Raw genomic sequence first — 133593 nt, 5'->3', positions numbered from 1 at the left:
ATTATTTTTTTTCAACATACTATACTATGGCCCTTTTATCCCTTTTTTCAACATACTATACTATGTTGTTTCATCACTTTTTTCAACATACTATATGGCCTTTTCAACACTTTTTTCGACATACTATACTATGACTTATTTCGACATACTATACTATGGCCTTTTTATCCCTTTTTTAAACATACTATACTATGACTTGTTTCGACATACTATACTATGGCCTTTTTATTACTTTTTTTGACATACTATACTATGGCTTTTTTATCACTTTTTCGACATACTATACTATGACTTTGTTTTACTATTTTTTTTTACATACTATAATATGACTTATTTCGACATACTATACTATGGCTTTTTTATCCCTTTTTTCGACAAACTATAATATGGCTTTTTCATCCCTTTTCTCAACATACTATACTATGGCCTTTTTATCCCTCTTTTCTACATACTATACTATGGCCTTGTTATCCCTTTTTTCAACATACTATACTATGGCCATTTTATCACTTCTTTAAACATACTATACTATGACTTGTTTCGACATACTATACTATAGCTTTTTTATCCCTTTTTTCGACAAACTATAATATGGCTTTTTCATCCCTTTTCTCAACATATTATACTATGGCCTTTTATCCCTCTTTTCTACATACTATACTATGGCTTTTTCATCCCTTTTTTGGACATACTATACTATGGCCTTTTAATTACTTTTTTCGACATACTTTACTATGGCTTTTTTATCCCTTTTTTCAACATACTATACTATGACTTGTTTCGACATACTATACTATGGCCTTTTTATCCCTTTCGTCGACATACTATACTATGGCCTTTTTGTCACTTTTTTAAACATACTATACTATGGCTTTTTCATCCCTTTTTTCGACAAACTATACTATGGCCTTGTTATCCCTTTTTTCGATATACTATACTATGGCCTTTTTATTATTTTTTTTCAACATACTATACTATGGCCCTTTTATCCCTTTTTTCAACATACTATACTATGTTGTTTCATCACTTTTTTCAACATACTATATGGCCTTTTCAACACTTTTTTCGACATACTATACTATGACTTATTTCGACATACTATACTATGGCCTTTTTATCCCTTTTTTCGACAAACTATAATATGGCTTTTTCATCCCTTTCTCAACATATTATACTATGGCCTTTTTATCCCTCTTTTCTACATACTATACTATGGCTTTTTACATCACTTTTTTGGACATACTATACTATGGCCTTTTAATTACTTTTTTTGACATACTATACTATGTTGTTTCATCACTTTTTTCAACATACTATATGGCCTTTTCAACCCTTTTTTCAACTTACTATACTATGACTTATTTCGACATACTATACTATAGCTTTTTTATCCCTTTTTTCGACAAACTATAATATGGCTTTTTCATCCCTTTTTTCAACATACTATACTATGGCCTTTTTATCCCTTTTTTCGACAAACTATAATATGGCTTTTTCATCCCTTTTTTCAACAAACTATACTATGGCCTTTTTATCCCGTTTTTCGACAAACTATAATATGGCTTTTTCATCCCTTTTTTCAACATACTATACTATGGCCTTTTTATCCCTCTTTTCGACATACTATACTATGGCTTTTTCATCCCTTTTTTCAACATACTATACTATGGCCTTTTTATCCCTCTTTTCGACATACTATACTATGGCTTTTTCATCCCTTTTTTCGACATACTATACTATGGCCTTTTAATTACTTTTTTCGACATTCTATACTATGGCCTTTTTATCCCTTTTTTCAACATACTATACTATGACTTGTTTCGACATACTATGCTATGGCCTTTTTATCCCTTTCTTCGACATACTATACTATGGCCTTTTTATCACTTTTTTAAACATACTATACTATGGCTTTTTTATCACTTTTTTGACATACTATACTATGGCCTTTTTATCCCTTTCGTCGACATGCTATACTATGGCCTTTTTATCACTTTTTTAAACATACTATACTATGGCTTTTTCATCCCTTTTTTCGACAAACTATACTATGGCCTTGTTATCCCTTTTTTCGATATACTATACTATGGCCTTTTTATTACTTTTTTCGACATACTATACTATGGCCCTTTTATCCCTTTTTTCAACATACTATACTATGTTGTTTCATCACTTTTTTCAACATACTATATGGCCTTTTCAATACTTTTTTACGACATACTATACTATGACTTATTTCGACATACTATACTATGGCCTTTTTATCCCTTTTTGACAAACTATAATATGGCTTTTTCATCCCTTTTCTCAACATATTATACTATGGGCTTTTTATCCCTCTTTTCTACATACTATACTACGGCTTTTTCATCCCTTTTTTGGACATACTATACTATGGCCTTTTAATTACTTTTTTCGACATACTATACTATGGCCTTTTTATCCCTTTTTCAACATACTATACTATGACTTGTTTTTTTTTTGACATACTATACTATGGCCTTTTTATCCCTTTCTTCGACATACTATACTATGGCCTTTTTATCACTTTTTTAAACATACTATACTATGGCTTTTTTATCACTTTTTTGACATACTATACTATGGCCTTTTTATCCCTTTCGTCGACATACTATACTATGGCCTTTTTATCACTTTTTTAAACATACTATACTATGGCTTTTTCATCCCTTTTTTCGATATACTATACTATGGCCTTTTTATCCCTTTTTTCAACATACTATACTATCGCTTTTTCATCCTTTTTTCGATATACTATACTATGGCCTTTTTATCCCTTTTTTCAACATACTATACTATGTTGTTTCATCACTTTTTTCAACATACTATATGGCCTTTTCAACACTTTTTTCAACATACTATACTATGACTTATTTCGACATACTATACTATGGCCTTTTTATCCCGTTTTTCGACAAACTATAATATGGCTTTTTCATCCCTATTTTCAACATACTATACTATGGCCTTTTTATCCCTCTTTTTTGACATACTATACTATGGCTTTTTATCCCTTTTTCGACATACTATACTATGGCCTTTTATCCCTTTTTTCAACATACTATACTATGACTTGTTTTTTCAACATACTATACTATGGCCTTTTTATCCTTTTTTCAACATACTATACTATGACTTTTTTCACATTTTAAACATATATACTATGGCCTTTTATCCCTTTTTTTCTACATACTATACTATGGCTTTTCATCCCTTTTTTGACATACTATACTATGGCTTTTTAATTACTTTTTTCGACATACTATACTATGGCTTTTTTATCCCTTTTTCAACATACTATACTATGACTTGTTTCATCACATACTATACTATGGCCTTTTTATCCCTTTTTTCGACATACTAAACTATGGCCTTTTTATCCTTTTTTAAACATACTATACTATGGCTTTTTATCCCTTTTTCGACAAACTATACTATGGCTTTTCATCCCTTTTTTCAACATACTATACTATGGCCTTTTTATTACTTTTTTCTACATACTATACTATGGCTTTTTTCATCCTTTTTTCAACATACTATACTATGGCTTTTCATCCCTTTTTTTGACATACTATACTATTGCTTTTTATCCCTTTTTACATACTATACTATGGCTTTATTCAACATACTATACTATGACTTTTTATCCCTTTTTTCGACATTCTATACTATGGCTTTTTATCCTTTTTTTTCGACAGACTATACTATGGCTTTTTCATTAATTTTTTCAACATACTATTCTATTGCTTTTTTAACTCTTTTTCGACATACTATACTATGGCTTTTTATCCCTTTTTTCGACATACTCTACTATGGCTTTTCTCGACTTACTATACTATGACTTTTTTATCCCTTTTTTCGACATTCTATACTATGGCTTTTTCATCCCTTTTTCAACATTCTATACTATGGCTTTTTATCCCTTTTTTCGACATATTATACTATGGCTTTTTCATTAATTTTTTCAACATACTATAGTATGGCTTTTTTCAACATTCTATACTATGGCTTTTTATCCCTTTTTTCAACATACTATACTATGACTTTTTTTATCCCTTTTTTCGACATTCTATACTATGGCTTTTTTATCCCTTTTTTCGACATACTATACTGTGGCTTTTTTATCCCTTTTTTCAACATACTATACTATTGCTTTTTTCCACATACTATACTATGTCCTTTGTCGACATACTATGCTATGGCGTTTTCATTACTTTTTTTGACATACTACACTATGGCATTTTCATTACTTTTTTCGACATACTACACTATGGCTTTTTTATCCGTTTTTCAACATACTATACTATGGCCCCTTTTTCAACATACTATACTATGGCTTTTTCATGCCTTTTTTTTTCTAAATATTATACCATGGCTTTTTTCGACATACTATACTATGGCTTTTTTATACCTTTTTTTGACACACTATACTATGGCTTTCTTATCCCTTTTTTCGACATACTATACTATGGCTTTTTGATCTCTTTTTCACATAATATACTATGGCCTTTTAATCACTTTTTTCGACATACTATACTATGGCTTTTTAATCCCTTTTTTCGACATGGTAAACTATGGCTTTTTATCCCATTTTTCGGCATACTATACTATGGCTTTTTCATCACTTTTTTCAACATACTATACTATGGCTTTTTCATCACTTTATTCGACATACTATACTATGGCTTTTTCATCACTTACTTTATTCAACATACTATACTATGGCTTTTCTTCACTTTTTTTTTAGACATACTATACTATGGCTTTTTCATTAATTTTTTCAACATACTATAGTATGGCTTTCTTATCCGTTTTTTCAACATACTATACTATGGCCTTTTTCAACATACTATACTATGGCTTTTTCATGCCTTTTTTTCTAAATATTATACCATGGCTTTTTTCGACATACTATACTATGGCTTTTTCATTAACTTTTTCGACATACTATACTATGGCTTTTTTCAACATACTATACTATGGCTTTTTAATCCCTTTTTTCGACATACTATACTATGGCTTTTTCATTAACTTTTTCGACATACTATACTATGGCTTTTTTCAACATACTATTCTATGGCTTTTTTATCCCTTTTTTCGACATACTATTCTATGGCTTTTCTCAACATACTATACTATGGCTTTTTAATCAATTATTTTTTTGACATACTATACTATGGCTTTTTTCAACATACTATACTATGGCTTTTTAATCCCTTTTTTAGACATTCTATTCTATGACTTTTTTCGACATTCTATTCTATGACTTTTTTTCGACAAACTGGTTTTACGTCAGGTCTGATAGTGCAGAGAGATAAGAGTATTCTTGGAAAACACAAGTGTTTCAAATCTTATGGGTGTAATACATTTGGAGACATAATTTCCCGGAATAGATTCAAATAGATAAAGGGGAAATGTAGTCTCAATGTATACACTTGAAATATATTTTATTATTTATTTTTTCATCCCTTTTTTAGACATACTATACTATGGCTTATTTTTTCCTTTTTTTCGACTTACTATACTATGGCGTTTTATCACTTTTTTTGACCTACTATACCATGGCTTTTCTCAACATACTATTCTATGACTTTTTTCAACATACTATACAATGACTTTTTATTACTTTTTTCAACATACTATACTATGACTGAAAATGTATAACTAGTATGTCAAAAAAAGTCTTAAAAAAGTCATATTTTAGTACGTCGAAAAAGTCATAAAAGGTCATAGTATAGTATGTCGAAAAAAGTCATAGTATAGTATGTCAAAAAAGTCATAAAAGATCATAGCATATTATGTTGAAAGAAGTCATAGTACGGTATGTCGACAAGTCAGAAAACGTCATAATAAAGTACATCCAAAAAAGTCATAGAAGGCCTATAGTATGTGGAAAAAGGGCATAAAAAATCATAGTATAGTTTTTCAAAATAAAAATCATAGTATATGTTGCGTAACAACCCGATCACGATTTTTTTGTGATTCCAGTCCTATCATCTCCTGGTTTGACCCCTGTGTGTTGATTCTGAAAGCAGTGTTGACATCTCAGAGAAAAAAGCGACACAAAGCAGGTTAATGAGACACACAAGGATATACATATTTCCTAATAATCGGTACATTTATTTAGATGACGTGCAAGATGGGCAGAAAGATTGTCCCAAGGTTTGTACACACAGATAGGAAAACAGTGTTGCAATTTGGGATACCAATAAAACCGATGAGAACGACTTTCTCGAGTTCTCACAGAATGGAATGGGTAATGTTACAATAGTAATAATAATAATAATAATAGTATGTATCAAAGAGTACTATAATATGGCAAAAAAGAAATCATAGTAGGCCTATAGTGTGTCAATAAAAAGGCTTAGTATATTATGTAAAAAAAAAGTCATAAAAAGTCATAGTATAGTATTTCAAACAATTCATAAAAAAGTAATAATATAGTATGTCGTAAAGTCATAAAAGTTCCAATAGTATGTTGTAAAGATATAAAAAGTAATAATATAGTATGTTTTAAAGTCATAAAAAGTAATAATATAGTATGTCGTAAAGTCATAAAAAGTCCTAGTATAGTATGTCGAAAAAAGTCATAAAAAAGGTCTAGAATAGTATGTCGTAAAGTCATAAAAAGTAATAATATAGTATGTTGTAAAGTCATAAAAAGTAATAATATAGTATGTCGTAAAGTCATAAAAAGTCCTAGTATAGTATGTCGTAAAGTCATAAAAAGTAATAATATAGTATGTTGTAAAGTCATAAAAAGTAATCATATAGTATGTTGTAAAGTCATAAAAAGTAATAAAATAGTATGTCGTAAAGTCATAAAAAGTCCTAGTATAGTATGTCGTAAAGTCGTTAAAAAGTCCTACTATAGTATGTCGAAAAGTCATGAAAAGTAATAATATAGTATGTGGAAAAAAGTCATAAAAAAGTCATAGTATAGTATGTCAAAAAGTCATAAAACATCATAGTATAGTATGTTGAAAAAAGTCATAAAAAAGTCAAAGTATATTAAGTCGAAAAAAGTATAATAGTGTAATAGTATAGTGTAGACTAGAGCAATTTTTTAAAGGGATGCATAAGGGTTCAAAATTTGGGAGAAAATCTAAATAAATTGTATTTCACACTAGATGAAAAGAAAAGTATTTCATGGCAGTCTACAGGACGTGTTCAGGTGTGTGCAGCCTATTAGCAGATAGAGAATAAACCCTTCACCATGCGCAAACAGAAGTAAAATCAGACTTCAATTTCAGAGCTCAGTCAAAAAAAAGCATAATAGTGTAATAGTATAGTTGTAGACTAGAGCATTCTTTTTTAAAGGGAATGCATAAAACATATGTATTATTCAGGAGAACCCTTCACCATGCACTTCACATAAACAGAAGTAAAATCAGACTTCAATTTCAGAGCTCAGTTTTCTTTCTGAATTTCCTCTGTGAGCTTTGTCCCTCCTTGTGGAAGACTTTCCCATCAGGCTGTTCTCTCCACTTCAGGGTGACTCCACTCAATCCATTCTCCTTCATTCTGCCCTGGAGCTGGGAAACACAAACGGTAGCCATTTTTGAAACATCAACCTAAATTATTTGTGAGAAGGTATAGCTTTTGTTTGGCCTGCTATCCACTCACCTTTTTCAGGATGTCTGCTTTTACTGCAGGGTCATTCAGATCCAGAGAGGGGTCCCCTGGCTTCATCCTCAGCTTAATTGTCTTCCTCATGACTGCTGCTTTGACACGAGAGAAAAAATAAGAAGAAAAAAAAACCTTTGTGGTACCAAACTCATTAATTCAAATGAGCATGATGTAATGCATCAAACTGCCTCTTCCACTAACCAGCACTCACCAGGCGGAGGGACGCTGTAGCAGACAAATGGTAAACTAGTCTCACAGGTATTTGTCTTCCATTTTCCATTTTCCTGCAAAGCTGCAAGACCACAGGCCCTGGTCGAGCCAATAGCGAATGAACCTGTGGACCAATAGCTGAATGAGTAGCCACTCCCATCGGACCAGTACAAGTTAGGGTCTCTGAACAAACCAATCCACATCCAGCCTCCACTCGGCACCAAGCTCTGGATCTTCTGGTTCTCAGTGTCGTTCCTCACAGTGGCCAGGTCTATGTAGTTCTTCCTGCAGTAGCTCTGAGCACCGGACCAACTCCTTTTTTCACTCACGACAACGTATTCAGGATTCAGGTGTGTTCCTGCAGTGAAAGTTTTAAATTTTTTAAATTTTAAATTGAATTTCAAAACAATCTTTTCCGAGACTAAAATTGAAATATGCCTCAATGTATCCTTACCACTGTTACAGATAAATGGGTAGGCTAACGTGCAACCATCATCCCACCACCCAGTGTTGTCAATGCACACACAGAACTGAGCCGCTGAGTAAAAGTCTGGTTCATTGTCAGTACGATCTTGCCAGTCCCTAATCTCAGTTCCACGCCCTCTGTAGCCGTCGGACCACCTCCAGTCGATCGTACTGTACAGGCCAATCCACACCTCAGATTTGTAGCCAAAAGATGCAACGGTGCCGAGCAGTTGGTTCATTTCTTCCGAGTTTCTAATGGTGGCCAGGTCCGTGTATGTCTCTCTGCAGTAGGCCTGAGCTTCAGCCCAAGTCTTTTTATCAGCAACAAAGTGGTACTGATGCAAAAGGCACGTGGAGATCTCCCAGCCTGTGAGGGGAAAACACGTGTTTGTCAAAGGTTGTATCCGTCTTTAAACCTGTGAGTGGCTCAAACTATCTTTTGGTTTGATGAATAATTGTGACATAGAGCCAGCGGTGGAAGAAGTATTCAGATCCTTTATTAAAAACCCGCCGACTTATTGGGAATTTAGCTTATTCACCATAACCCCCAGAGTTAGACTAGTCCATACATACCCTTCTCATCTCCGTGAGGGCTGTAATGCTGTCTGACGGCTCCAGCGGCATCAGGCCAGCACAGAACATGCAGGTGAATGGTTCCAGCAATCCTACTGCTCCGAATAAGTGACAAAATCACGCCAACATGTTCCTTTTTACATGTTGTGATTTATAGAGTCACAGCGTGTACAAAAAACAACGTAACATGAGACACAGCCGTCTTCTAACTGTAAACAAACTGGGAACTATATTCTTAGGCGGAAGAATATAGTACTTTGGCGGAGTGATATGCTCGCAGCAAGCCTGTCTGATGTCTCATGTTACGTTGTTTTGTGTACACGCTGTGACTCTACAAATCACAACATGTAAATAGGAACATGTTGGCGTTATTTTGTCACTTTTGTCACAATTCGGAGCAGTAGGCTAGTTGGAACCAGTTACCTGCAGGATCTGTGCTAGGCTAAGCTAATGCTGGAGCCATCAGACAGCATTACAGCACGCACGGAGATGAGAAGGGTATGTATGGACTTGTCTAACTCTGGGGGTTACGGTGAATAAGCTAAAGTCCCAATAAGTCGGCGTGTTCCTTTAAGTAAAAGTATTAATACCAGACTGTAAAAAAATAACTGTTACAAGTAAAAGTCCTGCATTGGAAATGTTAAGTACGTAAGTATCATCAGGAAAAATGTACTTAAAGGTCCCATGGCATGAAAATTTCACTTTGAGGTTTTTTAACATTAATATGCATTCCCCGAGCCTGCCTATGGTCCCCCAGTGGCTAGAAATGGCGATAAGTATAAACGGAACCTCTGCCTTTTGAGAAAATGAAAGCTCAGATGGGCCAAACCTTATGAGGTCATAAGGAGCAAGGTTACCTCCAACCTGGAAACAACTTATAGGCCTGTATATTGTTGGGTAGTTTAATTTATAATAAAAAAAAATCGTATTTTATAAACTACATGTGTTTTGTGTATAACATTCCTAATTTGTAAACTTGTAACTAAAGCTGTCAGATTAATGTAGTGGAGTAAAAGGTACATTAATTTGTCTAAATGTGCTTATTGTCATTCTCTGATAGGAGGAGGCCTATTACCTGTAGCAGCTGACTGACTGAGTGTGAACACGTTTCAGTGACTTAAACCGGGCAGACGCTGTACGGATTAAGCCCGATTTCAGCCCTGAATGGATTGCCCCTGACTAATTGTAGAAACGGGACAAATTTGTACCAGATCAGCTGTTGTTTGGGATACTTTACTTAGGTATGATTCCTACTTTACTACAGTTCAGAAGAGAATATTGTACTTCACTACATTCATCTGAAAGCTACAACTACTTACTTTTTTTTTTAGGTTGATATTGTACATAAAAACACATTATTAAAAGAAAAACACATTATTTAGGCCTGAGCTTCAGCCAAGTGGTTCTCTATGGCCTGTGGCCCTACCAGAAAAAGCTTGGGGCCCATTGTCACGCTCCAGAAGTCTATAGGTTGTTATCGATGTATTATAACAATCAATTAATGTCATAGATAATAATACCATATTCCTGATGATTTATGTCTATGTAATGCAGGAACTTAACTTGCAATGGCACATTTTTACATTGCTTTTAGCTGAATATTTTTACACAAAAAGTCTCCATCAGGGCCCAAAATAAAATAAAATCCATATATTTCAAATACTTTTTCAAACTAACCACTGAATTTGTGAGGACAACACCTATGGATTTTATTCATTTCAGTTCTAGTGTATTATACAATAAAAAGCAGTCAGACAGCAACTATATTAAAGAATTCACTGACCTGAGAGATACAAGACAACCAGCCAGACCCGTTCCATCATGATGCTGCTCTGTGGACTGTACAGTATGGCTCAGTGTACAATATGGGTCTCAAATGAAAGGATATTTGACAGGCAAATCTATTGAAAGTCAACACTAGCTCCTGTTCTTCGTTAATTTGTTACAAAATGTAAATGTCAATTGCACTCTTTACACAATAAGCAGTGTTGGTTGAATGGATGGAAATGTTGACATGGGTAGTGACGTTATTTTATGTAAAATAATAAGATAGGATAAGCCACCAAGGGAAATAGTTGAAATAGGGCTGATTGCCCTTTCAGTGTAACTGCCTCAAAAATATGTTTATGGAGCTATTACATTAGACAAATCAAGTGGATTTCTCCTAAATTACAGTCTTCAAAATTCACCTTTTTTGTTAATATCCTTCCACTGTAACCCAGAAACACTGCCCTCGGGAAACAAAGAGATTTTGTACTAAGATTGTAACTTTTGAAGATATCCACTTAGTAATTCAGACTGCTAACGCCTCAAGTTATTTTCAGATCCACATATTCACAGCAAGGACAAAGGACTTTGTCCACCATCACTTCTATTGGAAATGCTTTAGGAGTGGATCACTGTATGGTCTATATGTTAATAATAGGAGGAATGATTAAATCAAGCAAAACCTCTGTGTTGAAATATGGACATCTGGCTGAAAAATTGCAAGCCTACCTGCTAAGTTTTTTCAAATATGTAAACATTGTTTCACCATTTGTTCCCCTCTACCTCTCTCTATATATAATCTCTCTCACCTTGTGTATCCAATAAAATAGTGCGACAGATTCTACACCTTTTTTTTCTACCAGTTGTTAACAACTGTCTGTTTACATTTCCAGTCCTCGGGAACGGGAACACACTAGAATACATTATGATGGCTCAGTCAGATGGTTTCCCTTACCATTTCAATCATTTACAAGTTCAACAGTGACACATTGTTTCTTATCATTGTATAAGCGTTGCTGTTAGCTTTGTCGTAACGTGGCCTTCCTCCGACAGAAGGGAGAGAGAGCCCAGGGCATCGACTCACCTATTGACTATAGCATCAAGACTCTTGTGGGAGCTCAAAAATGAATGTGTCAGTGGGGGAAAAAATAATTAGAGGCATCACTACTCAAAAATAGAGCACATGGCTCGAGCACAAAAACATTAATAAAAGAGATAGGTCTACAGCTGAGAAGAGAGATGTGAATCCTACATCGTGGCATGCTGGATGAGACAGGTCTGCTGCCAATAGATGGCAGTGGATAACAAGTAATAACCATACCTAGAGATTGGCATGGGCTACTTTCCATAAGATCATCTCTCAATGCAAATCAAACCAGCTATTATGCTAACTGAAATAAAACCATGCCAATCTCTAAGCCTGGTATGTGATGATGTGGGGCTATTTGAATTCCAAAGACCAAGGGAACTTTATCAGGATGCATAGTATCCTGGATATATGAAATAACCTTTAAAAATAAAAATCTGCCTGCCTCTATGGGAATTTAACATAGGGGTGTGTATACTTATACCCCCTGTATTTTATTTATTTACAATACATTATTCATTCACAAAGAAAACGGGTGTCCTTAAAGGTTAGATTTTTCCTCATTTTTTTAAATGAAGGCATTAAGATCAATTTCCAAAAGACGATTTTTTTATTCATCTTTTTAGTCAACTTAGTTCACTTATGCTGAACACCGCATGTCTTAAATGTATAATTGTATTATACAACAGGTACACTGTAGTCACACATCGGCACAGCAATGGAGTATGGTCTGGCTATCTGTTCAGGGATAGGTGGAAAAAAAAAAAATCTGGCTTGTTTGCATTTCTTTAAACCAATCACAACCACCCTGGGCGGCACAAAGCCCCAACAGCGGAGATAGTGAGGGGAAGGGGACGCGCCGGATGTCAAGTTTTATCCCAGCGATGTACATCCGTTGAGCCAGACTTGACACACGTCATTTGTCTTGTCTTGTACATCGATCACAGAAAAAGACAACAATGAGGCAGATTGAGTGAGAGTAAAACACATGCATTTTTTTTTTTACTATCATGTTAAAAAATTTAACTTTTAATAAGACTTTTTCTTATTTAACATTATGACTGTCCAGATTAGGGATCGACCAATACTGTTTTTTTTCGATAGAGATTATTAGTAGTTAATAAAACTGATAACCGATATTTGCAACCAATGTGCATATACGGCGAAAATAAAAAGTCAAAATTAAGATTCTGGAATGTTTCAAAATCCAACACATGCTTTAGGCAATTATTTAATAAATGACAAACTGTCAACATAATACACAGTCGGATAGTGGTGTGGGCGGGACATTAGGTCAGGCTCAGTGGTGAGTGAAACCAGAGCAGAGGGAGCGCTCGGTTTACTTAATTAACTTCATCTGTTCTCCGGCAAATAAAACGCTGATACAGGCAATCTGTAAACTGCCAAAAAAAACGGGCCGATAATCGGTCTGTCCCTAGCTGCTATACAATAGGGCGAGGAGTCACTTGGTAGCAGTAGTAAGACATTCCCCTTAGCTCCCCGACCTCCTGCACCCCAACATCTGCTGCCATCACCCCCGGCTCCTGGGCCTCCGTCTCCAGCCACAGCAGCCTGGCATCAGGGTCCTCATCGGAGAACTGGAGCACAGATCCTGAGCTCCGCAGCACCTTCAAACACTGCTTCAGCACCAGACTGGCCTTCCCTCTCCCTTCCTTAGACCTCAACAAGGCGTCTGTGGTGCCCTTATCAACTATAAGGTCCACGCTGCTACAGCCATAGTGCCTGTGAAGCTGTGTGCAGTCCAGCTCTACGAACTCCAGCTGAGAACAGAGATTGTGAGGCTGAATGGCTTTGGCTCGGACGTGTTCCTGCATTAGTCGCACAGCTACGGGAGAGATGTCTGCACAAGTGACCCGGACCGGGTGGGCTGAGTGTCTGAAAATACAGGGCCCTAGAGCAGAAGTGCCACAGCCCATATCCAGGACTTGGAGCAGAGCATCTGGGTGGGACTCGGTGTGCAAGAGAGGCATAATGAAGTCCCGGACAGCATCGAAGCCAAAGAACCACTCAAAGTTTTTGAAGGTGGATGTCTCGCTGCTGCTCTCGGCGTAGAAGCGGTCCCAGGTTGCTTTCTTATCCATGTTTTCAATCAGTTCAGCTAGGCAGAAACACAGATGGGATTATGTTGCGGAAGTTAATAAGTGAACATTAGCTGTAAAACACATCAAACTAACCTTAGTGCCTGCATGGTTCTGCATGACGAAAATCTACCCAGCTGAGAAACTTTAATTTTGATTCCATGCTCATTAAAATAATTTAAAGCCAGTTTATTAGGTAAACAGCATGCGCGAGTTTGCGGGGGGCAAGGGGAGCACTGCCCCCCCCCTGGTAGCTGAAACGGGTAATTGCATTGTTTCAAAAATGAGTGGAATAATTACTTCTGACATAACCAGATATTTTATAAATACTTTAAAAACACAAAACAACTAAATGGGGATAGGTAATACATCTGATTTCATATACTGCTTTGGTAAAAATAATATTTTTTCAGGGCTCTGCCTCTCACCTGAGACCATTGTCGACGCATATGCAGGACGCAAAAAACAATAATTTGTTGCACTAGTCGGGACATCTTACCGTGCCAACGTTACAATACAGGTTGCTTAAATGCCATGTATATAAATTTGCTGTCAGCTTACTAATTGAATGTGCGTTTTGTGTAGATTTGGACTTTGATGCGTTTTATTCCACTTTGTTTAAACGGCGAAGTTCACCTCGTTCACCTGTTTGGAGCTGACTGGTGAATGGGACGCGCGTATAGGCCTTGCTGGATACACCGTGACTCTGTTTGTGAATCTACTGATCGCTGTGGATGACTTGTTTTCATGTCACTGGATTACGGCAAAATACTGATCTGTTTTCTTAACGTGTCTTAACGTTTTATGATGCGATTGCGCTTGGTTTCCGCGTTTAGAGAGGCATCTCAACAGACTGGAGGTCCAACACTGATTGTTCACTGTTAACCTACATGTTAGTTGAATTTAAGTGTCGGGGCATTCTGCCACCGTCTGTCTATTTTGCTCCAACACAGCCGTGCCCACGGGCGTCAGTTTGGTTTGAAATGTGCTGGGGACAGAGACGCATTCGGAGGTACATTTCCAGAAGTGCTGGGTACAATGACGCATACGTTGTTTTCTCTTTCGCGCAGGTCAGGCTTAATGTACGTAAACAATGACCAATGATTACCAAATTTCTCTCTAATATTGCTCCTCATAACTACGGAAAACTGTCAAAAAATAGAACCCAACGTCCAATTATTATGGACGTTATCTGACATTTAGCGTTTCTGCTTCACATTTTCAGCAGGGCAGCGGAGCAGCTGTTGGTTGACTCCCAACGGTTCTCATGGGCTTTATAAATCCTAACATGAAAAAGCTTAACGTGGTTTAATATACCTAAACAACGATCAATCATCACCACATTTCTGGTTAGATTTTTTGACAGTTTTCAGTGCTTATGAGGAGCAATATGAGAGAAATTTGGTAACCATTGTTTAGGTACAAGCCTTTTCCTCGCTTTTTCCTCGCCATAGCCTGTCAAGTTCTTTTGACAGGCATACGTGTTCATTTCAAGATATGGCCATGATAAATTTGGTGAAAGTTGTTGAAGTACATTAAACCACGTTAAGCTTTTTCACGTTAAGCAGAACAGGAAGCTTTGTGAACAGAGAAGCGTGCAGCCTGCGCAGCAGCAGAGCGGCTGTGTCTGTGCCTGGCCTGTGGGGACTGAGATTGTTGTGGATTTTTTGCATCTGTCGCTCAAGAATTATATGCGTTATTTACTTCTTTTTTTAACTAAATTGAGCTCGAGGTTTTAAAATGTTACAATGTAAATTCAAATCTGCTTAAAAAAATAAACCTATGTTTATTTAGCATGTTTGTTTTGTCGATATGTGATCGTGCTGTGTTTCCCAGGTCTCAGTTGCTACAATGAGTTTTTTTATTTTTTTTTTGCCCCCCCTGGCTCGAATGTCAAACTCCGCCTATGGTAAACAGAGCAAAAACTGTCCTGGAATATATGATATCCTACCATTTTTGAAGATGATAATGTCAGTTCGTTGTTGTTGAAACTGCGTTAGAGATGTGTTGATATATGTAGCTATGTATGTATTCGTTTTAGCTTTGTGTAACGTTAGCTAACATACTGGCAACTAGCTAGCTAAGTGCAAAACTATTGATGGTACGTATCCAAATTAGAGCTCTTGAATGAATGTGTAACCTATATAAAGTGTCAATTAACACAAACTTGCTGACGTTAAGTAAAATGAACACTTCCTAAAACAGATACCTAACGTTATTCAACTTGTCAAACATAACGTTGTCGCTAACCCACTGTGACGTTAGTTGGCTAACTAGCTAGCTAGCTTATTGACTGCAGTGGCACTGCCATGTGTTACACCATACAGCAACATTCCAGTTAATTAAAATATGTAAGTTTGATTTGAACGCACTTGTAAGAGAGTGATGCCGTACACAAGCTGCAAATAGCCTCCTGCCTGACAATGTCAGCGACTTTGCTAACAGAGACATTTTCTCTTAGCGACCTTGCGTCTTGTCTTCTTCACTCTTGTCCAACCGAGGAGCTCTCACTCTGCCCCAAATGTCCTGGTACCAACAGCCCACGAAAACGGCAACGAGACAGCATCTCCTGCTGTTGTAGACGACGATCTTTGATTAGGTCGTGCCGCAATGACGCGACTGCGCATGTGTAAATTCGGGTGTCAACAAAGGGCAAGCACATAACAAAAAACAGCTGTTCTCCTGTAGTCCTTTCTGTACACTGGGTTTTACATCCTTGCTGTAATATGTATGCGGATGTCGTTCCTGGTAGTGGCTCCTACAGCTACAAAAATGTATCAATATAACAATGTAACAATTATATATATTTTTTTATACCTAAGAGTGTTATGAAAATGCTTGATAATCAATGGCAGAATACTATCTTCATTGATAAATTGTAATTCAAACAGCATAGAATGTGTAACAATTACTGGTTCAGCTTCTCAAATGTGGAAATGTTCTGTCTCGGTGCAAAATGCGTACATTTGGGATTTCAGCTGTTGGTCGGACAAAAAGCTAACTGATGGTGTCCCCTTGGGCTCACAGAAAAAAAAGTGATTAATTGGTCATCTAATCACGTGTCTAAATTCAACCTGAAGAAATAATGAGACAAGAAATAAGATGTAAATCCCTTTAATAAAACTCAATGAAACGCAGTGTAACAAAGGAAAAGAATCCAACATAAAGCAAGTAGATAACATTTACAACCACAAAAAAAAAAAAAAAAAAAAAACCTGTACAACTCTAAATGCCTGGAGTCACTTCTATTTCTTCCAAAGATTTTTTTAATTAACCATTTTGTGATGACTGAGGATAAACTTGGGAGTTTGGGACGAGAGGGGTAAGGGAGGCATGTAATGTGATTTTATCTTTTATTTTTAACTTTTTTTTTAAATACATAAGTGTGATCTCATACACAGATGTATGCTTCATCAACGTTGCTGCTGAAGTTATTTTTTATTTATTTTTTAACCCCAGTGCTGTAGCGTACAGCGGGAGGAGGAGAAGGAGGCGGGCTGTGGCCAGGAGTGTTATTTGTACAAGATGTCGTAATGGCCAGGTCTATAGAGGAGGAAGATGCGTGGGTCGCCGCCTTCAGGGAAGACGTGGTGATTGACTGTTCCTCCCTCTCCTCTATCCATGTACTCCACCAGGATGGACACGTTCAGGGCCTGGGCCAATGCGATGATGTGGATGTGGTCACTTTCTTTAGACATGGGCTCTACCTCCTTAAAAAAAAGAAAAAAAGAAATAAACAAGCACATTACGTGTGAGTCTTTCTACAGAACTTAAATGGATATTGAACATGGTGATCATGTGTTTTTTATTCTTATTCACCCAAGAATGGCTGACTGTGTACTTTTTTTTTTTTTTAAAGTGCTCATATTATGCTCATTTTCAGGTTCATAATTGTATTTAGAGGTATCAGAATAGGTTTACATGGTTTAATTTTCAAAAACATCCTATTTTTGTTGTACTGCACATTGTTGCAGCTCCCCTTTTCACCCTGTGTGTTGAGCGCTCTGTTTTAGCTACAGAGTGAGACATCTCAATTCTGTACCATCTTTGTTGGGAGTCACACATGCGCAGTACCTAGGTAAGGACTACTAGCCAGTCAGAAGCAGAGTATGAGGGTGTGCCCTGACAGTACCTAGGTAAGGACTACTAGCCAGTCAGAAGCAGAGTATGAGGGTGTGCCCTGACAGTAGCTAGGTAAGGACTACTAGCCAGTCAGAAGCAGAGTATGAGGGCGTGCCATGCTAGCAGCTAGGCGAGCATTATAACGTGTGTTACAAAGTGACCACGTTGGTCTCAGAAGGCTGGACTACAACAGAGCTGTTTGGAGCAGTTTGTGAACAGGGTTTTCTGTTGGAGATGGTAAGTCCCTTTGGGGGGGACTTTGGGCTTTTTCACTTTGTAAACCTATAACTTGCACAAATAAGATATATTATACACAACAAAGGAAAGGGGAAAAGCATAATATGAGCACTTTAAAGCTACACTGTGTAAGAATTTCTCCCATCTAGCAGTGAAATTGTATAGGACAACCAAGTGAATATTACTTTCTAGCCCCTCCCATTCCGAGCGTGTTGTAACTCCTACGGTGGCCGTATGGCTTCCAGTACGAGTATCTGTACTATTGTTAATCCAACATGGCATGACTTTGCGTAAACATACACGGCACTTTCCTAAAGCCAAATGGCGTGTTATCTGTACGCATTTTGAGCTTTCCACGTGTATGTCTACACTGTATACACACGTCGCCACGTGGCGTCTTATTGCAAGAATAACGTCACACGTGTGTAAAAAAAATAAAAAAAGGTTGGGTTAAGTATCCCAAAAACACGATGGTGACCAATGTCACACGCTTAGGAAAACCAACGGTTGGGTTTAGGAAAGAAACGTTGGGGAAGGCGTAAAAAAACAACTAACAAACGCCACACGCGGGACGCAATCCCAGCTCTCCCGGAGAAAAGTCCTGCGTTTTACCCATCCAACCTCCCTCTGCGGACTTACGTCCTGTCATACTACTCGCTACGGCGAAAATTCACACGTAATGTAGGTCGATGGCGGCCGAACGGCGTTGATAAACGCGCTAAAAAGCGATTATGCGTTGTGATAACACGCAAAAAAGGCATACGAATTGGCGTGTCATACATACGCCACTTTCTGAGATCAGTCTGGTTATTCTGTATATCGTACAAGATTAATAGTGTAAGGCCATGCTTACAGCATAGGCTACATATTTTTCTCCGTGAGCAGAGTCTGAGATCAGTTGATGCGACGGAGAAGGTCAGACTCAAAATGAAAAAGAAAGGGATGGTGTTGCTGTGCATTCATTCATTCGACGATTTCCTGCACATCTTCCCCCTCTCTCTTCCCTGTCATACCTAGCTGTTCTTTCCATTAAAAGGCTGAAATCTTTAAAAAAAAAAAATAGTTAAAAAAAGCCCACCTGCTGACAGAACTCCTTGACGGAGCGCCCTCCCTCTATGAAGTGCTGAAAGAAGCCATACTCTCGCTGCAGGTAGCCCGAGGTGAGCAGCCGCAGGTACACCACCACGTAGTCCGACACGTTCTGGTCGTTGAAGGAGTTCAGGAGCTCCTGCAGGCGCGGCTGCTTCTCACACAGCTCGATCAGGTCCATGAACTTGGGAGGGGAGACATTATTTACATCATTAGATTTATACGTGCGTGTCCAGCTTGCCAAATGACCGCCCGACTGGCCAAATCTAGAGCGTCTGTCGGCTCCAGCTGACCAAATGCATCATGCACTTTGGCAGACGACCACTCGAGAGTCGGCACGGCAACTTAACGATGCAAATCACAGGCAACGGCGTCACACACTTAATCCAACAGGAGTGCAAGATATACTTGACTTACTGTGAGACTCTTTACGTCTTTTATTTGCTTCTTTTTATTTCCTACGGAATGCTGTTCACTTCAAGAAACAAAATATTCTCAAACCAACGTTTTCCCTGGGTTCGTCGAAGATTTAGGTGCGCATATTTGGCGGAGGGGTTTAAGGGTCTTTCCTCAAGAAAATGTGATGTTTTTCAATCAAAAGAATATCCAGTTCGACATAATTTGGGACCATTATTATCACCATACCCGTTTCTAAAATAGGGATCGACCAATTATCGACCTGGCCAATTATCGGGGCAGATATTTGTCAGTTTGCAGATTATCTGTATCAGCGTTTTATTTCACCCACAACTGATAGTTAATCATTAGAAAAAGTGTGCTACTTTGGCTCCACTACAGCTCTGTAAGCAGTCCGCCAACACCTGTAGGGCTGAACGATTAATCGCATTTGCAATAATATCGCGATATGTTAAAACGTGATGTCCTAATCGCAAAGGCTGCGATTTGGTCACGTGACTCGTGTGTGTGTGTGTGTGTGTGTGTATATTTATATATATATATATATATATATATATATATATATATATATATATATATATATATATATATAAAAATATTAGCATATATAAAAATATTCGCATATTAAATCGCAATCTCGCAATTAGATTATTTTCCAAAATCGTTCAGCCCTAGACACTTGCAAGCAAACTGTTAGCACGTTAAAACTTCAGGAAGTTATTTTTTTTTTTTTTTGTTCTTTTTTTTTATGGACTGTAAACCCTGCGTACTATATGCTACTTCAGTATCTAAAAAAAAGCATCTGCATTTAGGTTGGTCAGTTTGCAATTTATGTATTTTACTTGAACAAGAAACTCACAGTATTGTGAAAGTCTTCAATGGTAAACTCAGTGAAGCCCTCGTTAACCAGTTCCAGTTTACTTTTAGTGGCCACTGCTTTGAACCTGAAGAGACAAAAAAACACGTCATCAATAACCCTGAGCATATTACGACCGCCACAGTGTTTGTTTTTTGTATTTTAAATGGGGGGGAAAAAATCTGACAAAGAGCACCGTGGACACAAAAGAATGCCTAATTGTTATGTGACTCTAAACATAATTGCATAGCCATGTACTGTTTCTGCACGTGACAAGAGTTGTATAAAACTATACAAAATAAACGTATATAAATCGTTGCAGCCATGAGAAGACAAAATCGAAGATCCGAGGTGAGTCTAAAGGCTGATACAGCACAAACGGCACCCACTGCGACACTCACTTCTGCAGTTCTTTGCTGTCATCTAGCAGTGACTCGAGATGTGCGAAGCCAAAGGCTCTGTAGAAACAGTTCCCATCTGGTCGCGTCTTACGGATGTACGAGTATTTTTTGTGTAGGTCCTGCAACAAAACCAAAAAGAAGTTAGGCAAAATCAAACTGCAAACGCTGTATTTTGACTGTGTAGGCAACAGACAGTTTGGTTTTGTGGCTCTAGATGAAATGCCACCCTGGCTTGCGGAGGAAATGCACCCTGATGTGGGTGCAGTAATCAAACACCAGTTAGTGTGGTTGGACTGACCTTGATCTTGAGCTGATAAACTGTGTCATCCTCAGCGTACTCCCTCTGAAGCACCGCCAGGTCCTGTCTGTCCGACACTAAAGGGTTACTATTGGCTATCTAGATACCCACAAAAAAAAAAAGGGGAAAAAAAGTTTGCACAGGCACTGTAAGAAACTTCACTCATGGAGGACTCTTTCCTGACCAGCTGTGGGCTGTGCTTCTACGCTGAACAAAGGTTACAATATAGACTAAAAACATAGCCATGCATTATGTTTGTATTGCAAATAACTTTTTTTTTAATCAATAGGTCACGGCTGCTCTTAACAGGTCAAGGTAGGGCTGTTCGATTATGGGGAGAAAAAAAAATCATGACAATATGTTTTGGTCAATATTGAAATCACGATTATTTAACACAATTACTCAAGCTTCGATTAATTGCACAGCCCCAAGTCAACGTTACTGACTACTGGGAAACTTTGAAAGGTTGTACTCAAATTATTTTTTTGCATTTTCATAAAACAAGGTCATGAAAAACCAAAAGTAAATAAAATAAAAGGCTGTCATGTGACAGCCGCATAAGAAGGGTTCCGCCATATGCACACGTCAGCTGTCTTTTCTGGATATAAAACTGGATTGGAATCTGGAAACCTTTTGATCCTGTTGTTGCTCAAAAAAAGAAAAGAAAAAAAAGGGATTTCATACCTCCTGCTGAATTCTGTCCTGTTGAGCGATTATGGCCTCATCATATGCGAGGCAGTTCACTCCTGTGAGAGAAGGGAGACAGATTACTTAGGCTTCAGGAGAAACTTCTCCAAAATAAAAAGACATACTTTATTAATCCACAAGGGGAAATAACATTTTTGTCACTCTGATATTATATACATAAAAAAACAGAGGCCTCACACACACACACACACACACACACACACACACACACACACACACACACACACACACACACACAGGTATGTGAACATGGATTAAATAGAGAGAAAAGGCAACCAACCCCTAACTTGGGGAGCCTTTCCATGGGAGAGCGATAGGCCACCATGATGGCAGAAATTGTATTTGGCATTTGGATTTAAAAATCTGCATCAGACCAGGGCCAGTGTTTATGATGAATATCAGAATTAGGGGTGCACGATATATCGACTCAATATCGTTTTTTGCAATATCACGTTGTGCAATATCATTATCGAAAATGTACAGAAAAGTATTTTGTGAGGTGCGCATAGAGACAGCTAAAGAAACGAGAAGCGTGAGGACAGAAATAGAGTGCAAACGGCGAAGCGTGTGAAACCGGTATACGTGCAGTTTATTGTCCAAAATTCCCCATACAATGTCCTTAATTAATTATGAAGCTGCTAAACCACCTGTGCTACCCTAGCCTGTCTCAAATAAGACCCTCATCATTTGGGACACTCAGTTTTTGGAAAATAATTTGTGACACTAAACTGCACGTAAGCCACGAAAACCTGTTTTCATATTCTATTAATGTATTTTGATGCGTTTTCAACTTTTGTGTTTTCTTATGTTTAAGAATCTAGGAATGAATATCGATATCGCAACATGCACGCTCAATATCGCAATATCACATTTTGTCAATATCGGGCAACCCTAATCCGAATGTAAAATTTGAGAAGTTAAAATTTGAGTTACAACGTGGTGCAGGGATACAATGTTGGAAGATCGGCGCTGCAGATTTACAAATGCAAAACTGCAGAAAACTACACTAAGGATATTTATTTTAGCTGAATAAAGCCAGCAGTGCAAGTTTACACAAAAACGAACCTGCTCTACAACTAGCAAAAACAATAACGTATCAGTTACATTCATACACAGGCATTGTAAAGCGTTTGCATGCAGGCTTTATATTATCTTGTGACATCCATGCACCTGCAACACGTTTTGGCGATTTCCACCAAATTTAACAGATTGAAAACCCATCATCGTTAGGTATTAAAAATGCAATAACGTTATAAAGAAGACACAAATAAAAGCATTCACGAAGACGTTTTCATCATATGCCGTCACCAAAATGCAACCACATAAGCATTCAGCCACAGTCGGCACTTAACATAAAAACAAGTTAATCCATAACACCAGCTAACGTCAGTGAACTTGGCTAGCTCCATCTGTGCGAAAACAAAACAAATTGTAGTAACGATACATACACTTGTTTTAGGTACTAAAAGGTGGCATCATATCGTTTATATTAAGCACACACTTTCAACGTTTCCTTAAGTCAAAAACTATAGGAATGTCACATGCTGTCGCCCTGTCAGTAACTAAACAAGCGTTTTCTCTTTGTGTAGCAATGGCAGCTAGCTAACGTTAGCCAACAAGCTCTGGCCTGTCTCCCCCCCTCATCGCTGCAAGTCAACCGCGTTTACCACGGAGAGGGCAGCGGCTGAAACGCCGACGGACACTCGTGTGGATGTGGGCTTGACTTGGAAGAGAAATGAGCGCGCTGTTAGTTGGATATTTTGTATTGCAAAGGTTTCTCTCACCCTCCCCCTCTGCCTGTGATGATTCCTGCTGCTCCTCCGCCATCTTAGCTAGCTATCGAGGTCTGTTTCCTCCTTGTGCATGACCTCATTCATTACACACTTCCGGCAAGTCTTTGAGTAGTCGTTGAGACTAGAAAAGCGCTATATAAGAACAGTCCATTTAAATTTCTTTATTTTTGTTTATTTTATTTTATTAAACAACAGTGGTAGCTAGACATTTGCACGCCAAGGCCCCTATAAACAAAATGGTGGTTAAACCAAACTACCATAACAGTCTTTTTTAGGCTATAGGCTACTGTAGGCTACATTCTCCCACTGTGATACAGCTAAAGTGGACCAACCCCGGCCCGAGGAAAAACCCTCCACCCTGACATCCAAACCCGGCCTCAGTTTCATAGGAGGTCCCTGGACTGAGCCAGGGCTGAACTACCAACCCCACAAAGTGGGCAACTGACCTAAGGCTCCACTCAGACCCTTTAGGGGCCCTGAAGGCCACACTGTGTGGTAACTATCCTAGTTTGTGGTCATTTGATTAATCGATCATTATTTTTGGTAGGGGTTTGTATGGCAAAACCAACAAACAGAATTATAAGAGCCTTTGGTGTCCTCTGCATTACTACCAACTATGTTATGTTGTGTATAATGGTCAAAATCTAGTTTTAATAGGCTCCCTTCAATTCTTCAGCTGAGGTTGTGCTTGCATGCATGGTTGGTGCTTATTCTTGAATGAATTTGTACCACCAATTTACTGACCCACTGCACACCCAGCATAATGCAACAGGATACTTCAGCACCTAGAGTAGAGGGAACAGGTGGTTAAAGGGACAGTTTGGATAATCTGAAGTGGGGTTGTATGAGGTAGGCTACTTATCCATATAGTCAGTGCCTTTTAGAATAATAATTATCATTAGAATGTATAATTATCATACAACCCCACTTAAAAATAACCAACCAATCAACATGGCCCACTTCTCATTTTGTCCTTAGCAGTTTAACCCGGCCCTGCCCAAGACACTTTTTTTTTCACACTGCTAAAAAAATCCCAGGATTCTCAGCAGACAATTCACTAGCAACCCAGAATAAGTGTAAGTGTAAACCCCCATATTTCGACGATCCAGAAATTATGAGTTAGCGTCCACGATTTACAAAAACACATTTATTGCAACCCATCAATACAAGCTGATACCCATACATAGCCCTTAAAATAAATGAAACTCCAGGCAAGTGACCCGGAAGATCATTTTTCCGAAGTCACAGTGGAATCCAGAGTCTTTCATAGTTCTGTAGTTTTGCAGCAGGCACTTTCAGATCCCTGCACTTTCCAGCAGTACACATCAGGGGGCACTGTCTGCAAAAAATACAACCTACATTCACACATGATAGGCCTACCATTCATCTGCTGCTTTTACCTGTTGGCTGACGGTAAATCATACATGGCACATTGCCTTCGCCACAAACTGTCGCATATCTGTATTGTATTTACACAAGGTAACATAAATCAAAACAGTACAGTGTAATACATGTGTGAAGAACAAAATAATACTTCATATTTGCCCACAAAAAAGGAAAAGTGATGTTTTTTTTTATATTTTCTCTTTGGCACATTGCTTCTCATCTCAGAGCTGTAACAGAACCCAATGCATATACAGTATATACAACATGTAGGCTATTATTCATCTAAAGATAAATAAGACGTGCTTGATTTTGCGACAATATTAAGAATATGCAAACGGAAAGTCATTGTCTTGTCTTGGAATAAAAAATAAGAATAAAAAAAAAGTTCAGATAAGTATGTCTGCGATGTGGCAGCTTTTCTCTCTCTATAGTGTAGTCACAAAAGTAGCACATAATGCAGTAGAAAAAAAGTGAAATAAAAGTTTATTTTACAAACATATGGCAGCTTTTCCAGCTTTCATCCACTGTGTATTTGTGGGCACAACATTTAACCCTTGTGTGGTCCTTCGGGGCCTTGTGACCCAAAGGACAAAACAAGGGTTAATACAGCACCTTAGTGCTTGTTTGTACAACATTTTGGCCAGCTTAAACTGTTTTTAAATGTGCTCCAGAAACAAACTTTCTTACTTACTTTAAAAGAGACAGGGTTTAGAGAGCAATTCTCAACAAAATAAACGGAAGTACATAACCCTTGTGTTGTCCTTTGGGTCCCGGTGACCCGAAGGACAACACAAGGGATATACACTTCTATTTATTTAGTGTGTGTGCGTGTTTAATATGTAGTGTTAAAACTTTTCTCGCAAACTTAGGAGCAGGAGCAGGGTATGTTAATTGTTTATTTATCTGCTATATGTGTCAGCTGATTTACTATGTATTGTACTGATGATTGAGAACTAAAGAGATAATTCATTCAAAAAAACATTTTGCATATTTGCACAGATTTACAGATCGCTGTTCGATGTATCAACATTTTTGACTGTATGAAGGCTTTATCTGTTCCAAAATGTCTCAGTGCTTACAAGGGCACAAGGACAGTATGACAGCATGGAGGTATGCATGTTGCAGGTGTGGCAAGAGAGGAACAACCCCATGGTTTGGATCAGATCCCAAACTGTGTTTTGTAAGGGGAACTTAGCACAGACACAGTCACTGCTACACTGAACACCACAACAGCCTAAATCCACCCTCCATACCGAGGTGTTGCAATGTAGGCCTACGGTTCTGATGTACCAACTTTTCCCAAAGCCTCCTCTACTTCTCCTGCTGCTTTTTTCCTGATTTCCTACTGATGTTCTTGCTTTCGACATCCCACACAAAAGGTCTGTCAACTGCATTCCTCTGCTACAGAGCAACAAATACTGCATTGCGAAAGACGAGCAAAGAGTATCGTCTGCTATTAACCGTAGAATAGCTGCACTGGAAATATTGCGACATTGTCTCAGTTTGTGCCAGTACTCCTTGGAAATACACAACACAATGTTGATCACCAAACATCAGGCAGAAATCAGAGATCCAGAAATGTCCAGTAGATGCTTTAGAGTAGATTGTTCCTTTTAAGACTTTATTCTATTGCATCATGTCCCACACACAATAAGGAAAAAGCAGCATTGTAGTCATGGGGCAGATTTTTCATAATTGACCATAAACTGCATGGTTTCCTGGGCCAACTTTGTCCGCGTAGCCACGTTTGAACCACCTCCAAAACCAGAGCTGTCCATTCTTGTAGTTTCACATGTTATTTTCCCAGCTGCCTGCTAAACTATCTGGGCCTTGTGGATCAGGGACGCGTGGGGGCTGACCACAGTGGGGCTTGGCCGGGGTTTGGGTCTGAGTGTGCCGTTAGTGTGCAGATAGCGGGTGCTGTGAGCCTCGGACACCTGGGAGCTGTTGGTCTCGCTGTCTTGGTCGTCGGGATGCTCCTGACTGGCGGGACCCCCCAAACCTTCATCCACTTCATCCTCATCATCTGTTACCGCTGGGTATTCGGAGCTCAAAGGAGGGTGCTGGTGATTCTTGATAACACTTCCTGACCTTGAACCCCCATCTGATGGGATAATGGCGCTGCCGTTTTGCTGTCTTATGACATCAATGGACTGTACCTTCGGGAAGGTCGATGGCGTCAGAGGAGGGTGGAAACGAGTTTCCTGCTGCAACGACACAGAGCAGACACACACTTCTTAATTGCATCGTCAAATATGCAGAGGTTAATAAGCTGGGTGAGATGCATTCCGCAATTTGGTGAAATCAGGCATTGACTTGCCCAGAAATACACACACACAAAGGCACACTTACCAAAGACATAGCGCTGTTTCTCACGTATGTCTCCACTCTACATCGGTTCTCCTCCTCCCTATCCAGAAGCCTGTCCCTTCCCCTCCGCGAGTTGTTGTACAGGACTGGCCTGCCCAGCTGGTCAAACGCTATCCCTCCTCCCCGTCCACCTGAGACAGTAGATCGGCTGTCACGGCAGTGAGCCTCCTGTCAGGACAGGGAAAGACATTGATCAGTTTTTGCTCATGCACTGATTGGGCGCACAGATTCTAATGCCTTTTGCACCCTTAATTTAAACTGAAGAGGCTTTAGTTATAGAGCAGAATAAATTTGAAGCAAGCCAAGTCCTACTGAGATCTATTTACTTCTAATGCAAATTGATGAATTAAAGCAATAGTCCAATATTTTGGGAAATCTGCTTATTTGTTTTCTTGAGTGTTAGATTAGAAAACTGACTCCACTCTTGTATCTGCAGGGGCATCGGACTGGGGGGAGAAGCCAGGGCCCTCATGTGAGAAGGGCCCCAATAAGATGCTATAAATGAATAGCTGTGGATGCGGGGAGGGGCCCATAGAAAATGCTTTTCTACAGAGCCCAGAATTTTGTGCTACGCCCCTGCTTATCTGTATGCTAAATATAAAGCTACAGCTAGACTGGAAACAGGGGGAGACAGCTAGCCTCTCTTGCCAAACATATGGCAGCTTTTCCAGCTGTATAGATCACAAGGCCTCATGTAAAATTAGATTTGCTTTACTATAAAAAAAATAAACAGAATTCAGAGCAAGATTATGTAACCCTTTTATGGGCCTAAAATTTCAGAATGATTTCCAAATCATTTCCAAGACACTTCTTAATAAGAACTATGTAGTTTGGTAATTATCATAGGGAAAACAGATGGGTACACTTCCAGTCATTTGATTCTAATTCATTGGTAGCGTAATCATGACCTGCTCAAGTCTTTTACTCACCGAAACATGCAACAATGTATATAAACATATATGAACAATTAAGTTTCCAATAATAAATGAAAAATGAGTATTTAATTTACTTAGGTTTAAATTGAGCTCATTGTTTCCTAAAAATTAATAACAAATTGCATTCTTCTTTCCAGGAAACTTCAGGAAGAATAATGCTAAATAAAATACAAGATACACTGAATATCATAAGGTTTCAGCTGTGCAGCTAAAGGTCTAAAATGTGGGTGTGAAAGGCTAGTGATTCCCCCTGTTGCCAGTGTTTGTGCTAAGTTAAGCTAAGCTAAGCTAAGCTAACCAGCTGCTGGCTCTACTCTAGCTTCATATTTAACATACAGATAAGAGAGTGGGACCAATCTTCTCACCCAACTCTTGGCTCAATTTTCCAAAATGTAAAACTGTTCCTTTAAGCACCATTTATGATCCATAGAGAGGGATAGGAATTTTTGGTGAGAAATTAAAAAAAACATAAGGTCCCAAAAAAAAAACGGTGGATACAAGTAGCTCAGAGGTCTGTGTTATTATTGATCATATCAATATCCGAGATGCACTAAATTTTAGATTTGAAATGTTGAAGCTCAGAATGTAGCCGTTTGGCATCTGGACAGTAAAGCCTCGGTCCGCGGCCCTGTTTCTGCACGCAGAGTTAGATATATATATATATATAGGACTGACCCCAAGGGAAGACATGCTGGTCCTTATGGTTCCCTCCACCCTCAGAGGGATGTTCTCCTCTGTCTGCAATGAAAAGAAACAGAGGGCTGGATTAGTTATATGTGGGACTGGGAAAAAAAAAAAGTCTGTGCATCTAACATCATGTCCTTTGAAAACTTCCAAACCCCCTCACTTGTAAGTGAAGAAAGATACTATCATTTGACTGCAACAACTAACTGACACAGTCTGGGTATTCGTCACAGAACATATTTGAAATAAAAAAAACTCTTGGATTGTGTGAAACGTATGGGACCAGCAGCCTGAATCAGGTCGCGTAGACACAGGAGAAAACCCGAGGTGATGCTGCAGTAGGACAGTATGCTCGGTGTGAAAAGAATAATTCATAGTCATAGTACCGCTCCTCTGGCGTCTGTGCTGACGGAGTTCATTCTCCTGAAAGAAGCTTGCCTGGTGAGAGTGCTTATTTCCTCCCTGTGAGAAACCAGAGACAAAAAGGAGTGAGACATTTAAATGACTGAAGAAATTGACAGACGTCCCCTGTGAATTATGCGCATTTCTGAGCATTGGAAGTTTTAACGTTTGCTTCATTCTGCATGTTCTCATTTGGTTTTTGTGCATATTTTCTGCTGTTATTTTGCACATCCAGGCCCACGCAGTCATTTATCAACTGAATCTGACACTTCTTGTTCCTCTAATTCTCCTTAACACACTCCACTGTTGTAACTGTCAGTAGTAACATGCTTAACGGCGCTGATTTGTTCCATTCTTAGCTAATCCTACTGGCTCAGTTTTCCCTGCGGACGTCATTAAAGTTCCCCTCTCATCTTATCTCATCTTAATGAAAGAGAAAGTCAACATACTTCTTCACAGTCAGCTCCCTCTCCAGCTTCTTGTTCCTGCGTTTGTGATGACAAGTGACAGCAATGATGACGAGGAGCATCAAGATCAGCAGCCCCCCAGCCACGCCCCCCACGATGATCATCATTTCCGTTTCGTCTGGGACAGGTTCTGTAAAGTAGAGAGTGAGTTGGGGAGTTGATGGATGTGGGTTTAGGCGCCCTTCCTTCAATTAAAGGTCCCATGACATGGTGCTCTTTGGATGCTTTTATATAGACCTTAGTGGTCCCCTAATACTGTATCTGAAGTCTCTTTTATATAGACCTTAGTGGTCCCCTAATACTGTATCTGAAGTCTCTTTTATATAGACCTTAGTGGTCCCCTAATACTGTATCTGAAGTCTCTTTTATATAGACCTTAGTGGTCCCCTAATACTGTATCTGAAGTCTCTTTTATATAGACCTTAGTGGTCCCCTAATACTGTATCTGAAGTCTCTTTTATATAGACCTTAGTGGTCCCCTAATACTGTATCTGAAGTCTCTTTTATATAGACCTTAGTGGTCCCCTAATACTGTATCTGAAGTCTCTTTTATATAGACCTTAGTGGTCCCCTAATACTGTATCTGAAGTCTCTTTTATATAGGCCTTAGTGGTCCCCTAATACTGTATCTGAAGTCTCTTTTATATAGACCTTAGTGGTCCCCTAATACTGTATCTGAAGTCGGAGGAGGGTGGGAGCTTGGCCTTGACCAACTGCCACTTTGCTCGTTTGAAGGCCATGATGTCTCTCTCTCTCTCTCATGGGAGGGCCAAATTCTCTGGGCGGGCAAAGCAGAGAAAAGGGAGGTAACCTTGCTCCTTATGACCTCATAAGGAGAAGATTCCAGATCGGCCCATCTGAGCTTTCATTTTCTCAAAGGCAGAGCAGGATACCCAGGGCTCGGTTTACACCTATCGCCAATTCTAGCCACTGGGGGACCATAGGCAGGCTGGGGGAACTCATATTAATGTTAAAAAAAAACTCATAAAGTGAAATTTTCATGCCATGGGACCTTTAAAACAAATGCAATTTCCCCATACATTTTGTGTCTCTTTGTGGGATTTTGCCACTTTTGTTTTCTTTGGGGTTGTTTTGGGTCCCTGTGGTCTTTGTATTCGGTTTGTGGTAGTTTTGCGTCTCTTTTTCACATCACTTTGGACCATTATTATTACCATATCTTTTTTTTGATTATTTTTGTTGGGGTCTAGTGACAGTGGATGGACAGAAAACTCAAAAAGCTGAAAGGAAAAACTTGCTAAAAATTTCTATCGTTAGATCTGAGAAAAGTCTTTTAGTTACATTCTTTCATCTTAAGTGCTGCCCAAAACAGCTCGGGTGCTGCAACTAAACCTTATAATGACAGGGAGAACCCTGGATGTACTGTATATGTTCTCACAGTAAGTCCTCGTAGGCTATGTGATGTAACATCGCTGTCATCTACCTGCCACAGTAATCTCCACCTCCACCTCCGCTTTCCCTTGTCCCACGTCATTCTTCGCCACACACAGGTAGGTGCCTTTATCTGACAAGTCCAGGGGTCGTCCAAAAACTAGGGTTCCATTAGGGTGGGGGATCACACCTTCCGGCAACTGTCCCCTAATTCTGCAAACAAAATGAGACCAAGTTACTTTCATTTAGATTAACACATGGCCATTTTTACTTTATTATCTGGGTTAAATGGTAATCTGAGTTCCACATTTTAAAACATGTTGCAACATCTTCACATGTGATGTTTTTGTACTATATTTCACTTTAACCTTTAGGGACTGTGCAAAAAAATACCCTCCCCACAATGTCTCATAATAAGTAGCACAACACTATTGATTGATGCGATGCATTTAGCCATTAATGACTATTAAATGTAAACCATAATATGGCAATGAAATAATAATTTTCACATAAAGCCACAATAGAAGTTCAATTCAATTTTATTTGTAGTGTCAAATCATAACAAGAGTTATCTCGAGACACTTTACAGATAGAGTAGGTCTAGACCACACTCTGTAATTTACAAAGACCCAACAATTTCAGTAATTCCCCCAAGAGCAAGCATTCAGTGCAACAGTGGCGAGGAAAACCTTCCTTTTAGGGAGAAACCTCGGGTGGTGAGCAAAACTCCCTTTTGGGAGAAATCTCGGACAGACCCAGGATCTTGGTAGAGGGTCTCTGACGGTACCGGTTGGGGGTGTGATGAACAATGGCAATAACAGTCACAATAAAGATAATGGAACTATGACTAGAACTAGTAGTAGTAGTTGTAGTAGTTCGTGGCCTAGCAGGGCACTGCTGGGCGTTACAGGGGTGTAATTAACATAACAAAATGATGCATGTTGTTTGCCGAATAGTCGATTACACTTTACTTGAAGGTATCGACATCTTATGTGACATGACACTAGGGCTGGGGGAGGAAAAGAAAATTAGATATCACGATATTCTTGAACATATGCCTCGATGTCGATATTGCGACAATATTGTAGGGTTGACGATTGGTGCGTTCACAAAATATTTTCACAATTAGATTTAAAAAAAAAAATAATCATCAGTAATGTGGATATAATGAGTGTTTAAAGACAAATAATAAAACATATAGAACCATGAAAAAAATGTCTAGAACAGTCTGTTAAGTTACCAGGAAACCTCATAAAGTGAAATGTTCATGCCATGGGACCTTTAAGGGCACTTCTGAATAGGCTTCACCTTTCAGGCCCAGAGGTTGCCGCTTGCTTTTAACACATTTTATAATGTAGTTCTGCTTTCTTTTCTTTCCTCCCCCGCTTGCCCCCCAAAGAATGTGAAAACCCTTCATACAGCAAAAACAAACACACAACCCCCTTCTTTTCTGAACTCCTCTACAGGGGTAAAGACCTGCTCCCGATCCCTTATGAAGCGGATGTTTCTGTAGGCGGTGCATTGTCAAATGTTCCGCCAGGTTGTCTATGACTGCTGTCTATGTCTATGTTGACCACACCACAAACTAACTGGAGAACGTACTCTAAAGCACAATAACACCATTTGAAAGCATTTCCTAAACTTTTAGGAGGAGAGCTACTTTTGTGTTTAACAGGATTAATCAGGGATTCATCTCTTATTTCAATTCTATTCTACTATTCTGTTTTGCATTAATATTTCAATAATGCCTCCTAGTTGTTTGGAACCACCTCATAATTCCTGGCAGTATGACTCAGGGACAATCTTTTAGAAACTTTGATGAGCAACACAGTCCAGGGTGTTGCCTCAGTGTTGTTGTTTTGGGCGCATTTGATTGAATCGGTTGGAACAGACTTGACCTTTAATGCCTGCCTCTTGCTGTGAACATTATCAACCAGCACTGCCCCAGAAACACCGGATGTTTTTTTCTCACTATTATGGGAACATATGCACTGAAGCAAGTTTCTTTTCACAGAGGCTACACTAACCTATACCACTAGCAGAAAAGAGGAACTGTCTGTTTTTTTATACATATAGACGCAGCTCCATGATAACATCTTACACGGATGCCCACATTCTGCTTCCTCTTCCTCCTCTCGCCGCCCCCTTGGCTCACCTAAACCTCTCTGCCCACCTACCTGCTCCCACCAGTTTCTCTCTCAAATTGGGACTGCTCATCCCTTTCTCTTTCTCTTCTTTCTCATCCCCCTCTTCCTCCCTCCTTCGTGTGAAACTGTCTCATCTGTCTGCTCTCAGCACAAGCCGCAACACGACACTGTGACACCGGCTGTTACTTCACCCGCCTTTTGCTGACAAATCCAACAGGTTTGCCTGCCTCATGTGTGTGTGTGTGTGTGTGTGTGTGTGTGTGTGTGTGTGTGTGTGTGTGTGTGTGTGTGAAATGCACATATCATTAACAAAAGGTTGTTTGTAACTAGATATTTTTAATGCTGACTTGTATGTGTGTGTGTGCGTGTGTGTGTCTGATGGACAGTTGTTTGTTTGGTTGTGTGTATGTGTGTGTGTGTGTGTGTGTGTGTGTGTGTGTGTGTGTGCGTGTGTGTGTAAATACATGCTCATTCATGAGTGTGTATGCCTGAGTGCATGGCTTGTGTCTTCCTAAGGTGTGTTCCTGTGACTAACAGCAGGCAATATATAAATCACCACATGGCAAAAACAACCCAAATCAGAAGAAACATCACCAAGCATTTCATCTTTTACATTTTAGAATGCCACATCTGTGTCAGGAATTTCTCCCCGAGGGCCTAACTGTCACTTCTCATACTTCCATGGGAGACTTCCAATCACTTTTTTGCGGCTCACGTTTTTCTAGCCAAACTCTCTCCGCCACACCTTGCACTAAAGGAAACCACTTATAGATGCCACCAGGTGACTCAGGCAGCAGAATAAAGTCAAAGCCTGGTCCGGGGTTTAAAGCTGGGCAGCAATGTGTCGCATTTTTGTGTGACACACGCAACATTTGAATATGTCGGTTTCCATTCGGGCAGCAGAATCAGGAGGTGACAATGCCAGGGCTTGTTTGGTTAAGGCATGTGGAAAGGGTGGAGATCCACGTAATTAATACTGAATAGATGCTCTCAGTTGTATAGGACTTACCGATGCGACATAACATGCATTGTGTGTGTCCTCGAGGTCTGACAAAAGTATTTAAGTGTTCTTAAACATTTGCATAGCCGATCTATAGAATATTTGAAATAATGCGTTGTTTACGTCTGTGTTTTCTTGCTACAGTAGCAGTCTTCGTCACTAACATTTGTGGGCGAATTGCTACATTTCTGCCAAACAGTGGATGCTGTTAACAGATTGCTCATGTTTGTTTTCTCAAATTAGTTTTCAAATGCATTAACAGCCGAGCCCCAGAGCCTCTTTCCAGATTTATTCAAAGACAAGGCAGTAACAGAGTGACTAAGAGCATGGCGAATGGCAACTTTAATTGTGGATCTAAATTTGGACAGTCAGCTTTTTCCATAACGAGCTGTCAACTCTAGAACACATTACAAACTGAAATCAAATTAATATAATTACAGATATAAAATCCTTTACAGCAAATACTAAGTGCTGGCTAAAAGCAAACCAGAGCTGTGCGTCACTGTAAATGACCAAGGTGTATTGTGTATGTATGTTTATTGTGTGATGTGTATCATGTGACGCATGTTGTGTAATGTGCGTGTTGTGTGATATGTATGTTATTATTTCCATACAGCCTATTGTGGTTGTGTTATACTGAAAGCTGTATATTTCCATTAACCTACACTTACATGTAAATGCCCAACTAGGGATAGGAGTTGAAAAACAAGCAATAGCTGAAACTTTCTCAATGCATCGGTTTCGTGCTCTGTTAAATTGCATCATCCTTATGAAATGAAATGCAATTTGAAACTGAATTCAGATGGCAGGAAACCGTCAGCAGGACTGTGTATTTAACACCAGTAAACAGAGACCCACTCATGAAAACGTTGCTCCATAGCGCTACAGTGGCAGATTTGCTTGCGTAACATCCCGTTTCAGGGTTAGTTCTTTATTTTCCACACACGTTAATCAGCCAATCGCACACACACATTTGTAAGGCTAATACTTCATGTCATCACTTGATATGAAACTGGCATTTTCTCTATTGAAATTGAGTTATAAAAGATGAGTTTATTTCCCTAAACCAGTGAATGTCAATATTGCTTTGAATGACATGTTTTTCTTGAGATAGCCACTTAAATCTGAAGCACACAGTCACGTTAAAGAAGAGCAGGAGTGGAGCGATAATAAAAACATCCGAGTCACATAGAGGCCTTTTTTACATATGACTTTGGCCTCTGAGGATGTCCTGATTGTAGTCTCGCCAGTGGTGGAATGTAACTAAAGATTTACTCCAGTACTGTACTGTAGAAATGTTGAGGTACTTGCTCTTTACTTGAGTCTTTTCTTTTCATGGCACTTTCAACTTGTACTCCGCTACATTTCAGAGAGAAATCTTGGACTTTTTACTCCACTACATTCATCTGACAGCTTTAGTTACTAGTTACTTTACACATGAAGATTTTTGCACACAAAACACATGTAGTTTATAAAATACAATGTTTTCTTATAAACTAAACTACCCAACAATGTGTAGTCCACCTGAAATAATTAGCCCATTAAACGCTTAGTTGATTGACACAACTGTTTGGATCATTTACAGTTTCTAAAATGTGAGGATTTTTCCGCATGGAGTACTTTTACTTTTTATCCTTTAAGTACTTTATTCTGATGATACTTACATACTTTTACTTAAGTAACATTTTCAATGCAGGACTTTTACTTGTAACACAGTATTTTCATAGTGTGGTTTTAGTGCTTTTACTGAAGTAAAGGACCTGAATACTTCTTCCACCGCTGAACCTTGCCTGAACACAACCGTGGCATTGAAGCAAAAAATAATTGGTTTAATTGCTGTCAGACGTTACGAGAAAAGTAACAGTGACCAGACACAACAGGCAGTTAGTCACACGAGTAGCAGACAGCCAGAGAAGGAGGCGGGTCCAACTGTACCTGGTCCAGGTGAAACTCGGTTTGGGGTTTCCTCCACTCACGCACCTCAGGGCAGCATTCTCCATACCCACAAACCAGTCTCCGTTATAGCCAGACACCTCTGCCTGTGGAGGGACTGGGAGGAAGAGCAATAACGGGTCAGCTTTGTTCAGCTGAGGCACGTGAAGGGTAAAAAGGAGGCATGGTTGATCACTTCAGAATGATCACTGTGTTAGGGTTTTTTAAGTAAAGAAAAAAACTTGGAATCTTTGAGGGAAGGGATTTCAATGTGGTAAAGACATTCAGGCACGACAAATGTTTGCTCAATAAAGAGCAAAATGGGGGAAAAAGTGATACAGTGAGCTTATGAAGCCTCTTCCTGCTTTGAAGGGATGCTGACGGCGATTAAAACAGGAAGTAGGGAGGCATTGGTGATCTCTTCAGAATGATCAGGTGTTAGGGTTTTTAAGAAGTAACTACAATCTGAGTTTTTTTTTTTGAGTCTTTTTTCCCTCCCTTGGAATGTTTGAGGAAAGGGAATTTAACATGGTAAAGGCATTCAGGTACTGCGAACGTTTGATTAATAAAGAGCAAAAGGGACGTTGACGGTGATAGAAGACAGGAAGTACGGAGGCACTGGTGATCACTTCAAAACGATCATGTCTTAGGGTTTTAAGAACATGTCTGAGGAAAGGGGATTTAATATGCTACTGCAAATGAAATTGGTATTAAAGAGAGAGAGGAACGTGAAAAGTGATCCGGTGCTTCTGAAGTCTCTTCCTGCTTTGAAGGGATGCTGACGCGCCATTATGGATCAAAGCAGCCCAATTGGTTGATTGGCATTGACTTTGAGTGGTTTAGGTTATGATAGGACCTGAACAAATCGGGTTACGTTACCTTGCGTAAGAATGGACGCCTGGCCAATGGTAGCGTGTGAATGGTATTAAAGAACTTGCCTAGAAGTTGCGTGGGTTCCATTATAACGCAATGCAAACGGTGATAAAAACAGGAAGTAAAGCTTAAAAGTGCAACCAATGATGAAACTGTAAAAAAAAAAAAAAAAAAAAGTCCATGTTTTGAACGAGAGTGCGTTTTCACTGATTTTCTGCATCAAGGGATCAATTCGTTGATTTCTTTTTGATTCATTTTGTAAAACGTAACGCTGCTTCTGTATGATAGTGATGAATACTCACAGTGCACCACCAGCTCGTTGCTGAAGCGGCGGGGGCCCTCCAAAGTGGGATGCCACACCAGGCAGTCCAGCTTCTTGCCGTTCATGCCCCTCAGGGGGTGCAGGGAGAACTGCGAGGAGACCGCACCGTTGTCGGAGGAGCGATTGGTGGACTGGCCATTCAGTTCGGTGTCCCAGGAGAGCTGGGGAGGCGGGTGGGCTATAGAGCGACAGGTAGCAGCCTGCCGGAAGGACTGTCCCTCCACCAGAATCACAGGGTCCAGGGTGGAGATAGGAACGGCTGGAAGGGGGGTTGTTACAATGTTTGGTCAGAAGGGGAAGACGCTGTTGATAAGTCAACACACTTAGCAGTATGCACACATAGACTTAAAGAGAGCTTTAAAAGCCCCGCAAACACATGTTCTCACTCATTTTCTCACTAAAGGTGCAAATAGTACATGCACACGGTTTTCAGAAAAATGGAGAACTATATTTTGTTGATTTCACATGAGAGATTTCTTTATTTGTGGTTCTGTCTTTGGTTTGAAGTGGGCGGGGCTCAGTTAGAGAAAGGTGACGTCACACATCTGAGTTTTTCTGTATTAAATGAAGTGTTAACTAATGACTTTATCACTTTTTTACAACAATTTTAGTTGCCATTGTTTCCCAAATTTGACTTTTATTGTTGCTTGTTTAGTCATAAGAATTTAATGCTACAGATTTCAGAGTTTTCAGGGACTTTAAACTACTTTCGCTGCTTCAAATAAATTAACAAGTCAGCTACAGGTGACAGTCGTCATGATTCCCTTTTGTGTTACTATCACACGAATCCTCGTGGGACATGTCAGCACTCATCAGGGACTCACTCCACACGATGAGGGACATCTCTCTGTCAAAGTTGCCGTAGGGGTAGGTGATGACTTGGCACAGGTATGTCCCCTCGTCGGAGACCTCTGTGCTCAAGATGACCAGAGACGAGTCCACGGTGGGTTTGGTGCTTTTGAAGCGCACACGTCGAGACCACATCCCAAACGCTGCAGAGAGGCAGAAAAAAAGAGAGCGAGAGAGAACGAGCGGGAGGGAGGAAGAGAGTTAAAAGGCCATGTGAGGAAGGATGTGACAAATAATTACGTCTAAAACAGACCTCAGGCTTTCTTTTGTCACTTCCAGTCCCATACACATGCACTGCACTATTACTAGACATTGCATTTACGTTCTGGCTGTGTATAGCTCACAGTGTTATGTCTGTGGCGTGTTTCACACTCCCAATGGGTTTAAGTTTCAATTCCTAAATCATCAACCAAAAGATAAGAAACCAGAAATAAACGATCAGAATTTTGGCGCCCATGAAATATTTAATACCATAGCAAAGCTGTCGGTCCACAGCTCATTTAACACGTATAGATGGCTGTGAGCACTCGCCTTGAAGCTCTATTAGTTCTATTAGCGGACGAGAAAAAAAAGCCTCCAACCCACAAATGAACTTGTTATACCACAAGTGCTCGGGGGAATGTGCACATGAGGGTGAATGCTACGATAAGGAGAAATTTCTCACTGTGAGAAAAGGGGAAGTTCTTCTTAAAGAAACTTCTTTTTTTCAGTGTCATTCTAGTTTTTTATTATTATTATTTTCAAACATGGTGCAGAAAGTGGTAGAAAATGTGAAAAATACAGTCAGAGGAATGGCAAATGAATGAAGACAAAGTCAAAACGGTTCCTGTTGAAATAAATATGAACATGCAATTATGCACACTAAATTGCGCGATCACAGAAGGCTTGTATCATGTGGACGCGCCAACAGTTTTGTTGTCATTACATAGAATTCCTCACGGAGGAGAGAGAAACCACGCACTATAGCTTTAAAGAAAACATTTTTTTTTAGCATGTCGCAGAGCAAATGCCACTCGGCCACGGTACCGACTGACCTGTCTGTCCATCAGTGAAGTGTGCAGTGATGATCTGCTCCTTGGTGGCATCGGGTTTCTCCTTATACCAGGTGACCTGCACCACAGTGTTTGTCACAGCCGGCTGGTAGAGACAGGGCAGGGTGGTCTCGACCTCTGCCAAGGAGCGGATGGGATCCTCTGATGGCACATCCACAAAGTCTCCCTGTATCACTGTAACTACAAGAGGAGAGGGGTTAATTAATGCATTCATGTTGTGAAGTCCTGTTGCAGTGGTGTCTTAAAGTGCTCATATTGTGCTCATTTTCGGGTTCATAATTGTATTTAGAGGTTGTATCACAATAGGTTTACATGGTTTAATTTTCAAAAAACACCATATTTTTGTTGTGCTGCACATTGCTGCAGCTCCTCTTTTCCCCCTGTGTGTTGAGCTCTCTGTTTTAGCTACAGAGTGAGACATCTCACTTCTGTTACATCTTTGTTGGGAGTCAAACATGCGCAGTACCTAGGTAAGGACTACTAGCCAGTCAGAAGAAGAGTATGAGGGCGTGCCCTGACAGTACCTAGGTAAGGACTACTAGCCAGTCAGAAGCAGAGTATGAGGGCATGCCCTGACAGTACCTAGGTAAGGACTACTAGCCAGTCAGAAGCAGAGTATGAGGGCGTGCCCTGACAGTACCTAGGTAAGGACTACTAGCCAGTCAGAAGCAGAGTATGAGGGCATGCCCTGACAGTACCTAGGTAAGGACTACTAGCCAGTCAGAAGCAAAGTATGAGGGCGTGCCCTGACAGTACCTAGGTAAGGACTACTAGCCAGTCAGAAGCAGAGTATGAGGGCATGCCCTGACAGTACCTAGGTAAGGACTACTAGCCAGTCAGAAGCAGAGTATGAGGGCGTGCCCTGACAGTACCTAGGTAAGGACTACTAGCCAGTCAGAAGCAGAGTATGAGGGCGTGCCCTGACAGTACCTAGGTAAGGACTACTAGCCAGTCAGAAGCAGAGTATGAGGGCTTGTGTTACAAAGTGACCACGTTTGTCTCTGAAGTAAAGGCTGGACTACAATAGAGCTGTTTGGAGCAGTTTGTGAACAGGGTTTTCTGTTGGAGATGGTAAGTCCCTTTGGGGGGGACTTTGGGCTTTTTCACTTTGTAAACCTATAACGTTCACAAAAAAGATATAGAACACAATAAAGAAAAAGGGAAAAAGCCAAAAAGCATAATATGAGCACTTTAATGTTGTGATTTTATTGTTGGTACTGTTGTAGGCGAATTTTAATACTGTGAAATTTGATGTCCTTTATGTTTGTGTTTTCATACTCCAGTGTTAGGTTCCCCTTCTGACAGAGATGCTATTCTCTGTTTCCTGCCCAGGGACTACAGATGAAAATGATGAGCTCATAGCTAACTCTGCTACATTCTATTTCTACTCTGCTCCATTTCAGATTTTCAGATTGAAAAACACATGTAGTTTATAAAATATGATGTTTTATTAAAAATTAAACTACCCAACAATATGAAGGCCTACAAGTCCAACTGACATGATTAGCTGATTAAACACTTAGTTGATTGACAGAACTGATTGAGTGCTTTTAATTTTAATACTTTAAGTACATTTTCCTTATGATACATAGGTACTTTACTTGAAGGTGCTGTATGTAGGATTGTGAAGATCCTGGACTTAGCCAAACAATTTGAACATGGACAACTTCTCAGTCCCTCCCCCCTTTCCGCTAAAGCCCCAAACGGTCTCCTAAGCCCCTCCCCCCACAAGGGAGAATGAATGCATGTGAATGAGCAGTGATTGACATGCAGTTAGACAGTTAGTATTATATTATAATTGGGATTCTACTAGAACATGTTTGCTTTAATGTTGAAAAAGCACATTCTTTTTCTCATAGTGTCTGTCTGAATATACCTGTATCCACCCTCTGTCTGAAAGGCTCCATTTTAGTGCCTGTCTCTTTAAGCCCCCCTTAGCTTAGCATAAAGAGCCAAACAACTAGCCTGGCTCTGTTTGAAGGTAACAAAATACACTCACCAGGACCACTAAAGCTCACTAATTAATACGTTATACTTTTATTCTTTAATCCATATAAAAACCAAAGTGTATGAAATGGCACGTTGTGTTTTTGTTTTTTACGGGCTGTGTGCCAGACAGGTGAAAATATCACGGCGTGTATAAAAATACAATTCAAGGGGCTGGATTTAAAGGGCAAGTTTGAGCACAGACAGGGTTAGAGGAGTCCACACAGAAAACATGTTGTTGATCAGAAGAAGCACAAGTGAAGATATGTCGCCTAACTAGTTGTTCGAGATAAGCTTTCAAAGCAAGCTAACAGTAGGTTACCTCAGTGTCTGGACAGAGCGAGACGTCCAGGGCCTCAGGAAAGATACGAGACATGAAACACACACACACACACACACACACACACACACACACACACACACACACAAACACTGTGTATTGTGAAACACTATGAACCGCGTGCGTCTTTTGTTTGGTGTAGAAAAACTACAGGGGTGTCAGATTATCTTGTGCTGTCCTCCAGAAGGCTCATAAAGTGCACACACAGGAAATGTACTGTCACGGGATGTTGTCCCTGCAACATGCAACCATTGGCTGGTTTAGGAAGTTTATTTGCATCTCTCAGAGGGATATTTCTCTTGGCACGCTGCTGAAAAATGATTCTGTTTCGTGAGAGTGCTGCGCTAATGCCAGAAAGTGTCATTTGCCTGTGCCACCTAAAAGCCTGGACGGGTGATTCATCGTCACAGCGTATTATCATCATTATTATGTTGTTGCTCTTGGCATCAGGCTTGTGTTGCTTGTGAATGGTCTGAAGGTGCGACTAGTCGATGGTCGTGACCAATGTTGAGATTAAAGGGAAAACAGCTTGCATGGGAAATGAATTTCAGCAGCTGGATCACTGCCAAACACTACCAATATCACTATCAATGCACTACATGACACGCCATGTCCACGTAAGCTGAAATCCAATACGGTCTGGCCTTTTCATCCGTCACCTCTAAAGTCGCCTGATCCGTCAAATGTGCCACTTGAAGCATGTATCTCTGATTTAGCCGTTTGCTCTTGCAAACAATAAAGTTACTGTGCTGTGGACAGCAGTTCTAACTTGTTTTTGGTCACTTACAGGATCTGTTTGCACAAGTCTACATTTCCAGTTTCTCTGCTGTGTGACCACGTTTTGAGGTATGGAATGCCATGTTTCCACTGCATGGTACGGCCCTGCTAGACTCCACTCCCCTTTTTTTTTTTTTTTTTGGTACCAGTACTTTTTGTTTCCCGCTGTGGATAGTACCCCTCCAGTGTAAGAGGGATTCTTATCTGATTGCCATAGCAACACCGCGTGAAACTGTCATGACTTCATCTCCAACGTGACACAACAAGGCCCAGAACATTTAAAAAAAAAAAAATAAATAAAACCTCCTGGCACAGTAGTTTCCTATGGTACCACCAACATGGTGTTAATACAGTTTTGACTGCAATGTAAAAGATCTGTTGTGGGAACAGAGCATTATACTGTCCGTCTCACACACAATTCTGTTGATCCACTCTTATTTCCGTGGAAACGTCGCTAACGCAGCTTGTACCACGTTCACAGATTTGGGTATTTTGTGTGAATCAGTCTCTTACAGGTGTTGATTCAATACCTGATGTGGGAATATCTGTTGGGTATGTGATTCACACACTTACCAGCAGACCTGATGAGTGTACTCTGCAGACAGGTGTGTTTTTCCATGAAAATGTGTGTGTGTGTGTGTGTGTGTGTGTGTGTGTGTGTGTGTGTGTGTGTGTGTGTGTGTGTGTGTGTGTGTGTGTGTGTGTGTGTGTGTGTGTGTGTGTGTGTGTGTGTGTGCGTGCGTGCGTGTGTGTGCGTGCGTATCTTTGTCACCCTGAGGTTTAAGCCATACTGTGGAATCTGCCTGTTCCGCATTACTGGAATAACACTCGGCCTATCCTGCCTTTATGTATGAGATAAAAAAAAATACGTATCCACTTTACCTATTCCATAAGTAATAGTCTGATACACAGGTTATTGTGTTATAATTCTTTTTTTTTTTATATATATATATATATATATACGGTAATAGTTCTGTAGAAAGACCTTTTGAGGCACGTACACCACACATTTTGGCTTAAGCAACACAAACAAACCCGCACACACACACACACACACACACACACACACACACACACACTAGGAGGGTCCACAGAGTTCCTCTGAGTCAGACAGAAGGAGGGGGATTGATCACCAGCAACCTGTTTTTCCAGAAATATCAGACTAGTGTTTTCTGTAACAGCACTGCTCCAGCAAAGGATAACCTGCCCAGAGCGTACCCAACTTAGCTTATGAATATGCACGAGATTCTGTCGGCCAGCTTTCATAAGAAAACAAACTAAAGGGACCATCTTAAATACCTATTTTCGCCTAACACCGATATCCAGTCTGTTGGTATTATGAACAGGTCTATAGGAGTATCACAGCCTACAATAAGGTCACTATATATGTAAATACTGCAGGCACACTATGGCCCTGAAGGAATATCATATCTGACCCCAGACGAGGATGAGAACACAGACATACTGTCAAGTCTTAGATAGATTTCTGCATGATATCTCTTTCTAAAGCCTTCTTACCAAAGATCCAGAGGACACAGAGACACCCAGACAGTCTGTTCAGCAGAGGTGTCATTCTCCTCGGCAGTTAACCTTGCGCAAGCTGGGACGATTTCAGCGCCGAAATGAAGCTCATCAGTCCAGGTAATGGTATCCTTAATGACAGGTATATGCATGAAGCACCGAGGGCGGACTCATGCCTCCATCCTTGATCCCTTCCAAAGCCCTGTCCTGTTGTATAAACTCAGTCCTTGTGGAAGAAAAAAAAAAGTGCAAATCCTCTCAGTGTGCTTAGGTGTTGGTTTGTCAAGCACACGCCAGCATGTTTGCCCTTTAGGAAAAAGAAGGAGCAGCTTTACCTGTTTGGGATACACCTGTTTGTGCTGCACCTTTCTCTCTGTCTCTCTCTCTCTCTCTCTCCCCCTCTGACACACACACACCTACCCACGAACTCACATACGCACACACTTGCACCAAAAAGTCACCTTTCCGGTTTGGTTGAGGCAACATGACAGTTATTTTCGCGTCTTTACTTGCTCTGCTCGGAGAAGAGGCAGGTGAAAAGCAGACAGTTTAAACTGGGTCCACGTGACGCAGACTGGACACGCTACTAGGCTGGGGCCTCCTCCCGTAGGAAAACAACATATTAATCCTTTCAATTTGAAAATGGTTAATGACAAATAGCAAATATGAACACCGCAGAGACAGAATTTTGTAATCACAATCACAGGAATAAACAGGAATCGTGCCCACGTTTGGATCATTTAATCTCCAAATGAAATATCATCATCATCTACAACCACCTCATAAATCAATAGCACATGTTTCCTCCCCCCTGTATTGTTTTCCACCACACTACAACCCTTCTCTCCTGTACTGGTTACATGTCAAACATGTTTCTCATCAGTCTGATCAGGGCTAAGATTAAAACTTTTCAGACATAAATCTTTAGGAGCTTCTGTTGGAAGCCAAACCACTGTCAGACAATGATTAGTTTTATTCCTTTCTGTGGTTTCTCACCTTATGATGACTGGAGGTTTACCACTCCCTAAATCACATGTGTCAAACTCAAGGCCCGCGGGCCAAATGCGGACCCTTGCGAATTTTGATCTGGCCTGAATATCCATTTAGGTTCACAATACATTTTGGCCCGTCTAGTTGTGCGCTGAACCAAAAAGACGGGAAATTGTTTTTTGAACTGCAACCACGCGACACTGAAAGCAGAATTTGGCAGATTTGCCAACTTTGAGACTCAGAATATTGCATATTCGGGCCTCTGATTACATTTAAAAAAATATAATCAGAATGATTTTTTTTGCTTGATTTGCTCATTTCGGGAAATGGCCAAGAAACCTTTTTTGCTGACTTTTTTGTGGGCTTTATGTCGACCAAACTGGAAGTGAGAAGGCTATATGAGACATGCAATAATACAAACTATTTTTACTTTTTTGATTAAATACAAGCATGTCAATAAACTGTAAATGCCTGGCCCTTGATGTGATTCTCATTGCCCAGTGTGGCCCTTAGTGAAATTGAGTTTGGTCCCCCTGCCCTATATAAACCTCTAGGCGACAGGATAGCCGTGATACACGACTGCAATTCAAAGAGAGACAATGATATTTAATAAGCAAGTTGAACATTTAATAGGTGCTGTGTATGTATAAGAGCTTTATGCATCATACAGGCATTTTCACACACTTTTCTGTTGGGTATGGAACACCAAAGACACCATCACTGCCATCCGGTGGTGTGCAGGAAACACTACTCAGTATTTCTGAGGTTTGGAACGCAGCTATTTTTACTACAGTATCTACCATCTTGCACTAAACATCTAACTAGACATCTTTCAAATTGCCTTAAAGAGGAAGTTAAACAGTTTATACACACAAAATATAACACCCACTTCATTTTTTGTTTTAGAAGCATTACAATACAAAGTGTGTCTGAAGCGTTAAATATATGCAACAGAACAGTAAAAAATAAAATTAAAAATTAAAAAAAACCTTACAGCAACAAGGGTAAGCATTTGTGAGATTGCCCATCTTGGGCACAACTTCTTTATTTCTGTGTCATCCTTCTTAACTTCCCTGAAAAGCAAAAGGGAAATGAACACTGGTGCACGCAATCTCACATTCTCTCAAAGTCTAATAAGCGAGGTTAGATATGCTATATATAAATAAAACAAAAAGAGGTATTTAACCCTCTGAGGACGAAAGACGCACCGTTGAGTCCAAACAATGTTTGACAAGAACCCATTTAAAGCACCGAAACAATTCGTACAACACATCATAAGTTAAGGTTTGTTTTCAAAAGAGATTTGAGGAATTTCAAAAAGCCAACAGCAATGTTTCAGCTTTAGTGCCAAATTATCTCTTTACACATTGCTCTGGGAAAATATTTGGACATCATTATACAGAAAGCTGAGTTCGTTCTGAACATTTTTTATATGAAACACATGGGGATCAGCAAATACCCTTAAAAAGGGGTATGTAAGATGTGTGAAAATACCCTTAGACCTCAGAGGGTTAAAGGAAAAGGTCTGTCTTGGATTCACTTCTTCATGCCAATAGTTTCATAAGTGTCCGCGGCGTGAGGAGTCAAGCCCTGGAGGGAAAACAAGAAAATGAAAATGAGAAATTCCGTCTACCCTATAATTTCCTAATAATAATAATAATGATAATAATTAAGCAATCAGCTGTTAATCTTTTAAACTTTATATTACATCACAGCAACAAAACTCACCGTATAGATGCCCTCTTCAAGATTCTGTCAGGGGTAGAATAGAACAATATTAGATTCAGTAACGACTTAGAACACACACATTGTGACATTGCCTTTTTTTTTCTTGGTAATTGGCTGTAACAGGGTATGTATGTATGTGAACATAAAGTATGAACCGTGAGAAAGAGGAGCTATGTGAGAAGTGCAAGCCAAAAAGCGCAACACACATTTTTTTGTGCTTGAAATCAGCTTGAGAGGAGAGAGGGGGGGGTGACATGCAGCAAAGGGCCACGGGTCGGATTTGAACCGCGGCCGTTGCCAAGGGCTCAGCCTACAAGGGGCGCACGCTGTACTGGGTGAGCTATAGTCAGCCCTGCGTGCTGAGAAAGTTACATTTAAACCCAGGAACATGCATGCCTTGATCATGAACAAACCACTAAGAAAGCTGTTTTTAATGCTGATCATTTTTATTTTTCATTTAAAAATGTCCATCCACCTCGAATTTAGCGGTTAAACAGGGCAATTTAGTCGCAGGTGGCCACCAATGAAAGCATGATAGTGAAAATAGGCTTTTCATTGGAATGTGATGACACAGCTGGGTCATACTTTAACAGCTGCCCGTGCTGGGCTGCTGAGATAAAATCAACATGTCGCTGTTCGCCCTACTGAGGTTTACCGGTCAGATTATTTTTACCTCCAGAGAAGCTCTGCTTCTGGTTTGTTCACAGAAACTCCAGTTTGCACTGTGGTGAATTGTATTGCTCTGCTATAGAGTTTTTTCTAAGCCTTCTGCATCCATTTTAGACTATGAGCCATTTGTATGTTAGGTACGCGTTTACAGTTTTGTATGTGCTTATTCTTACCTTCTTGCCCTTTGCGTTCTCAGCTGCATATTCCCGAGCATTGAGGATCTGCAGAAGTTCAAAATGAGTGAAAGTTGAAAGATCAACGTGTGTGTCAAACTGTAGTTTTACCACCCATTTGTAAAGTCATTTTTATATTTGTTATATCTGTTTACTGGCCATAAAAATATATTGGTCCATGCTCGTGGTACATGACTTGTCAAAAGTCAAAAGCAAACAAGCTCAGGCTCGTTTAAGTTTTATTAAAACTAAAATTAATTATTCCACAATCAGAAAATCGAAATCGAAGTTGCACTGAGAAAGGTTACGCATCTGTGTATGATATTAATGTATTCTAGCAAAAATGTTTTGTCTTTAACACTTTATCCCCCCTTTCTGAATGTGCTTCATTTCGCTGACGACACCCTATTTTACATTAACATTAATCATGTACCGGATTGCTTTTTAATTGATACTACATCTCGTCTTTCGTCGGACAATGAAAAATGTAATGTTCATTCCCAATCAAAAGGGATTCTGTTTTTGTATAAACATCATTCGTGATATACATTTGATGTTTCTGTAGAGGTGAATATGTAGCATGCAAACCTTGAGTCTACAGTAGAGAGCAGTCAGGATGAGTCCGTACGTAAACAGGATACCATCCAGCACGTAACAGATATGGGAGTCTGAAAGAGCATCTGAGGAAGCACAGGAAGCACTTTAATACCAGCCCTTCTACATACACTATGTTTATCACTAAATAAGTGATTACACTGACATCATCATTACAGATTCATCTCAGAGCCCTTCCTCCCTTAATACACTTTTCCTAATTATTGTATAAATATATCCCGTAATGTATCAGTGGAATCATGTAATTTTCTTTGTCATTTACGAAACAGTATTATGTAACGTCGCTGTCGCCATTTTAGATTGTGACACAAACAGCGACAGCAGCCATTACATAAGAAGGCGTACAGATCAAACAATATGTTCTATGGCTGCACAGGGCTGCATATGAAATATGGCGAATTAGAGGATTGATTATTATTTCATTGAACATACTTGCATTCTGATTGTAGGAGTAGGAGCATGTGGAAGTTGACAAGCTTTTACCCATAATTATTTTCCTGTTGCTGTCGTTTGAATCATTTTTGTCAACTTTGCTGTACATGCAACCCCATTAGTGATTACTTATTTTAACAGTTAAAAATGTTTATCATACAGTTTTGTTGAATACTAAATTGTGATTGTCAATTACGGTCGAAGACAGCTGAATAACAGACCATTGCTATGGATGCAGTTGTGATCATAGACTGTGGGGGACCATTTTTTAAATCAATATTTAGTGTCAAATATTGATTTATTTTTTAGCAAGTGGCCATGTAATAAGAGGGATAATGTAGAGTGAGCAGGACCCCCGACGTATTTTATTAAGGATGTTTTGGTCCTCAGACCATCAGGTAAAAATGATCAAAGTTATAAAATGATCATCCAAATTAGTGATTCGGTTGTTTCAAATGGCTTTCAGATATTATTTTGTTATTACATTTGCCATATTCCATTTTATGATTCACTGCTTAAATAGCAACTGTTTTCATAATCACTTAATTTAAAAGTTACTTATCTTTAACCCTTAAAAAGTAACAACACTGACGGATTAGAGCTCTTTTTTTGCTGTGGGTTAGACTTCCCTTAATTTAAATTAAAAAGATGAGATCATTTAAACTGTGACTGTTTAAACACAGGAAGTCACATTAGTAAATTCAATAATTAAAAGTAAAGTTTAAAAGCCTTTTCAAAAATATAACTTACACACTTAATACATAACAATGGAACTGACTAATTAGCACATTTAATTAATCATAAGTTATCTTTTTAATGTATCATTTTAACTGACTTATTTTACTTAACTGCAAAGGATTCACGTAGCACAGTGCAATCCATATTTTTGGTATTTTGTTTCTTGACTTTCATCTGTATCAGTAAAGACAATTCACCCATTGTTCAGTCAGATTCAAACTGTAATATGAACATTTGACAATATGCAGTATATGTTTAAATCAATTACAATTTCAATAGATTTTAAATATGATCGGGTCAGCTAAACCATTCAACTTGACCCAGAGGTAACTAATTAGTTTTTGACCTCATAGTGTAAATACAACTAACCTAATATACGAAACTCTAAAGTTTATGTTCTTGCAATGAGATACAATAACCATTACCAAGACAACCATTCCTTCCTTTAAATTTATTGGAAATGAACCACTTCTCTGAAATCTGTGATCACGTCATTACTTCCCACACATTGCACATGATATTGACGAATATCGTTGGACATATTTGGCATGTTGGTTATGGATAGATAGTTATAGTATAAGTGAAAATGTTGAATTCAGTTTTGAATGCCGCTGTTCAGCTGTACAAGTTGTCTTCGCTGGGTGCCAGATATATGTTGATGTAGATAACACACCACCATCTCTTTTGGTTTCCGCAATGTTGCAAAGGAAACAGCTTCGTAAGCCCCCTAAAATATAAAATAGTCTGATAACAATTAGCACCACTCATTCTATAGCCAACTTAAGAGCCTTTCCTTCTAGTAAGTGGATTCTCCCGACTCCAGACACCTGCAACTGACTGATGGTGCTGTAAGGATTAACATAGAGGGATTTCTAAAGCGTCTATGTGCAGGTCTATCTTTTTAACTGCTCAGTATACTAAGTGGATAGAGGAAACATGGTTTCAAAAGTAAGGTCTTTCTGACTTTGCCTTATAAACCACAGATACTAGAAGTAGGCCGTAGTCAGTTGTGGTTTGGAATAAATAACTGATATAGCTCAACATCGCTACACATTGATGGCACCTGTTTGAATTTCTTAATTACACAAGAAAAAAAATTAATTGCAACCGTTCATGGCTTAAACTTGCAATTATTTTTTAATTATAAAATAATCACCCAATTATTTTCTTGATTAATCAATTCATAATTTGGTAAATTCACAATTTGAGTTGTCCAAAACCCAAAATGATTTACTTGACTGATAATAGCCACAGAGAAGAAGCTGATCTCCACATTTGAAAAGCTGGAACCATTAACTATTTGGCTTTTTTATTAATATTATTATTTAAAACCTCATGATTATTATTATCAAGAAAACTTTTTAAAATTATTTAAAAAGTTTTCTCTATTACTTTTACTGTTTTAGCTCAACTGTTAATGTCTTATTGGCCTATTAGATGCCCAATATTAACTGACAGTTCAAGGCTAGATATGCATGTCTATACGGGTGTCTAGAAATGCACTGAAAGTTGTAAAATGGTTTATTACATTAAAGTTTCACTGCAGTTGAACAGATAGCTGTTAAAGCGGTGTATTACATACACGTTTTTTACTGTAATAATCCTAAAATGCAGAATATCTGCTGCAAAATATAAACTAATAAATACAGTATAAACTTACACTGGAGGAACCGGACACTAATGAAATAAACTGAACTTATTTGTTCGAGGTGTGTCTGACTACAGCAGCCAAAAAGAAGAGTAGCCATGCACACCAGCGTCAGCGACCCTTGCCACAAGTATCAACACGGTCAACTTCTCTTTTCACAGGAACTGTAACGTGGTGACTACATTTCTGCTACACTGGGTGGAATTAGGCCAAAAGTTAAAAAAATAAAAGACAACTCACTGCTTGAATTAAACATATGCCAAAAGTAGCATTTTCATTTTTTACTAATTCATTATCATGTCAACAGACCCTTATATTCACCCTGGTTAACCCATATAAGTCAACAGCGCAGCTTGCGTTCATGTATTTGAATTAGGTCAGTATATCCCAATATAATGTCTCAAACTCACCAGCTCTCCCAAAACTTATCCACAGAAGAATGGCCATCAGTAACAGGTTCCTGCCCCACACGGCCATGGTAAAACAGGCTCAACACGGACGACTGGGCTCCGCAAAATGGCCAGCACACAGCAAACACGACAACTACTGGGTGGGTTTTTTTTCTTCCTCTGCGTTCTGGTGAACACTTGAATGTTTCATACCTCACTAAGAACAGGGGAAGTTGTGGTCTGAGCTCTAAGTCCAATTGTCTTAGATCTCATCAGACCACTCCCCCTTTAACACCAACCAGAGGAAGGACATGTACACATCGAGGCTTTGGTCTCTGCTGTCATCTTTTATACTTTATTTTCAGACGAGTCAAGGAAATGGGGTGTTTGAAAAAGAATTGCGTTTAAAAATCATATAAATCCCTCTAAAATCACCCTAATGCAATGTAAAGGTGAAATAAATACAACTCACTACTTTGCTGTTTGGTCATAAAATATTTATTAGGTTTATTTGGGCATTGTACATCGCTGATTATAAGCAGTCATCTGTCAAAAGCCTCACTACAGCGAATAGTGAACAGGAAGAGAACCTGACTAACAGATGAGTGGAGGAGAGAATGAATTCTCTTCGGGGAACCAACACGTGAGCAGCATCACGTTAACGGTCAACTTCGCCAAACACTATGTCCTGTGTACCTGTCAGAAGAAGAAGACAAGGCTCAGTACAAAGCTGTATAAAGTTCATATTTTTACTGATTACTGAATTGTTGCCCTTCTGAAGCAGGATTCTTGAACAATAATAACTTCCTTACCAATAATGGCCACTACATCAGCCAGCATGTGTCCTTTGGACATTTTATCCAGACCGGCCTGGAGGGAAGAAAACATCCATTAATTCTGAATAACTGAAGAACAGCTGACACTATTCAGGGCAGATAGGCTCTTAGAAAATTGAATATTCATAAGCCATGAGATTATAGCCTCAAGTTAATGCACTAACTACTCTAATAGTTTGTTTATGCAACTTTAAAGACATTTTTAGCCTTGAAGACCAAAATTCAAACGATTACATTAAACAGAAGTTCATGTACCCATGAGCTAAGAGATGAACAGGAAGGGAGAGAGAAAGGTGTGGGTGTGTGGGCTTCTGTACGCTTTTAAAAATGGTTCTATAGTACTTTATAAAATCTACTTAATGAACTAAAAGTAGCCTTAAGGACAAGCCGTTAAACGTGCTAAATAAATGATACCCGGTGTGTTTAATATTTCAGTGTGTGGAGAAGTTTTAAGTGCGCACCAAGTGAGTGAATCCAGGAGCTTTGATCTTGCAGCGATAGGGCCTGCTGGAGCCGTCGGATACCAAATAAACACCAAACTCGCCCTGCAAGCGACACATGGGGAGACACAAATATACTCCAGTATGCATGTTACATCACAACAAGTCCCTAAGGGCCTACAAAGGCTTCCCAGTTAATTAAGACTCAAAAAACCTTGTGTACTGAGCATCTACAGAGTCGCACGCTTTTTATTTGCCAAGTTAAAATCTATTAGGTTATTTTAGTAATGCGGCGAGTCAGAGCAAAATAGCAGAAAAGGCCAGTTTACACAGAAATATGATGCACGTTGTGAGCGGTCTCACCTTGGGTGCCTCCACAGCTGTGTATGTGGCCCCGGGGGGGACCTGGTAGCCCTCTGTGTACAGTTTAAAGTGGTGGATCAGAGACTCCATGGACGTCTAGGACAAGGAGCACATTGAACATGTCATCTCGGCAGCTGTTTTGAAAATGACGCAACAAACGTTCGAGGGAGTTCAATCTGCTCGTGTTGACTGAAATGTAAAAAAGGCAAACGCTGAACGTCCCAACACTGAGGTGAACCAGAGGGGATCTCAAGCCTTGAGGGGCGGCCAAATTAAAGTGCACTTTACAGCAGAATGGCCTAATACCGCAAAGAGAGTAGTGTGAAGACAAATTAGTAACAGCGCTGAAATGTAATCAACACACAGAAGTGATAAAGCACAGGGGGAATCCAGAAAGGAGCAACATTTAAGGTTTGATGGCCTGCAGGCAGAATCAAACCATCTCACAGCATTGAGGGGGGAGGGGGAGGGGGGGTCCGCTCTCAGCTCACCTTCATCTCAGACCTCTTGGGCGGGGCAATCTTGGCATCATCCACCTTAATCTCGCCTTCTGGCATCTTGTTGAGCGCCTGGTGCATGATCCTCAGGGACTGTCTCATCTCCTCCACTCTGCACAGATACCTGGAAAGACCACACACACACACACACACACACACACACACACACACACACACACACACACACACACACACACACACACACACACACACACACACACACACACACACACACACACACACACACACACACACACACACACACACACACACACACACACACACACACACACACACACACACACACAGTGTTTTATGTACGCTACAAAGATGAAACAAATCAGCTGATTAATGCAACGTTATCCCAACTAACGTTACAATTCAGAGCCGCGGAGCTGGACACGTAACACACAACAGAAGTCTGTCTAATAACATAATTTACACTGATTTAAGTGTTCTTGGATACATAGTTTGTTACTAGTGCGTGACATGCATGGCTCTGCATGCACAGCCAACCACCAATCACAATCAATGTTGATCAATTTATCAAACAACCACATCAGGCCCCGCTAGTCAACCACAACTTGAAATTTAGAGGAAGCAACATGCATGCATTATTAATATCATTGACTTTAGCCTGGATTGATAGTATTATATGAATACAATGGTGTCAGATGAGTCAACCAGTGTATTATACTGACTAATTTCCCTCTCCAAAATAGTAACAGTAGTCGAGAATGATTTATTATTTCCAAATAGAGCCATTTATGTCATCTTGTAAAAATTTTTGTTTTTTCATATTGCAGGAAAATAAATATATAAATATGGCAGCTCTTCCCAACATTGTGCAGCCCTAGCTTGCATGCTTCACATTTGTGGAAACGAGCCCCTGACTTGACAGAAAAAAGGGACAAGAACATTGAACTAAAGACACTGCTAAATAATACCTACAGCCATTTGCTCATCTCGTACCTGTCATAGCAGTCTCCTTTGCTTCCAATGGGGATGTCAAACTCCACTTCGTCATATTTGTCGTAAGGCTGAGACTTTCTCAAGTCCCACTTGATGCCGGAACCTCGCAGCATCACTCCACTGGTGGAGGGGCGAGGAGAGGGCTGATAAATATCACACTCTATCCACATTTCTGCTAATCAAACTAACTCAAATATGTGTGCATTTCATAAACTGCAACTGACGGGAAGACAAGAGGTATTTCACTTTCGTTAGTGGGTTACCTGAAGCCATAGTTCAGGGCATCCTCAGCGGAAATCACCCCGATGTCTACAGTACGATTCTTCCAGATGCGATTGTTGGTTAACATCTGCAGAGGAAAACCAACAGATTCAATTAAAGGGCCTTCACCACGTCCTTATCATGTGAAGAGCTTGTGGAGATTTAATAAAAAGATTATAGGAGTGTACCTCTTCTACTTCATCGATTCTAATGGAGAAATTCTTGCACCACTCATAGATGTCATCCATCAGGCCGACAGGCAAATCCTGAAACACGCGTAGGATCGTTAGCACTTCACTGATCTTTTTTTTTATCATAATCTGATCGTGATACATCTTTGATGTTGCTCTTTGCAGCTGCTGAAATAACACAATTTTTTTTATTTTGTTATAAAATAATAACACAGGCATTATTTAATGAGTTCCCCTACCTGATGCACACCACCAGGTCTGACGTATGCAGCGTGCATTCTGGCTCCGGACACTCGCTCATAAAACTCAAACATCTGAGGAGGAAACAAAAGTCACAGTTAAGAGTAAGACTGGGCATCTAATCGGAAATAAAAATCTCCAAACTCTCACGCAACCACTATATGGTAGGCGACAGATCCTAAAAGGACACTTAACTCAATTTACTATCTGCAGCTTATATCACAAAGTCACGTCTCTTTCTTTGGGTCACAAAGGTTCCCATGTACTCCCATGATTTTTAGTAACTCGATAACTTCTTTTGAGGAACGTTAAGGTCATGAATGACACTCATGCTGTTAATCTTTTTACGAGTATTCAACGTTAGACTGTTGCTAAGGAACTGTGAGAACAGAGGTCTGACAACAGCACCTTCCCCAGATAAACTACGTTTTAAAAACGATCCAGGACAGACAGATTCGGACCTTCTCTCGCTCCTCGAACATCCAGAAGAAGGGGGTCATGGCACCAATGTCGAGGGCGTGCGTGGTGACGCCCATGATGTGGTTAAGGATGCGAGTCATCTCTCCGTACAGAACTGCAAGCACAACGCAGAACACAACCAACCATTCAAAGTTGATGAGTCTATTGACAAACAAATGAATGGATGTAGAGATTTAAAATAAAAATCTGAATATCTTTACGTTTTGGACTGGTTGTTGGACAAGAAAAGCTATTTAAATATCACATTGCATCCTGGTACATTTAAATGGGCATATTTTACTACTTTTTGACGGTGTTTTTAATAATTTTCGGATGACAGGAGGGGGCCAGCTTCACTGCTAATAATTAACAATAAAGTGTGTGAGTGTGGCCAGGTTGGCTCAGTTGGTAGAGCAGGCACACACATATATAGACGTGGCTGCGGGTTCGACTGCGACCTGTGGCCCTTTGCTGCATGTCATTCCCCTTCATGTCTTCATCTCAAGAAATTAAAGGCCTAAAATGCCCCAAAAAATTATCTTTTAAAAAAAAACCATAATAAAGAGTATGAGTGTAAGAGTGTGTGTGTGTGTGTAAGTAATTATAAATCACCATTTGATTGAAATATTAAGCATTTGCAGTGTGCAGACACCTAACCATGCAGCCTGTACCTCTGATCCACTGTGCACGGGGCGGAGCTTGGATGTTGAGCAGCTTCTCCACGGCCAGAGAGTAGGCCTGCTCGTTACACATCATGGAGACATAGTCCAGACGGTCAAAGTAGGGCAGAGCCTGTAACATTAAAAGAAGAGGAAGTCAAAAGTAAAGCGTACTCGGTAAGGGACTTCCAAGAATTATGCAACGCATGACACATGATAAAAGGTCCTCCTCATCTTTGATCGAGTCGGTTGATTTCATTTTGTCATTTTCAAGCGATGTGGTCACTTGCTCTCGCATCATCTACTTTTTACACAGTAAATCCAGCTCATTCTCCACAGTATGTCGTTGCGTTGAACACAATAAAAGGAGGATTTTTGCAATAAGTTGTGTTGCAATTTACGGTTCTGTTCTTTGAACCCACCGCAACTGCCGTTTCTCAGCCTGGTTAAAACCAAGAAGAGCACCCCTGATTTTACAACCTTGAAAAACATGCATACAGTATGAGGTAGTCAAACCCCTACCTAATAAATAGGAGTTGGAGAATACAGAAACACTATTTACAGATATTGTAAGGGGTTTAGTACCTGCAGGTAGGTCTTGTACTCGATGAGCTTCTCAGTGCCACGGTGAAGCAGGCCGATGTGGGGGTCACACTTTTTGACCGACTCCCCGCTGAGCTCCAGGACCAGACGCAGCACACCGTGAGCTGCAGGATGCTGGGGACCAAAGTTGATGGTCAGGTTGGACACATCCTTCTCTGCAGGAGCATCTTTGTCTGCAGAGAAGAGAAAACCAAACGACACAAGACAAATTAAATCATTAAGTTAAAAAAAAAAAAGAAAATTGGTATTGCTTCTGGGTCTGATTTTCTAATCCAGTGATTTTCAACCGCTGTGCCGTGAGAAATTATCAGATTTTACTTAATTGGTCCAACAAATTTTTTTTATTGAGTTGCTGCAAATAATTTGCCATTGTTACGCATCTGTGCCTGCAATATGACTGGCAGAGAAATTAAATACTATTCTGTATAAGTAGGTGGCAGTATAGCGCAATAATGACCTTGTTGATTTAAGACAATAGAATGACTGCCAGCAGGAGCTCTGACACAAACACACACTTGCACACACGCAGAGCTGCAGACGATGCAAACTACGTGGGCTCTGCAGTTTTGTTGAAGTCACAGTGAGTCACGGAACTGCAGATAAAGTGGTTTCAAGTGTGGTTACACACACACACTTGGTTTTTCATAACTTCAAGCAGACAGCGTTTGCTGTGATATGATATTAATGGCGAGCTGAAAGCGGTCGCGGTTCTGTGGACGTTACACTTCCTCGGAGCCGAGCAGGAACAACAGTGGTTTCTGTGCCCTGGTGACTGACTGATAGGCTGAGGTTGTAAGGCAAGGCAACTTTATTTCTACAGCACCTTTTGGTTGTGCCCCTAAAATTTTCAGTTGGGGGCCACTATGCTCCTAACGAAAAAAGTTAGTCTGGAGCCCTGCTGCCACCTTTCGCTCGCATCCCGCAGTGACAGGATGTAAGCAGTAGGGCCGAGATCATTGATGTAAGCCTGCAAAAGGAAACATGCAGATTCTGATTATTAGGCTACAATGTGTCATTTTTGGTTGGTGGTGTTCCGCTGGATCTTTTTTATGTAAAAAATGTGCCGTGGCTTAAAAAAGGTTGAAAACCACTGGTCTAATTCAAATAAGAACTAAAGAAAAGCAAGAATTGCAGATTTTTTACAGCCAACAATTGAAACTGATCACATTTTGTGAGGAAAAAGCATTTACACTTTCAATTATAAATGCGTAATGCTTATGTGGGCCCTATTCTAGCACCTCAGGCCAGAACCTAAAAAGTAGAGGTCATTTGGAACAATTAAAGGTGGAAAATAACGAAATACATGTACTCACGTTACTGTAGTAGTTTTGTTGTGTATTTTGTATTTTTCAAGTAGTTTTTAAAATAGGTATTTTAAAATGTACTTGATTACATTTTGAGTGAAGGGTTGTATTTCGCTACATTATAAATCCCATCCATTACGGAGTAAAAAAAAAAAAAAAAAAAAAAAATCCGTGCCCGGAATGACCATAGACTGTAATGCACCCTGAATGCACCAGCATTCTTTATTTTGCACGAACGTATGCAGCTTCTTCTTCTCTGGTTGCAAGTCGCAATTAAAAATAAGTAGAAGAAGAACTGCAATTATGCGCCCCGTCGGACCCATGGATGTATTAGTCTGGTTGGTGTGTAACTGCAAGAGAACGGTCGGACCTGGATGTGTCGGCGAGCGGCGAACTGAGTGGGAGACGTTAAGCATGGACGTAAATGAGCTGTTATCCCTCAAAAATGACTTGACTGATGCAGAGTGCGCACCGACATCTGAAGCTTTGCTAGTTATGCTGCAGAAGCAACAAGGCATCCAGGTATGCAGCAGTCAAGACCAGCTTTGTGACAAACTACAAAATCGCCAAAACAGTACGCCATTTTCTGAAGGGGAGTTTATTAAAGAGTGTTTGGTGGACTCTGCTGCGCCAATATGCCCAGAGAAAAAAAAAAAAAAAAAAAAGACATTTGAGAATGTGTCGCCTGACATAAAATTTATATTGAGCAGAATTAAGTTCATCCTATTGGTCCGGCCCTCCACAACAGTGCCTGATTCTCATTTGGCCCCTTTGCAAAATTAATTGCCCACTCCTGCCAGGACAACGTATGTAGGAGACTGGCTAAATTAATGCACATACATCTAATTAGCTCATATGGGCTACTTAGGTGTAGAAGCTAGCTGTTAGTCTGGGCTGTGAACATTAGGGTCTGTTTATATTAATAGAATTAATAGTCTATGGGTATAACCCATTTAAGGAGTCAAAACATGTGATTTGGCCTTGATATGCATTATAACTGTGGTTTGTTTGTGAAGAAAAGAAGGATGGCCCTCAGAACTAACAATGTGTGGTACTTTCACTTTCAATTGATTGTTTGAAAACATTTTATGGGATGGTCCGAACTAAAATTGCACATTATACCTTTCTAAGGGTCTTTAATGTCATGTGTGACATGTGTTATGTTGTTATTACATGTGTATACATTTGTATAGATGTTTATACCTTTGTATAGATTTTTCTTTGATTAAAAACAAAATACTTTTGGATTTATGACCCCTTGTCCTATTTTCACTACACGGGAGAGATTGTTTTACAGTTTTTTTTTTTTTTTTTTTTTAAATGTAACTAAGTAACTTTTACTTAAAGTACATTGTAAATGAACTACTTATTACTTTTACTTGAGTAATTTTTCAGATAGGTATTTTTACTTGTACTTGAGTAATATTTAATCAAAGTATTGGTACTTTTACTTGAGTACAATATTTTAGTACTTTTTCCACCTCTGGGAACAATGTAGGTTTAAAGGGAGAGTTCACCCCAAACTCAAAAATACATATTTTTCCTCATACCTGTAGTGATGTTTATCATGGATTGTTTTGGTGCGAGCTGCCCAGTGTTGGAGATATTGGCACATGGAGATGACTGCCTTCTCTCCAATATGATGGAATTAGATGGCAATCGACTTATGGCGTATAAAAGCGCCAGAAAACACATTTGAAAATCTCAACACCAAGGTCTCTTCCCAGAAACCATGGCCTGGTTACTCAAAATAATCAACACGCCTGGTTGTAAGCAGTTTCATGTAGGAACTATAGTAGAAAGAAAATAGTTTCAAAAATGTCTATAAAACTCCTCACTAGTCATAAACCAATAGAATAAGCTGCCAAATCTGCAAATTTTGCACTCAACCCATTCAGCCTTTTTTCTTATGCAACAGTTACTTTGTATGTATATGTTAGTTTTTCTGTATTAATTGTTTATTTTATGTTAATGTTTAATGTTAATGTTTGTTTGTCAGCCAAGAATCAGTGCATTGTATATATGTAAACAGTTTTGTCACACAGACACTGAAGGACTGTCTCCGTCTTAATATTTGGTGGACTGACTGAATACCAGGGAAAACAATGGAAATGAGTCAAGGACTTCATCGCTCCATCCTTTAAAAAGTTTGATATGTTGTATTTCATAAACATATTAGAAGGTTGTCAGCGTTCACACTGTCGTGGCAACATTTGCCTTGAAAATAAGTAGTTAGTAAGGGAGGAAGTATCCTTTAAATAGTAGCCCTAACAGTGGGACTGTGTGTGTGTGTGTGTGTTACCATTCCATGGGGGTGGGGTCCATTTCTCATTAATGGCAGTGGGGTACATCACTGCCCCGGCAAACTGCTCTGTCCACTCCACATCTGGCTGCCATTGTTTGTGCCTGTGAAAACATTGAAAATATTCTTAACATGAGATAAGGTTGGGTTAGTAATCCTTCAGTTCTGAGCCAATGCAGACAATTGAAGAGATGCAGCAACAACAACAACAACAATAAAGCTTTAGGTAGGTGCATGAGCCATGTTGACAGTTGACAGAGGTTTTAGTCTCAATTTGTTTGGCCTGTCATTTCGAAAAAAGGGTGCCGATCTGGGCTACACTTTGCTTGCCAACCTGACAACTGACAGGCCTAATCATATTGGCTGATGAGGGAGACACGCAAAGATATGGATCATGCTAGTTTACCGAAATGGGGTTATTAATGCAAACTGTTGCATCATCAATACATGGCTACATTTATCAGCATTTATGTATTCATTCATCAGTAGAACTTCAACAGTATCAGGATACGTCAATAACAAAGCTATATTTCCAAGTCCCCTTGACTTTGGTACTAGCTACATAATCAACACATTTAGAAATGAAGACCATTTCAGAGACCCTTAAAACTGTACTATTACTATTTCAGTAATGGGTACCAGTTTATAAAAGGCAGGTTTCCTTTCCTTATGTGCATTTTGCATTAACGATAAGGGTCTTCATTTTTGCTACAATGGTCCCAAACAGACACCGTTTACTCTTCAACATTGTTAACCGATCTGTGGTTTAATTTACAGCCCTCTAACCCCAAACTGACCAGTTTTGTTTACAATTCTTGTCAAATATGGGCTATACTTTGACCTTGCACAGAGCATAAAAGATGCATAACGTTAGAACCAGTGTGGTAAACACTGACACGCGTTAGCTAATCAGACAGCTAGCTAACCGTGACAGCTTAGGCACCAGGAACGTTAACCTACACCGCGACGAGGATGACATTGCGATAGGACTTACATGCATGCTCAGTTCAGACGTTTTCCATTTAAAAAAAATGTAAAACTTGTATCAGGCGACTCGAATTACTTTGAAGAGAAAAGTCGGCTTATTTAGCATTTTGCTAACATTAGCCTCTCAGTGTGCATATTTATGTGGAGCTCCAGCCAAGACGGCTGGCAATACAATGGCCACACAAAGCGTCAGGTATTGTGTTTTTGTTGTCTTACCGGTTTTGCGCGACAGCACAGCCAGGGCTCAGCAAATTATTATTTAATATTAATTTCGTTGAAGGACGTCCTAATTTGGTAAGCGACCTCAACACCGTCGCCGCCATCTTGGCTGCTAGACTGGCCAATGACGTAGTTAGTCTCTTCTTTTGTTGTTTTGGAGGCGCATTGTAGCGTGTGACTGTGTCCGCCACCTATCGGTACGTATGACGTATCCCCATCTATTTTATACAGTCCATGATCCCCATCCATAAAGTAGCCTACTTGTTATTGTTGTTAATGTGCAGTGTTTTAAGTATATCAAATATACATCAATTATGTATATAAACGTATATGAAAAGTGTAGGAATAACTTTGCGCAACGTCATCTTCCCTTTATATCGGGTGGCAGCATGACACACACATATCATCATCATCATCATCATCATCATCATCATCATCATCAACTTTTTATTCCAGACTCAAGGTCCATTCAAAAGACACAAACATGACATACAATATAGCCTACCTTAAAAAGAAATAGAAACATATACAAAGAAATAAAAACTAGAAGAAACAACAATACTACATTTCTATAAGACACTTATTCCAGTGTTTCCATAGTGATGATTGGTATCGTATGGCACTAAACCTAGGATTTACTAATAGCATAACAATGCTATTTATATGTAATATTGTTATCTTGATTAAAGGATGGATCACCACTTTTATCTTGAAAATACCCTGCACTCATATACCTGATATTAGTTTTCATTGCTTACTATTCAGAGCCCATGCTGTGAATGTTTCATGAAGAAACATGGGAAATCAAAGAAGGTATATTTGAAAGTGATATTATTCTTTTAATAAACCCTATACTGCAGTGTCCAAGCATATACATGCAATGTATTCTCCATTCCCCCCTGAAAGGTGTTAAAAATAATGAACTTGTCCATTTTAACCCATCCGCCCCAAAGACGACACACTCTTCTTCTTCTTTATATAAAAAACAGTGCTTTTATTTATGTAATACTGTGGAAAAATAATTACATACCATTTTTAAAAAATATTGAAGATAATGAAATTAAAAAATGAGAGTTTGATAACGTTCGTTGTACATCTTTTGAACAGCTGTCTCTGCTACGAAGAACAGTACAATAAGATAAACATTGGGTTTTTCTAAATTCAAAGACACAATAATACAGGATACAGTCCTACCAGAGGTATAAAAGTACTGTAACAGGATTGTGAGAGAAATGATATGGACATATACTGAAACACACACCCGCACACTTAAGACACGGACATGCACGCACACACACACACACACACGCACGCACACACTGTATACACACGGACATGCATACAATAGTCGCACGCACACTCGAGTCAGGCGCTACGTGTTTACAGTATGCTTCCCATACACACGCAGTCATTCACACATCTATACAAACACACTGTACAAATCGATGTGTGTGCCAATGCCCACACACTCCTTCTTGATCTCTCTCTCTCTCTCACACACACACACACACACACACACCCCAATACACTACTATCTGTCAATATTGTGGACAAGCCTTCATTCCATACACATTCTCCTCCGGCCGTTTTGGCAGACAGACAATGAGGAATGATTCAAAATGGAAATGTACGACATGTTCCCCTATAAGGCCACTCAGTTCTAAACCCAACCTCTGTGTTTTTCTCTCCGTCTGCACCAAGCTTGTAGTTGGGAACTCCCGAGAAAAAAGGCTCCAGCCTACGAAAAATGTCTGGGAATGACTCAAGGCCCCAAGCCTGGTTTGTAAAGCAACAGTCACCAATAGAAGGAGCTTCTACTGCATATACATGGTCTAAGGTGAAGAACAACATAAACACTTGGCACTAGGTTTCTTTTATACACTGATATACCCTTCTGATGTGAAAAGAAAAAAAAAAGAAAAGAAAAAAAACATCCTGAATTCAGGCTCTGCTGTTGGCACAACTCTTCCCCCGTCTCAGTGGAATCACCCAGGCAAACGCCCAAGTTAAGTGGGCTCACGTTCAAACTTTTGGTCCATACATACACAATTACATGTTTTTACACTGACAAAAATAATTCTGTAATGTTAAAAAATAGAATACAAAGCTCTAGAGTGGTGTGCAAATAAAAAGAAGACATTACACAGATATATTTGAGGGACGTCTAAGCATGAATACTGTAGATGCAGTGCAAAATGATGACAACCCCTCCAACCCCACCCCAGCCCCAACACACTCCCAAATGCTGCCTAACAGGCATGGTGGCATGTACCACTGCACAGAAGGGCATTCTGGGATATTATATATATGTGCTCAATGATTGTTGAATAAGACAACCAGCAAAAAAAAAAAAAAAAAATTAAAAAAATGGCGGCCAGAAATGACTTCCATTGGATGAGGTTTTTCGCCATCGGCGTGTACCATATTTGACAGTCAGTCTAGTTTGCCTAAAGACGTTCTCTCTCATCGTTTACAAAGTCAGTTCATAAGCAAAAAGCTATAGGGCTCCAAAGATCTGTGATCTCGCGTCCTCTCTCGGATTCTCGCTCTCTTTTCCCAGTCTTGATTGTGACTTGCGCCGTTTGCTCTTTCAGAGCTCAGATATATACGAACACATCGGGAGTGAGGGAATTCAAAATTGTGTGGAATTTCCCTTCCCTGTCTCGCTAAAACTCCTCTCTTCCCATCATCTCTTTCCCTCTCTCTGTTTCTCATACGCTCCCTGTCTCGTGGGCGTGGTCTTCTGACTCTGTGCGTGTGTCTGTGTGATTTTTTTTTCTTTTTCTGTAGTTCTGTAGTCTGTGTTTGTGGTATTGTGTGAAAATGTGTGCGTGTGAGTCTATGATTGTGTGTGTGTGTGTTTTTTTTTTTCCGATGTGACACTATTTATAAGACTGTGAGGTGGTTGCGCGTCTCTCTCTCTCTCTCTCTCTCTCTCTCTCTCTCTCTCTTTCTCTGTCTCAAACGTGAGTCTGCATCCTCTGTGTGTGTCGGCTGTGGGAGTAGTCAGAGTGTTGCGAGGTGTAGGAGAAGCGAGTGGAGCTGCCGTATTTCCCAAGTCCAGTCTCTGATCCCGCGGGAGCAGGACCCCCGGGACCCACGCCAACCCCGGGGCCCCCGACCCCGGATCCCACCCCGGGTCCCACGACCCCGGATCCCACCCCGTACATTTCGTAGGACGGACAGGCCTCCAGCGGGGCCAGGCTGGATGGGGCAAAACCCATGCGGTAGGTCTGGTAATGCGAGGGGTAGCCGTAGTTGTCGTAGGCCAGCTGGGAAGTGGAGTCCAGGAGGCTGCAGTCTCCTTGGAAGTCGCTGGCCATGGGCGCGGGGTTAGGCGGAGGCTGCTGGCTTTGGCCTGCGCGGGTGAAGGTGTTGAACTGGGCGTAGCTGATGTGGGACAGTCTGGACGGGGGACGGGGGTCATAGCAGGCCTGGGGGCGGCCGGGGGAGGTGAGGGGGCCAGGGGGACAAGGGGCTCCTCCGCTGGCCGTGGCTCCGGAGCCTCCGGCACTGCTGCTGATGGAAGCAGCGCCCCCTGGTGTTCCTGCGGGGGAGCGGTAGTCAGAGTAGTGCAAGGTGGAGCGGGAGGCAGGGCGGCCTTCGTCGTGGGTGGAGGCTCGCACGTTGTAGTAGCCATTGGTGGGGTCCTGAAGACAAACAGCAGGAGACAACACAGAGTGAGCATTAGGAAAAGATATAATGAGGGGGGCGAAAAAAAATCCCTTTCTACATGGCAGGGTATAAATTCTTAGGGTCAAAGGTCTCTGTAATAATAATGTTCTGTTCCTTCCTGATCCCCGGAGAGAAGCTCTCTCGTAGAGGGTTCAGAGGTCTCGAGCTGGTCAGCATCCAGGTCCAGATTCCTTAAGATTGTGCTGCGAGGGCAGTTTGCACTCTTTTCTTTGTGACTCAGCTGCTTGAGATCACAGAGTCTTAGTCCTTTTTTTTTTTTTCCCGAAATGTATGCAAATCAAGTTACGGAGAACTTCCGATGACGCCAACTGCATGAGCAAATGACATGACACCACGACGTGGCATCCTAAAGCCAGCTGGAAAAGAATTCACCTTTCAAAAAAAATCTTCTAATTACATTATACTTTCAAAAAGAAGGCGGAGGATGCAATCTTGATCTTTATTACTGTACTTCTTCGACCTTTAAATACATACTTCCAGGGCAAAACAACGTGATTGTAATATACATTCTAATAGGATATACTATATAACAATTTCCATAGCGTTGCTGTCAGCCAGAAGCCTCGTATCTCTATATTTAGTCATTTTAATTTATTTATTTTCTGCCTGTGGGTTATACACATATTTATATAGTGACGAGTGACAATTTGGTCTGACTTTTGTCTGAGGTAAATAGCTCAATTAAATGTTTTCAAATTAGCCTGCGTTCATTTCCTGGCCAAAACAACGGTTGTGGACATACAGTACAAGGTTTTCACCAGACAGCAACGATAATATTGTTTTTTAATATGCAATAAATCAAAAGACTTTACCATACAAATAATAATAAGAGAATTACGTTTTTTTGACCAGGTTAACAAGAAGAAGCAGAAATTCTGATTGTAGTTTTAGGCTTTCATGAGTTTAAGCCTCCGTGTGGATCCCTGCCAACGTGCACGCTGATCCCAGACTGTCTGGGTGAAGGAAGGAAAGATGCTCTCCCTGCTCACTACACCCACTTCATGTTGCTCTACCATTATTTCTGACATGATTCTGCCATCTCATTGTCTCTTGTGTACCCGACTTCTCCCCCCCACCCAACTTTGTCTCGCTGCTCTAGGTGCTTCAGGCGGCGGGGAGAGAAACAAAGCGTCTGGCTGAGGCTGTTGTCGGGGTGATCTAACCATCTCCTGGGGTGGATTCATGTCTGTGTTGCTTCAAAGTGATCCAAGGCAGCACTCCGGCTAGAGGGGTGGTTTGTTTGCCCTCACAAAATATTCATGGAGGGGGGGGGGGTTTCAGCAGAACATTTTGGCAGCTTTACGCGTGAAAATACATTCATCACCTAACCACAGCCCCACGGTGTCAAAATGTATAAATGATTCAAGCCAGCTGAATGGGCAGAGTACACCTCGACACCTCAGTTTCTTTCCATTTTTTTTTTTTTCTTCTAGTTTGTCTTTAAATCTCTTCAAGATGCACGAGACAACTTTCTAAGCAATCAGATGAGCTAGTTGCCTCACAGCTGGACTGAGAGTGAAGGGCTAAAAAGTCCACCCAGCAATTAAAGAAAGGCAAACTGCAAAATGCCCAATATATTTGTCCTAAATACTGTATCCTACTCTAATATTCTCACAGATTTTGACTGCGATACTAAACACGACATTTAAAGATCACAAGGACTTTGCACTAAAGGTGGAATTATTTTATCTCATATATAAATATCATATCAGTCACATTTGTAAGTCATAAGTAATAAGTCACATTTGCTGGCTAACAACGGCGGCGGCCCTTTTGGTTATGCTCGTATTCACTGTATAAAAGATAATAGTTACTTTATAAAAGACAGTCAAATGAAGGGGCAACAACTATACTGAAATCATTTAATGCTAATGTCAGTTTTGTCAACTGCTGATATGTTATGGGTTTATTACAAAACTAACATTTGAAGATAAAAGATAAAATGTGAGTTCAATAAAGCTGTTTTTGAAGACAACTCGATTGGGTATATTTCATATTTATAAAGTAGATAATAGTTGCAAATTATTTTCCAAGCACCAGTTTCTTATCCAGTTAAGATGAACTGGGACTTAGTTGCTAATTCTGCTTTTTACATTAGACCTGCTTTGATTTTAGATTTTTGAAAAGCCAGACCAATCCCTCTTCTTTGTCTTCTTCTGGCTATTTCAGATGCACTTGTGCACCCTCTAGAGCAGGGATCTCCAACCTTTCTTTATCTAAGGGCATCACATCGCCTTCATTTATTTACATAACACACATTTAGCTGAATGAAGCTACTGTTTGTACACGTATGGAATTGCAATACCCAAAGCTTATGAAAATCTTCACTTCATGTCAAGGTCCATGCCTCTTTTATAGTTCTTTTAGCCCACAAAGTTAGCTACATTACTGAAAATATCAGGGTCCAAGAAAACATTACCACTTAACACTGCTATGGCCCACAAAGTCAGCTACCTCACTTTCAATATCGTGGTCATTTTGGGTCTCAGTTTGTCAAACTATTGCCGAGCTAACGGATAACCTGCTGCTCGCGAGCTACCGGTAGCTCGAGAGCTACTTGTTGGAGACATCTGCTCTAGGGGATTTAACGTGACATTTAAAAATAACAGTTTGGACTGTCTAAATGGATTTGAATGAATGAAGTTGGAAGGAATTTCAACTACTACTTCTTCAACAACTTTAGAACCCATCAGACTTAAAGTAATAATAAATGTCTGTTATGTCAATGTCTATCGCTATGGATCCCATGTAACTTCTAGGCAAGGCCCGGCCTACTAAGCAAACTAACGGTGAGTTCCCAGACCCAACATCTGGATGTGGGTCTGGCTTGTCAGGCTACTGAATGACTGTAACAGAAGTCAAACGAGCATTTTTTAGATCAATCGTCTGTTGGGATTTTATCTTAATGAATGAGGCTTCATTTATAGAATAAAACTCTCAAAAAAATACTGATCTGATCTGATTATTATTTCTTCCTGGTGGATACTTTCAGTGAATTGTCTGGGTGACACCACCATAAAGTCTGTAGATCATTGGATGAAAGTCATCACTCTGAGTCAATATGTCAGTAAGGATTCGGATATTTGCAGCCCTTTGAGGTATAATTAGAACGAAACATTGCACCAAAATGAACTCCACAGGACCTCACTTTGACTTTGGCATCATTTTATAATCAATAGGTTGCTGATTTTGACTTTATATTGAACATATCTGTGTTTTTTTTAACCTATTTCTGGACCCGTGTTTGTAACCCTTCTCTCTACAGTATTTTGTCATTTTTGAGTCTTTCAGTAGGAAAACAAAGAGTCAAGTTTAGATTTTGTAGACATCATCTGGTTGGTGATTTGGTACAGATGAGTGTTTGATGAGCTCACCTTAAGGTCATACTCCTGGCGCGTGTCCAGGGTGTCGCTGCGGAGATCAGACTTGAACTCTATGTCATCTTTAAAGGGCTGATTGGAAGGAGAGAAGGACACAGAGGGGAGAAACTAAACCGTCAAACAACAGAACAAAACGAAAACAAACAGGAGGAGAGAAGGTGCCATAACAAAAAAAATAAAAAAAAATTAAAAAAAACAGAAGAGGGAAGGAGGCAAGACAGGAAAAGAGAAAATGGAATTCAAAGGGGGAAATTACAAAGGGAGAAACACAGTTTGTTTTTAGTCAAAAGGTAAGTGTTTGATAAAGTCCAGTAATGCTGTGTGTTTGTGTGTGTGTGTGTGTGTGTGTGTGTGTGTTACTTATCTGTTAGTCTATGGTCATTGTAATTTTTTTGTTGTTTTTATTTTTTGAATTAATTTTTTGCTTGTCTATGGGGGTTACTGTGTTGTGTTCTCTGTTGTTTTGATTCTTGTCTATAAAACTGAAAAGCCATAAATAAAATATATTAAAAAAATAAATAAGAGGTCACTGAGTTAATCTGAGGTTTTCGTTTTACAACTACAGGCTGTGTAAACAGTATCGGGCCCGAGCGAACACACACACACACACACACACACACACACACACACACACGCTCCCCGCCGCTGCTCACCGAGTACATGGCCTTGACCATGCGCGAAGCCGTGGACACGCTGCCGGAGTCCTCCTCCAAGCTGTGGGTCTCCTTGTTTATGGTCTCCACCTTGATGTCGGGCTTACCCAGCGTGACCCCGCGCCGACCTGGAAGCACAACACACGGCGAGGTTGAATACAGCTGGACACACGCATCTTGGCTGGTGTGTGTTTTCATGAGCTGAGCTCAGGGGCGACCTCCATCCACGCGGTGGGGAGGAAGTCGTAGGCGTTTGTGTGTTTTTTTTGGTTCGATGCAAGCTATTTGGTCCAGTGACGAGCATTTAAACCATAAAAAAAAAAAAAAAAAAAAGGTTAAAAACCTCTGCTGTACATGCAGATCTTTTGGAACGGACTGAACAATGAAATCAAACAGAGCCATAATACCATACGGTTCAAAAATAGATTAAAGAAATAACAATACTTGACCTGAATATAGGAATTGAAATGTAATGTACGTGTATTGTTGTATTGTTGTAAGTGTAAGTGTTGTATCACCTACGTCTATTGGATTTTTTTTTTCTGTAATAATATATTGTGAAGTAGGGGCAGGACTAAACTTTTTTTAGTTTGTTGTGTTTTTATCCTTGTGTTTTTGTTTAGTTTTTTTTTTTCTTTTACCACATAATGTTTGTTCGAGACAAATACAAAAGCAAATCAAATCAATCTGGTCCTTATACTGTATGTGTTAAGCACATGGAGAGTATGACTCACTGCCTTTGCGTTGCCGGTAGAAGATCAGAACGAGGACCAGCAGAAAGATGAATAGGAGGATGGTGGAGCCCACCGTCCCACCAGCTATTATCCCCACTGGGACTTCCTCTGAAATGAGGGGGCGAGAGAGAGAAAAAAATAAAAGAGAGAGAGAGAGAGAGAGAGAGAGATTATTTCACACGATTACTCGTTGATTTTTGGGAAGATGTTGCAATTATCAGGTTTAAAAAAGCAGTGAAAGAGCTAAACAAATGAACAAACAGTGAAAACACCTCGATTACTCGGTTATTGTGATCGTTATGAGCCAGCGCTGTAATCGTTATGTCGACACGCTCATCTGATTCACCTTCAGCTGCTACATGTGCTCAAAGCAAGGGTCCTTATGGAGTAACTTAGTTTTACATATTAAAATACATTGCTTTCTGCTTTGATGTTTTCCTGATGAAAGCTTCGCATGAAATCAAAATAAATCAAAATAATGAATTCATACAACCCACCAGTCTCCTCCAATGAGATGATCATGGTTCCTGGGCCGAACGCGTTCCAGGCCGTGCAGTTGTAGGTGGACAGGAAGTCCGACTCCATCACGTTGTTGATGGTGAGGGTGGAGAGGACGCCGCCGCCCTCGGCTGACGGTTTGCTCTGCTCCACCGTGTAGCGCTCCAGCAGAGTCCCCTTCTCCTTCTCCCACACGTTCTCCTTCCACGCCCACACCTGCAGCACACACACACACACACACATAAAGACACGCACAAACACACACACACACACACACAAACACATGCACAAAGACACACACGCACATACACACACACAAAAAGACATGCACAAACACACACATAAAGACACGCACAAAAAGACATGCACAAACACACACACACACACACACACATACAATCAGACACACACACACAAAGACATGCACAAACACACACACACACAAACACATGCACAAAGACACACACACACACACAAACACACACACACAAAAAGACATGCACAAACACACACACAAACAGACACACACACACACAAAGACATGCACACACACACACGCACAAACACACACACAAAAAGACACACATACACACACACGCACAGACATGAACAAACACACACACACGCACAAACACACACACACAAACACGCACAAACACACACACACACACACACACACAAAGACACACACAAAAAGACATGCACAAACACACACACACAATCAGACACACACACACACAAAGACATGCACAAACACACACGCACACACAAAAAGACACAGACACACACACACACACGTACAAACACACACACAAACAAACACGCACAAACACACACACACACAACACACGCACAAAGACATGCACACCACACGCACACACCCACGCACGCATATACAAAAACACACACATGCGCGCACACACACACACACACACACAGACACACAGGAGGCCATATTACAGTTTTTTACAATCACTTTGCTACTAATTTCAGAACCTTGATGTCATTTTTCAAAACTCTAGACACAAAACTCAAAACAGTCATCACTTGTAACACAGACTGTCCAATGTTCAAAACATTGCATTGTGCATTCATATCTTTAAAGAAATCTTGCACTTGCACAATCACTGGTTCAAAAAACAAATATATTGTGAAATACCATTGAAACAATACTTTAGATCACCCCCACATAAGCTACCCATAGTTTCACTGGGTCATCGTTCGTACAATCATTAGGGCCCGAGCACCGACAGCGACAGCGGCGAAGGCCCTATTGAAACTGAAGGAATTATTGTTTCTTTTTTTCTATTATTATTTTCCCGTCAAATGAATTGGCTTTCTGAGGGGCTTAATATATTCAAAAACTCACCAAATTTGGCGGTCGCATCAAGTCTGGTGCCCCTGCAGTGCGTTTAACGTAGACTCACGAAACTTGGTACACATATGTAACATGTCAAGATGTACAAAAAACTTCATTAGAGCCATACCCTAAACCCAACAGGAAGTCCGCCATTTTTAATTAAATGTTCAAAATTAGTGCGATTTTGGCCATTTCCACATGTCGTACTTTAACGAACTCCTCCTAGAGATTTCATCCGATCAACTTCAAACTCGGTCTGTGCCATCTTGAGTGTACGTTGTCGTATCTGCCCGAAATTGCTCACGTTTGACAAGGGTCCAGGCCTGAGGACACCTACAGGCCAAAATTGACTTTTGGTCATAGCGCCCCCTGCTGGCAACAGGAAATCTGCCTTATATGGCAAACATCATCCGATTTACATGAAACTCAGAATGTGTGGTCTACATGTGATACTGAGCCGCTCCCTATAATATGAACACGCCCCCTTTTAAGGTAGAGCCTCGTGTGAGGTGTCATTGAACTCAGCAGAGACTTCGTTTTTAATTGGTCATGGTTTGACCCGCCCCCTATGCTTAAGCCCCGCCCCCTTTCATACAATTTGAACTTTTTAAGATAGACCCTTGAGTGAGGTATCAATGAACTCAGCAGAGACTTCCTTCTTCATTGGTGATGGTTTGGCCCGCCCCTATGTTGAAGCCACGCCCCCTTTAATAAATGCTGACCCATCTAAGGTGGAGTCTTGTGTGAGGTATCATTGAACTCAGCAGAGACTTCCTTCTTCAATGGTGATGGTTTGACCCGCCCCCTATGCATTAGCCACGCCCCTTTTCACAGCTAATGAACCGTATGACGTAGAGTCTTGTGTGAGGTATCGTTGAACTCGGCAGGGAGTTCCCTTTTCATTGGTGACGGTTTGTGGCGTCTGAGTGCTGTGCAAATGTACGGTCGTAAGGAGCAGCGTCAGCCAGTAACCCCGACACGCGCCGAGGCGCGAGGGCCCGTCCATCACTGCTCGCAGCTTTAATTAAATATTGTAGTTCAAAATAGGTGATACATGTTTCATTATGGTACTAGATGTAAATACATCCCTGTAAAAGTACTGCAGTAGTAGAGAGAATACGTAAAGACAGTGGAATCATTGAACAACATTTGAAATGTATTGATGAAAAACAATACAGTACAATCACAACATAGGGTTATTTGAATCAAAGCAAAAATAAATAGCTAGGAAATAAAAAAGAAAAGATAGTACTGTAAAACATCAAATGCAGTGTTCCTCAACTTGCTTGTACTTTACAAGATTACTGTATTCTACATTTTCATCAACTCTGTCTTGTGGATTTGGCCACAGGTTCTCATCTACATCGCAATGGATGTTTTCATTAGCCAAACATCTTAGAAAAAACCTTCGGGCATGGCGAACAATGTGATACGAGTATATATACACATACATATATATATATATATATATATATATATATATATATATATATATATATATACACACAGTACTTTATATATAAAGTATATATACTGTAAAGTAAATTACAGTAGTAGTACATGGGACCATAGAAGCAGTGTCTGGTAAACAGTAGTACATTACAGTAAAGAATGATGATGAAATATTACATCCATAGATGATGTAGGCTAATTGGTTCATGATCCACGCTAATTGGTGACATGTGAATCTCGTTATCTTGAAACTTTCATGGAATATTGTTTGTCTGTTTCCATACAATTATGCATTAAGAGTAATGCAACAGTTACTTATCATTTTGAGTAGTTGTATCGATTGATAGTTAGATGATTGTAATGGAATGAATAGACAATTATCTAAAATGTAATGTGTGAATTGCTTTTTGAAATAGTAGTACTTTGATGTTAAGTTGTGTCATATTGAACAGGTGATCTTTGTTAAATGAACAAATGATATTTGGTTTATGTGCATTGTATCCAAGCAATTGAAACAAGTGTTAGAGTTTTGAAAAATGTGCATTTTGATCATTGGTTGTGAGTTTTGTGTCTAGAGTTTGGAAAAATGACATCAAGGTTCTGAAATTAGTAGCAAAGTGATTGTAAAAAACTGTAGATTATATCACAATTAGTTTAGCACTATTTTGGAGACATCACTGCTTGGGTAAGTTGTGTGATAAAATTCCATTCATTCAGATAATGGGTATTATTCTACATTTAGAATATAAAACATAATGCCTCTGGCCACTGCTATGGCCGGCAGGGGGACCATAAAAACAAATTCCCCCCGGGGGATTAATAAAGTGTCCTTTTTTTTTTCTTCTTCTTCAAACAGAGCTATATTAACACTTCGCTTTTGTACAACTATACAGTAAATGATAAGATTACCCACAGTCAGGTCATATGCACGCAGTAGTGCACACTGCGCATGTCTACATATTCCTGTGAGTGACTTCTTCATGAATTGACCCGTAACGTCTTTATATGAATATCTGTAAAGTTGAGTGATATTTCTTTCTCTTGAAAACTTTCAAATAAATCATCAAAACATCAGAGTGACTGGTTGATATGATATTCAGTAAAAAGCAGGTATTGGCCATGTACAGTATATCTGTATATCTAACTCGAACACATACTGTGTGAAGATATGACAGAAATAGACCCTATAAATCTACATCAAGTACACACTCACATGTAAACAGTGACGCACATTGTGCGTGTCGTGCTAAAACAACAGTTTGTATGTTTCTTCAGACCAAAGTGGGGGAGGGGCGGGGTGGGGGACTGAGCTAGCGAGAATCTTGCACATTCTCCGACTTTGAAGCCACTAAAAGCAGTTGTATTATTCAGCATTGAAGCACTGTACTAAGGCGAGTTAATTATGCATAAGACCACATGTTCCTATAATCTGCCCACTTATTCCAGAGGATGATAATCTCTTGGCTGTGGCGTTTACCGGGACAACTGTTCCTCTCCACTTCTTTATATTTTATAAATCTTTTTCTGTCCCAACCTCCGCCACTTGCATTAGGAGCACGCACTGAGTCAGGATGGATCAGTCACACAGGCACTACTACTACTGCGATACATCTGAGTGGAGACAGCATCCGGGCTGACTTCTGACGCAGGAGCTAAAAGCGGACCGGCTTAGTGTTAGTGTTGGTTTGTTTACGTGACGGCATGGGGGGGAATTCTGTGAGAGTTTAAGGGTGAGTCACCACTCAAAAAGAAAAGGGGACAGCGCCTAAGAGCATTTACCGTGCAAGAGCGGAGCCATTTGGGAACAGGACGGTACAGTAACAGTAAAATACAAATCTCTGTCAGACTAAAAGGTACAACTTTGGGCTCTTTGCCTTTCCTTGTGTGTCAGTTTTTTTGTCTAAATAATTGATTCCCTGCCAAAAATGTGGACATTTGTTATTGTGGCTTTGGCGACAGAAATGTTTCATAGCACTGGCTTATTTTTCACTTACAATCTTATCAGGAGGAGGTGTACTGGCTATGTAGCATTTCACCTCTCCTCTCTCCCCTTTCACTGCATACTGGACTGGCTCACTGGAGATGATGGGGGGACCTGCATTGGCCGAAAAAAACGAGAGGATGTGTGAGTTGTATGTGAAAGAGAGAAATAAAACAAATGACACTTAAAATACCACAAACTGCAAAACTCTTATCCAAGCCTGGTGTATTTTTTGGTTAGGATGTTGAGCTTACCAAGCCTGTTCACGAGGAATTGTTTTATTTTCAAAATAAATGGCCACCACTTTGGACATACCGTTTCTGACAAGTTGACCTTTTACAAAGTACATGCTTTTCATCTACGAGCAGTGACGCATTAAACTGTGTGGATGTTTTCTGACCGTTGACAGTAAGCGTGACCTCAGTCTCTCCTACTCCAATCCGTGGGACGATGGCTTTACATACATACTGTCCGGCATCTGCTTGGCTCACCGATTTCAGATACAGCTGGTTGCTGTTGCTCAGAACCTGTGGGGGGGGACAAATATAAATAACATAATCAATGGGTTAACAAAATAAAAGCCCATATGTAGATAAGTAGAAGAGAGGCTAATACTATTTAATTTCCATGTTGCATATCTGCACATCTGGTCTTATTTGAGTGTATGTGTTTATAGTCTATATCCACAACGTTCCACTTCCGGGATTAGCCGTGTCTTTAGCTTCTGGCTGGTGTGCACAGTAGATGTTAACAAGAAAACAAAGATGGTTAATTATTCTACAAAACTCAAATTAAAAACAGAATGGGGTGTCCTGGTGGCCTAGCAGCTAAAGAAAAAAATTGACATTTTGGGAAATATTCTTATTCCTTTTCTTGTTGAGGGTTAAATGAGAAGATTGATACCACTCTCATGTCTGTGCTGTAAATATCAAACCAGAGCCAGCAGACAATTAGCTTAGCTTAGCATAAAGAATTTAAACAGTAGGACACAGCTAGCTCCTGGCTCTCTCCAATAGTAACAAAATCCAACTACCAGCGAAAGCTAATCAATGCATAGACAACCATAAAACCACCGATTCATCAACAGTCAGAAAGATATAACTCGTTCATGTTAAGTTGCTGGTAGGCGGATTAAGTTGTATGACTACATTACAGACATTGAATTTATTAAATGTAATCCGACTTTAAGAGATAAAGGGAATATAAGACAAAAGCAGAAGTGAAATTGAGAGAAATGTCAGGGAAAGAATTGAGAAGACATCTACAGACAAGATATTGTTCCTGAACGACATGAAGGCTGCTTTTGTAAACCCGGGAGAAGAAAGTGCCAAGTGTAAGAACAGTGTTAAATACCAAAGCAGAGGAAAAGCGTGGGCTCCTAGCTTCTTACCATGTTTGAACCCTTTTTGAACCAGGTGAGTGTGAGCGGAGGGTTTCCGGCCCATTTGCAGTTGAGCGTGACATCAGAGTCGACGTCTACCGTCTTTGGCTGCGGCTCCACCAACAGAATGGGACCGACTGGAGACACAGAAACACAGAGAGGTGTTCTTTGTTGTGCTTGAGCAATAGCAGGACTGAAGGGGGACGGGGGACAAGGACACACAACATTGGTGTGTTTTGGACAATATTCTGCACTAAACATATTCATTCATTTATTACTCTCTGTTACCTTCAACTGTGCAATATGCCATTTCTATTCATCCGCACCTTACTCATCTGTATATCTTATACTTTATGTATATTTTTTTCTCTCTATGTCTACTTAATGTATATTTGTGTTATTCTGATATGTGTAAAAAAAAAAAAAATCTTTTGAGCTGCTGTAGCACAGGACTTTCCCCAGTGTGGGATTAATAAAGTCTATCTTATCTTATCTTAGCTTTATCCCTCTGACTCCAGACTGTAGATTGAGCGAACAAGGAAGAGATTTGAGTATTGCGTGACTCACAGTGAACGTCCACCAGGATGCTGACGTTGGTCTTTCCCACGGCGTTGAAAACCAGACAGGAGACAGGCTCGGTGAAGAAGGAGTGGTCGGCCTTGGTGGTGAACACACTCTCCCTGGCACCCTGCAGCACCACACCGCCCTTAGCCCAACTAGGGGTTCAAAACGTCATACATACAGTGAAAATAACATACACACCCTGGAGCAACATATGGGACCTAAATTATAGCTAAAGTTGGGCACCGAGAGCCAGTTCCAAATTGGAATCAATTCCAAAATGCCAAGAACCGGGGAAAAAAAAGACGTAATGTCGCTCGTGAAGCAACATCTGGAAAATGATCTGATTGAAATGTTGTTTTTCGGCCAACTGGCTGACCGTATATGGCCCTACGTATGTTCGACCCTGTGTCATTTTTAGGGGGTCAGAGTACAGTCAATTAAAAAAAGAATGAATAGACAATCGAGTCATATATTTATTTAACAACAATAATCAAATTAGACTGCATGAAATGTATTTACAGGTTCCATAAACTGTGCGAAGTGAATTGTGAATATTAATCGTGCAAAAGGAATTCAAGAAACGATAAGAGCCGGGAATCGATAAGTGATAAGAATCGGAATCGTTCAAATCCAAACGAGGCCGAGACCCTAATATAACAACGAATATTAAAATGTCTTCAAAGCAAAATAAAGAAACACAAACTACGGACATTTAAAAAAAACAAAAACAGAAATACTTAATTTCTGTCATACAAGGCCTAGGGAAAACAACTGCGTGCTTGCATGTGGATGCAGACCTGTAGCCCATAATAGGAGGGTTGGCGTGGGCCTGGCAGGTGAAAGTGACCCTGTCCCCCTCCAGGACAGAGCGAGGCTCAATGGACAAGGTCACTGTCGGTGAATCTGGGAGAGAGAGAGAGAGAGAGAGAGAGAGTCACATAACAACAGCCGTATTACATCTAACGCATGCTGCAATCTGGAGGACAGTTTGATGCAAAATGGCTGCCATGCATTACTTAGTAATAAAGCTATAAAACATTCAGCGGCTGGCAGATGTTTTATGTTTCAATATATGATGTTGCTTTTAATTAGTCTGAAATGTAAAAAAAATAGTAATTCATGTAGTAATTACTGTAATGATATATTGTGATAAAAAAACTGCATCCTGTCAATGGTAATGTAATATGTGTGATGTTTTTTTTTTTTTTTGCATGTACCCACAAATCAACTCTCTGTGTTATGTTATTGAATTGCTTACGGTGTACGTTGAGGGAGACAGTTGTGCTTTTGCCAGTGGGAACAGCCAGGTTGGTGGCCACACAGCTGTAGTTCCTCCCAGTGTCGGTGTCGACGGGCTGGATGGGCAGGTAGCTCCGCGTGGTCACCCTCTTCCTGTCTGCGAGCACCTCCTGATGACGGAGAGATATTGACGTACCGTTTACACCGCAGATAAAACACCGTAACTGTAAATGGGACTGTGGCATGTCAGTGTTTTTCGACTTACAGTGGTACTGGCAGCCCCCTCCACAGGCAGACCATCTTTAAGCCACTCGATCACAGAAGGCGGTTTGGCCCCCCGAGACACGCAGCTCAGGTTGTAGGACTCCCCCGCGTTCAGCAGCACCTCCGGACCCCCATCGATCACCGGGTTGTCTGGGGGGACTGGAGCGGGAGAGGAGAGCGTTAGAAACGCGTAATATAGAAAATGTGAGCACTGTGACACACATGTGCACAAACGTACTGAGGACGGTGAGTTTGGCCCTCCTGGACCTCAGGGCAGCGTCGGGGGCCTGGCACTCGTACAGGGAGTCATCAGACAGATCGGCGGACAGGATCTCCAGGTTGTACTGGCCCAACTCCTGCACACGCAGCACGCGGTACCTGGGCCAGGCTAACACACACACACACACACACACACACACACACGCACAGTTAGTTATAGCTTCACATTTCTTCACTGAAAGAAATCCTAAAAAAGCTAATGGAGATATTCTGCTTTTTCCTATTGTTCTTTTTGTGCTAATGACAGCTGAAGGTGAATTCCGGTCACCATATTTGTACTCTCAAATGCTAACTGCTAATTTGTCACGTCTCAGGATCTCCACATACCCGTGTGGCTTGTATAAGAAGTTTGAAAAAATGAGACACCACGGCATCAGGTCAACATCAGGCCATTTTTGCTTCATGGATGAAGCAAAAATCTGACTTTTTGGTCATCAGACTAAATGACACCAAAGAGGTGTACGGCCACGTGATGTGTTATATCTGTATATACCCAAACCAATGCATGTCCAAACATACACACTCACACAACGCACACACACTCCCACCCAGCCTCTCCAATCCTCCCTTCCCCCATCCGCCGCACAGCCCAGCTGTGTCACTGCTGTACATTCTCGCCATTAGGTGGCATCCATGCTCTCTCTCGCCAGCAGGGGGAAAAGATGAATGCATTATGACAGCAACGTTTTAGAGGGCTCAAATCGACTGTAGTCCGTGGTGCAGAATTCACGTTTGCTGCCCAGACGTAAATCGCATGTGAAATTCTCTATGTCGTTTCCATGTGCAGCCTCCCGACTGAGCTCTGCTGCTTGCCTAACCTTTGTGCGTCCTTGTTTCTGCATGCATTTGCATGTAAAATGTTGAGAGCGTTAAAAGCGTATGAAAAGCCCAGAGAACGAGGGAGAGGAGGGAGAGGGGGTGGGGGCAGAGGGACAGAGCCTCATACACAAACACACACCCGTGTGTATGTGTGCATGAAGCGGCCAGTGTTCATTCAGGTTTTCATTTTTAAAAGCTTTGGCTTGAAGCACCGGACCATTACAGTTAAAAATATGATTCAAAGAAAAAGGAGGGAGGAAGGGAGAAAGGGAGGGAGGGAGGGACAGGAAGAATGGACAGACGAGGACGCAGAGGAGGAGAGAAAGAAGGGACAGGAGGGTTGACAGTAAGAGGAGAGCATGAACCGAGTGTGTCAAGCAAGATGAGGGTAAGGAGAGAGAAAGAGAGACAAGGTAGAGAAGTTAAACGAAGAATAGGAGAGAGGGCTCAGTAAAACAGAGGCAGCTGAAAGAAGAACAAGAGGGGAGAGAAAGAAAGAGAAGGGAGCTGAGATGAGGCGGTCGCGGGAGGAATAGCATGACAGTGGAGGAGAGGAGAGGAGAGGAGAGGAGAGGAGAGGAGAGGAGAGGAGAGGAGAGGAGAGGAGAGGAGAGGAGAGGAGAGGATGATTACAAAGGCCTGAGAAGTAAAAAAAAATAAAATAAAAAATCATAGCGTACAGAAGATGGGAAGATGGGAAGGGAGAATACAATAATAAGAAATAAAAGGAAGGGAAAATATATATATTTTTAAAAACAGAATATTAAAGCACAAAGTCTGGGGAAAAACAACGGCAAAATCAACAACAACAAAAAACAAGGCAGCAGCATGTCGCAGATGATGCGGTCTCCCTCTGGACCAATCAGTTAAAAATGCCCACTTGTTTTGACCAGTAATTGCACAGCCCCCTTCAGGCTAATCAGTGCAATTCTGAAAATGCTGCAACAGCGATGACACGCATCATTCCCCCTCAAGTTTTGTCAAAGACAAACAAGCTGTGTCTTAAATTGCTGTTGTTGACACAGACAACGAGAGACTTAATAAGTCACACATAAGGGACAAAAATGCAAAGACAAACTGGAGTGAACAGTAAGGGCGGCTGCGTAACAGAATGAGGACTGCATGTAAGTCGATGAATCGGCCTTTCAATATATATTTTTTTACATAACAGACATTAGCCAGTCAGTGTCACCCGCTGCTGATATGACAGCGGTGATGATGTGATGCTCCTCAACCAAGTGGAAGGGCGTCAGTCTGTCAAAATGGGCCCGAGGGAGCTTCGCGTTTCCCATCAAGCATTGGGTGATATGTGCAGAAAGGGTGGCCAAAGTTAACATCAACCTAAATAAGTGCACAGTTTGTCACGACATGGTGTGATGGGGGGCAGCTGCTGTGGCTGTAGTAACCTCTTACATCTCTCGGCCAAAACTGCTTCGCTGGCTTCATCTAGCCGTAACTAGAAAAACGTGTTGTCAGCATACATTAGCCACTGCAGTTACATACTGTACACGCAATGTCGTACCGGGCGAGTGTGTCGCTGTCCTGCTGTGAGACAGTAAACCAAATTCCACATCTGTAACACATGAAACATCACAGATGATTTGAGAAGAAAATGATTTGCTGGTAAAAAAAAAAAAAAATTTGGAAGCGTGTCCTGTGCAGTAAGTAGCTGGTAGTTTAGTGATTAATGCTCAAAGCACTGCTGTGTAGCCTCACAAAGCTGCAAGCATGGCTGTAGACTCTTAGTCTGGTTTTATGTTAGCTGAGTTACTCCATAGTCTATCCAAATATGTAAAATACATAAAATACGGACACTTGGTATTATACAAATAACCGTAGTTTCTTTGTTTAACCGCAATGCGTTGCTAACATTAGCTTAAGTCTTAAAGTGTATGACTGTTAATTTAGATATGCCAAATTTTAAGTGATTTTTGGTCGTACTATATCTTTTTATTATTATTTCAATTGTTAGTTGTTGGCACTTGACCCTATACGCGTCCATAGCAACAACAACGACAAGGAGGGGGATACAGTTTTATGATAATAAAGAGGCATGGTTTACTTCATAGGCTGTGTATTTGTGGTCTTACATTATCTGGGTCACATAACAGTGATATATAACCAAAGGATGTATCCTGGAATTCATTAAAAACTTGAATTTGTTTAAAAAAAAAGTCCATTTGACTGAAAGAGACAATTGCACTGTTAATCGCAATTATTTCTGAGACCATTAATAGTACCGCAAAATTTGGAATTGTTACGCAGTGTGGCCGACCGAAAGGGGCAACGCGGTTGCCTTTTCTACTCTGTCATCACGACGTCTCACCCCTCCCTTTTGAGATCGGCAGCACCATCTCATACAAGATGGCTTAGAGGGATTATTTTGAACTAGAAGATTGAAAAAACTATCTAATTTGCATTAAAGGGGAATGCAAATATATTAAAATTAGGCCTTTTCTTACCTATTAAAACCTAACCCAAATAACCGACTGGGATAGTTCATAACCTCCGTCCTGGTTTGGAGCAACACTGTAACAGTCCAACTAAGAGTTATTTTGATGACGAGTACAAACTTTTCAATTCAAAATGTTTTATTTATTTACTTCTTTTCTCGTTTGTGTCCATTTAAATGAGGTCGTTGTAAGTCTGTTGCGCATTTATTTGAGCTTGATGTCACGGTTTTGGTCATCTTGGGAGGATGCTTGAGGGGGCAATCAGGGGTGGGATGGGGATTATACTAGAATTATTTCATATGTTGATTTTGTGATTTAAACTGCAAATTTCCAATAAACATAAGTTTAAAAAAATATATATTTAAATGTCTTCCCTCTGCACTCTGAAATGTGTCATAACAAGTTAAACAAGTAAATGGTGAGCCGTCTTCGCAAATGTGGTTTAAAGACTTAAAGAGTACCCGAAAGAACTCAAGGCATTCGCAACATTTCCGCAGCTTTAAACATGCAGCAAGAAATGTTGCCTGTCAGCAACTCCAATCCAAAAGTATCAGCATCAGCTTTGAAAAAGCCATCTTAGTCACATGCTGAACAGAGTGAAGGAAGCCGTGAGAGAGGCTGTATGATGTCTCACCCTGGAGGTCCTCGCCGATGCCCAGAGCCAAGCCATCTTTGGTCCACTGAACAATGCCTGAGTAGTTGAAGACAACACAGGACAGGATCACCCTCTGGCCCCGCACCACCGACTGGTCTGCCGGCTCCTGAGAGAACCTCGCTGTCCACACTGGAGAGAAAGATAGAGAATTGGAATTGGGAGAAAGGGAGGGTTAAATTAGGGACTTTCTCTTTCTCTTTTTTTTTTTACTGTGTACACTCTGCCGGCAAGCTACTGTAAAATCATCCCAACCACACAGCACATAATTGTATCTGTGGTTTTATGGTTAATTGATTGAAAACTGCATTCCCCTGGCAGAAACGGAATGCCATCTTTGATCCCACGTTGGCTTGCGGCCATTAAAAAAAAAAAAAAAATGGCACGGGAAGACGGAGGTGTCAAAGAATTAGAACAGAGTTAGAGAAGAAGAAGAAAAAGAATAAAAGAAGACGAAGAGGTGGTTTAACGCTGATTCAGTAGAGAAGCGCTGGGAGATCAAACAGCCAACTTCAGCCATAGGGTTTCTCACACCCCTTTTTCTTCTGCTAGCTCCAGACCTTTATTTCTTCCAAACTCTCTGGCCCTCCCTCTGTTTCCCCCTTCTTCATTCCTCCCTATGAGTCATCTCCCAGGCTTCCACTCCACAACCAAAACTACAGTGGCTGTCATTGTCTACCACACTCTCTCCCTTCAGTCTGTAGTCCACTCTTACAGCAGATAGACCAGCGGCGTGCTGGCCCACCGACCGACTGTCTAACATGTGGGGAATAACCAGAACCCCCCCCCACACCACCACCCTCTGCTATTGTTTCACACTGTATGATGACAAGTTGTAATTAGCTGTCCCTTGAAGACATGACACCCGTACAATAGAGGAGAGGCGATCACCGTGGAGGATTTGCATCTCGCTTTAAATTTTCATTCTTTCCATTCTCTCGCTTCCATTTTTCTCCCCTCTCCCACTTGTTATTTCAAGGAATCTTGTACTGTGGATCATTAACCCGATGCTGCGCAGTACACCCTCTTCATCCTCTGCCATTACCTCTCTCCTTCCATTCTCTCTCTATAATGTTGTATGTCCTTTATCCAAATTGCTTTGCTTCACTCTGTGCTTCCCCCCTTCCCTCCCCTATATATGTATGCATCCCCACTCGCCTCCTTCACTTTGTACATCTATAATGCCGTCTATGAATGTCTTTTTGCCTGCACTGATTTTCCTCTACCTCTCCTCCACTGTATGGGCCTCCTTCTTTCTATATACATATATAATACTGTATATGTCCTTTTACCCATAATGCTTTCTATTTCTGTGTTCCTCCTCCTCGCTGGTTGGAAGGGGGTTAGAGGCGGACTGTCACAACTCATTTATCACATTAAATATCAGCCCTCCAGCACTTTCTTTCTCCCTCTCTTTCCCATTCCCCCGTCTCTCTCTTCTCTCACTTTTTTCCCTCACTTCCTTTTCTTCACCTCCTACCATTTACATCTCTCCTTCTCACTTGTGTCTCCACTTTTTTATCACCCCCCCCCCCCCCGTACCGTTTCCCGTACACTCCCTCTCTCATTCCCTCCCTCTGAGCCCTCCAGCTCTTTTCTTAAGGTTCCCATCTCTCTCACTATTTTTTTAACAACTGCCATATGCCTCTGCACCCCACCTACCGCCTCCTCTCATCATGACCCTCGGTCCCTATCTCTCACGTTTCCCCTCTCTTTCATATACACAGACATGCACTCTCCCCCTATCATGTCAGATTTGATGTGATTTGCAGTGGTACAATATGCCTGATAATACAAAAGAACCCAGTCATGCAAAAAGATTTCCTTACCAATCATAACAATGGCTTCTGACAATGCAGCGCATTAATATTCTGAAGATAAAGGAGACGTACGAGGATACACAGCGAAAAGGGAATCAGATGCACACGGAGCTCTGAGACACGCATACCTAGAATAATTTAGTACTGAACCAAAAATAATAATAATAGCGGACCGTAATTTGCTCCCTGAGGAACACCCAAATGAACTGGAATAAACAAAGCAAACAATAGAGCAACAATGATTGGCTGTGAAAAGTTGGGAAGTAAAAGTCATGTCAAAAGTCAAAAAGCCTTCGACTGTAAACACTGAAAAAAGGCACCACAAAAATTCATGTTTCCAACCACCATAGCTCAACGAAATGCCTTAGTTACTGTAAAAGATTTTTCAAAGAAAGAAAAGAACTATGACTATTGAGGTAAATAAGAAACTACTAGCTATATACTTGCAATACAAAGTCAGTATATTTATTACATAAGAAATTAGGAACTCATTTCACTTATTTAATATTTTCTCAATCATCCTCTTACTATGGGGGATGGGGTCCAACATGAACATATCATTTTCTGCCAAAGTTGGAATACTTTTTGGTTATTTAGAAAGTAGAAATTCACTGGTTTGAAGTGGGTGGGGCTAAGTTGGAAATAATTAATAAATAATACTTAAGAAAGTTTTTGTTAAAAAACTTCTAATTTTATTGTTGCTCATTTAGATGATTTGTCTGAGCTTTTTCACAAGCCGTGTTTCATTGACAAGCAAATTCCAAGCGAATTTTTAAAAATGTGGCAAAAAAAATAAATACGAATTAGGCGCGTTTCCATCAAATGGTTTGGCGCAAAACCACCTCAAGCAAGCGTAGAAAAACAAACATTTTTGCGCAGTTGAGGAAGTTTTATAGAAATTGTCGTTTCCATCCAGCCTTTCTAATGTGATACTTCAAAATGTGCATAAAGATACGTTAATGGAAACACGGCTACTGAAAACAGCTGTGTGCTGCTGTTGAAAACATGTTGCCAGCTGTGAAAACCAACAGAGTTAGCTTAAAGGTGCTAAAAAGCTCCATGGATCCACAGGGGACCACATAGACCACATAGTCTGCAGATTAAATGTTACATATGCTCTGAGCCTATTATAGCAAACACATATGGCAGTGATGTCATAGTAATTTAGGAGGATAATTTATAATCAGCAAGATATACAAAAAACTAACAGTAGAAACAAAAGGTCATCCTCGAGAGTGTAGATTTGGGCGTTCATTTCGTGTATGCGCCCTAATTTGATACAACTCAGATCCATCTAATCGCAATTACTGGAATGTACAGTGTGGATTTACACCATCTTAAAAAGCATAACAAGCCTTTTCTCAGATATACATGGGTGTAAAGAGAGTTTATCTGGGTTTAAACTACCACGCAACCTTGAAAGTAGCCTGAGGGCAAGCAAATCCTTTCCTCCACCACCTCAGATATGTTAGCTGGAGGTATTCCCTCAACTGCCTCGGTAAACCACAAACATAATCCAAACTGAATACTCCTGAGTGGAGGCTACACAATCTGCAGCGAAAAACACCCATGCAAAGGGCTGAGGACTGAAAACACTGACTCATTTAAACATGTGCTCATCGCCTTCTGATTTCCATATTACCCAGTTAACACTTACGTGTACGTGCGCGCGAGTGTCTGGGTGTTTAACGAAGGAAATCGACACGCAGCGAGCAGTCAGAGCAAAGGCAGGACAAGAAAAGCGTATGCGAGGGAGCTTGTATTCTTTCATTATGTGGGTTATGCTGCAGCGACAAATTTAGAGTGTGTCCTGATTTCCTTGAGTCACTGATCCCCAAGATACCACCGGGAGACTCCGAGCACCCTGTCCGCACAAACGCCACGGTCACAAAGAGCTGCGACCGTGACCACATGCACTGGGACACACACACACACACACAAACAAAAACAGGCGCTACAGATGACATAACCTTCACCACATGGGCTAACCATTTCCCGTCAACACAAACACAACCACAGCCCCAAACATATAATCCACACGTACAAGGCGGTTTCCAGAACATGGATTAAACCACGACTGGGACTAAACCATCAAGCCAGCGGAGCATCTCCATCTCCATCTCCATTGGGAAATGGTCCTTGGTTTAGTCTAGGATTAAGTACAGCCCTAGTCAAAGTTTGGAAAGGGATTAGGGTTAAGCTGGAGCCTAGGACAACAGCCCCCACAGACACTGTGACACCAACCTCTGCTTGTCAAAGCGGATACAAAGCCAAAAGGCGAGCACGCACAGCTTGGCCGGGTGACTCACCAAAAGCATGGCCGCACGCCGCCATAGTGTGAACCACCGCAGCAATTTAGCCCGTGAGCACCTCTCGCACCATGCGATGGTGTTTTAATAGCAAGGTAATGAAGCGTCAATTTGTTGCTGAGAAGTACTGAAAGGGTATATGCATGCAAAGATGTTTGGAGCTATTTTTAGTATGGGTGCTGCTCGTATGCCCTGCATTTCTTAATTTGCCACACACCCTTGCTGTTAGGTGGCGAATGTCAAAGCTTGCTTTACAGCATTTAGATGCAGGCTGGCCTCGCCTCTGTCCGTCTCTGGGACAGGAGACGAGTGATGCCATGCCGTAGAGGCTTCTGGGAAAGGTTCACTGATGGCATTCGGTCTCATTAAATCAGATGCTATTAAGTAAAAAGGCATTTGTATGGATTGTTATGCTTCGATCTAATTATCTTTGTGTCTGGCCCTCTCTGTACCCCTCTGTACCCCTTCCTCCCCCTCGCTCCTCTCCAGCCAATCCCGCGCTTCGGCTGGATCACAGACTTGCGTCACCATAGCAACAGCTGACGTGTAAAGTAACTGCCCAAAAAAAAAAAAAAAAAAAAAAAAGTTTTCTGTACGAGCGTGTCTGTGAGCGCACACGCGTATGTGCATCTGTGTGTCTGATGAAATCCTCCCCAGTGCTTGGTACACCCATGTTTTTGGAAAAAACATTTTTCAATGACCTCATCCTCCCTCCACCTATCCAATTAATAGTCAGGCGGCCGCGCTGGTCTCTCATTATTTCATCTCTTTCACCCCCCACGCTCCCCTTCCCCATTCTCTTCACTGTTAGTCAATCCTTTCTAAATTGATTTTGTTATCTGTCTAATTCCATATCTCCGCGGCGGGTGGCCGATGTGTTAGTGTTATGGAGGGGCTGCCTGACAACGAGATGCAGGAATAGGGGAACAAAGAGACGGCGAGGTCCACAGACACAGAGCTGTGAAGTGTAACGGAGGAGGATGACATCATTGTTTCAGGACAAAGTTGCAGCCATAGGAGTCATGCAGCACTGACTTTGCCCTCGCTGTTTTCTGAATATTACCGTACATACATCTGGGTGTCAGGCCATCACTGACGGATGTGTGCGTCCATTAGCGTTCTTTGTTTTTATTAATTTTTCGGATTCAGTTCAGAAAGCTTATTCTTATTCTACATTTTGATGATTTTATGCATGGTATAGGCACTATATGTAGCTTATGTAGACATGCAAGGAATGATTATTATCCCCCCATAATGAAAATAATCATTACTTGCATTCTTCTTCCAGTCGACAAGAAAATAGTGGAAAAAAACTCCCATTGCAATTTCAGTTATTTAACATTACAGTTTCATAACGTTCCATTTAACAGTGAAATATAAAACACCGAAAACTGAACCCTAAGAGGATCCGCTTGTCAAAGTATTTTAAGTTTTATCATAATTGTTGTCAATTCATGTTCTGTCAGCCAACTAATCAATAAATCAACCAATCATTTTAACTCTAAACTCTATATGTGTAGCACACGCGTGTATGCAGTTCCTGCTTGTGTTTATGTGGCTGTGGGAACTCTAGCACGTGTGCCAGCCTTCTCTCAACAACATGGCCGCCTGGCAGGATGGCCATAATAACCTGTAACCATGGCGGAGGCGCTATAGGAAGTAACGAGAGGCATATATGGATCGGAGCGGGGGAGTGAAAGGAGGCGACCCACTGAGCCCACTGACACCGTGTCACTCAAACACAAAGGTGACTCCTGGAGGTTGGGGACGGAGCAGAGGGGAAGATCAGGGCCGAGGGGAGAAAGAAAGAGAAAGACACCGACTCGTTCCTTTGTTTGCCGCATTGTCTGCCTTGCTCGCTCCCTTCTTCTGTCACCGTACCTTGCCGTCCTCCCCCTTACTTAGCAGTCGGCGACCTCTCTCTTTCTTCATCTCTTTTGTGGCCTTGCCCCCTTCTCATTACCCATTCACTTCACTTTTGTCTGGCAGGCATCTACTCAGTAATGATCGCTCCCCCCCCCCCCCCCCCTTCGTCCCTCCGCCGACCACCTCATTCCCTTTCTTGGGCTACCTTTCCACCTTTAAGCATATCTGCTTCTCTCTCCCTCCATCACTCCTCCCTCTCATTCCTTCTCTCCATTACTATCAAAATGGTTGCTGTGGAAACCATTGACATATATACAATGGACCAATAGACCCCGTTGCTCTGGACGGAGACCAGTGAAGGCTATTAGAAGCACTTTTACGGTGATCACTTGCTTTACTGCGCAGCCTCCAACTGACAGAGACAACGTAAATGTGACGAAGCAACGTGTCTGAAAGTTGTAAGTCTTCTGGTAGCTGTGCCAAAAGAAATCTCAATAATTTACAATCTTACAAAGACGGAGAGTGTAGGTATATGTAAGGAGATAACATAAGCACAGGATAATTATTGCTAACTAACATGCTAGTTAACATTAGTAATTAAAACTAAACAGCTAATGTAAGTCGAAACTGCCTGCGAGCTTCTCCTGTACTATACGGTAATTCCTCTACTGTGCAACAGTAAGTCACTTGGTTATGACACAATCGTTAGCCGATTTTTACAAAAACGTCTGCTACGGAGCCATAACGTGAGGTACAAGGTAATGGAGCCTTTTATACATTGTCGTGTTTCTTTAGAATTAAACAATGGACAAATAGAGTCTTTAAACGCTTCAGATGTAAAGTTATTCACAGTCAAGTGGCGTAAAAAAAAAATGGCGGTCAGTGAAATGCTAACAGGAGGTGATGGCTTTGTAGCAACAAAATGGCGCCATTGGAGGTTCGCGTTCTGAAGCGAAGCTTACCCCCTTGGTGGAAACAGGTTTATTTGAAAATGGCGGGAGGAAAATTGTGCATGCGCTTTGTCTGTCCATTTTGATACTAACGTGAGCGCATATGCTCCTGTCAAGGTGTGCACAACACTCATTTTCTATAAATGTGTGTGTGTGTGTGTGTGTGTGTGTGTGTGTGTGTGTGTGTGCGTGCCACCCCTCTATTCGCTGAGGCCCCCCCTCATGCGCGCATTTCACATCTCAAGAGCTTTATTTGTACCAAACCTCTGTTACAGACATTGTTACCATAGCTACAGCCAGCGAGGACCACTGACACAATGACAGACACAGTGGCCATGGCAACCCCCAGGATCAGTAGTGGATAATATGATAATTCATGGACGAGGCATCTGACACATTACGGGCAACATGAATGTGCTCAAGCGCTGGAAAGCCGGGCCCGTCGCTGGTAATCCACCAGCCTTTGTGCGGCCAACATGCCGTGCGGCTGACAAAGAATACTCTGCTGTAACCAAGGGTGACCAGAACTAACAATAGCCGTCCTCTGGATAAGCTTGGACAAGGGGATACATACATTTCGAGCTGCTTCTCTCTGCAGTAGCGTGCTGTGTAGCTTGTAGCGCACGGAGGTCGCCACAGAATTCAACTGGCATAATCAATATCATATTGGATCAATAACGGCAAAAGGCAGTTAGTTCCCCAGATTGATTTGTGGCAGCGACCCATTCCTAAATCCACTCTGTCTCTAAATGCCACGTGATCCAGCGCGTAAACATCCGCGCCATCAGCTGTTGCAACTTTCAGATGGATCCGCCGATCCACTTACACGTTACAATGGAATCCAGCAGGACATTTTTTTTTTTTTTTAACAAGCAGCGTCCCATCAATAAATCACCCCCTCCAAGGTCTGCTTTAATTCAATCCAGTGTAATCTCATTTTATTGGTATGTACTGTAGCTTCGTGCAATGTCATCTGTCACAAACCGTCCAATAAAAGCCTGGGGCCTTGACCTCCTAGAGCAAAGTAATATTCACACGGAGCCCCTCACCAATACTGTCATCAGTTCATACTGTCACTTTGAAGGGGAGGCTTCTTTGTTGATAGCAAACACTCTTAAAGACTAGAAGACAAAGTGAGCGGGAGTGCTAATAAATCTGGGTTGAGCATTGTGGACTTTTGGATTTTAAAGGGGTGATAGAATGATTATATAGGTTATTTTACACTGTTCCTTAAGGTCTCCTAATAGGGTATGTAACATTGGTTGGGCTGAAAATTGCCCAAATGCTATTTTATTAGGCCCTTAACTACCCTGTGAATATGGCTCTATTTGGAACAAGAGCTTTTCATCCAAATATGGTATGGTCATGAATATTTAGAATGAGCTGCGCGCTGATTGGTTTGAGCGAACCACATATAAACACATTGGAGACTCAACAGTAGGTCTCATATTTCAGACACTGCAAAGTTATACATTGTTTGTCGGGCTATTTCGTTATTAAATTCACTTCTGAGACTTTTTTAAGCGAGAAATCAACTATATAAAGCTCAAATATGGGCCGTTTTACGAAAATTGATGGCTAATTGCAAATTTGGTAAGACTGTGTGTCGGAGTTCAGGGCTGGCAGCACACAGCACTCCCTACCCGCGCAAAGTCACCGTTTTTTGGGCTAATGGACTACCAAACGCTGCTGCCCTGACAGAGCTCCAGGGCCTGCAGCTCCCCTCTTCCTGCTAGCTAAATGGCCTGTGTGTGTGTGAGTCAGAGCACGGTCAGCGAGCTTGTTACGCCAGCAATCTCTTACCACAGGTTCCAGTTAATCTTGGCTGGCTGCCAGCTGCCGGCATAACTAGAGTAGCTATATTTACAGTTTGAATTTCGTCACGCCACTTATATAACATCTACCTAAAGGTCTTATAAAGCTAACAACGGTGTCAGATTTCAAGTTAATGAATTTTTGTGAACATTAGGGGTTTCGTTAGCTGTGACTGTCCCTTCAATCCTAGCTATGTGTAGCTACAAATCACGGATAGTTAGCTTCATTTTCGGCGTAATTAGAGTATAGTTACAGTTTAAATTTCGTCACGCCACTTATATAACATCTACCTAAAGGTCTTATAAAGCTAACAACGGTGTCCGATTACAATTTAATGAATGTTTGTGAATTTCAGAGGAATTCTAAGAGGAGGCTAGCTAGCTCTCATTGATAGAGCTACATCCAGCCGCAGGCTCTATCAGTGAGACTCGCGGACAAGGCGTTTATTTCCCCAATCGTTTGTTTAAATAACTCAACACATTATAATTACACACATTAAAAGATTAACTGGAACCTGTGGTAAGAGATTGCTGGCGTAACAAGCTCGCTGACCGTGCTCTCACTCACACACACTGGGCATTTAGCTAACAGGAAGAGGGGAGCGGCAGGCCCTGGAGCTCTGTCAGGGCAGCGGCGTTTGGTAGTCCATTAACCCATAAAACTGTGACTTTGCGTGGGTATGGAGTGCTGTGGGCTGCCAGCCGTGACGGAGCTCCATCTACCTCACAGCAGGCCGGGGTCTGTGGAGGAAGGCAGGCCGGGCGGCGAGGCAGCAACACAGGCAGCCCCGGCCTCTGAACTCCTTGAGATCTGCGCGACCTATTCAGAAGACTAAGCTGACCTCAGGTCAGTTGTGTAGCCTATGTAAATGTTGGGGCGTGACAAACATAGAGACTAGAGCCAAATGAGGAGGAGCCGCCGAGTTGACGTCAACTAGGCGGCTTGTTCAGATTCGCCCGTTTTCAGAGGCAGTTTCAAATTGTGAGATTTGCAGAGGAAAGAGGTGTCATTGGGATTTTGAGGTTCTATGTATGTCCTAGTTACCCACTGAACTGTCATTATTCAACTATGACAAGGTAAAATCGGTTTTGCATGCTATCACCCCTTTAAAGGAACACGCCGACTTATTGGGACTTTAGCTTATTCACTGTAACCCCCAAAGTAAGACAAGTCGATACATACCCTTCTCATCTCCGTGCGTGCTGTAACGCTGTCTGATGGTTCCAGCATTAGCTTAGCCTAGCACAGATCCTGCAGGTAACTGGTTCCAACTAGCCTACTGCTCCGAATTGTGACAAAAGTGACAAAATAACGCCAACATGTTCCTATTTACATGTTGTGATTTGTAGAGTCACAGCGTGTACACAAAACAACGTAACATGAGACACAGCCGTCTTCTAACAGTAAACAAACCGGGAACTATATTCTCAGACAGGCTTGCTGCGAGCATATCACTCCGCCCAAGTATTATATTCTTCCGCCTGAGAATATAGTTCCCGTTTTGTTTACAGTTAGAAGACGGCTGTGTCTCATGTTACGTTGTTTTTTGTACACGCTGTGACTCTATAAATCACAACATGTAAATAGGAACATGTTGGCGTTATTTTGTCACTTATTCGGAGCAGTAGGATTACTGGAACCATTCACCTGCATGTTCTGTGCTGGCCTGATGCCGCTGGAGCCGTCAGACAGCATTACAGCCCTCACGGAGATGAGAAGGGTATGTATGGACTTGTCTAACTCTGGGGGTTACGGTGAATAAGCTAAATTCCCAATAAGTCGGCGTGTTCCTTTAAAGCCTTTGGATTTGACGAATCCAGCTTGTAGCGTGGACTTGGTCACACACTTGGTCTGGTGCTGTTGTTCACAGTTTTGGGCTGGGAAATTTAAATATACAGTGATATTTTCAATACTATGAGACTTTGTGTTTATCCCTCTCCTGTTTCAATATCACAACGCCAGCTCCATATAGAAATGGTTTTCCCAGTTCCGTGTGAATGAAATTGAATGGCCTGTACCCCATTATACAGCTACAATATTTGTTTAAGGCAAAATATGTGTCAAACCGTTCTGGATGAAGTATAGTGGTGCTGCAGAGAGACGTCCCGGCCTACAAATCCTATCCTACAGAAACAATCTTTGTTTGGTACAGATCCTTGCAAAAAATCACACTATAATCAGTAAAAACTTTTTACATTTTTTATATTTTTCAATGAAAATGAGAAAAATGATCATTCCCTCCAATATCGCGAATCATATCGCAATCGCAATATCAGTCAAAATAATCGCTATTAGATATTTTCCTCATATCGCGCAGCCCTAAAACTGGGCAAAGCCTAATCTGGAACTAAAAGCGTGGGTACACTGAGTTAAGTTAAGCCCTGAGGGTATATTAGGTTGACAGTGGCAGTCTTGGACAAAATAATGCATCTGCACAAAATGGTTTTAATGACTGGACTTCAAAGCCCATTAATGATTACTACTGTTAAGAGATGGCTCACTCATTACTCATAGTCGGCAACAATTTAGCCCGCAGGCTGTTATGTTACATGACGACGAGGGGACGACGAGCGTTGCCGTACTGTGCTAACCGATTTAGTTGGACGGCTGACCCTAACGTTGTTATTGTAGAGGGAAGATGGATGGAGCGAGTCGAATCGCTCCCGTCTCTCGGCCCTGTCCCTGTAGAGGAGCACAAAACTGGGAGAGCGGAGAAATGAAGTGACATCATCAGCGTCAGCCACATTCCTGCGGAGGGAGGGGGGTGAGGAGGAGGGGGGGGGGGGGGGACGAAGGAGGAGGAGGAGAATGTCCCAAAACTTTTGAGGTTACAGGACCGACCCCCCCCTCCCCCATCCCCTTAGACACACGCTCGCACACAAATGCATCCATTCTCCCTCCCTCTACTTGTGTGTGCACGTTTTCCAGTGCACGTTCGTGTGTGAGTGTGTGTGTGTGTGTGTGTTACAGTACATGGCCTCCTCTTCCTCATCATGCGCTCCCTGTTTTAACTAATGTGCTTCTCCTCCTGTCCCCTCCCCCCCACTCATACCACCCCCTCCCCTCTTCTCTTTCTCTCTCCACCGACCAGAGGAATGCAAGAACCACATCTGGAACTTATTAGAGAGCAAGAGAGAAAGGGGTAGATGGAAAGAGAAGGAGAAGTAATGGTGGTTGGTGTGGGGGTGGGGAGGGGGGGGCGAAGAGGAGGAGAAGAAGAAAGAAAGAAGTCCAGGAGGGGACAGAAAAGAGAGAAAAGAATGAACTTTGGTAAGCAAGAAAAAGACTCATGTCGGGAGAAAGCCAAAGAAGCCAAGAAGCAAGTTAACAGCAACACCGACCGATGCCAATTAACCTGGAGGGGGGGGGGGACGGGGGCAGGGGAAGGGCTCAGCTGGCACCTCAGACGTGGCTTCAAGCACTCCAAATTCCAGCGCAAATGTAGCCTTTGAACCCGGCCTGGGCCGTATTCTGTCTGAATGAGCGGCTCCACTGTCCCTACTGAGGAGCCAGTCAGGCCTGAGTAATAGTCCCTTTCTCTCTGCCGCTGGCCTCCCGACCACTCCTCCTCCTCCTCCTCAGTCCTCGTCCCTCTCTCCTGGCTTGCTTTTTCTTTTTTCATCCCTCCTCCCACACTACAATACTGCCCCCCCCCCCCCTGGCCCCACCTCACCACCTTTTAAAACAAACCAAAAGAAGTCTAATCACTCTCTATCAAGGCTTCACCCACCTGCCCGCAAGATTACCCCTCTTTGTCCCCCTCCTCCTCTCCCACTAGTCGCTCCAAAACAACTTTTCTGCAACCCGCCCCCAACCCCCCCCTGTCTCCATCACCCCAAATTGGTCCTTGCTGCAGAATGTGGCCGTGCAGTTACAGGGGAAAACAAGGCCAATAGATTCAGTCAGATGTGATAAAGAGTTCCTCTCTTGCTCGGGGGACTCTGCATAAAGAAACATTTTTAAGGGGATGTGTGTGTGTGTGTGTGTGTGTGTGTGTGTGTGTGTGTGTGTGTGTGTGTGTGTGTGTGTGTTTTTTTTTTTTTTCCCTTCGTCATTTTATAACTTAGATGGCCCCAGCTTGTCAAACATAATCAGATTATGGGGCCTTTAAATCCTGGGGCTTCACTGTAGAGGAACGTGTAGCCATTGACGGTGCTCAAAGGAAATGTGTACACTTTTTTTTAATTTTTTTATAACTGAATGTATCCCTGACCACCAGTTTGATAATGAATTATCTGACTAAATTCTTCAGTACCCTATCAGGTTTTTAGTCAATCGTCTGAAAGCAGGCACGTAAACTGCTTCTTTTTTTTTTTTTTTTTTTTCAGGCGCCACTTCAAAAAGCATTACCAGGCCACTCGTGTCCAGAGGAATGATCCTAAACAAACATATGTACTGAGAGGAGCCATCATCGTGTCACACACTGACAAACACCCGGCCGGGACGGATGGAGAACAACAGGCGTGCACGTACAATATAACATCACAGGCTCCATTCCCAGATTGAGCTTTACAACTGGTTCAGTGATTGCTTTCAGTGGCTGATGTCAATTAGAGATGCTTTTTTTTTTCGGTAAACAGGCTTCATTCAGATCCAGAAAAAAAAAGAAATAAAAAAAACATGACCCGAATTTCGCACATTAACGGTAGGATGCTCCCTCCAGAGCCGTATCTCGCTCGCTGCGATCAAAATTAAAAACAGACTTCTGCCTCGCTACATGTGTCACTCCAGATCTACGCTCGGGAGCCGGGAAAGGGTTCAGCACAGCGCCGCATTAATGGTCCGTTAGCCTTGAACACTTCAAATAGTTCTATGAATAATAATCCACAAGATCATCTCCTGTTCCTGTAGGTGGCACCTTTTTTTTTTTCTTCATCAGCCACAGTGGCTACTACTGCTGCTCATGTTAAATGTCTCGCAGAGATTATCTGAGCAGAAACTAGTGCTCCCAAATAGGGCTGGGGCGATGTGGAGAAAAATCAAATATCACGATATCTTTGACCAAATGCCTCTATATCGATACCGCAAGGATATTGTAGGGTTGACTATTGGTGCTTTCACAAAATATTTACACAATGAGAGTTTTGATAAATAATCATCAGTAATGTGGATACAATGACTAAGTGGGAAAAGGCAAATAATAGAACAGCTAGAACAGTCTGGTAAGTTCAGAAAAGTACATCACTTTACTGTAATGCAGCCTGCAAAACCAGGAAAAGACAACGCTTATGTCATATCCAAAATCTAAGACGATATCTAGTCTCATATCACGATATTGATATAATAGACATATTGCCCAGCGCTACTCCCAAGTGCAGTTTTAGTGGTCATTATACCCCACTATGTCCCCATAGTTTCGTAACCAATATTAAGTGCTTCAATTTCTCCAGCTCTGCATGTGCTTAATGAAACGGAGGTCTTGGTTCGTTGGATTAGCCCAACTAGTTCTTTAATTTATGTTGAAAACATAAAAGCCATTACTTGCTGTGTTATGGAGGATTTGTTTTACCCAGCAGCATCGCATAGAGCGTGGAAAAAAATATTTCGATGAAAAGGTCTCTGAGAATTCCTGGCAAGAATGCATCAAATGTTGTTAATCAGCTGGTTTTTAACAGAGTGCTTTAGTACGGCAACGGATTCTTTATGAGGCTTTCCCAATTCGTCCTTGTTATTTGAACTATTACAGCCCACTTTGAGTCATTAACGTCGCATGAGCAGAAACACAACTTTGCTGAGCAAACAACCCTCGAGCAACCTCTTCTTTTTCTGGGTGTGAAAAGAAAAAAAGGCCCCCTTAAACGTGTCTGACTCGTCCATTATCCGATTAGTTTACTTTGCCGAGCACAACGCAGGGATCTGTCTGAGGTCTGTATGCTTCCCGTGCTCGGCGGTGTGATTCAGGGCCTGAGCGTACAGCTACAGGCCGCGGCTCGTGGCCTCTGTCCGCACAAAAGGACGGAGGCTGACAAATGGGCACACCTGCACCGGGGCCTTTTGTCCCAGTCATCGCTCGGGCCGAGCGTCCCGGGGCTTATGGGTGCAGCGCTGCAGGTCCAGCCTCGAGGCTCTCCCGCTCATTAGGAAGTTAAAGGCGTGTGTGTTTGCGATGATTGATTATGCAGTAACATTTAACAGCTGCAGTAATGGCGGCGCTGGCTTGGGACTTACGACCAAGTTGGTGTGTGGATAACACAGAGCCGGGACTCTTAAATCAATCGCTCCGGTGGTGGGGGTGTTGCTGCTGGTAGAGACACACTGAATCTAAATCACTTAAGATTAACATTCGGATTCACAAACGCTTTAATTAGCTGCTCGACTAATAATAACCTCGCAATCGTTGGCACTACTATGCAATTACATGTGGGCAAATTGCAGGCCATGAAATTCTGTTTTACTTGTCTAATGAAGAGATAAGAGTCTGGGTGCTCTTAAGAAGAAAAAGAAGAAGAAAAAGCTCCCAACCTGATGCAAGTATTATCTCTTTTGAGGTGCTAATCGTTTCAGCTCTCTGTGGGTTAGGTTTACTCCTCGCACCCAAATGCAAAAGCCACAGCACGCACCATTCGAGACCGTGCTTTTATTACACCGTTTTAAATCGTACTAAACGAAATGCAGCCCCATTCGCAGCCTGCTAATCTCGTCTTCGGGAAACCCTTTGAGAGCAGACGTCTTTGTGTTTGAGAGCCCAACATGGAGTTTTAACGGATTACACAGTTGTAACAGTGCAACAACAGACAATAGGACGCATGGTTTCACACGTGTAAATAGGCTGGGTGTGTGTGTGTGTGTTTGTGTGTTTCTTGTGTATGCACATCTGCAAGTGTTACTGAGCTAGTCATGTGGACTGAACAGTTTATGAGTGGACAAACAGGGCAACGGCATGTGACAAGGGGTCTCGATGGAGAGAGAAGGGGGGGGTCCTGTGTGTGTTTGTGTGCTGCGACGATCGCCACAGTGTGTCATATTACGTGTGGCTTCAAGGAGAGGGCCTGATTTGTCGATGAAAAAAAGGAGCCTACTGTGTATGGATTGCGGTGTGCTTGCGTGAACCCCTCAACAACACATCCACGGGTGGGTGCTGAGCACGGCAAGACTGGCTGAGCGACAAAAAAAGCCCGGCAGACACGGTGACATCATCCCTTTCCATACCCCCCCCACCTACCTATGATGAAGTGGCCGCCAGCAATGCACGCTCCCGGTCGGCCAAGGTAGACAATAGAAAGGAAACGAAAAAAGGGGGCGGCATATGCCTCGATCAAACAGGTAGCTTATAACAAAAAAATAAAATAACAACCATCCTCCTACTTCAGCCTCCTGTCTCCCAGCAACTCGGCTAACAGCTGTGATTATCATAAGCCAATAGCATACCTGGCACCCCACAGGTACTGGAGGGGGGCGGGGAGCAGATGCATGGGGTGCAGCTGCTATACTGCACACCCCTCATTGTGCTGTTGAAATGCACAGAGAGGGTGAAATCGGGGCTTTGTGTGGAAGCACACAGGTAGGACACAAAGGGGCAGGAGTGTGTGTGTGTGTGTGTGTGTGTGTGTGTTTGCGTGCCACCCCTCTATTCTATGAGGCTCCCCCTCACACGCGCATTTTCACTTCTCAAGGAGCTTAATTTGTACAGAACCCCTGTTCCAGACATTGTTAGCACAGCTATAAGCCAGCTAGGACCACCGACACAATGACAGACACAGTTGGCTGGTAGCAGTGGTCCCAGTGGTCCCAGTGGTAGCAGTGGTCCCAGTGGTCCCAGTGGTAGCAGTGGTCCCAGTGGTCCCAGTGGTAGCAGTGGTCCCAGTGGTAGCAGTGGTCCCAGTGACTGACAAGCCATTCAGATGCGATAGCAGTGTGGAAGTGCTGCTGGCATGTAGAGCAGCGCTGGTCAATCACTGTCATTCCCGTCACGTCCTCGGCGCCTTCACCACGGCCCGGGCCGTCTGAATGTAACGCCATGGCGCGACGGGGTCCGTCATATATGCAAAAGGTCATTAAGGCCGGTGGGCGCGCGTCACGTTCAAGTTGGACGGACGAACGCACGCGCACACAGGGGAACGCGTGTATTCGCACAAGTTGTAGAGGCGCGCGACAAATGGTCATATTAAAATAAAAAAATAAAAAAGAAGTGTGGTGATCTATTGCTGCGGTGCGGACACACACGCGCTCACACGTAGCTGCACGTGCACGCATGCGCGCACACGCACGCCTAAAGGTGATCCATTGCTGCGGTTCATCAAGGGAATGCTATGAAATCACGTTATGTGCCTTTCTCTTTTTCTCCCTGACACACACACACACACACACACACACTCACACACTTCTGAAGGAATGCTAGCGGCGGGCTCAGTCTCTTTTAAAGCCTCTGTAGTTTCACACAGTATTCAATTCGAACATTATTTGCCGTGTAATGATGCGCCAAAAAGAGAGAAATGCAGTCTTACCAGTTTGAAAACTCAACGCCAAACTCAGGAGCAGCAGCCTCTGCATGGTTCAGCCGACCAATAAGTCCGTTATTGGCTCAAACCTCCGTGAGGAAAGCATCAAAAAGCGGGAGTTTACTGACTTTATTAATAATTACACAAAAGAGCAATAATCCTCCTGCGTCGTCCCTCCTCGTTTGTCCCCGGGCTCGGCTTGGACTTGCTCAGCTTTTACACCATTTCACTGCTTTTTTTTTTTTTTTTCACCTCTCTCCTCTCCTTCGCTCTCTCCAGTCCGTTTTCTACTCTACACTGAGGCGGGAAGCTAGCGCCAGTGACACAACAAACTTCCGGTCATTTTCTTCAAAGTAAAACCCACATTGACGATGATTACACATTGGTAGAGCATTTTAATAAGTAATTGCAATTAGTAAATCATAGACATTCCCAGTAATTTATTTCATATCATATCAACAAAATGTGGTACTCATATAATAAATACATGATACTTTTGTTCTAGAGCCTAATTACAGTGTGCGTTGTGTTTCAGAGGTTGAATTAACGGCATAGGTTTTTCTTTAAAATAAAGAATATATCCTTCAAAATAAAAGCCCACATGGGTTTTGTCCTTAAACCAAGTTCTTCCGAACTACAAGGATGACATCAGCGTGCACAGTGACCTACTGTGTAACCCAGAATCTGACAAATAAAATAAAAGTTCACCCAACGTGACCACGCTTTACTTCCGGTGTTAGTCCCCGCTGTAATCTCTCTGACTTGACGTCATATTCTCATTAACGGGGCATTCCTCTCTCTCTCTCTCTCTCTCTCTCTCTCTCTCTCTCTCTCTCTCTCTCTCTCTCTCTCTCTCTCTCTCTCTCTCGTCAGCAGAACCACAGCACTGCCCCCTTTTTCTCTCTCCCTCTGGATCTTGCACAGGCCAACACCGGCATAAAAAAAAATACATCATGAAATAAAAAGACAGACCAGCTTAGAGAGGTCTAATAATTGTTGACACATTTGCTGAGGTCGGGACTGCTTGGTTTCTGTTGTTCACAGTATGCCAATTCCGGACAGCCATATCCACCTAATTTTATCATCTAGATTTAAGAATAATGCGGATGTTACATTTACAATTTAAATAGAGTGTAGTGATCCACGCACACACACACACAGGTACAATAAAAGCGCTATAGTTAAACTATTAGAGGGGATGCTTTTTGCTGTAAGTAGGGAGTTATGGGAAAGAAATCAGCTACTGTAGGAATATTCACAGCCACCATTACTGGTGGCTATTTAATGGAATAAGGCAGTGATGTCACTATGATGAAATAGCCCGAACACACGATGAATAAACAGACCATGACATGTCCTCATTCCTGTCACATAATGTAGGCTACAGATTTTGGTGATGGTTCCCGCCGTGATACTGTAGCTGTCACAGCTCAGTGGGTCTGCACAGTGAAGCCGGTTCCTCTCGTCTCACACCAGGGCAAAGGGAGGGAGGGAGGGGGGGAGGACTTACTGATCCTGGAGCGCCCCCTTGCGTCCTAAACCCAGAATGACCCTGCATGGTCTCCTGAGCGCAGCTGGAGCAAAGGATCCCAAAATATCCGCGCGCACACGGGGGATTGAGATGTAATCCTGATGAGAGATGGTGAACCGTTCTAACCTGAGATACTCATCATCTTTTTTTATTTTTTTATTTACAACATAGGCTATTTGGTTTTTATGCACCTTTAATGCCGGACAAAAGTCAGCAGGGGGGTTGTAAATAAGAATTCATATGTAAAGGTATTATCAATGGTTCGTGAAAAACTTGGGTCGTTTTGGGGAAAAATAGCCTATATGATATATAGTCTAAATGTTTTATAATTTCATATTTTTTTTTGTGTGAGGTTAAATACTACGTTGTAATTGTGATTATGGACATAGGCTACTGAAAAAAAAAATACATTTAGCACACTGTCAAATGTTAAAGTTTTTAGATATAAGATATAGTCATTTTACTACTGTGAATATGTCAAATCTCTTTTTTTTTTCGGGAGAGATCCAGCTCAAAAAGCAGAATTAAGATAAGAAAAAAATGCAATGTAGAAAACAACAAGGGTTTTAAGGACATTTAAAATCAAATGTATTAGGCTATAGAACAATCAGGATCATATGAGTATATATGTTTCGCTATTAGTTCTAATGGACCAGAAGAGAGTAACTGATTCATGCGTAGAAGAAGAGGGATGGGAGAGTGTTCCAATTGAGTCACTACAACTCACATTATTGCAGGGACATTGATTATCGACTATTACGGCATAACAATCTGCAACCAAAAACATCATCATCATCGTTTCCATCTGCTCAAAAAAAAAAAAAAAAAATGACCGCAGGTCCGCCAGTGTGGCATACAGAGTGACTCATCTCTGCCGGGACTCGAACCCGGAGCCTCTGGATTAGAAGTCCAGCGCGCTATTCCATTGCGCCACAGAGACTGCGCCAGGATGAGTCGGGCCTGGCACGGTTTACATACATACATATATCCTCTCACATCGCTGCTCTCTGCATCCTCGCAGCATCAGGACCAGTCTGAGCCGACATGTTGGCTATTTCCGGGGCCGACCGCCAGAGGGCGCTGCTGCTACACTCTGGAGGTGGGCGAGAGTCAGGTCAGCTGTGGTTAGCCTGCGTCCAACAGGAACTCCAGAGCTCGGGTCGGTACAAAATAAAAGTCGCCGTCACTGCGTCACTGCGTGTTAATATGTCTACGTAAACCGAGGCTTTGATTTTGAAAGGGCGCCACCAGAAATCTTGCTTCATTCAAGCTAACTTGACGCTCGTCGCTCAAATAGCCTAAACAGAGCCAAAATGGTGCCTATCGGAGCTTTCTTTTCCCCCTGTTCACACTGAAACATGAATTAGGCTATAGCTTATTAGATGGCGTTTTATTTTTATTTTTTTTACGGATTTAGAAACGAAGCGAAATAGGCCTGGTTCAAGATAGCCGGTGCTGCAGTCATTTTGGACCAATCCACAGAGGAAAAAAACTAAAAAAAACGTCTTTCTAATTATGGAATAACAGCGGCGGATGTTGCTATAACTCTAGTCCTATTGGAAATATAGCTGAGTGAAAATATGTAAGGTGTCTTTTTTATTTGATGGAAAATATACATTTTATGGCCGTTTCTACGCATCCTCCCCCACAGGCCTATCAGTGGAGGTCCTTTATATGGAAACAGTGCAGACCTCTCACTGTCGCTGTAGAATGTAACAATAGTGGGGTTACACCACGGTTGCATCAGCTAACCCCATCCCACCCATGCCCTTCACCACAGTGTAACACCATCATTCCTTTCTTCTCTTCTATTCGCTCTCTCTGTATGCCAACGTTACACTTCTCATGTCAAGGACACCCAAGTAGGAACCCGGAGTTCTGTCCCGTGCTGCAGACTTTGTGGAATATTGTGTAACTGGAGATGACAACCATAATGAGGTCTTAAACTTGTCTCGGTATTTCAATACATCCATATGGTGTCAATGCATAGGGGAGAGTGGGGACGGTTGCAACAACGTGTAGCAATTGCAATATTGCTGATTTCTCTAATCAGGAATGAGCTCGAGTCATGAAATTCCTAATGCACATGCTCAGTAGGCCTCATCCAGCTGTCTGGAAGTTAACAGCCACGTGTCATCATCGTTCCTTATTATATATATATATATATATATATATATATATATATATATATATATATATATATATATATATATATATATATATATATATGTCAATGTTCCTTATGGGAGAACTGAAATTCAGGGTGAAAAAGTAAAGTATGGATCTTTATCGTAATATAGTTTGAATGTGCAGTTTCTTAGCTCTTAACAGACTTAAGTACCATGTGTTAAAGTTAATGTGTTAGGCTAGCATCACTATTTTAAGATGGCAACTGTCCCTCATGACAACAATAATGACAATTAGAAAAAAATTGACATAAAATGCAATTCAGTGGTTTAATAACTCTGGTCTCAAATAAATTAAAAAATATGTGAATAATTATGTCTAAGTATGAGTTTTATTACATCTAAATGACTGTAGCAACTGCTCCTCGGTACTGTTGCAACATTTTTCAGGGTCCATTTAAGTACAAATTACTTCCATATTATCATATGTACACATGTTGCAGCAGTAAGGGCAGGTACGGGACATATAGGGTTTAAAATATATATATATATTTTTTGTCTTTCTGATACAAACAGTTGCTGAGAAACTGAAGGAAATGTAAAAAGTGTTGCAACTGCCCCCCACTCTCCCCTAATCCTGGCAGAGGCTCTATCCCCTTTAGTCTGCCATGCAGTCCATTCATCCTGCAAATCACACAAAGCAAAAATAATCCAGCCTACAAATTTATATTCCATGAGATTTTTGGGACAGAAATGACCCACAGTCAGACACTGACCTCAATAAGATGGAATCCAGCCCGTCTACATTACACCAACGAGCAGCTCTATTTATTTATTTTTTTCCTTTCTAGAAATGTAGACCTACAGTTGTTGTTCAGCTGCTCTTGAAGAAGCCACAGGATGTTCAAAATTAAGCAATTTTGATACCAGTTTCAAAACTTCTGTGTTTGGCAAGTTACTAAAGAAATACTTGGTTCTCCACAAATTCCACTCGAAGACCGAGGAGAACTGAAACTAGAATTGCTAGAATTGTCGTCAGTCTTTTTCTTATTTCATCTTTTCTTAGAACGTATAGTATCGCTTTCAGTTCTGTTGAACGTGCTAATCTCAAAGTCTTGATCTGCCCTAAATGAAGTTTGGCTCAGACTGGAGTTCTTTTTTTTTTTTTTTGGTGTCAGAATGTCCAGGTCTGCCTTCCCACATACACTAGGCCTGTGCTCTGCAGCCGGGTGGTGACCTATGTGTCTGTGTTAGGACCAACTGTATTCTCCATTCATGAATTACCTTTAGGACACATAACACACTGACTTAATGCATATCCTGTTGTAACAGTTGGTCACATTCAATGAATTGACACAAAGATGACAATCGCTACAGCCATGACTCGCAAAAGTCGGTATTATTCACCTAAATTCAGGTCAATATTTTCAAACTGCGATCATACAGTATACGCACTGATAATGTATCCCCACGTAAACTCTTATTCCACTCTTATCGCTCTACTCTGTAGGTATTCAGAAATTGGTCTAAAAGGGAAAAGGACAAATATGACAGAGGGAATAAAGGAATTATTAACAGGATACCAGTAGAGGAAAGTAACAAAGTACATTTATTCTGTACTTACAGTAAGAAGAGTTGTACTTTACTTGAGTATTTCCATTCATACTTCTACTCCACTCCATTTCAGGAAATGTACTGTTTTTATTTTTCTCCATGACATTTAGACACACAGACACTTAGTTACATTTTGCATAAAAAAAACATGATTTTAGAGTACTATACTACTAAACTAGCCCGTAGTACACAAATTAACATTAATAAAAAGCCCTTACATGCATTTGTTTTAGTGATACAAACAGAATAATACAATTATCTATATTAAAACACTTTAAAATGAGTGATTCTGCTTTTGATCCTTTAAAATTGCAGAAGTATGACCAGCAAAAAGTACTTTGCTAATAATACTTTTGAACTTTTTTTTTTTTTTTTTTTTTTTTTTTTTTTTTTTTTAAGAAACATTTCAAATTTAGGGCTTTTACTTGAAGGATACTGCCCATTACAGAAAAATAAAAAGTCTGGCACAATATCCCCTTAAAACCACAATGTGAAACTTTATTTTAACAAAGTAAACACAACGATATACTGTGGTAACAGTAAAGGCAATTCTACAATTAAAATGGGTTTTAAATTCTAAAGTGAAAAGTCCTTTAGAGGTGCTGGTAGGTACATGTTCTTCCTTTCTTCCTGGAGGGAAGCTAGCTGTTTCCAGTATTTATGGTAAGCTAAGCACTGCTGGTTCCAACTAGACATATTTTCCATGTAGATGTTAAGAATGGTATCAGTTTTTATCATCTAACCCGTTTTTTCTTCTCAAATGTCAAACTGTTCCTCTAAATCAGCAACAGCGAATGCCTGATATGTGATGTAAACAGATACAGATTTTGAAATTTTGCATTCAAAACTTATATACTTCGTTAGATTTATAAACCATCCAAAAGCGGCACAAAAGCATCTAACCTTCTTGCTGCGCTGTTTAGCGACAATATTGATACCTGAGTATTTCTACAGGAGTGATTCTATCATTTCACATAGCACTCGACAGAAAGAAAGAGGCTGGTAACAGTTAGAGCAGATAGGCGCTTCAACCTACTGTCCCGGGTGAAGAATACATTCAATTGAACTGCATGTCTGTGTGCAAATGCATAACCGATCATGTGAGTTCCAGCTCTATAAACAGGTGTATCAATGCTAATGGTGCGTTCTTTTTGTCTTGTAATCGCGACTAGTAGCTTGAGTGTGACGTCACATCCATGTCGGGAAAACGAATAACCGCGGGGTTGTTGCGTTCTTTTTGTCACACAATACTACGAGTAGGAGAAAAGATGGATTTTTGTAACATTTTTAGTAACATTTAGGATTCTATTCACCCAGTTGACATATTACACAAATATATTTCACAGTTTGATACATGAAAATTACGTTTTGATTAACATTAACGTTGGGCTACTGCTCTGCTTTCTGCTGAAGGCTCAGCTTAAATTGTTGTCATATAGCAACCGAGCATCTCTAGCCAATTTCAGCTGCACAAGCTACAAAATAACTAATTAGGCGGTATTTAACTCCTAATAAGACTGTAGAGACATGCCTATGGTAGCAGTATACAGTGCTATGTGTACCACTTCTTCATTTGGTTACAACAAAGACAAAAGTGCTTAAAATTGTAGAAAACCACAATGTTTACTACGTGTGATGCACGACGTAGCCATCTTTGAAAGTGAACTTGGGGTCCTCTGAGTTCAGACGACTTGACGAGTCGTATATGTACGACCTCGGTGGCGTTCTTTTTGCAACTTCCGGTTCGTAACTCCGGAAAACAACTCGTAAATCGACTTCGGTGGACAAAAAGAACGCACCATAAATATGAATATCTTTTTTTTTTTTAAAGCTTATTTTTTGGGGCATTTTTACACGCAGAAAAGGGCAGCAGGTCGGATTCGAACACCGCGCCGCTGCCAAGGACTCAGCCTACATGGGGAACACGCGCTTACTGGGCTAGCTAGAGGTCATGCGAGCCAGATGTTCCCGTGGCTTTTGTCCAAGCTGATATAAAAATAAACAAGCAGGCGACAACGCCATGGGGAATTCTTTGTAAACCACGTGGTTTTCGGAGGACGTGTAGTCTTGCAAGTGTTCAAGTCTTCTGAAGGCCACATCTTTTATAGAATGGCTCCTTCATGAAAAGACCAACAGCTTGGTCTACAAGTCAATGATATTCAACAGACAATAAATGGATATATAAAAACAGAGAAAAAGCAGCTTGGTTAATGCTAAAACAATGACTCAATTATCCCAAAAAAAGTTGTAGAAAAATAAATAAATTCTGTTTCTGAATAGGTTTTGCTTCAGCACCACTGGGGGTGGGGGTGGAGGTGGGTGCATGGATGTAGAGAAGTATAAAAGTACTGCTGATAAATATATGGTCACGTAGAGGAATGGATGCACTTGTTTGGTTCATTCAGTGTAAATGGTGGAATTATTGGGCAAACGTAAACGAGGGCAAAAATAACATGATTTACGATGTGAACTTTCGTTCCTACCAAAACATCAGTTCGGAGAAAATGGAGGAAAAGCTCATCGTCGCCGTTGCTGGGTTCCCTCTCATTTAGATTATATATGATGTGATTTTGTTTGCGTATAGGGACCAGTTTAAAAATAAAAAAATAAAAAAAACGAGGCATGGGATAAAATAGCTGGGAAAGTTGGCGTCTCCGGTGATTTGGGGAAGTGCGTGATGTTTTTATTATTGAAGTACGTACGTACGTACGTATGTCCTGCCACGTCAGCTGCAGCTCAAGTCGCCGTCCGGTGTGTACGTACAGTTAACCAAAGGCACACTAGCAGTAAGCGTGCAAGAGATTTTTTGGAAATGCTAAACTGTCCTCTCATCAGCATGCCAAATTACCATTTGCAGCAGCATAGCCTATTATCTAAGTTAGTTTGATTGACTGGTTCCCGAAACCTACATGCCATTGTGTTTTCAACAATGTCCTACTGTCTTCCAATCTGGTCTCTTACCACTAATTATTTTGAGATTCTAAATAGCTCTTTACCAGTACTTACTGCTCTTCTCCCGACACACAATATGAGACCAGTACGCTTCACTAGGTCAGTCTCACAGGCTCTCATTCCAGTTCCCCCCATACAAAAATAACTAAGGTCAGAAATCCTTTTTCTATATTTACACCAAAATCTCGAATGACATTCCCAATCACATTCAAACACTATCATCCATCACATATTTTAAAAAGTCATACAAACTGTTTCTTCTTGATAGTCGCAGACATTGATTGTTCATGTATTGTTCTAGTCCTGTTTGTACATATTTAATGTTTTATTTGTTTGTATCGGTCTAGTCCATGATATTGTTCTGTAAAAATGTGTGCCAAAATGGTGTTCAATGTTCTATGTTGCTGCAGAACAGGAACCTGCTGGAAACCAGTTTTTAAACGGAGTCAGGCCCATTTATATTGTAACTTAATTGTTGCTTTTAAATTTTCCTGTATAATAAATGAAATGAAATGAACTTTTGACCCATCTGCATGCCGCTAAAGACCTGCCCTACTCTGCCTCTGATTGGCTAGTACTCGTTGGCTTCTTCGCAAGAATTGAAAGCGGGCTCAATAGACCATGGCAGGCTTAATGGTGATATGGCACACTGATTAACAAGAACATTTTAACATGGTCCTTTATATTAAAAAAGGTATGAAAAATAAGTAAATTAAGCTTTTGGAATGAAGTTGGACTTTGAACTGCATCAGTTTGAGAACAACAATGAAGAGGGAAGCAGTAGCTACCGCTGTTTGTTTGTTGATGTGTCCCTTGACACACTTGGCTAATCATCTCCTGCATTCATCAGTTCAACAGTTAGCTCTCCCAATGCCTTTGTTTAGCCAGCACAATAATAAGGTGTGCGACTTTTTTAGCTGTTGCCACTGCAGAGACGTGACGTTAGTCCAATTTGTTGATTTGGGGCTCTTCCACCAGAGTGATTTTACAGTGGTCTTCTTCCTTTGCAGGGATGTACAGCTTGCAAACAGTGCTCTGAGGAAAAGAAGAAGTAAAGAGAAAGCCAAACACCAGTGTGGCATTTTATCATACTGTATGTTCCTATTTTATCATACTGTATGTTCCTATTGTGGGCAGTTTGGTTTAAGAAGTTGTGAGGATAACAACTGAGGCTGCATTCTATGGCGTTGTTATTCATCGCGTGCTCTTGTTATTTTGCCCAGCTCATTGGGGCTTTTCACACAGCACTTAGCAGGGGTTAGCCTTTTTTGGCTAAAAATTGCCAGTGTGAAACGGGGCTAATGGAATGTGTATGGAATGTGTGTGTGTGTATGTGTGTGAAAAGGGGTTTAGTTATCCCAGGGTCAACTCTTAGCCCTGGGCTAAGGATATGCAGTGCATTTGTTTACTGTCACTGCCTTTGTTTGCTTTAAGGAATAGTTACAGTAAATATTTGGGGCTTACTTGCCAGGATTTAGACAAGAATGTCTAATGTCCAATGTCTTGGAGGTTACTGCGCCTGACACATAACCACAATGTGTATTTTTTTTTACATATGATACTTAATTAAGTTTGGGAAAGACGCCAAATAAGCTTACTTCCCAAAATTGTCATATTATTCCTTTGATAACTTAAGGAGACGTGAACATCTGGAAGTAACCCCAGGCCTAATATAAAAAATAAAAAAAATAAAACATTCACCTTATTGTTGTTGTCATAAATATCGCTGATGAGGTCCCGAGGTTCTGGTACTTTGGGGAAAATATGTTCCTTATTCCTGGACAGAGAGAGTTAAATATCAGAGGCAAGCAAACAACTAAAACCAATAGGAGCCACGCAAAAATACAAAGACTTCACATACTTCCTGAAACACACAAAAACCAGGACTGCCAGTCCAGCGAACACCAACGGGACGACAATGGCAGCATACACCCAAGGACTGATTCCTACATCTGCATCTGCATGCACAAACGTCAGCAACATTATCATCGTCTCAGAGTGACCCAAACAGTTACAGTCCAAATCCCCTGTTTTTACAGACTATTTAAAAAGCAAGTGGTGGAGGACATATTAAGATCCTTCACTTTTGCTAAAAGTACCGATACAACATTGTAAAATGATTTGAGATCAGAGTCTTTGAGGAGACCTTTTCAAATCCTACATAGAGGGGCTTTAAACTGCTGGGCAGTACAAAATAAACAACAGATAGAGAGAGGATGAGCATACCAAAATACTTCACATCACTCCATGGGGTCTCTCCTCCATCACACGTTGCTTTAATTTTAATACTGTACAGACAGTGAGGGGCCAGGTCCAACACAGCAGTTTCTTTGTCTCGAACCTCTTTAGTCTGGGAGAAAATGAAAGCACAGCTGTTAACAGCGTCTAATCAATTAGTTGACTAATTGTTCCAGCACAATAATGAATCTGACAATATGACTTCCTGAGTAAACTATGGCCATAATAATAATAATAATAATAATAATAACAATAATATGAATCTTAGGGGCAACGGCATACCTTACTGTGAATTGAACCACTGCTGTTTGACAACATTTTGAAATGGAGTTTATATATTTGAAATGTGGAGGAGAGGGCATTCTTGGACCACATATCGGTTACATAGCCAAGCCTATTCAGTGCGGACATTGTTGGTTAATTTAGACACAGCATGTTGTAGTGTTGTAGACATGATTTGGGGATATGTGGTAAATGTGGAGAGGAGATGCGCGGCGGCAGAAACTGTGGGGAAGAAGCCGTGTGTGATCGGTCCAAAGAGAAAGAAAGAGATGGAAGTTGTAACAATCAGGTTCGAGAGAAGGTTGAGCCATGAGGAAGCAGCTAGGAAGGGAGGAATTCAAGAAGTAACGGAGGATGAATCAGGTAGGGAGCATGACGATGAACACTGTTTGTGTAACGGCAAAATGAAGTTCCTGTAAAAGGGGGAGTCCAGCTGTGATGATGAGGCAGGTAGGAAATCTGAGAAAATAGAAATGTGTTTTTTCTCTTTGTTTTGGGGTATAATGGGAATTACTGGAAGGGAAGTGTGGGGGCTGTTGATAGAACCTCAGAGCCTATGAGTGGTGGGGAAGAACGTTTTCTTTGCTTTCTTTTCTTTTTATTAAACTTGGATTAGATAAGGAGAACGGAGGCGTATTAACAACCCAGTAGGAGGCCCTACTCCAACATTTTGGCTGCAAACCGCCTCTAAAAAAAACAAAACCAAGACTTAGCTTTGAAATGTATTACTTCTGTAAACCAACAGCTATATGACTTTATGTATTTGGATTTATGTGGTTTTCCACGCTCTACCATTTCCAGGTAATTGAAGGTTTTTTCAGGGTAGAAATGAGGATAGAAAACCACCTACCAAGAACCTGGGTCTGTCTGAGGTTTCTTCCTAAAAGGAAGTTTTCCTCACCACCCGAGGTTTCTCCCTAAAAGGAGGTTTTCCTCACCACCCGAGGTTTCTCCCTAAAAGGAGGTTTTCCTCACCACCCGAGGTTTCTCCCTAAAAGGAGGTTTTCCTCACCACCCAAGGTTTCTCCCTAAAAGGAGGTTTTCCTCTCCACCCGAGGTATATATATATTATAGAGTGTGGTCTAGACCTACTCTATCTGTAAAGTGTCCTGAGATCACTCTTGTGAGTCTGATTGTTGATTGTTTATTGTATGTCTTGTTGATAGTTGTTTATTTTATGTCATGTTAAAATTGTTGATTGTTTATTGTCTATGTCTTTTCTAGTTATAGAAACTTATTTTTTTATTTTTTTATTGCATTTTGCACCGGGGGTCCGAGAGGACTGAAATTTCATTTGTGCCGTATGTCATGCATGTATAGCACATCTGACAATAAAGCTGACTTGACTTGACTAATGATTTGATGCTATAAATTGAATTGCATAACGTCTTTAGTTCTGCAGGTATTTGGTATACACCAAAGTCACAAATTCAGAAGCCCAAAACCAAAAACTTTAGATTGTTTTTGAAACTGCACCCCTTTAAAATGTACCCTTTCAATGAAGAGCATGCAGGCAACACAACTCATAATCCTGCCTGACAGCAATGTAAACAATGTAGAATTTCTTTTTCTTTTTCTTTTCGTTTTTAGGTCTTTGCAAATGTTTTTAGGGGAAGGGAAAATGCCTTCAACACATTTGTTACATATGAGGGATACACATTATACATTTTGACAAAGAAACAATGAGTGTAAACATAACTTTTGGTTGTGGTCACACAAAAACGAAAAAAAAATAAAAAAATAAAAAAAGACCCAGCTTGAATTTAAAGACATCAGAGATAAACATCTACAAGGTTGTCCTGGTGGGTCTCTTACCATTGCTACATTACACTCAGTGTAATTTATTACATATCTCCAGTCCATGTCAGGGATGTCAGGATGAGTCCAGCTGATAAGGAATTGATCCCCAGTTTTAGTGACTGTCCAATTAAGGGCAGGAGGCCTCACTGCATGGAGACAGACATTAAAGAGATATAGTGGCTACAATCCAGTTATACACAATCAGGGCTGAACGATTAATCGCTTTCAATCACGATTTGAAAGAATGCGATTAGCTGGTCGTGAAGACTAATCGTACGTGAATAGCTTGTTGAATGTTTGGTGTAACATTTGGATCAACATTTTTGATTCCACTTTTTAATCATTATATGTATGGTTATTTCATAAGATAAATGCTGGAAGAATGTGACCTATCACAGATTCAACGTTCCACGCTTAATAAAAGATGAACACTTATTGCTGGCAATCATTATCTATGTTCTCACCCCTGCATAAGAATAAAGAGTTTTTTAAAGAGATATTGAACTTTTTTTTTTAGAATCGTTATCGGCAATATCTGGCAGACAAATAGAAATTTAATTCCCCCCCCCCAAAAAAAATCGTTCAGCCCTTTTACACAATCATTAAATAGGTCTCTCTTGAAAAATCCCTTTCAGACCCACACACACATATTTGTCCTCTCCTAAAATGGCATGTGTTGTACGTTTTGGATTCATTATATCAGAATGTGCAGTGTACACACACACACACACACACACACACACACACACACACACACACACACACACACACACACACACACACACACACACACACACACACACATCTCCTATAACTCTGAAAGTGAATGGGGAAGTGTGAATTGTTTCAACAGACTGTTTCCTCCATAGGAGTCTTGCTACTTAATTAGTACTGGTTAGTCTACATACCATTCTTAGAAAAAAAGATTTTGTCAAAGGGTTTCATGGGAAGGCTGTTGTTGAGCGTTTCATTTATCAAGATAACGATGGACTGGCAGATGTTCGCCTCCAGATCACAACCAGTCCTCACCCCGTCAGTGTAACGGTACTCTAAGCACTGTTTTAGGTTGAGGGGGATCTTGTGCATGGCAGGTGCGGTGAAACACTCACTCCATAACCTTGGAAAGATAGAGGAAAAGGTCATTTACTTTCATGCTGCACAATACTCCTGAAATCCTAAAAGAAGTACATGAATGAATCTACCGGTATTCACTAATTCATTTACAAATATTTAATAAGCCCAATTCTTCACAGATTATGCTAATCAAACCAGTTTCATGTCGGTTTTTGGCCAAGGGGACAACGTCAAAAACCGACACGAAACTGTTGAATAAAGTTAATAGTATAGTAAAGGAATAGTTTGACATTTTGGTGGGATCAATAGCACTCTTGTGTAAAATATGCAGCAAGCGCCAAAACATAGTTAGTTTAGCTTAGCATAAAGACGGGAAAGGGCAAACAGCTAGCCTGGCTCTGTGTAGGTTTTTTTTTTTTTTTTTATCCGTACAAAAACCTAAGTATGAAAACCACGATTTGTGGTTTTACAGGAAGTTAGGTGGTGCAACCATTTCTTGGCCGGTTGCAGTGGCATCCTGGAGTCTCCGCTGGTTGCCTGGCAACCTAATGTGGACGACAAGTCTCTAGAGGGTCACTGCAGCTAGCCAAGAAATGGTTACGCTACATAAGGTTCAACTATTGTGTCCATTGTCTGTTGATCATTTTCTCGATTAATCATTAAGTTGTTTGGTCTGTAAAATGTCAGAAAGTGGTGAAAAATATCCGAAAAAGCCCAAGACGACGTCCTCAAATGTCTTGTTTTGTCCACAACTCAAAAGATATTCAGTTTACTGTCACAGGCGAGAGAAGAAACCAGAAAATATTCACATTTAAAAAGCTGGAATCAGAGAAATTTTAACTTCTTTCTTTTTTTTTTTTTAAATGGCTCAAACTGATTAAACGGATTTCAAAATCAGTTGGCGATTCATTTAATACAACTAATCGATTAATCAATTAATCTTTTCAGCTCTAGGTTGAACTATTTTATGCATTTACAGAGTTTTCAAAACTTTATGGAGACATCTGGAGCTGGTTTGTTGCAATGTTGCAATGTGCAATCGTAAATTTACTCAGATGGTATGCATTCATTTAACCATGTGGATTTAGAAATAGGCTGATTCCAGAGAAGTCCCCAAACACATGATAGTGATTTGCTATCCCACTGCATGCTGTCTGCCTCACCCAGAACTGTATAAGCGCTGGCGTCAGTAGCGGAGTGGCAATCGGGAGAGTCGGGACTTTTCCCGGTGGGCTCGGTAGTGTTTTGAGGCCGCGAGGGCCGGTCTGATAATAGTTACACATTACAAGTTCTTAGCTACACCATCTGGCGGCCTGGTGTGCCCGGCTGCTGACCGCTGGTCGAACTGTGCAGCCTCTGCTCAACCCATACGGAGGAGCCGCAGCAGCCTCTTATTTCAATACAAACACAGGCTGATCACAAAGCAATAACGAAGTGCAGGTCACAACCATGTCTAGGATTTTCAGAAATATAGGGGGGATCAGTGAGCTCAGATGGGCCGATCTGGAATCTTCTCCTTATGAGGTCATAAGGAGAAGATTTGCCCGCCCAGAGAATTTAGCCCACCCATGAGAGAGAGACATCATGGCTTTCAAATGAGCAAAGTGGCAGTTGGTCAAGGCCACACCCCCACCCTCCACCTTGCCACCCCTCTCTCCTCCTCAATAGCTACAGACAATAGCTACACATACTAAGGAAAGCTCATTAGCCACTTTCCGACCAAGTAGTTCCAGGAACGTAGTTAAAGGAAAAGTCCACTTCTAAGCAGATCTACTAACTACTCTCCTCCAAAAGCGTTTTTTTTCCATTTGCATTTGCACTGGCCAGGTGGCCATAGGGACTGGGATGGAGGGGTAGGGGAGTGATGCAAGCATGGCAACGGTCTTTATAGCGTTAAAATCAGAAAACAAATACACCAAAAAAAGTATGAACTAAATACCAAATCTAATGTATATAGTATATTTGTCATAATTTAAACAAGTCTCCCAAAGAGAAACGGGTATCTCTCTCGCCCCCGCCTCTGCCTGCTGCGCTGTGGACGTGTGGACGTGTGGACGTGTGTGTGTGTGTGTGTGTGTGTGTGTGTGTGTGTGTGTGTGTCCACGCTTGTGGAGTTTAACTCCAAAAAGACAGTTAACCACAGGTTCCCGTTAATCTTATGATGGACATATGTTGTGATATTTAAACAAACAAACCGTCAACAGCGAAATAAAAGCCTCTTACAGTTGAAACCAGATATTTACATATACTTAAAAAAAAAACACAAAAACATTTATTTCTTTACTGTCATACATTAAATCAGAGTAAACTTTTTCTGTTTTAGATCAATACATATTAACATATTTTTTGCATTCGTTAAATGTCAGAATCAAGCGAGGGAGAATTTTTATGTATTTTTTTGTATCACTTTCATCAAAGTCAGAAGTATACATACACTTCCTTAGTATTTGGTAGAATTGCCCCTGAAACTGTTTCACTTGGGCCAAACGTTTTGGGTATCCTTCCACAAGCTTTCTACAATAGTTTGCAGGAATTTTTGCCCACTCCTCTTGACAGAACTGTGGATGCATATAAAGGCACACCTCAAACACAGAGTGTGCCTCTTTCTTTGACATCATGGGAAAATCAAGAAAAATCAACCAAGACATCAGAAAAAGAATTGTGGACCTCCACAAGTGTGGCTCATCCTTAGGTGCAATTTCCAGATGCCTGAAGATCCCACGTTCATCTGTTCAGACAATAATACGCAAGTATAAAAAACATGGGAATGTACAACCATCATACCGCTCAGGAAGGAGACGGATTCTGAGTCCCAGAGAGGAATGTTTTTTGGTGCGAAATGTGCGAATCAATCCCAGGACAACAGCCAAAGACCTTGTGAAGATGCTAGCTGAAACTGGTAAGTGTCATTATCCACAGTAAAAGAGTCCTGTACCACCATGAGCTAAAAGGTTACTCTGGGAGAAGAAAGCCATTAACTCAAAACCACCATAAAAAAGCCAGACCACAGTTTGCAACTGCACATGGGGACACAAATCTTAATTTCTGGAGACATGTCCTGTGGTCTGACAAAACAAATATTTAACTGTTTGGCCATAATGATAAACAGTGTATTTGGAGGAAAAAGGGCGAAGCTTTGAAGCCTCAGAACACCATCCCAACTGTGAAGTATGGGGGTGGTAGTATAATGTTGTGGGGCTGCTTTGCTGCATAAGGGACTGGTGCACTTCCCAAAATAGATGGCATCATGAGAAAAGAAAATTTTGTGGATATATTGAAGCAACATCTGAAGACAGCAGCCAGGAAGTTAAAGCTTGGGCGCAAATGGGTCTTCCAAATGGACAATGACCCCAAGCATACCTCCAAATTAGTTACAAAGTGGCTTAAGGACAACAAAGTCAAGGTATTGGAGTGGCCATCACAAAGCCCTGATCTCAATCCCATAGAACATTTGTGGGCGGCACTGAAAAGGCGAATGCGACCAAGAAGGCCTACAAACCTGACCCAGTTACACCAGTTCTGTCAAGAGGAGTGGTCCAAAATCCCAGCAAACTATTGTAGAAAGCTTGTGGAAGGATACCCAAAACGTTTTGCCCAAGTGAAACAGTTTCGGGGCAATTCTACCAAATACTAGGGAAGTGTATGTATACTTCTGACTTTGATGAAAGTGATAAAAAAAATACATAAAAATTCTCCCTCGCTCGATTCTGACAATTAACAAATGCAAAAAATATGTTAATATGTATTGATCTAAAACAGAAAAAGTTTACTCTGATTTAATGTATGACAGTAAAGAAATACATGTTTTTGTGTTTTTTTTTTAAGTGTATGTAAATATCTGGTTTCAACTGTATTTACGAGAGCGGTCTGAGAGACCTCCAGCTTACAGCGGGGTCTCTGAGCAGGACTGGCCGAGCAACGAGCTAGCGGCCGGGGCAGGCGCCTGCTGGCTGTCTCCTCACTTCGTGGAGCGAAAACTTTGAAGCAAATTGTCAATTCAGCATAACTTTTTGCAAGACTGCCTATTTTCAAAATCTAAACGCCTAAAACGTTGTCAGAAGTGAATTTAGTGATGAATAAGATGGCGAAAACTGTTAAAATTGTCCCGTTGTTGGTCTGTCTGTACCGGAAACCCGACTCTCCTTGACCTAGGTTCCTATGCTGAAAGGGGAACAGCGATAAGACCCTTCCCTGAAGTAGGAGCTGAAAGAGTTACAGAAACTGTGGCCAGAGGAACTTAAAAATCCCCAAATTGGTCCAGTCGGAACACAAGGGAAAAAAGGGTTCTAGTAATTTTATGTTCTAGGAACTGCAAAAATCCCTCCGGTCAGAAAGCGGCTATTGTGGGACTGGCTCTAGTGGCTGTAATTCTGCACCAAGGCTGAATTTCGGGAAAGAGACTTCAAATACAGTATTAGGGGACCACTAAGGTCTATATAAAAGAGACTTCAGATACAGTATTAGGGGACCACTAAGGTCTATATAAAAGAGACTTCAGATACAGTATTAGGGGACCACTAAGGTCTATATAAAAGAGACTTCAGATACAGTATTAGGGGACCACTAAGGTCTATATAAAAGAGACTTCAGATACAGTATTAGGGGACCACTAAGGTCTATATAAAAGAGACTTCAGATACAGTATTAGGGGACCAGTAAGGCCTATATAAAAGAGACTTCAGATACAGTATTAGGGGACCACTAAGGTCTATATAAAAAAGACTTCAGATACAGTATTAGGGGACCACTAAGGTCTATATAAAAGAGACTTCAGATACAGTATTAGGGGACCACTAAGGTCTATATAAAAGAGACTTCAGATACAGTATTAGGGGACCACTAAGGTCTATATAAAAGAGACTTCAGATACAGTATTAGGGGACCACTAAGGTCTATATAAAAGAGACTTCAGATACAGTATTAGGGGACCACTAAGGTCTATATAAAAGCATCCAAAGAGCACCATGTCATGGGACCGTTTAACACAGTGTGCGAGATGATGGAAAGCCAAAAAAGAAAAAAGGGAAAGGTGGCGCTGAGATGGTCAGACTCAAAAGGAAAAAAAGGGATCGTGTTGCTGTGCTCTGTGTTGTTCATTCATTCACCGGACCCGCAATTTAGCATCACTGTAACCCTACATTCACTTGGGACGAGTCTGACTCGTATGTGATGAAACCAAAATGAACCGTTGTATATCAGGAAATATTGCAATCGGATACACTGTGTAATAATGAGTTTCAGTTTACTAAAATCACTCTGAGGCAACTTTGGATCTGCAGCATTGCTCCCCAATGTCCTTTTGTTAAAAAACAACAACAACAACAACAAAAACCACATACTGATAGTAAAACTTTAGATCTGGACTGCCCGGGACCCAGGAGCAGTGAGCTCGATTAGCGGAATGGATGTAGCACTGCAAATCCTTCACCAGCTCTGAGAGGAAAGAGGACACATACACTCATCTTAATAAACAGATACGCTGATGTAAATAGATGGATCAAAACTTCACATTTGTGTGTCCACTCAAAAGCATTCAAACTTTGAGAACAAAATCACTGTTTTAACAAAAACAATGTGGAAAGTTTCTTTTTTCAAACATTAAAATATGTCTGAAAAAGGTACATTCAAATGAATCTAACATTTTAATAGCAAAAGATAAATTGGCCTATTTGTGATTTTTTTTAAAAACAACACTTAATATACACATTGAATGCAAGCTTATAGATAAGGTAGCCACTATGGTGGCCATACAGTTAAGCTTAAGGATTCACTGCCTATTCATTTTCATCCCATTTTCATTCGGCCCAGTTTAATGCAACTTATATTGTATACAGTACATGTAGCAGGGGGTCCCTACTCTGTCTCTCTTTTAGCTAAAGGGTCCTTGGTTTAAAAACATTGAAGACCCCTGTCATAGATGACACTGAGAGCCCCCAGGGGAATGTTCGGACCATATGGGTATTTTTCTGTTTCAGAAGTGAGAGCACTACAATTGAATAAAGCTCATTTGGGTATAAAAAAAAACAAAACAAAAGACAGTCTCCCGATCATTGTCTATGGAGCAGCTCCAGACTACTCAAAGGGCCCATATTATGCTCATTTTCAGGTTCATAATTGTGATTTGAGATTGTGTCAGAATAGGTTTTACATAGTTTCATTTTCAAAAAAACACCAGATTTTTGTTGTACTGCACATTGCTGCAGCTCCTCTTTTCACCCTGTGTGTTGAGCTCTCTGTTTTAGCTACAGAGTGAGACCTCGCAACTTCTGTAACATCTTTGTTGTCAGTCGCACATGTGCAGTACCTAGGTAAGGACTACATGAGCTAGCTAGCTTTTTCTCTAACTTCAGTCAGTACAAGGCAGGATTAGCCGGGAGACTTCTTCTAAACGAGGGCGCACTTCGCACTTTGTGTGGAATACCTGCAGAACAGGGACATGGAAGTAGTTCTATACAATTTATTTTGTACATTAGGGTGAATTTGTGTGTGTTGTAGCAGTGTTTTCCATCCATCCATCTTCGTCCGCTTATCCGGTGTCGGGTCGCGGGGGGAGCAGCTCCAGCAGGGGACCCCAAACTTCCCTTTCCCGAGCAACATTAACCAGCTCCGACTGGGGGATCCCGAGGCGTTCCCAGGCCAGGTTGGAGATATAATCCCTCCACCTAGTCCTGGGTCTTCCCCGAGGCCTCCTCCCAGCTGGACGTGCCTGGAACACCTCCCTAGGGAGGCGCCCAGGGGGCATCCTTACCAGATGCCCGAACCACCTCAACTGGCTCCTTTCGACGCGAAGGAGCAGCGGCTCTACTCCGAGCTCCTCACGGATGACTGAGCTTCTCACCCTATCTCTAAGGGAGACGCCAGCCACCCTCCTGAGGAAACCCATTTCGGCCGCTTGTACCCTGGATCTCGTTCTTTCGGTCATGACCCAGCCTTCATGACCATAGGTGAGGGTAGGAACGAAAACTGACCGGTAGATCGAGAGCTTTGCCTTCTGGCTCAGCTCTCTTTTTCGTCCTGGCACGGTGCGATAGATTGAATGCAATACCGCACCCGCTGCGCCGATTCTCCGACCAATCTCCCGCCCATTGTCCCCTCACTCGCGAACAAAACCCCAAGGTACTTGAACTCCTTCACTTGGGGTAAGGACTCATTCCCTACCTGGAGAAGGCATTCCATCGGTTTCCTGCTGAGAACCATGGCCTCCGATTTAGAGGTGCTGATCCTCATCCCAACCGCTTCACACTCGGTTGCGAACCGATCCAGTGAGTGCTGAAGGTCGCAGGCCGATGATGCCATCAGGACCACATCATCTGCAAAGAGCAGCGATGAGATCCCCAGCCCACCAAACTGCAACCCCCCCCCCCCCCGACTACGCCTCGATATCCTGTCCATAAATATTACAAACAGGATTGGTGACAAAGCGCAGCCCTGGCGGAGGCCAACCCTCACCTGAAACGAGTCCGACTTACTACCGAGAACCCGGACACAGCTCTCACTTTGGTCATACAGAGATTGGATGGCCCTGAGTAGAGACCCCCTCACCCCATACTCCCGCAGCACCTCCCACAGTATCTCCCGGGGGACCCGGTCATACGCCTTCTCCAAATCCACAAAACACATGTAGACCGGTTGGGCATACTCCCAGGCTCCCTCCAGGATCCTTGCGAGAGTGAAGAGCTGGTCCGTTGTTCCACGACCAGGACGGAATCCGCATTGTTCCTCCTCAACCCGAGGTTCGACTATCGGCCGAACCCTCCTTTCCAGCACCTTGGAGTAGACTTTACCAGGGAGGCTGAGAAGTGTGATACCCCTATAATTGGCACACACCCTCTGGTCCCCTTTTTAAAAAGAGGAACCACCACCCCAGTCTGCCACTCCTTTGGCACCGTCCCCAGACTTCCACGCAATGTTGAAGAGGCGTGTCAACCAGGACAGCCCCTCCACACCCAGAGCCTTGAGCATTTCTGGACGGATCTCATCAATCCCCGGGGCTTTGCCACTGTGTAGTTGTTTGACTACATCAGTGACTTCCGCCTGGGAAATCGACGACAATCCCCCGTTATCCTCCAGCTCTGCCTCTAACATAGAGGGCGTATTAGTCGGATTCAGGAGTTCCTCAAAGTGCTCCTTCCACCGCCCTATTACCTCCTCAGTGGAGGTCAACAGTGTCCCATCCTTACTGTACACAGCTTGGATGGTTCCCCGCCCCCCTCCTGAGGTGGCGAACAGTTTTCCAGAAACACTTTGGTGCCGACCGAAAGTCCTTCTCCATGTCTTCTCCAAACTTCTCCCACACCCGCTGCTTTGCCTCTTTCACGGCAGAGGCTGCAGCCCTTCGGGCCCTTCGGTACCCTGCAACCGCCTCCGGAGTCCTCCGAGATAACATATCCCGGAAGGACTCCTTCTTCAGTCGGACGGCTTCCCTGACCACTGGTGTCCACCACGGTGTTCGTGGGTTACCGCCCCTGAGGCACCTAAGATCCTAAGACCACAGCTCCTCGCCGCAGCTTCAGCAATGGAAACTTTGAACATTGTCCACTGGGTTCAATGCCCCAGCCTCCACAGGGATGCACGAAAAAGCTCCGCCGGAGGTGTGAGTTGAAAGTCTGTCGGACAGGGGCCTCCTCCAGACGTTCCCAATTTACCCGCACTACACGCTTGGGCTTACCAGGTCTGTCCAGAGTCTTCCCCACCCCTGACCCAACTCACCACCAGATGGTGATCGGTTGACAGCTCTGCCCCTCTCTTCACCCGAGTGTCCAAAACATACGGCCTCAGATCAGATGAAACGATTATGAAATCGATCATTGACCTTCGGCCTAGGGTGCTCTGGTACCAGGTACACTTATGAGCATCCCTATGTTCGAACATGGTGTTCAAGTATAGACAATCCATGACTAGCACAGAAGTCCAACAACAAACAACCACTCTGGTTTAGATCAGGGAGGCCGTTCCTCCCAATCACGCCTCCAGGTGTCTCCATCATTGCCCACGTGTGCGTTGAAGTCCCCCAGCAGAACAATGGAGTCCCCCACTGGAGCCCCATGCAGGACTCCAGTCAAGGTCTCCAAGAAGGCCGAATACTCCGAACTCCTGTTTGGTGCATATGCACAAACAACAGTCAGAGTTTTCCCCCCACAACCCGCAGGCGTGGGGAGGCGACCCTCTCGTCCACCGGGTAAACTCCAACACAGCGGCGCTCAGCCGGGGCTTGTGAGTATCCCCACACCCGCCCGGCGCCTCACACCCTGGGCAACTCCGGAGAAGAAAAGAGTCCAACCCCTATCCAGGAGTATGGTTCCAGAACCGAGACTGTGCGTGAGGTAAGCCCCACCAGATCTAACCGGTAGCGCCCCACCTCCCGCACCAGTTCCGCTCCTTCCCCCACAGAGAGGTGACGCCCACGTCCCCAGAGCCAGCGTCTGCCGCCCGGGTCTGGTCCGCCGAGGCCCCTGACCTTCACTGCCACCCATGTGGCATCGCACCCGACCCCAACGGTTCCTCCCACAGGTGGTGGGCCCATGGGCTGGAGAGATGGGAGCCACGTAGCTTGTTCGGGCTGTGCCCGGCCGGGCTCCGTGGCAAACCCGCCACCAGGCGCCGCCGACGAGCCCGCCGCCTGGGCCTGGCTCCAGACGGGGGCCCGGGCTTCCTCCGGGCAGGGTCACCCATCTCTACCTTGCTTCTTCATTGGGGTTTTTGAACCATTCTTTGTCTGGCCCCTCACCTGAGACCACTTTGCCTTGGGAGACCCTACCAGGAGCACAAAGCTCCAGACAACACAGCCCTCAGGTTCACAGAGACACACAAACCTCTCCACCACTAATGGCAGTGTTTTGCCATTGAAAACGAGCTAACTTGCTAGCGCTAGCATGCTAACAGTTAGCCCCCTGGGCCCCTCGTCTCAGCCAAGGGGGTAAGCTTCGTTTCAGAACTCGAGCCATCTATGGCGCCATTTTGTTGCTACAAAACCATCACCTCCTGTTAGCATTCCGCTGACCGCCATTTTTTTTTTACGTCACTTGACTGCAAATAACTTTACATCTGAAGCATTTAAAGACTCTATTTGTCAGTTGTTTAGTTCTAAAGAAACACGACAATGTATAAAAGGCTCCATTACCTTGTACCTCACGGTATGGCTCCGTAGCAGACGTTTTTGTAAAAATAGGCTAACGATTGGGTCACATAGTAGAGGAATTACCGTATAGTACAGGATAAGCTTGCAGGCAGTTTCGACTTACATGAGCTGTTTAGGTTTAATTACTAATGTTAACTAGCATTTTAGTTAGCAATAATTAGCCTGTGCCCATGTTATCTCCTTACATATACCTACACTCTCCGTCTCTGTAAGATTGGGAATGATTGAGATTTCTCTTAGCGCAGCCACCAGACAACTTTCAGACACGTTGCTCACGTCACATTTACGTTGTCTCTCTCAGTTGGAGGCTGCGCAGTAAAGCAAGAGATCACCGGAAAAGTGCTTCTAATAGCCTTCACTGGTCTCCGTCCAGAGCAACGGGGTCTATATTTGGTCCATTATATACTGTCTATGGTCTCAGCTAGTGACGTAAAAAGCCGTGCAGATTTTTGACCAGCTCACCCGGAGACTGAAGGCAGAAACCGTATCTCACTCAAAACAGCATGGATGGGGTTTTTTTTTCAAAGTTTGTATGCGTGTGGAAGCACTAGAGACACAAAATAACACCCCAAATCCTAGAAAAAGTGATTTCTTTTCATAATATGGGCACTTTAATGACATCACAAGTGCACTCGGCTGATGATCACGGCCCTGATTCACTACAACATTGAGGGGTGACAGAACTTTAGTGCAACCGTTCCACATACAGATAACATTCTCCATGTATTAGTTAACAATAATAAGCCAAAAACGTGATTTGTTTGGACTACTTTATCATTTCTATGGCACCACCAACGCAAATAGTTCCAAAACTGTACTGGGACTGTTGCCAAGCAACACATACTGTAAGTTGTTTCCTTTGTAAACCTACTGCTCCATGTTACTGCAGCTTCTCTCCTTCCCTTCATCCTCTTCTTCATCCCAGAATGCTGTGTGGACTAGCCAGACCCTCCTCCACACCGCTGTGGAGAAGGGTCCACTAAAGTCCATATAAAAGAGACTTCAGATACAGTATTAGGGGACCACTAAGGTCTATATAAAAGAGACTTCAGATACAGTATTAGGGGACCACTAAGGTCTATATAAAAGAGACTTCAGATACAGTATTAGGGGACCACTAAGGCCTATATAAAAGAGACTTCAGATACAGTATTAGGGGACCACTAAGGTCTATATAAAAGAGACTTCAGATACAGTATTAGGGGACCACTAAGGTCTATATAAAAGAGACTTCAGATACAGTATTAGGGGACCACTAAGGCCTATATAAAAGAGACTTCAGATACAGTATTAGGGGACCACTAAGGTCTATATAAAAGAGACTTCAGATACATTATTAGTAGGGGTGGGAATCACCAGAGGCCTCACGATGCGATATCATCACGATACCTATGTCACGATACGATATTATTGCGATTTTAAACATATTGCAATATTCTGCGATATATTGCAATGTATTACCTTTTTTCCAACTTCAACTTTTTCCCAATTTCAAATGATGTCCCCAAAGGAAAATTCTGTCAACATCTGTTTTATCTAAAAAGATAAATTTCTCTGCAAAATGGGATGGTCAAGCATACAGTGACCAACACATCATAAAAGATCAATACTTGGCATCTGTGTATCGATTAGGGTTGGGTACCGAAACTCGGTATAGGGAACCGGTGCCGACGTAAACGGTAGTAACAAGACCGAATAAGAACGAAAGTTTCGGTACCTCATTTCGGTGCCTGACTTTACACTACACCTGACAGCATGTAACTTTCGCCTATCTTTAGCTAGCAGCTGGATTAATCACGGTTAAAACGCTGACAGCTAACGTTAAACAGTGTAAAGTGTGACTGTATTTCACTGTGGAGGACTTCAACAGCGGGATGTAACAGTCTGCTCTGCAGCGCAGCAGCTGCCGTTGTCGCAATTCATAGATATACAGTATGTTTATATGGTCGGGATTAAACAACACAGACGGTGCGTTCACTTGCAGCTGCCGTTGTCGGAATTAAACAACACAGACGGTGCGTTCACTTGCAGCTGCCATTGTCAGAATTAAACAACACAGATTCACTTAAAACTGGTAGCCTCGTGGTGCATTGACAGTAATTGTAAAATACCCTTTTCCCATCTGGGGTTCAACAGCAATTTACTGGTGAAATAAGTTATTGTTATAGTTATTACGTTATTATTAAATCTTTAATTTTGACCATGGCCTTAGCAATAAACAAGTCACTGACTGTTGTTTACTACCCTTATTTATTTTTATTTTTTTTAACTTTATTGAAAAGTACCGGTTCAGGCACCGTTTAGGCACCGGCACCGTTTTAAAAGTATCGATTTAGCACCGGAATCGAAAGAAAAAAAAAACGATACCCAACCCTAGTATCGATACAGTATTGCCACGAAAAATATCACGATACTATGCTGTATTGATTTTTTCCCCCACCCCTAATTATTAGGGGACCACTAAGGTCTATATAAAAGAAACTTCAGATACAGTACATATCAGATACATATCTTCCAAGTAATTGTGAATTATTGCTTAGTATTCATCACCCTTCAAGCCATGTTCGGAGTGTTGCCGTTCCATAGTTTGTCCACCGGAGGGCGCTCTACAACGTCCCTGTTGGCAACACTCCTGTTTAACCCTTTAAGTTTCATATCTTAAGTTTGTATTTTGTATTTTATACATTTTATTTATCAGAACTTTAATATATTTTGATGTTCCTCTGTTCTGTTGTGACAATAATACAAACAAGTTAATTTTGAAACTGCATTATCATATTATTTTAGTGAGGACTCATAAATAACTACAAATAACTAATGTTAGGGAAATCTGTTTATGTTTTGTTAACGTTTCGGATTTTTAAATCACCAAATATGTGTATCATATCGGTAGGACTTTAAGTAAAACTGCTTGATTTTGAGTCTGTATGTAGTAAAAGTTGTCATAATTTAAATGCATCAGTCAAAGTCAGGAATTATGGACCAGTGTGTTTTTACAGCACCTTATGTTTAAGAAACAAAGGCTTATTATTTTTTTACAAACATGGGACTTTTATTTTGGAAATTCTCTGAATTGATTCCTTGACTTTGAGTCTGAGTAGTCAGAGTTAATAATAATAACTTAATAATATCAGTCAACGTCAGGATCTATTTTTTTTTTTCCCCAGCAGTCAAAGAATATAGCAATTTTTGTAAGGGACACAGGTAACATGTGTGACACCATGAACACGTTGACGTTTTATATTCTGACGTGGTCACAGTGAATACCATATATGTGACGCCACAGCCAGCTCCCGGGAAACACCGTTACGTAGGCTATGGGGAAAAAAAACTGGAAAATGCGTCCAGGGAGCCTATGTTGATAACACAAACGAAGTAAAATGTAACACGAACATTGTTATGTATAGCCTGTAATTTCTTACCTTGTTGGGATCTAACCATTATTAGGAGGAAGCTTAACACCAACAAGTCCAGACTTTGAAACATCCTGCGTATCCTGTTTGAGTCTTATCCCTAAGTTTCTTATCTCCACATCGTTCGTGTGTGAGGAGTAAAACGCTCGGATAATTCCCGCTCCTGACGACGGCCGTGTGGCGTCAGCCTGTCGCCACGGTGTGTACAAAGGAGGACAGTAAATGTCCGACTTTTAATCTGCTTTCGCTTCCTGCCTCTTCGAAGGAAAGCATGAAAACTGTTGGGAGGTTGGAAAATGGGCGGGTTGTCTCATTTTCTGCCAAACCGTAGACTTGGGGCGCGTGCCCGCGGGCACGGACGCACAGAAACCACAAGCTTAGCCTACTGATTGCAACATTCTTTTACTATAAATGTCAACACGCTGCACAATATGGTTAACAGTTTTAACATGTGGTCGAAACACACTCCTATCCTACATTTTAGATATAGGATATATCCATATTCTCCTAGTCAAAATCATATCTTCACCAGTCCGAATGGTAATTAAAGCCATCCATAATAACATTCTCATTGGTGTAAATTGTTTTCAAGACAGCCCATCTACAACTTTGGTTGCCCTAGTCTAAACTAAATTTAAATCCTTAAAAAGTACGAGTGGCCCTTTTAACATTTAATGATAGATGGATATGTATTGCAGATTCAATTCTTCCCAGTCAAAAATACAATTTCAGATATTCATAGCTCTAAAACTGATCCATAAAGTATTTTGATATAAGTGTGATGCATTAACATTATATAAAGCCATTAGCTAAAACCCTTAGGCTACATTTGTAAAGGGTGCCTTGTACCAATCTTTTGGGAGGACTTGCGTTGATATTTTGGCAGGTTACTTTAGTAGAAACGTTAAACTGAAAATAAAAGCCACCGCCGATATCTGCATTATATAGCCCTACAAAAGAAGGCTAAAAGACTAAAATGATCCTGGGAATGGCACTGGTGGAACTAACTCAGTCCATTTACTCTGTAATTACCATGCTACATATCAGAGGAAAATATTGTACTTTCTTTTTTTTGGCCTTGGTATTTTTACCGTAAGAAAAATATTGGAGCACTTCTTCCACATCTGCGGATTTGACCCAGTGACACACAAGCACAGCAAGCAACATATACACATACACATCCACTTTCTCTCTTTCTTTATTCTCTGTTGAAGCAGTGATAATCGTCAACAATCAGCCAGCTAATAGTGTCAGTAAATGTAACATAGCAACAAGAGGCAAAAAAAAGAAGGAAGCTTCCCTCTGGTTAAAGGAAGCACAAGAGAGTGACTAATGGTGATGTGGCATTTTTGGTTTGGGTGCGTCTGAGCAAGCAGAAGTCTACACAATTCTCTGGCATGGCTCACTTTTCAAAGAATTCGGTTGTTGTGGTTGTCAGATTTAGGGGATTACTATCTGCACGTTATGCTGCGGTCATGACGGCAGTCATACCGGCACAACACAGAAACCCCTCTTATTTCTTTAATCACTGCCCATTTGTATTCTCCATGTCTTCACATAGACTTGTACAGCAGGGACACCAACGCTCCTCTCACCAGTAATACATATTTAAGACAAAGGTCCCAGTAATAACAGCTTCCAGCTGGCCCACTTGCAGTCTTTATCCAACCAAACACGCGGCCTTGTGGTCGGGTTGGCTCGGTTGGTGGAGCGGGCGCACATGTGTAGGGGTTTGGTCCTCGGCGCGGCGGCCGCGGGTTCGGCTCCGAGCTGCGGCTCTTTGCTGCATGTCATTCCCCCTCTCTCTCCCCCCTTTCATGTCTTCGCCTGTCCTGTGGAAATAAAAGGCCTAAAATGCCCCAAAAAAATAACCTTAAAAAACAAAACACACCCACTTGTCCTTGTCCTCGTCTTCCTCCCCAGCGCTCGATGAGAGGATATCCGCAGCACACGGCAGGCATGATAGCCTTTCTTGTCCTGTTTGTACTGCCCGGTCCATAGTCTGGGTGGCTTATGTTTCTTTGTTGCCCGACCTCAGAGAGTAACTGAACAGCAGCTGATAAGAGACTGACCTCCATTGGTCGCAGCGGTTCCCTGGCTGCAGCAGTCACAGCGATACGGGGGGGTCAGATCAGTCCAGTACAGGGTGCAACGTGGCTCCCTCCTCACCACACCACTCAGACTTGGCAACTTTACATGCCAGGTCAGTGGCACAAAGCGTTCCAGCCTGGTGTTCCCATTCCGGCGCAAAATGAACCTAGGGGTTAATGACACGTGTGTACCGAGGCGACCGTTCTCTGGGATCTCTTCTGATGCTGATCGAATGGGTCTCTAGCTTGGAAACAAGCTAGCGCGAACCGCTGATTAGCTTCTAACGCTAGGCTTTCGGGGCACTGGTAGAGTCAAAATAAATCGCCATTTCTATACCACTAACAAGGCTCAGAATAGCACCACACTTCCACGGTAGCACAGTGAGGCGCCCTACATGCAAACCGAAGCATTGAGAACGCCCTGCTAGAGCTAGGTTACTGGTTGAACGGCGTTCGTTGTTCGACTGGTCGTGACTGTTTTCCCAAAGATGGCGCCTGCCTGTATACCCGAAGGTAATGTCTTTATAAAGTATCTTTTTTAATAAACTGTCTGTACACTTACAAAGTTCTCAATGCTTTGGTTTGCATGTAGGGACCCTCATTATGCTACCTTGGAAGTGTGGTGCTATTTTGAGCCTTGTTAGTGGAACAGAAATAGCGATTTCTTTTGACTCTACCAGTGCCCCGAAAGCCTAGCGTTAGAAGCTAGTCAGCGGTTCGCGCTAGCTTGTTTCAACCTAGCGACACATTCGATTAGCATGAAAACATATCCCAGAGAACGCTCGACTCGGTACACTTGTTATTAACTATTGCGCCGGAATTGTCCTTTAAGTTACTCCATTAATGTTCTTGATGAATTTGCCCAGAATGGGAGTCCGGCTTCCCCGCAGCCAGTCTACACGAGCGTGTCAGGAGGTTTCCTGGGGGACAGCGTGATTTTGCAGGGTTCAACGGATTCTGGCACCGGCGTGTACAGACTCCCCGGTGTGGTCTGAAAGACAGAACAGCAGAATGAGCGTTTGTGGAGACGGAGAGGGGCCTGCGAGTAGAGCATACGCATTATTCATAAAAAAATTTAAAAAGGGTTAAGGGTTTTTCCCTTAAATGTACCTTAAATTCTTTGTTTCCGTTCAACATCATTTCCTTGAAAATTGCCGAAGGATCCGGTATGGTGGGGCAAATAATGGAGCGGTGTCTATAAAACACAAGACAATGACAGAAATCAACAACCCGAACACACCACCTAAATGTCCTATCTGAAATATGACCTAAAATTTGCCCAAGTTTCCCAGTTATTATTATTATTTTTAAGATTACATTACATAATGTTTTTTAGGCCATTATTGACAGGACAGCTGAAGAAATGAAAGGGAGGAGAGAGAGGGGGAATAACATGCAGCAAAGGGCCGCGGGTGCTGTGCGCCTGCTCTACCAACTGAGCTAACCCGGCCACACTGGTTGCTCAGTTGTCTCGGACTCGGTGTTTGAGTCATCCTGCATTGTGCTTTCCATGCGGCTGACTGGTCCGGGCCAAGTCACGTGACTTCACACGCGGTAGAATGTTTTTAAAAAAGGAGAAAGTAGGTCTATCAACAGGAATAAATGATCCAAATTATCGTCATGGCAAGTTTCAGAGTTTGCCTGCTGGTGGCAACCTAGGGCCACCAGGTCGATCAGGTTAGTCCATGTTAAAGGACATTCGTGCTCAATCTATTTCCTGACAATTTATGGCATTTTTCCATTACATGGCACCTGCTCGACTCGCCTCCACTCGCCTTTTTGGTTTTCCATTAAGATAAAAAAAAAAAAAAAGTCCCTCGACCCGAGCCGAGCTGATACTATCAGCGGGTAAGCGCTATCATTAGTCACCAAATCAACATTTATACAAGGACAAGGTGTTGCAGTGATCTCAAATGCTGTTGCACAGAGGAACGTATGACAACATCCACTTTTGAAATAGATTGCAACATTTGGTGTAAAGCAATGCGGGTTCCCAGAAATGTACTCGTTACCGTTATCACTGGCCTACTGTTGTGTTTCCCGAAACCTACCTCCTGAAGCAGTAGCAGGACAGAATGATGCAGGCAGACAGAATGACGGGGATGACGATGGCAACCACCGTCAGCGTCTCGTCAGGAGGCTCATCGGTACCTGGGATGAAGAAGAGACACGTTTTCGTCAGCTTTCAAGACTTTCTCAAGCCTTGTGCTTGCGTTACATGTGGCAATTGATAGAAAGTTGTTGCACATACAAGGCAGGAGAAACTTCGAGAAAGTTTGAATGCAATCAAAGTCAACGTGTGGGCTTTTTCTTCTTCTCAGGGTAAATCCAGACAGCTAGCTAGACTATCTGTCCAATCTGAGTTTTCTGTTGCACGACTAAAACAATCTTTGAACGTACACATGTTCCACCAAAACAAGTTCCTTCCCGAGGCTATTTTGCAGCGGCACCTTGGCTCTGTCCGGCGCTTGGCGCCGCCCAAGACAATTGTGATTGGTTAAAAGAAATGCCGATAAACCAGAGCATGTTTTGCTCCCATCCCGTAACATTGTGTGGACTAGCCAGACCCTCCTCCGCGGCGCTGTGGAGGAAGGTCTGGCAATGCGAGACTACTGTAAGTACAATTGGGTGGACAGTTACCATAAGGTACAACGTCACCGAAGCCGCTGAATTTTCCGTTTCCGCAGTAGTGACTCATCCTGGCTCGGGATTTGAACTCGTAACGGCATCTTTTATCGTAGGGCATCTGCCCAGGCTCTCCGGTTACGGTGAAGTTCAAGCATACCTAAGAAATAGGAAGTAAGCACACAAAACCACAGTGTTGCATTTAGTCAGGTATGGAAACACTATGTGACTTGTTTAGTATAAACAGTGAAATTTGACTGCTTACTTCGCGCTCATTGCATTTCTTGTAGCAGACCTCGTATACCCACAGTTTTCATCAGAAGTCTGGAATGGGAGGACCAGCTTTTGTGAAGACATCAATCATAAACAGGATTAATTCATCTCCCCAACTTATGAGATGTCATTGTTGACAGCATTGACAGCTTTGGTGAATGTATTTCTGAGGACAAAAAAAAATAAAAAAAATTGCTTTTCTACTTGTACTTGGCAGCAAAATACAAAAAAAAAAAGAAAAAAAAAAAGATTTACTTTCACATTTTGTGAAGACATCAATCATAAACTATTAGAGGCAACACCAACCACGTGCAGGTTTAAAAGTGATCCGTCCAGCTCCAGTGTCCAACATTATGTAGATGTCATTGTTGACAGCATTGACTTTCAGGTAACAACCGTTCCTCGTCGCCTCACACGCCTGGAAAAGACTGGGCAAAAATGGCCTGCCGGCAGATCACCACTGCTGAGCAAAAAGAACATCCTTCATTTCATACCGATAATTATCACCAACCCTGTAAGGACAACATGGGCGGGCGGATGAGAGAAATGCAGAGCAGGGAAGGCCACAGCTGGCACAAACACACTTCTGCAATTCCTTCAGTCACCCCTAGATGGTCATAAAGTCCACAGATTATCTTCTGCCTATTAATACAGTATCTGTGTGGAATTATAGATGTAAATAAACAAACAAACCCTGGATAAAGCATAAAAAAAGAAAAAAAGAAGAAAAAATAAAATCACATGTAGGCTTTTACCCTGCACTGCTGCTGGCCAGGCGAGCACATGCATGCATATTCTCATTGAATGGTGAAATTCCTAAGAGGATGTTACATTCAACACACATCTGACAATAAAAAAAATTCTCAAGAGAATGCATTAGGATATACACATTGGAAATGAAAGATAAACATGTTT

The 133593-nt window shown here is 41.5% G+C and overlaps 8 protein-coding genes and 1 non-coding gene across 11 annotated transcripts in view; all 9 read right to left on the bottom strand.

Annotated features, from left to right (window-relative positions):
- Positions 1–12528: 12528 nt before the first annotated feature.
- cskmt (citrate synthase lysine methyltransferase) lies at positions 12529–16493 on the bottom strand. 2 transcript variants are annotated; one of them, XM_028564369.1, is made up of 2 exons: positions 16224–16493; positions 12529–13871 (listed from the first exon to the last, which is right to left on the bottom strand). In XM_028564369.1, the coding sequence occupies exons 1-2, from the start codon at positions 16300–16302 to the stop codon at positions 13195–13197; spliced, it is 756 nt and encodes a 251-aa protein (XP_028420170.1). In that variant the 5' UTR covers positions 16303–16493; the 3' UTR covers positions 12529–13194. The 2 variants fall into 2 exon arrangements, with proteins under 2 accessions (XP_028420170.1, XP_028420171.1); XM_028564370.1 differs by lacking the exon at positions 16224–16493 and adding an exon at positions 15803–16211.
- Positions 16494–16949: 456 nt separating this feature from the next.
- Positions 16950–23876, bottom strand: LOC114545611 (ubiquitin thioesterase OTUB1). Its single transcript, XM_028564009.1, has 7 exons — positions 23764–23876; positions 21956–22017; positions 21272–21370; positions 20974–21092; positions 20576–20660; positions 19289–19483; positions 16950–17561 (listed from the first exon to the last, which is right to left on the bottom strand). The coding sequence occupies exons 1-7, from the start codon at positions 23804–23806 to the stop codon at positions 17364–17366; spliced, it is 801 nt and encodes a 266-aa protein (XP_028419810.1). The 5' UTR covers positions 23807–23876; the 3' UTR covers positions 16950–17363.
- A 2087-nt stretch (positions 23877–25963) lies between these two features.
- On the bottom strand, positions 25964–39794 carry nectin4a (nectin cell adhesion molecule 4a). The gene is made up of 10 exons (XM_028563716.1): positions 39563–39794; positions 38504–38671; positions 37660–37938; positions 36488–36602; positions 31458–31618; positions 29999–30146; positions 29534–29609; positions 29139–29201; positions 27511–27696; positions 25964–27365 (listed from the first exon to the last, which is right to left on the bottom strand). The coding sequence occupies exons 1-10, from the start codon at positions 39792–39794 to the stop codon at positions 26973–26975; spliced, it is 1821 nt and encodes a 606-aa protein (XP_028419517.1). The 3' UTR covers positions 25964–26972.
- A 6005-nt stretch (positions 39795–45799) lies between these two features.
- fcer1g (Fc epsilon receptor IgFc epsilon receptor Ig) lies at positions 45800–51834 on the bottom strand. The gene is made up of 5 exons (XM_028564120.1): positions 51608–51834; positions 48353–48444; positions 47765–47812; positions 46923–46946; positions 45800–46784 (listed from the first exon to the last, which is right to left on the bottom strand). Exons 1-5 carry the CDS (start codon positions 51672–51674, stop codon positions 46731–46733), a joined length of 285 nt encoding a protein of 94 aa, XP_028419921.1. The 5' UTR covers positions 51675–51834; the 3' UTR covers positions 45800–46730.
- A 232-nt stretch (positions 51835–52066) lies between these two features.
- ndufs2 (NADH:ubiquinone oxidoreductase core subunit S2) lies at positions 52067–62101 on the bottom strand. Its single transcript, XM_028564067.1, has 14 exons — positions 61917–62101; positions 60714–60817; positions 57090–57280; positions 56517–56637; positions 55848–55960; positions 55386–55460; positions 55144–55221; positions 54958–55043; positions 54695–54814; positions 53717–53846; positions 53226–53321; positions 52884–52967; positions 52399–52456; positions 52067–52282 (listed from the first exon to the last, which is right to left on the bottom strand). The coding sequence occupies exons 1-14, from the start codon at positions 62021–62023 to the stop codon at positions 52245–52247; spliced, it is 1401 nt and encodes a 466-aa protein (XP_028419868.1). The 5' UTR covers positions 62024–62101; the 3' UTR covers positions 52067–52244.
- An 814-nt stretch (positions 62102–62915) lies between these two features.
- Positions 62916–100800, bottom strand: kirrel1a (kirre like nephrin family adhesion molecule 1a). Of its 2 annotated transcripts, none has more exons than XM_028564442.1 (15): positions 100529–100800; positions 83307–83456; positions 79360–79509; positions 79123–79280; positions 78877–79027; positions 78416–78521; positions 77622–77770; positions 77064–77191; positions 76074–76200; positions 75687–75787; positions 70880–71096; positions 70383–70490; positions 69649–69776; positions 68990–69103; positions 62916–65569 (listed from the first exon to the last, which is right to left on the bottom strand). In XM_028564442.1, exons 1-15 carry the CDS (start codon positions 100572–100574, stop codon positions 64880–64882), a joined length of 2523 nt encoding a protein of 840 aa, XP_028420243.1. In that variant the 5' UTR covers positions 100575–100800; the 3' UTR covers positions 62916–64879. The 2 variants fall into 2 exon arrangements, with proteins under 2 accessions (XP_028420243.1, XP_028420244.1); XM_028564443.1 differs by having other exon boundaries at positions 68990–69067.
- Positions 100801–102919: 2119 nt separating this feature from the next.
- Positions 102920–102993, bottom strand: trnar-ucu (transfer RNA arginine (anticodon UCU)). The gene has a single exon. It is a non-coding gene; the product is annotated as a tRNA-Arg (tRNA).
- A 6036-nt stretch (positions 102994–109029) lies between these two features.
- On the bottom strand, positions 109030–128004 carry il13ra1 (interleukin 13 receptor, alpha 1). Its single transcript, XM_028564108.1, has 8 exons — positions 127700–128004; positions 119479–119572; positions 113974–114182; positions 113081–113211; positions 110972–111095; positions 110607–110703; positions 110447–110522; positions 109030–109780 (listed from the first exon to the last, which is right to left on the bottom strand). Exons 1-8 carry the CDS (start codon positions 127761–127763, stop codon positions 109688–109690), a joined length of 888 nt encoding a protein of 295 aa, XP_028419909.1. The 5' UTR covers positions 127764–128004; the 3' UTR covers positions 109030–109687.
- A 2506-nt stretch (positions 128005–130510) lies between these two features.
- The window catches only part of LOC114545448 (uncharacterized), a 9010-nt gene continuing 5927 nt past the window's right edge, over positions 130511–133593 (bottom strand). The window contains exons 5-9 of the mRNA XM_028563715.1: positions 133157–133190; positions 132421–132565; positions 131832–131931; positions 130891–130975; positions 130511–130771 (exon numbers count right to left, since the gene is read on the bottom strand). Of these exons, the coding sequence (XP_028419516.1) occupies positions 130676–130771; positions 130891–130975; positions 131832–131931; positions 132421–132565; positions 133157–133190 (460 nt within the window). The 3' untranslated portion in view covers positions 130511–130675. The remainder of the gene's footprint in view (positions 130772–130890; positions 130976–131831; positions 131932–132420; positions 132566–133156; positions 133191–133593) is intronic.

Source organism: Perca flavescens, chromosome 19 (genome assembly GCF_004354835.1).
Source record: "Perca flavescens isolate YP-PL-M2 chromosome 19, PFLA_1.0, whole genome shotgun sequence".
Taxonomy (NCBI): domain Eukaryota; kingdom Metazoa; phylum Chordata; class Actinopteri; order Perciformes; family Percidae; genus Perca; species Perca flavescens.
Note: the sequence above shows the minus strand (reverse complement) of the source record. Positions and strands in the feature narration are given on the sequence as shown.

Bases quoted from the DNA above. Each gene is read 5' to 3' on its own strand.
- ndufs2 (XM_028564067.1), bottom strand. From the start codon at position 62,023: ATGGCGGCGACGGTGTTGAGGTCGCTTACCAAATTAGGACGTCCTTCA. The intron at 56,638-57,089 runs GTACTAAACCCC...TTAATGTTACAG, and splicing joins AGTACAAGACCTACCTGCAG to GCTCTGCCCTACTTTGACCG. The intron at 52,968-53,225 runs GTGAGACCGCTC...TGTCGCTTGCAG, and splicing joins CAGCTGTGGAGGCACCCAAG to GGCGAGTTTGGTGTTTATTT.
- kirrel1a (XM_028564442.1), bottom strand. From the start codon at position 100,574: ATGCAGAGGCTGCTGCTCCTGAGTTTGGCGTTGAGTTTTCAAACTG. The intron at 83,457-100,528 runs GTAAGACTGCAT...CTTTCTCTCCAG, and splicing joins GGCGTTGAGTTTTCAAACTG to TGTGGACAGCGAGGTTCTCT. The intron at 79,281-79,359 runs GTACGTTTGTGC...CTCCCGCTCCAG, and splicing joins GGCCAAACTCACCGTCCTCA to TCCCCCCAGACAACCCGGTG.
- fcer1g (XM_028564120.1), bottom strand. From the start codon at position 51,674: ATGGCCGTGTGGGGCAGGAACCTGTTACTGATGGCCATTCTTCTGTGG. The intron at 48,445-51,607 runs GTGAGTTTGAGA...GTGCTTCCTCAG, and splicing joins GATAAGTTTTGGGAGAGCTG to ATGCTCTTTCAGACTCCCAT. The intron at 47,813-48,352 runs GTTTGCATGCTA...GAACTTCTGCAG, and splicing joins CTCTCTACTGTAGACTCAAG to ATCCTCAATGCTCGGGAATA.
- nectin4a (XM_028563716.1), bottom strand. From the start codon at position 39,794: ATGAATGCATTAATTAACCCCTCTCCTCTTGTAGTTACAGTGATACAG. The intron at 38,672-39,562 runs GTCAGTCGGTAC...GCCTCTCTGCAG, and splicing joins CTTCACTGATGGACAGACAG to CGTTTGGGATGTGGTCTCGA. The intron at 27,697-29,138 runs GTCAGTCCTATA...CTGTCCTGACAG, and splicing joins CCAGCATGTCTTCCCTTGGG to GAGGCTCACTGCCGTGACAG.
- il13ra1 (XM_028564108.1), bottom strand. From the start codon at position 127,763: ATGTTTCAAAGTCTGGACTTGTTGGTGTTAAGCTTCCTCCTAATAATG. The intron at 113,212-113,973 runs GTATGTAGACTA...GTCTCCATGCAG, and splicing joins AATCTTTTTTTCTAAGAATG to TGAGGCCTCCTGCCCTTAAT. The intron at 110,523-110,606 runs GTATGTGAAGTC...CTCTCTGTCCAG, and splicing joins GTTTTTGTGTGTTTCAGGAA to GAATAAGGAACATATTTTCC.
- LOC114545611 (XM_028564009.1), bottom strand. From the start codon at position 23,806: ATGGCGGAGGAGCAGCAGGAATCATCACAGGCAGAGGGGGAGG. The intron at 21,093-21,271 runs GTCAGTCCAACC...GTTTTGTTGCAG, and splicing joins TTTATCAGCTCAAGATCAAG to GACCTACACAAAAAATACTC. The intron at 19,484-20,575 runs GTGAGTTTCTTG...TCCCCTCCCAAG, and splicing joins TTGAAGACTTTCACAATACT to TTCATGGACCTGATCGAGCT.
- cskmt (XM_028564369.1), bottom strand. From the start codon at position 16,302: ATGTCTCTGTTAGCAAAGTCGCTGACATTGTCAGGCAGGAGGCTATTT. The intron at 13,872-16,223 runs GTGCGTTCAAAT...GTTTCTGCCTAG, and splicing joins ACGGCATCACTCTCTTACAA to CTGAACTGATTGAAAACATG.